Source organism: Pogona vitticeps, chromosome 3 (assembly GCF_051106095.1).
Source record: "Pogona vitticeps strain Pit_001003342236 chromosome 3, PviZW2.1, whole genome shotgun sequence".
Lineage (NCBI taxonomy): Eukaryota > Metazoa > Chordata > Lepidosauria > Squamata > Agamidae > Pogona > Pogona vitticeps.
The window spans coordinates 204,835,190-204,961,107 of record NC_135785.1 but is presented as its reverse complement, the minus strand read 5'-3'; the positions used below and the strand labels follow the sequence as shown (position 1 = coordinate 204,961,107).

General features: G+C 40.8%; 1 protein-coding gene and 1 long non-coding RNA gene across 2 annotated transcripts; one reads left to right on the top strand and one right to left on the bottom strand.

Annotated features, from left to right (window-relative positions):
• The first annotated feature begins 11,970 nt into the window (after positions 1 to 11,970).
• On the top strand, positions 11,971 to 82,333 carry HUNK (hormonally up-regulated Neu-associated kinase). Its single transcript, XM_020796282.3, has 10 exons — positions 11,971 to 12,362; positions 42,180 to 42,472; positions 50,651 to 50,706; positions 53,515 to 53,650; positions 56,297 to 56,424; positions 67,883 to 68,012; positions 71,223 to 71,391; positions 74,857 to 74,937; positions 78,468 to 78,645; positions 80,348 to 82,333. The coding sequence occupies exons 1-10, from the start codon at positions 12,108 to 12,110 to the stop codon at positions 81,016 to 81,018; spliced, it is 2,097 nt and encodes a 698-aa protein (XP_020651941.1). The 5' UTR covers positions 11,971 to 12,107; the 3' UTR covers positions 81,019 to 82,333.
• A 21,905-nt stretch (positions 82,334 to 104,238) lies between these two features.
• Positions 104,239 to 118,692, bottom strand: LOC140705665 (uncharacterized). Its single transcript, XR_013542876.1, has 5 exons — positions 118,474 to 118,692; positions 117,134 to 117,225; positions 113,786 to 113,901; positions 106,126 to 106,243; positions 104,239 to 104,378 (listed from the first exon to the last, which is right to left on the bottom strand). It is a non-coding gene; the product is annotated as an uncharacterized LOC140705665 (long non-coding RNA).
• Between the last annotated feature and the right edge of the window lie 7,226 nt (positions 118,693 to 125,918).

Sequence of the window (125,918 nt, the reverse complement as noted above, 5' to 3'; positions counted from 1 at the left end):
GGCCGGGATCCGATGGTTGTTGTAGGTTTTTCAGGCTGTCTGGCTGTGTTCTTGAGGTTTTTATTACTAACGTTTCACCAGTCTCTGTGGCTGGCATCTTCAGAGGACAGGAGTCAGAACTCTGTCTATGCTCTGGTGCAGTTTATGGGATAGTTGAGTATTTATAGCTGTGGGATCAGCTTTTTGTCCTTTTCAGGAGATTGGGTGATTATGGTGATCAGTGTGTTTTTTGTTGTGGGTGTATTGTTGTGATAAGGGGAAGAGATGATCTCTGAAGATAGTGGCCACATAGACTGGTGAAACATTAGAAAGAAAAACCTCAAGATCACAGCCAGATAGCCCAAAAAACCTACAACAATAATCAAAGGAAAGCCTTTTATCTGGTTGTTATATGAATAATGAACGAAACAATTGGAAAGCAATTATGGAAACAAATTGGATTTTTAAAATAGGTTATGTTGATTTTTTCCACCCAAAACCCTCCAAAAGGCCTCGTGCTGAGTTGCATTCATTATGAAAATCCAAAATTAGGCCTGTGTTGCAGCCCAAGTGGCTGGTGAGCCAGCTAACGGTAGTCTGCACAGCAGTGCTTCTGTTCCTTTAGGGCTGTTTTCATCTTTTGGAATCAAGCACTCAAGAAAAAGAAGAGAAAATAGCTACTATGTTTGTGAATATAATGGTACTTTAGAAGAACAAAGGTTAATTTAGAGTAGATATTATTTCACTTTAAGTTATCTCTCTAGCTATAAGCACTCAGTCCTGCTTTAGTCATCATAATATCTGAGGAATGAATGAAGTCCGGCTTTTTAATGAATGCAAGATGTTTATCGCTGGCTCGATAGAGAAAACAATTGACATTGAAATTTAGAGCAATAGAAAGTCCACATGATAGAGTCATAACTCTAGCCCACAATAATAAGTCCCAATATTTCGCTTTTTAAGGAACATGTTGCTAAATAGACTGGGGTTCTTTTTTTTTTTTAAGAGCAGTTGAGTAATTAGGGTAATTGTAATTGTAATCATGAAAAGTCTATCCTAAGCCAAGGTCCATCCTAAGCCAAGAAAGCAGTCTTTGGGGGACTCATCCAATTGAAGCATTTGTTGTACATTCAATCTGCCATGCTCACTGAATTAGGGAGGGCTCTGGAAAGTGCTATACTCATTTACCCCTCTCTTGCTACAGGACTGAACGACAGCTGTTGCTTCCACGGCCTGTTCTGCTCCTCTTCTTGGCCATGGCTCAGAGAGTTCCTATGCCTTCAACATTTATTTTATTTTTATTTATTTATTTATTGGACTCTGCTCCATGTTCAATTTCTGTCCAAACGAACAGGCCTAACAAAAAACAATAGCTAGAATCAATACTTCTGGAAATGTTGGGGGAATAATATGTTTTAGTGCAAACTATTGTGTTAGCCACTAGATGGAAACAATGCAATGGTGACTCTCACAATTGGTAGGAGAGCAGCTGCATTGTGTTTCTTTCTGAAGCCGCCACCATGTCCAACAAAACATTATTTTCCACTGCTCCTCCAAACCTTTGGTTGTCATTGGGTTTTTTTAAGTTTTACATATACTGAAGCTTTGAGTAAGTGCAGGATCTTTGTGTTTGTTTCCCAAGCAACAAGAACCACCAAAATCAACAAGCCTGCATAAGGCTTCATTTTCAGATGCAGTCAGAGACACAACTAGACTTGAAAGGCAGGTGCACAAATACTGTACTGAGACCTTTCCTGTCCCAGACATTGTGTGCAGGAGCTGTAAGAACATGTCTCACCAATATTACTATCTTGGTCATGGCATGAGCTGTCAGTGCATTCCCAAAAGAGGAAATACTGTATATCTCAAGGAAGTCTCACAATGCTTCATTCTCATTAATCTTTTCAAATATATTCAGAATTAGTGCATTTCACAAGTCATATTATACAGGCTTTGTTTCAAGCTCAACATGGTAATATAGTTGACAGTATTTTGTTTTCACTACTCCATGTGTGGTTGCTAGGCAACTAACCAGTAGCAGCTATTTGCATGGCTCTTTGTTTGCATTAACATGCAGGCATCCAAGCTGTCTGATAGGGATAACATAACTGGTGACAAATAAGTTCCTTCTGCATGTCAACCTTCATTCTCATTCTCTCTTTCTGTGAGTGAGCGAGAGACAGAGAAAATCTGCTTGCAGGCAAGCATCACATCACTGTTTTACTTATCTGTTGGGTGGTGTTTATTTATTTTGATGGTATGGAATCCATAAGCACATTTCTACATTCAGATTTAGAATATGAAGAATATTATAATGTGATAGTTTGGACATATTCTTCAAACATGTCACATCCTCAAGCCTTGTTTTGTAGTATTTAATTAAATCACAAGGAGGTTGTTCACACATATAGAATAAAGAGCAATTAGTTGTGCAGAGAGAAAGCAGAGTAATTGTGAACTGCAATTTAATGCAAAATGTTATGTATAAAAATAAATTTCCCATTGTTGCGCACAAAAAGCCTGGTAATAAAGAAATATGTTTCCACTTCAGAGAAATATTCCAGCCTGCCTGTCTAAAAACCAGACAACCAGAGAAGAGCTATGAGAATATGCAAGGAGTAAACATTATGTTGAATAAGTATCAATCAATGATGAATTAGCATCTTATTTTGGCAATGCTTTGTTTTACACACATTTGCAGTTTCATTGTTGCAAAAGCCACAGTGTGGTTGTTTTGATAAATCAAGCTAAAAAGTTCTAATGCAGGTAAACTGAGGTCTGCGGTTAAAATAGCTCTGTCGTGCACAAATGTATGCGGATCAACAAAATGGGAACTGATAAGGATGAGTTGTTCACCATGTCAAATGTCAGTGGCACTTCTGGGTAGCATTAAAAAAAGGATGCATTCACATGTGAGGCTGGTGGTGAGACCAAAACCCCTCTCACGGAGTGCCATCTCTCCCGCTCTCTGCCGACAAGGAGGTACAAACACCACCCCTCCCCCCTCCCAGGAAGAATAAGCCACTGGAGCAAAGCCCAGGGAGCGTGGAGGAGAAACTGAGGGGAATGTCCCTTGGAGAAGGCAGGAAGATCTTGGCGGGAAGAAAACGACAACCCCCGGTAGAAGTGAAGGCAGGGTTAAGAGATATAAGGAGGGGGTGAAGACAGTTTGCCAAGAGGTGGTTGGGAGTGGATATGGCTGGAGGACCCTTGGACTGGCAAGGTAGAGAAACTAAAGGTCCCAAAGGAGGAGGCTGATGCCCGAAGAAGGAGTGAATGTACACCTAAACCCTCTTATTGGGGGGAATGGGAGATGAAGGAGTGGAGGAAGAAGTTGAGAGAGGAAAAGGAAAAGGTTGAGAGACAGACTAGAATGGATGGTGATGCTGCAGCAGCAGAGAGGTCCTTTGGGAGACTGTGGCTGGAGGATGCCTCCCCTTGAGACCCGGTATGGACAGATGATCGGGATCAAGATACAATACCCTTTGGAAGGGGAGGATGGACGCTTAGTAAATGCGGACTGTACACTGGACTGGTTGGGTCCCTGGAATACCTAGGAAACTAATCCCTTCAAAGTTGAAGATTGGAAACCCCCTCCTAACTTGTTAGAGGGAGACAATGGTTGGAATACCTTTGTAGATATAGGCTGTTTGTTGAATCATCCAATAAATGTGACTCCAATTTCTAAACCTAAGAAGTCTGTCAATTTATTTGAAGAAAAGGGGGAGCCAGGACACGAACCCTCACACACAACCAGGAAGTTTCCCATTAAAAAGAATGTTCAGATATAATAATTAACTTACTGTGAAAAATGCCAGAGGAATATCTCCCCCCCCCACGAAACCCCCCTCCCAAAGAAGCTTGTGTTACCTTAAAGATGAACAAACCTTTATGTGGCATAAGCTTTTGAAGATTCAAGTCCTCTTCATCAAATCCATTAAGCATTATCCCTGTTGGCAAATAGGTAAAGGTAAAGGTTCCCCTTGACATTTAGTCCAGTCATGTCTGACTCTAGGGTGCAGTGCTCATCCCCGTTTCCAAGCCGTAGAGCCAGCGTTTGTCCGTACACAGTTTTCATGGTCACGTGGCCAGGGCGAATAGACATGGAACACCGTTACCTTCCCACCGTGGTGGTGCCTATTTATCTACTCACATTTACATGCTTTCGAACTGCTATGTTGGCAGGATCTGGGACAAGCGACGGGAGCTCACTCTGACGCATGGATTCGATCTTACGACTGTTGGTCTTTTGACCTTGCAGCATAGAGGCTTTTGCGCCACCATGTTCCTTTTCGTTGGCAAATACACATACACAAAATAATGCACAAACACACATCTATGCATTTAGGCAGATTGTGTTTCATACTTTATCTTCTGCTTGAAGAGCTGTCAAATCTAAATCCAAGAATTATACGAAAGCACAAAGGCCTTCAATCAACAGTTAGCCATTGACAGGAGACTGAGTAAGCAAAGTTTGCCTGGTCATATCACTACGGTGAAATGAATTGTGATTATGTTTATATGATGGTAATGGATTTTACATTTGCAACAATACATATAATGGGCATGTGCAAATGTTATGCAAATGTCAACATCTTTTTTGAGTAATGCATGATTGACCACTGTGCAGAGTACAGCTGGGCAAGAAAGTGGGGCTAAAATGTTGTGAAATGGAAAGACTAGTAGGAGTACGACAATTCTGTGCAAAGTTCCAATATATGAATATATGCGAGTGTCCAACACAATAAAATATGTATAGATGTGTTACGTCTCTTTCAATTTGTCAAGGAAAATTTAAGGATTGTTCTTTGTTCTCCAAAATATGTAGAAACATGTATTCTGAATATGTTATTCAGATGTGGTTACAGAGGATTCCACTACAGAAAAATATTCATGCTCTAACATTGATTTTAGAAAACAGCATGATAGTTTAACATATATGACCAATGCATATTGAACTGGACATACTGTATATTCAATATATTGTATAACAAAATGGCTGGGTGGATGGCTCAGTTGGTTGTGGAGCAAGAGATTGGGAATTTAATTCCCCACTGTGCCTCCTAGAAGAAAAACCAACCAGTGTGGCCTCCTCACAGAAGAAGGAAATGGTAAACCTATACACAGAAAACCCTGGAAAAATACACCGTAATTGAAGTGACTTGACAGTACAGTGGTGCCTCGCATAGCGAGCGCTTCACTATGCGATGAAACCGCACAACAAGGGGTCCCGGGCCATTGCTGGAGCGTTCGCTCAGTGATGGCCCCTATGGGCTTTTTTCGCTATGCGATGATCGCGCGGACGCGATCAGAGCATAGCGAACAGCTGATCGGCGGTTCCAAAATGGCTACTGCTAAAACAAAATGGCGACCGCTGTTTTGCCTCGCTAACAAGGCATCCAAAATGGCCGCCACAATGGAGGAAACTCACAGAACGGTGAGTTTTAAGCCCATAGGAACGTATTAAATCAGTTTTAATACGTTCCTATGGGCTTTTTTATTTCACTTAGCGATGGATTCGCTGGGCGAGGGTTAATCCGGAACGGATTAACCTCGCTAAGCGAGGCACCACTGTATATAATTCATCCTATATAGCAATATAAAGCTTGAGATGTGCTATTTCAACCAATGATTTTAAAAGAAATTGAGCATATATGAAAGTAGATGGAAACGAAAGAAGGGCGGCATAATTGCTGAAGGTGATTTCCTAGGGGCAAATTCCAGGAAACATTTTGTAAATAGAGCACATACTACAGTAATTATTTAAGTGTAAGTCATACTTTCGGTGCTACGGAAATTGTACCAGCTACGGCCCTACCTGGACGAGTGGAGTCTCATGACAGTTACACACGCACTGGCAACATCTCGTATAGATTATTGCAATGCACTCTACATGGGGCAGCCTTTGAAGACAGTTCTGGTGACTGCAACTCGCTCAGAATCGAGGTGCATGGCTGGTGAGTGATGGGGCCGCTAGAGAAAACATCAAGCTGATTCTGTTTAAGTTACATTGGTTACCAGTTGCTGCCCGGGCCCAATTCAAAGTGTTTGTTTTGACATATAAAGCCCTAAACAGCTTGGGCCCTGGATACCTGAAGGACCGCCTCCTTCCATATGAGCCTACCCGGCAGTTAAGATCTAGCCAGGGGGCCCTTTTGAAAGAGCCGTCCCTTAAGGAAGTAAGAGGGAGGGCTTGTAGACAAAGGGTCTTTTCGGTAGCTGCCCCCAGACTATGGAATGCTGTCATGACTGAGATTTGTCTGGCACCAACGCTGATGACATTTCGGCACCAGGTCAAAACCTTCCTCTTCCAGAAGGCTTTTAATTGAAATAACAACTGTGGGTCCTGATGGCAATTTTTAGATTGTATTTTAATTGTGTTTTAATTGTTTTATCTTTTATTGTATTTTAATTGTTTTCAGTTGTGAGCCACCCAGAGACCTTTGGATAGAGTGGGTGGCATATAAGTTGAATGAATGAATGAATGAATGAATGAATGAATGAATGAATGAATGAATGAATGAATGAATGAATGAATGAATGAATGAATACATACATACATACATACATACATACATACATACATACATACATACATACATACATACATACATACATACATACATACATACATAATGATTAAGCCTTTTTCTGCTTAGCTTGCTAATTGCAATTTTGATACATAAAAGATTTATCAAATGAGGAAGCATATAGTTAGCATACTCATTTATACTACCCCCTGGTTGGATACTGTGCATTAAATCTTCATTTAAACACTTCTTTAATAAACTTATTTTACTTGTAAGAGATTTTAAAGTATGCTAGCTCCCCATGTGCCTTTCAGGAGATTTCACATATTATAACAAAGCATGCTCTTCATGAATTAAGAACATTAGAGAAATCTGTTCAGCAGAAAATTTTTCGAGTGTTCATTAACGGTAAAAAGCACACAGAGACAACTATTAATGTTGGATCTCATTTTAAAGTCTTTATTTGTACCAGGGAAGACAGAATAAAAATGTTTTCTACTTTAGAGCATAATGTTTATATATTTTTTTTCAAAAATTGCTTTCATTTTAAAAAATTGTTAATATGCTTAATAACCACACACTTAATTCAATACTAAATATTTGAATATTGGACGGAATTTATATTGCTAGGTCCTCAGCAGTTATGGGGAATGTGTGGACCTCCAGATGTTGTTATATTGCAACCCCACCTAACATGACCCTACATAGTCAACAGCAAGGGATTCTGGGAGATGAATCTGACAACAGATTCTAATCACCCAGAGTAGACCTTTGGTCTAGATGGGCAGGACAGAAATCCAATAAACAAATAAATAAACATCTGGAGGGCCACACACACCCCATTCCTGTATTAGAATCGTATACAAATACCCCATCTCTGTTCTCTACCTATAAAACCATGTAAAGTGTCACTTTAAGCCAGCACGTGATTGTGTATTCTTTTAAACTAAGCAAAACTATACTGAATATATAAGCTGGCACCAGTAAAAAGTCACAACTAGAGACAGGGGTATTCGTATTCATATACAAATACAGTATCCCCACGCTGGACTTAACAAGGGTCCGGCCCTGCTGGATCCTCCACGCATGCATCCTGCTGCAGCAGCGGCCCTGCTCATCCTTCCAATTGTGCCCGAGCGCAGCTCTCTTCCCACTTGCCTGGCCACTCCAGGTAGGGGGAGGGACGATGAGTCTCCCTGTACAGCTGCCACGTGGCCAGCCAAATGGAAAGAGAGTGGCGCTCTGGGTACAATTGGAAGGATGAGTGGGACTGCCACCACAGCAGGACACGTGAGTGGACGATCTGGCCTCAGGGGCTGGATCTTCATTAAGTCCAGCTGCACAGGTATATTTATATACAAATACCCCCATCTCTAGTCACAACTAGAGTAGGCCCATTGAATCAGTGGGGATTTGGTGAGTCGACTGATCTGTAATTAAAACTTTCTCAGAACATAGCGTGTGATGCCAGCACCTTTCATTTTAATCAGCCTACCTTCTGATGGAGATAACAAGCAATAGATATTGAGGTACAATTCAGTTTTGAATATTTCGACAACTGGCTAACAGCCTAATATTATATACAGTATACATATGCATCTACATATACAACCACACTCTTCTAAAAGTATCAATGTTATTAATGAAGATCTTGAATGGTGACATATTTAGAACAGGCCTTACAGAACTGTATCGAATGCATCTTTTCCAGTTGATAAATCACTCGTTATCTGCTTTTGAATTGGTTCAATCTTATCCATATTTGTCAAGCATTCTTAGGAAGAAATACTATAATAACTGATATCTCTAATACCTGGATCTTAATGTGGAATCTGCAAACTCCATTTTACCTTGCTGTCACTTGGGTTTTAAATGCCATGAGCATTGTTGTGACCTATTCTTTTTACTTCTTGCCTTAACCTCAGATTTTATAACACATTTGCCTGATGAAGAGTTCTGGAGAACTTGAAAGTTCATCTTATTTGCAGCTCTTCAGTGAACTAAAAGAGGCTTTACCTAACCTAAATCTAAGAGGAGGTGCTTTTTTTTTTTTTGCAGAACAAGCCCAAGGTGTAAATTGCTAGATTTAACACTCATGGAATCTGCCACCTCCATTTTGCCTTACTGTTTGAAGGAGCACATTTGGCCCAATGTTTTGCCTATTTTCTTTAAACCCAAATTATACACCTCCTTTGCCTCAGGAAATATTCTGGAGAACTCCAGAGTTCTCATTATTTTAAAGTTTTAGTAGTTGTGAAGCCAAAGACCTGGGACAAGAGGTCCTCTTGGGAGTGCCGTCTCTCCCCAAGGCGTTTAGAGGGATGCAGACCACACCATCACCAACCCCACCTAAAGTAGTACACCAGGGTTTAGATACCCGGGAGTTGGAGGACAGCCTGAGGAGATCGAGAGTGATACATCAAGGCGTAGATACCAGGGGTTTGGAAGTGGACATGCGAGGGTTTGGATACCAGGGGTTTGGAAGTGGACATGCGAGGGTTAAGTGTGGCAACCCAAACAGAACCCATTTTGGTGGGAAAGGAGGGGAGTGGACGGTTGATGGTGGAGGCGAGAGCAGGGGATGTAAAAACAGACCGGGACAACATACGGGTGATGGTGTTTGGGAAACAATCTGGATGCAAGACCCATGGACAGGAAAATGGGAGCAAGTCCGGGTGCCTAAACAAAAAGCTGAAAGCAGGAGATGAAAGGGGTTGCCCCAATGCCCAGCTTACTGGGGAGAATCAGAGACCCATGAGTGGCGACGTCACCTTAGGAAGGAAAAAGGAGGCAATTGCGAGGGAAACAGAGGCACGCCGAGCATTGCATTTGGAGGAACTCCAGAAGATGGGGTGCTACCCGGACCGTGGGATACCCATGAAGGAGAGGGATCACCACTATGGGGATGGTTGGGGGATGAGGAAACCCTCCCATTACTGATACCTGAGGGAACTGAGGCAGAAGCCCAAGAGTCTGAACGGATTTTGGCGGGACCTTGGGAGTTTAAGTCTTTGAATTCATTTGAAACCGATACGTGGTTGCCCTTGCAAGACCCGTTAATCTTGCAAGAGAGGTTATCTACGAAACCTATTGATGATGTTTTACAGTTTCCTGAATTAATAAATAGACACGATTCAAAGATGCCCCATGACTTATTTCAAAATAATGAGGCCCGAACATCCGAACGCTCACAGTAATCCAGTAAAAGAATTACCCAACCTAGAACATTCATTGTTGCCTACACAAGCCTAGAACAAAGCTTTGCTTTAAAACAGTGTCCTTGTGCTGAATTGGTTACTTATTACTCAATAAGTGTATTGAGTAATAAGTGCAGGGAGCTTTATAGCGTTGTTCCAAGTTCTCAGGACTGACCTTAGGCGCTGTCTTAGGCATCCACTTTACTTGGCCATTTAAACCAGTCAAGTTTTTGTACCTGTTAAAAAATATGAAACATATCTTTGCCCCTCTTCCTGATAGTAAATATACGATGGTCAGAATCTTATTACATATATATGTCTGTATAACTCCACCCGTGTAAATTCCAGTGGCAAACTGGGGCAAGTTAAGGTGCTGTCATAGGTACAGTATCTGCTGTCACACACCAAGTCATGCAAGTTGGATGGAACACTAAATGCCTGTATCAGCTTCTTAATTTGCAGCACTAATAAGCACAGTAAATAAATATTCACTACCCTTTCAGGAAGCCAAAAATCTCTTGCCTGGGGGAGCTTCCTCACTTTGTCCAATGATAGGGCAACCTCTGCAAATTTTACTTTGGCATTAGTGACTGCAGAATAGTCAGTTTTTCTAGCAATTACAGCCCTAGTTCATGTGTGTCTTATGCTATGGTGCTACAGAGTCTTATGGGATCCAGGGCATGTGGGAGTGCTTGTAACAGCCTCTGAGTGGCAGCAGTAATCATCATACAACCGGGTAGAGATTTGCAGCCTATATTTGGTTGTCAAGGACCATTGATATTCTTTATGATTTTACCTAGCATGACATTGTTCTGACTAAATTTTCCAGGTGTTCTGACTCAATTCTCCTGCTGCTATTCATATTTCCTTTAGTTTTATTTATTCTAAGTTGTCTTACAAAACAGTGTAGGGTGGTGCTTCAAGGTAGAGTGAGAAAGATTTTCCTTCTATGATTTCCCAAGTTGCAGCTGGGAATTGGTAAAAAAAGATGTTGAGAACATAAAATGGAGGCTACAGCTGTAAATAAAAATAATGTTATAATAAAAGGAGCCCCTCCTTCAAGCTGCCAAGGTAACTGCATTTTTCAGCTCCAATTTCTTAACAACAGAGAGGTTGAGAACGTTTATGCTTTTATTGGTGGAGCTGTCACGATCTGTGCTCTGAAGCACATTTCACCAGCAAAGGAGCGAAAGCAAAGTGCTTGCAAGCACAAAAGGTGCAGTAAAAGCAGCATTAAAGGAATATATATCTCAGCGAATGAATGAAAAGGCACAAAGAAAAATAAAACAAGTGCTGTTCAGGAAAGGAGTCATGCAGAGCATTTGTCCCTGCTATATAGGTAAAAGCAAAACAAAATAATAAAAATAAAATAACAAATAAAAAAAGACAAAACAGTGGCGGCACCTTAAAGACTTGTTATATTTTAACATGAGCTTTCGTGGACAAGTCCACTTCCTAATTATAAAAAAAATGTTGCACCTGCCTGAATCTAAAGGGTCAGGCATAGACACTCTCTGGAAAGGGGATTTCTTGTCCATGAGTTTTGGTTTTAAGGTCTGAATGGACTCTATTACAGTATATGTGTAAATAAATTAAAAAGGAAGGTAAAACGGAGGGCTAATTTTTAAAAGATCTTGGATCCTGTCGAGTTTTCCCTTCTTTTTTTTTCCTCATTACATTTGCTCCCAACAGAGTGATCGGATTAAATTACTGCAAATTCAGCCTGAATGAAGCTTTTCTCCCTCCTGCCACCCCCCCCCCGCGCGCCGCCTCCGCCCACAGGATAGAGTGCAAAGGAGCCTCGAGCTACAGCACCAGGAGAGAAAGAGGCAGTTTCGGCACGGTACAAGGCGAGGGGGGCGGGAGTGATCGACAGATCCAATGAGGAGAAGGCAGCCAACTGGCTTCTACAGAGAGACTGGAGACAATTGAACAGCGGGGGAGCTGGCTCAGGCTCTCTCTTCAACGTGATGCACGCAGCAGCAGCAGCAGCAGCAGCAACAGCAGGATCGTTGCATCGCCTTTGCTGGCTGCAGAGCTACGTTGCGTGATCACCACCGCTGGCGTGGGGATCGTGGTCGATCTTGCCCGAGCCAGCCAGTCGGGGGGAACGGACTGTCCTTTTTTTTTGTCCTCTGCGTGTTCTAATTTCACGGAGAAGCAAAGTGCCACGGTAGGCAGGAGTCCGCCGCCGCTGTCGCCGCGTCCCCACGTGGACTCGCGGGTGCTGATCACATTGGCAGGCTGGTGCTGCAGACTTTGAGATCGGCAAGAGCGGCGGGATTGGCAAACGCTTCCTTGGCGCCCAGGCAGCGAGGGTGCCCGGTACGGGAAAGAGAAAGCGAGCGCCCAGTCCAGGCGTTTGAGCGGGACCCAGCCAACCGCCCCCCCCCGGAGCAGGATGCCGGCAGCGGCTGGTGACGGGCTCCTGAGCGAGCCCCTGGAGGCCAGCTTCGGCGACGGCGAGCCCACGACGCCCCCGCTCAGCCCGGAGGGGACTTTCCTGGCCGCCTGGGTCAACGCGGCCGCGTCCCGGGAGCGCCTCCGCGAGTTCCAGCACACCAAGCGCGTCGGCAACTACCTGATCGGCAGGAAGTTGGGCGAGGGCTCCTTCGCCAAAGTGAGGGAAGGGCTGCACGTTGTGACCGGAGAAAAGGTACCGATCCCAGGGCTGGCGGGCGTACGAGCGGGCGGGCGGGCATGCTCCGCTTCCCGATTCTGTGAGCCGCTTCTTGCGCAGGGGAAGTTTCCCGCCCTGGGCACTGAGCCGCGGCATTGTTATCCCAGGGTATCCTCCCTCATGCCCCATCCTTCTCCCCCCCCCTTTGGAGGAAGCCGGACTCCCTATTTCGCGCCTTCCTGCGGTCGCTGCCTCCCGGTGCCGCCCGCCCCTGCCTTTGCAGACAGAGAGGCGGCTTTCCGCTGTCTTTCTTTCCCAGACTGCCCTCCCCTCGTCGGAGCAGCTCCGCCGGCGCGTCGGTGCCAGGCGCTCCTCTCCAGGCAAACGCCGCTGCCTCAGCCCCCGTCAGCAGTTTAAGCCCCCAGGGGCCGCTGTTCACTGCTTTCCCGCTCGCCAGACGAGTCTCTCCCTCCCTTGCTCCTTCCCTCCTTTCTTTCTCTCCGTTTGAAGGTGCTCTCCAGAGGGGAAGCTGCTCGCGAGTAGCGCTGCTAACCTCAAAAGATTCGAGGCAGCGGCGCTCCCGTCTCTCGCTCTTCCTCCTTCCCGGATGGAAAGCACCTTTGTGGAAAGAACTTTAAAAAAGAAAAAGGCGAACGAGAAAGCAGAGGTGGGCCAAAAGGAGAGGGTTATGAGGAGACGACCTCGTCTGGAGACTACCAGCCCCCCCTCCCGCCCCATAAAATGCTCGAGAAGGGGCAGGGCGATAGCGGTGCAACAAAAGCCTGGTCTCCTCTGGAAGCACCCTTTGTTATGACAAAGGAGGAGAGCCCCCAGCAAGGCGGGGGGGAGCGCCCATCTCTCCCCCTTGCTGCTCTTCCAATGGCAGGGCAAAGATTTGACCAACTTGCTTTCTTTTTAACTGACAAGGAAAAACACAATAAAAGCATTGTTGCCCTCCATGACTGTCATGCCCACAAAAATCAGGGCACTGTACTTCCAGATGGAGAGCTCCTAGTGCTTGCAGTCAACACAGCTTTCCCTCCCTTTCCCTCCTCTGGGTGCTTCCAGAGAAGGCTTTTTATCTTGACAAAGCTACAGGCAGATCATGACCTGTGAGGGGAGCATACACCAACATTTTGGGGTGTCAGCCTATGTGGTCCCCAAGCTGCTCCTGTCTTGGCACCTTGGCCCATTCATGGAAATTTGTGAGAAGGTCTAGGTGATGATTGCTTTCCACTCAAAACCATCCAGGGTTTTCCTTTTCTTTCCCCTGTCTTTCTTCCTACCAGTGTAGGAGATAAGATAGAATAGCTGCACAATGTCTTCTGGCTTGCCAGTACTAGAAGACCTATATCTGCAACCGCTTTTAAGCAGATTTTGTATGGAAGGGGGGAGAGAAAGAGGACAGAAACAGTGGCAAAGCATGGGAGGTTACAAGTAGAAGATGGCAAAATTTGGAACCCCCACAAAATACTGTGAATGGGGTAGGTTCATTTCACAGTTTTGAAAACCTTGTCTGAAAGCTTTTAAAGCCAGCAAAGATATGAACCGGACCGATCTATGCCTAATTAGTAGTGAGTCTTAGTATATTCTTTTGGGTTGACTCATAAGAAACTATGTATAGGATTGCCCACTAAGGGCTTGTCCAGAGGGAACATTTGTTCTCTGTCTTGCAAACTAACAATATCACTATTTTCCCTATCATCTAGACCAGTGGTTCTTAACCTTTGTTACTCAGATGCTTTTGAACTGCAACTCCCAGAAACCCCAGTCAGCACAGTGGGTGGTGAAGGCTTCTGGGAGTTGCAGTCCAAAACTCCTGAGTAACCCAAGGTTAAGAACCAGTGATCTAGACAACACGAGGTTTAGAATGGTGTCAGTTGTAACAAAGTGTGACCACAAAAACCTGTTTCTCTGTGCTTTTTAAAACTGCTGGGGTTTTTTTTTTTGCTTGTTTGTTTCACTGTGTATTGGTGAAGGAGTTTGGGTGGCTAGAGCCTCTGGATGGAAGCTTTCAGTTTATTGCTATTCTAAGCAAGCAAACAAACAAAAAATAAATACATTCAGCAGAGATGATTATTTTGAAAGAGTTTTTTGAAGATTTTTTTCAAAAAAGGAGCTGATTGTAAAGAGATCTAATTTCTGTAGTGGATTAGCAGTGGATATTCATTGTGTTAGAAGCTTCGAATGCAGTGCTATTCCTCTTAAACAAACAACTATAAAAATACGACAGATTTTAGAATTTCTGTCAGATATTTAAAGAGTTGTATTTTAAGACTGTTGATTCCATAGAAGACAACATAGATGCTTCAACACCAATTCGATTTATTAAAACAGGGACAGGGGAAACACAGACAGCACAAGGAGTTCCATTTTAGATTGTTCTCTTCGCTTCCCATGAGTGTCCTTTACAATCTAAAAGTCCCCGGGTTAACTGAGTGTTCTGGGTCTTCTAGATTCCCAGCCTCAGGGTTCTTTTTCTCTGGGTATCTCGGGTACATGCTCAGCTCAGAGAGCATTGCCTCAGTCTAGTGGGGAGTTGGTAGTCTCAAATTCTCCTGGCTCAGAGGAAAGGGGAGATGTCCTGCCTATTGAGGCCCCAGCAGTGCTGTCTTCCTCCTCACACTTATCCTCAAACAGCTGTGCTCAGTTCTTGTAAACTCTGTGTGGCATCCTTTAGGGCAGTGTTCCCCAACCTTTTCCAGTCCGCAGACTGGCTGGGGAAAGCGGGGCACGCCCTGCACTCGCGTTCTTGCATGGGTGCACCCGCACAGGTGCCACACCGCCATTTGTGCATGCGCGTGAGCACCCGTGCACATGTGCAGATGGCAGCACGGCGCTCATGTGGGCATGACGGAGCATGTGTGCAGGCACAAACGGGCGGCCCGGGGGTGAGTCCGCGAGGGGGTGGGAGGTCTCAGCGGCCCAGTCTGGCCCACGCCATGGACCAGCACCGGGCCGTGGACCGGGGTTGGGGAACGCTGCTTTAGGGAGTCAGTCCATCTCATATTTGATCTTCCTCTTTTCCCACTGCCTTCAACATTTCTCAGCATTATTGTCATGCACCCAAAGTAGGATAGCCTCAGTTTCAAGATTGCCACCAGAGATAGTTCAGGCTTGATTTGATCTAGGACCCGCTTGTTCTTCTTTCTGGCAGTCCAGTATATTAACAAAGTTCTTCTCCAGCACCATTTTTCAAACAAATAATTTTTTTTCCTGTTAGTTGTCTTTATTGTCCAGCTTCCACATCCATATATTTGTGATTGAGAATACAAAAATGTGGATGATTTTGCTCTTGGTCTCTAGTGACATATCCTTACACTTTATGATCTTTCTAATTCCTTCATTGATGCTCTTCCAAAATTCTGATTTCTTGGCTGCAGTCTATGTTTGATATGATGATATAACCAAAGTATTTGAAATCTCTTAGTTTCATTTTCTTCATTGTTATCGTTAAAGCTATGGAGTTCTTGTGTAGTCATTATTTTGATCTTAATGTTCAGCTGCAGTGCTGCTTTGGCACTAAAAATCATTTCAAATTATTGTTGCCTTCTGCCAGTATAATGGTGTTATCTGCATATCTTAAAGTATTGATGTTTCTTCCACCAGTTTCCATTCCTCCTCCATATAAATCTAGTCTGGCTTTCCATATGATACGTTCTGAATGCATATTTAACAGATAAGGGAATAAAATGCACCCTTGTGTGACATCTTTGCCTAGAGGAACGATTCTGTCTCCAATATTCTGTTCTAACAGTAGTCCCCAATACAGGTTACGCACCAGGACAAACAATTGCTGAGGCACACCCAATACTTTCAAAACAACCTATAATTTCTCACGATCCACATAGTCAAAGGCTTTGCTGTAGTCTATAAAGTATAGACTGGTCTTCTGAAATTCTCTGGTGTGCTCTGCAGCAGCACTGGTGTGCTCTGGTGTGCTTCGGTAGACAGTGGATATTTGCAATATGATCTTGAGTGCCTCTTCCTTTTTGGAGTCCACCTTGAATATTAAGCATTTCTCACTCCATACAAGGCAAAAGCCTTTGTTGCAACATCTTGAGCACCACTTTGCTCAAAATGTTGCAAGAAAGTAAATAAGTTTTGTCCTATTTTATTCATTCATTAATTAATTTCTTTATTTAGCCAGCCACCTTTCTCTTAGTGAAGGGACTCAGACTCAAAGCAATTAGTAAATTATTAAAAGGCAAGTCAGCTAAAAGCACAACAAGTTACAGTATTACTTTAAAAAGCAAGCAGCAACTGAGGGGGCAGTCTCCCATGTCCTCACCATATACGGCTGTAAGGGTGATAAAACCAAGAGAAGGACCTCCCCTGAAGATCTTAAAAACTGATGAGACTCATGTTTGGAGATATAGTTGTTTAGATATCCTGGACCTAAGCTATATAGGTTGCTGGGTTTTTTCAGAAACCAACTTAAGACCTGGTCATTCAGACAGGCCTTCCCTCCAGGCACTACTTCTCTTTTCATCCCATCTTGAACTATTGCTGTCCTGTATATTGTTGAAAACTGTTAATATATATATATATTGAATTGTTTTTATCTTGTATGTTGTGAGCTGCCCAGAGTAGACTATGTCTAGATGGGTGGTATATAAATGCAATAAATAAAATAAATAAATATAGGGATTTATAGATAATAACCAGCACTTTGAGTTGGGCCTGGAAGCAGACCAGCAGCCAGTGAAAGTGTTCTAATGAGAGTTACATGCTCCCTGTAATTGGCCCCTGTCAACCAAATGGCTACAGTATTTTTGGCTAGCTGAAGTTTCTGGACATTTCTCACAAGCAGCTTCTGTGTAAAGTGTTCTGTAACACACAACACATGTTATAGTAATCCAAGCAGGATGTAACTAAGGCATGTGTCATCGCAGCCAAATTGGACATCTCCAGAAATTGGCACAGCTCAGCACACTAGCTTCAACCTTACAAATGAACTCTTGGCCAGTGCTGAAACCTGGACATAAGTTCAGGGTGAATTCAGGAGTACACCCAAGTCATGAGCCTGGGTTTTCAGTGGGAGTACAACCCCGTCCAGCACAAATTGGATCCATATGATCTTCCTTTAGATTGTTCAAGAGCACATCAATCTTGTTTGGATTAAGCTTCAATCTGCTCTCTTCCATTCCATTAGTGACACCAGATACTAGCTTAGAAGCAGAATAACTTTAGTCTTAACTATGGTAGACCTGCTGGGTGGATAGCTCAATGGGGATGAAGTACCTAGCTGCCAGCACAGGTACTGGGAGTTGCAACTCTTCACTGTGCTTCCTTCCCAGCAGAACAGAGCCTGCTTGTTCAGCCATGTGGAAAGTAGTAAGCCGCTTCTGAGTACTTTATGCCTGGAAAGCTCTGGGGTCACCATAAATCAGAATAAAAGTGACATCACATAATTAATTAATTAATTAATTAATTAATTACTCAGATCAATCATTCAATCAGAGTAGACCTGATTGTTGGCATCAGTTTGGACTTGCACTGACGAGCAAGTGGCATTGGTTTACTGTAGTTGGGAATAAAATAGAATTTAGCTGAAGGGAGTTTAATCCACAGTGAATGTTCAAAGGAGCATCAAGTGCAAGCAACAAGTTATTATAGAGATGGAATATTCGTATTCATATCTCTGGGGATACGAATGAATATTGACACCACAGCTGCCTGAGGAAACTGGACCCCCCCCCCCCCGAACTGGCTGGTCGACTTACTGCTCGTTACGAACGTGGCTGTTGTCATTTGTGTTACGCCAATCACAGAAGTAGCCCAACCGGTGCTTCTCTGCCTCTCCACACAGCTGACCACTCCAACAAGGAGGCAGGATGATGAGTCTCCCTACTCAGCTGCTAAGCAGTTGGCTGTGTGGGGAGGCAGGGAAGTGCTAGCTAGGCTTCTTCCGCGAGTGGCACAACACAAATGTTGATGGCTGTGCGGGCCACCCAGCAAGCAGTAAGTGGACTGGCTGGTTCTGGGAGGAGGGTCCAACTTCACAGGCCTCTCTATTGCTGATATTTATATTCATATCTCCAGGGATACAAACATCCCATCTCTTGTTATATCATATCTGCTACAATTTGCTACTATGTTTATAACATGTTTGGTCATAGCCTTTACTTGCTATTGGAAAAGCTGTTAAAAGCAGAGATTAAAAAGAAACAATGAAAAAGGCTAAGAATCATAGAATATAGTTGAGTTGGAGAGGGCCTATAAGGCCATTGAACCCAACCCGCTGCTCAATGCAGGAATCCAAATCAAAGCAGATCTGACAGATGGTTGTCCAATTTTCTTTTGAATGCCTCAAGTGTTGGAGTGCTCACCACTTCCCAAGGTAATTGGTTCCATTGTTGTACTGCTCTAACTGTTAAGGTTTTCCAGATATTCATGTTAAAAGTGAGGGGGATGATTATGGAGTTGTTTGAAGAACATCAGGCTTAGATGTTACCATAGTATATAAAATAACAATTAGGGCTGCAGTATTTTGCAAGAATTATTAATTAATCTAACACATTAATGACTGAAGTGATTCCACAAATTAATCAACCAGTAAATTATAGTACTTATTAAAAATTTCAAGTGGCAAGCAGAATCTTGTAAAAGGCATTCTTTTCTCTTGTTAGAAGAAAGAGGGATGCCTCTTCTAAAAGAATGCCTACTGCATTATACTGTATGATGGAATGAGATGGCTTAGCTAAGTGGTAAACTACATGATTTGCACACAGGATATCCCAAGTTCAGTCCCCAGCTTCTCCAGATAAGTCTGTAAAAACTGCCTGAAACCTCTGTGAGCTATAGCTGTTCAGTGCTAAAAATGTTGGGGTATGGAGCAGTTCCAGACCAATGGCCTGTCTTAATATGAGACAGTTTTCTGTGTTTGTAGGTATTATCTAGGAACAAAGAAACTATGCTTTTCTCTTAGCACAAAGGTATTAATTAATGTAGATTCAATAAATTAATTATGCAGTTAATTAACCAAAACTCATTTAATTAATCAACTAAGACTTTTTTCAATGGGATGACTATCCTATTAACTGATATACAATATCAAACCCAATTAGGAGTGTGTAATTTGAGCTTTAACCATGATCTTACGTATAGCCTAAGAACAAAATAATTTTCCCCTTCATTTTGTTTCCTCTGTACAGCTGTCCAAGTACTGACTTGGAGTGAATGGGATTGTAGCTCCTGGAAAGCCATGAAGACAGGATAAGAATGTTTGTGCATTGCTTTCTCCAGAAAGAAAGCATAGTTAGAATCTCTTGTCACTGGTAGTACTACTGTAAGGAGATGGAGAAGGAGGAGGAGGAGGAGAAGAACTGGTAGTCATAGTTTAGAGTTGTAAAATGCTCAAAGAAAACAAGTGAGGGCTAGCAACACATTAGGATAAGGAGTGAGAGGGTTTTGTGCAGATCTCTCAGAGACACTGAGGATTCCAGTCTCTTCTCCTGCCATTCCCTTAAGACCAACTTATTGATAACCAGAATTCATTGTTTCTCCTTCTCAATATGTGGCACACAGAAAAATGGCATGGACATTTTGTATTTTATTTTATTTTAGTCCCAGTATGCTATGTTAGCTGAACAATAAAGAAGCCGATGGCAAAATGGTGTAGTTTTGTTGGGAGAATTTTGCTCACAGCTGCTTTTTTTTGTCAAGTGGCTGAACCTTCGGAACATTGTTTACAACTCTTTAGGAAACAATGCCATAAAAAGTCTACCTTGAGGATCTATTTCTCTATTAATTCTATCACAAAATGGACTAAATGACTCCTCCAGCTGTATGAGGGCTAAGAGTTTCATCTTATCAGGCATGTCATTGCTTCCTTAGTCAAGATAAATATATGTAGGTTGGAGGCAATAAAACCCAACTTAGTTGAAAACAGAATGCAAAACGTTAATTTTAGAGTACACAGTAAAATAATGTTAAGTTTTAATACTGTACTGTAATAAAATTGTGAGCTTTAGATGAGCTGAATATGAGCTCTCCATCTTCACCCCCTTTTCTTTCTACACAAAAGAAAGAGGCAACAGTGTCACATAGGTTTCCATAGCAGTAGTTGGAAAGCTACGTTAAAAGATATGCAGAAACATTTTGAATATCAAATTTCCCCCCTTCTACCAGACGTGTGCCATCTGTGTTTCAGATAGTATACTAATGAAAGCTTGTTTGCAGCAGAGACAAGGCTCCAGCGTGTTTCTGTAGTTGCAACCAAATTTGCTGCCACCCTACTCTTCTAATCTGGAAGGTGTGGTGTCTCTGCATCACTCAAGGAGCGACAATAATTTTGCTTCTTCCAGCCAGCCAGCTCACAACTGGCAGAAAGACTCAGAGTAGTAAACTCTGCTTGAGCTAACCTGTGCCATGCCTATGTCTATGCAGCTGAACTAATTGAATTCCTGAACAGAGGCAGGAAATATATGGCTTTTCATATTTAGTTATTTAAACATTTTTACCCTGCCTTTCTCCTTAGAAAATAATAATAATAATAATAATAATAATAATAATAATAACAACAACAACAACAACAACAACAACAACAACAATAATAATAATAATAATAATAATAATAATAATAATAATAATAATAATAATAATAATAATAATTTATTGTCATTGTAAGTATATACACAGTATACCCATACAATGAAATTCACAGACACCCAGAGACCAGACACATGCGCACACATAAAATTTGCCAAACACTCCCCACCTACTAAAAAAATCCCCCAACACTCCCCACCCACTAAAAGTCCCCACTAAAAATACAAACATCTACACCGCAGGCCAAGAAACACTCCAACTAACTATTCACTACTGGTGGTCTTTAAGCTCATTATTAAGTGCAATTATAGCTCTGGGGTAAAAACTATTCAGAAAACGTGTGGTCCGAGTCTTAATTGTTCTATATCTTTTGCCAGATGACAACAGTTCAAAAAAGTTATAAGCAGGATGGGAAGAGTCTCTCAGGATGCTGTGTGACTTCCTCAGACAGCAGGATGTGAAGATGTCATCCAGGGTTGGTAGCTGGAGCCCGATGATATTCTGGGCAATTTTAATGGTTCTCTGTAGAGCTTTTTTGTCTGCTACAGAGCTACTCCCAAACCATGCCAGAATGTCATAGGTTAGGACACTCTCAATGGTGCTACGATAGTATGACAGAAGTAAATGCTGAGATAAATTTAACTTGACGAGCATTCTCAGGAAAAGGACTCAAGGCAGCTTATAGCATTTAAAGACTTTAGGTAAAGGTAAAGGTTCCCCTTGACAATTTTTGTCCAGTTGTATTCAACTCTAGGGGGCAGTGCTCATCCCCATTTCCAAGCTGTAGAGCCAGCGTTTGTCCAAAGACAATCTTCTGTGGTCACATGGCCAGTGCGACTTACACATGGAACGCTGTTACCTTCCCACCGAGGTGGTCCCTATTGATCGACTTGCATTTGCATGCTTTCGAACCGCTAGGTTGGCAGGAGCTGGGACAAGCGACGGGCGCTCACTCCGTTGCGTGGATTCGATCTTACGACTGCTTGGTCTTCTGACCCTGCAGCACAGGCTTCTGCGGTTTAGCCCACAGCGCCACCATGTCCCATCCTTTAAATAAATTTAAAAACTTTATTTAAGAACAAAACAATGAGTATACAAAGGTGGTGTACATCATTAAAAGGCAATATTTAAAGCTGAAAACATTAAGTATAGAAATATTAAAAAGGAGTAAACAAGAGATCCCTCTTAGAAATGGGAAACACAAGCAGCGCTAAAAACACACTTCAACACAGATGTTATGGAACTCAGATTCCGATTAGCCCTACACATCACAGCCAATGGTAGGAGACAACGGGGTGTGTGCAATCCAGTGATATTTGGAGGTCTGCATGCTCATCTCTGTTACAGAGTATAACACATATTTTTTTCAGACCTTGGGAAGATTACAGACACAGTAATTGTAGCAGCTGTGATTGAAAAGTAGGTTTCAGATAAGTTCCTGTTAGTAGAAAGGAATGGTTACTGTTGAGTTTGCAGTGATAATTTAAGCTCTATTGTTGCTCTTCTCTTAGTGCATGTCCATACTTCCAAGGTAGTGTGCAATCATTCCCTACACTATACATGGAAGTACCAACATTCTGATGTCAAATGGTGAAAAATTTTCAGGGTTTCCCTGGTAGAGAGTACTCAGAAGCAGTTTACTATTCCCTTCTTCTAGGGTTGCCCTGAGACTTTGCAGCTTGTCCAAGGCCACATGGGCTGGCTCTGTTTGCAGAAAGCACAATGGGGAATTGAACTCCCAACCAGAGGAATTTGCAGCCAGAGACCTAAACCACTGAGTTATCCAGGCAGTTGTCTTTAGATTAGGTCAATTTAAATCCATTAATTCTAGGTAGGTGTAATATTGGATTTGATCCTGTCACCAGATTACATTCCTATTGAGTTTGCTGTGTGGTGACTAACGTAACAAAGAATGCACATGGTTGTTGTGAGTTTTTTGGGCTCTTCTGAAGGTTGTTCTTCCTAACGTTTCGCCATTCTCTGTGGCCGGCATCTTCAGAGGACAGCACACTTAAGGGGCTACTACAGTTTCAGTTATAATAACCTGAATCCAATAGATACACCTAACTAGAATAGAATAGACTCTTGAGAGTCCCCTGGACTGCAAGGAGATCAAACCTATCCATTTTGAAGGAAATCAACCCTGAATGCTCACTAGAAGGACAGATCCTGAAGCTGAGGCTCCAATACTTTGGCCATCTCATGAGAAGAGAAGACTCCCTGGAAAAGACCCAGATGTTAGGAAAGTGTGAAGGCAAGAAGAGAAGGGGACAACAGAGAATGAGATGGCTGGACAGTGTCATCAAAGCTACCAACATGAATTTGACCCAACTCCAGGAGGCAGTGGAAGACAGGAGGGCCTGGCGTGCTCTGGTCCATGGGGTCATGAAGAGTCGGACACGACGTAACAACTAAACAACAAAAACTAGAATATACCGTAGAATCTGTAACACTTAAATATGTGTTTAGTCATCCTCCAGCAATGTGTTCAGTTCTTCTCTAGGTTGGAACTACTAATTGTCTTTAAGGCACTACTATAATAACTAAATATTTGCTGGTGCATGTGGACATACACTAGAAATGGGAAGCTGTTCCTCAATAAGTGAAACCTGTGGGGTGTAACTGAGGGAAAAAAGCGATGGCACAGTGTTGCACTACTAAAGTAGAAGAAGTGCTTCAGATTGTGGGATTGGCTCTTGAGCTTAAAGAGTGCTTTGCCAAAAGCTGTAGACCAGGTTAGGCCACATGGTTATTGGATTGCAGTTTTTCAGCATCCTTTACCACTGCCTATCTTGGTCAACCCTGCTGTAGACGAGACATTGGAGCACAACTTTCCTCTCAAAAACTTTCAAAATCATGATTACAGCCCACTGAAAAATGTGTTTACCCATTTTATTAATGCTACTGCCAGGTTCTAAAAGCTACATTCTTTGTTTTTTATGAAGTCAGCTGTTCTGAATTACAGTGCCTGGTAGTCAGTGTAAGGCAGCTGTTAAAAGATAAACCTACCAGGTTATGCCATGAAGATAGAGTGACTAATATAAGAAGTGGTCTTTTTATAGAAAGCTCTTTTTTTATATTTCTCAAGTGAACAGCTGTTGCAGTGTTTATTTAGAAGCATGGAAATGCAGGGGTGAGTTGTGTGGAAAAAACAAGCACTCCACAGAAAGGTGGAAATTCCTGTTAACTTTTGACAGGTTCGCACGGAACGAAGCCAGCAGTTTCTAAAAAGTGATGCATAACAAGTCCTATAGGATCTGTCAGAGACTGATCATTTTGCCTAGATGTCTTAAAATGACATGCTGCCATAACAAACATTTTTCTTTTGAACTCTTTGTCTTGCTTTACCTTTAGAAAGGCTCAAGATGGGTTGAAATGTCTATGCAAAGAGTAGTGCAGATCCAAATAATCTCTGCAGGTATTGAGCTACCAGCGATATACAGTATTTGGCTTTCAGAGAATTTTAATGAAGTTGTCTTAGAAATAGTTACAGGATAGATGGTATGACTGTTCCAGAGCAGTAGAAAAAAAGGTTGGATTAACAAACATTTCCCTTTTAAAATTTTGGCAAAAGAGAGAGAACATATATTGTAGCATTTTAAAAACAAAAGAATTTTATTTCAGTGTGAGATTTGTAAGAAATCTGTTAGCTTCTAAAGGGCTGTACAGTAGTACTATTTGGTAGACTTCCCTCCCCCCTTCTCCTTTCTTCTTCCTCCTCTTTTTTTTCTTTTGTCAACATGCTTTGACAGACTAACATGGCTACTTCTTTGAAAAAAAATGAGAGATTACATTTGCAGGAAAAATGAATGAGTTCTTCTGTGTTTTAAATTAGCATGGTAAAAATATTGGCCAAAGTGTCGTTTTCACCAAATCTACTATTTTTTACTTCTGTATGTGCTGTTCCTGGGGTATTTTAAGAATTATTCCCTGGGGCTATTATTTTGTGCTTGTCTTTTCAACAAAGTAATGTTAACAGTGTAGTTCTATGTATCTCTACTTAGAATACTGAGTACAGTGGGACTAATTCTTAGTTAAGTGGCTTTGCTTTATATTTTCTTATTTTAGCATTAAACAAACTGATAATCCTATCCTAAATCAGTCCTGCATTGGTTTTTACTGGGAAGGTTTTCAGGTCCTCATTCACGAATGGCAACTATACCTTTTAGGTGTACCAGGTCAGAGTAAGGCAACAGCTCCTGAAGCCCAAAGCTACTCAGTCTGCTTCTTGCCTGCTGTGGTTAGTAACACTGTAAAGTCCTCCTGCTAGGGAGGATGGTCAGCAAGGAGATAGCTGAAAACAGAGCAGCTGCATTTAAGCCTAGAGGTATTCTGTGGGCACAGATCTGCAATTCTTTTTCCTCCTTTCTCAGTCAGCAGGAGTCTGTTCACCTGACTGAGTTGTCTGCGGTAGACGCTAAGTGTTTGAATGGCATTTTCCTTTCAAGGCAAGTAAAAGAGATGAATATATGTTATCATAGTAAGAAATTGTGATGCCTCAATGTAGCTTCCTTATGTCACTGACTGTAAAACATTTTCTGTGAACAATCTCTCAGGCTCAACTATGGTCATCAATTCTTCATTCATTTGTTAAGACAGCTGAAGAGCTAGGATGTACGAGTACTAAAGTCTCGTAATAAAGTCTCTTGAGTACAATTGCATACTGACTAAATACCAAAAGACTTATACTAATGTTTTTGACTGGAATTTCTAGGGATGTTAGCAAATCTTTGAATCACCACTTTGAGTCTCAAGTCAGAGTCTTTGGTACTGAGTCCCGAGCCCCAGGCCTGAGTCCCTATTAAAAACAAGTATTTTTTCCAGAAAAAAAAAGGGATAGGTGGTCATCAGCAAGCTGCATCATCCTACAGAGCCCCCAAAAGAAATGAATGGTAAATAACATCTGAGTACTTTCTGTGTGGAAAACCTTGGAAAATGTCTACGTAAGTCAGAATAGACTTGACAGCACCTGATGATTATGCCCTGTACGTGGGCAGCTGTGGCATACTTTATGTGCCTTTTTGCCAATCTGCTCCTTCATGGCTTTCTTCCTGCACCCGAAGGGTGATTTGAGACTGTACTCTTTTATTTGCTTGGACTTTCAGCTACCTTTCCTCCTGAGTTTCTCCTTGAAATAGCTCAGAAAATCAAGAAGAAAGGGAGGCCATACAGAGCAAAATCATTCTCTCTTTTCAGGCATATCGGTCTCCCTTGGAATGTCCCAAGTAGGTGCCAAGAAAAGGAAATGGAGTAATTCTGTTTTGCTCACACTCTTGTCTCATGCATTTCCCCCAGCCACTTTTAGTTGAAGAGGACAAAAGTGTAAATATTTGTATGGCAGTGAGATAGATAAGCAAAATAACTCTTCTTTGGGTAGGTTTTTCACTTTTGTCAGTCTGGTAGAAATCCTATTGCTTAGTGTAGAAAATCATACTGACTCGAATCACTGGGGATTTGGTGAGCTAACTTCTCTGTAAGTGAGTTTATTTATTTATTTAGTTTGTTTTACTATCTGTAGGCCACCTATCTCATTGTGAAGGGATCCAAGGAGTTTCACAGATGAAACAAAAACCACAATACATTAGTAATTAAAAATGGACCTACTTTAGTTGTAACTTGCTATGTTAAAGTTAGTTGCAACTGGAGTTGGTCCATCTGAATCAATGGAATTTATGGAGAAATTGACTCACCATAATGTGATTTGGTGAATCAAGCAACAGGATTTCAGCTACTGTGTTTTGACACTAAAGAGAGATCACTCTAATACACTACTATTTTGTTGCTACTGCTTCTGTTTTTACATGCATGGATTTTACAAAATAATGGAAGATAATATACAGGTGAATGATCATATTTGCCCTCATGATACGTAGAAGGGATTTGGCTGCTGAATCTCAATCTTGATTTTTCTGTGGTTGAGTAATATAAATGATATGGCCATGGCTCAGAAATCATTCACTTCTGCTGAAACTGCCAGTTGGGAACCCAGCTTTATTCCTTTTCTGCCTTGCTTGTGGATGGAATGCAAAAGAGGAACAAGGAATGGTATCTCAGACAGGTGGAGGCTCGAGAATTTGTGATGTAGGATCTGCTTGGGAATCTGGTGGAAAGGAGGAAAAGAACAAAATGCTTTCTCTTGGCATTTGGAGGCAGCAATGGAACCCTGACACTAGCTGGATATAAGTGACTGAAACTTGCTGGATCTCTTCTTTTCTCGAAAGAGACATAAGATGGTGATTCAGATGGTGGCCATGGAATGATTAATCCTTAGCTGTTGAGATTAACCTCTGACTTCAATAGCTGTGCACACCCCAAACCTATACCTGTTGATAAGCTATATAATGCCACCGCTTGCAGCATAATATGGGCACCTGGTCTGCTTTCGTGTGTGCATAATTCTTAAACTGAGCTTGAAGCATCTGGTTTGCAACTGTGCAAGTATCAGCATAGGTGATACGACAAAATGAAATGAGAGACCGACTGCTGATGTGGCCCTGCTGTTATCCAAGGCATAATTCAGCACAGCTGATAATACCGAAATAGAAATAGTTTGCATTTCAAAAGAAAAGAACAGCACTATATTTCCATGGTTTACTTTTGCTGTAGCAAAACTGTAATGAACAAATGAGTCATTCACTCTTTTGGAATATCTAACTGTACATTTCAACACTGCATCAAAAATGGGAACATTTAAATGTATCATGTCTTACATCTCAATGAATGTTGTCAAGTTCTATAAAGAAAGGCTTTCGTGGTAATCTGAATTTTTGGGGAAAAACATTATCTTGGCCTCAGTGCTCTGCTTTTTCTTCTGCCATTTGAGAGACCTCGTCCATCTATCTCACAGTGGCATAAGACATTTTCAGCAGTAAAAAGGCATGGGCAACTAACTAGACAGGTTATAGCTGATTTGTGACCTAGGCATGTTTGAACTTTGTATGTTCCATCTTGCTTTTCAAACATGAAGAGACCAGGTTTAATTAAAAAATACAATTGTTTTATGCAGTTGTAACTCCTGTTCCTTCAAGAGTAATTATGCATAAAATTCTTCTTTAATCAATAAAAAGAAAGACAGAATTTTTAATTTGTTAGAGCAAACATCCATCAGTCTTCTTGTACATTTCTGTAATTACCCACTGAAGTATTGGTGTTTTTATAATCTCACATGCTGCCTGGGGGAGGTGTGGCTGGGATGGTCCTTTCTGAACTGAGGTGACTGTCAATCTGTCTGGCAATAGCCAATCATCCCCTCCTGCATCTAAATTCAAAAGAGAGTCCTGTCTCTCTGCTAAGAGCTGTTTCTCTAGAGCAGGGGTGTATAACCTTTCGCCTTCCCTGGGCCACATTAGAAGATGAAAATTTAGTTTGGGCCGCACATAAATTTGGTTTGGGCAGCATGGGGGGGCAGCCCTAGCCATCCTCTGCAGCCCCGCTCCAAGCGCGCTTACTGGCAGCTGCGATCTCAGGCAGCAGGGGTTGCCAGCTTCGACTCCGCTGGCTTTATGGGGCTGGGAGGGGGTCCACCTATTGACGGGGACGGCACAATGCAGTCACGCAGCTCCCCTCCCCTCCCGCTCCTTCCTTCCCTCTCTCCCTTCCTACCGTTGTGACGTGCCCCAGCCACATTCCGTCCGCAAGCGCCGGCAGTGTAACTTGAAACTTTGGAATTTCTTTAAAAATAAAAAATTGCACTGGGCCGCATTACGAGCCGACCTGGGCCGCATGCGGCCCACGGGCCGCAGGTTGGACAAGCCTGCTCTAGAGTCTGTTGAGGTTTGTTGCTGAAAGCTGTCATGTTAATTTGCTACCCTGTTTTCCCTGAAAATAAGACCTAACCTGAAAATAAGTCCTAGTATGATTTTTCAGGATGCTCATAATATAAGCCCTACCCCCAAAATAAGCCCTAGTTAAGTGAAACCCCACCCTCCACCATTGTGCAGCAACCAGAAGAAGATGACATGACTGTATTTGAATAAATGTAGACTATTGTACAGGAAAAAAATAAAACATCCCCTGAAAATAAGCCCTAATGTGTTTTTGGAGCAAAAATTAATGTAAGACCTTGCCTTATTTTTGGGGAAACACGGTATTTATATGTTCACAACTGTAAGTAATGAAATACTTTTAGTCTTTCCACTACCACTTAGAGTGACTTTCAGTCTTTCTACTACCACTGTCTCAGAGTGAGTTATTGAGACTGTAAGTGGCAGTTAACAAGGGGTGGGCTGTTTTGGAAAAATTGAAGCTATTCTTTTCTGTGAATCCCTGAACTTCTGCTGTGCAGGTAGAGGAATTTAACCAAAAATTCAAAACTGCAACATGAAATGTCTTTCCTGTGCTGCAATTTCTGGCAACTAGTAGTTTGAATTTTGAATTTAAGAACTTGGAAATTCATTTGAGAATGTAGAATGAAATTGCTACTTAATGAATATTCATTAATTTTATAAATAATATTTAATAATATATAATTGTTTTCATTTATCCAAAATTTTATATTGTATACAAATCTGCAAACTTCTCATGGCTTGTAATTGAATGAAATGATCATGGGAGATAAGCTTCCTGTTGAGTGGGAAGAAGTTGTTATACACCTCTCTGCTACGTTTTAAAAAATCATTGAAGGGATACAATGTTGGTATGACAAGCAGGCAGCCTCCAAAGCACTTTTCTTTTCAATGCAAAAGCCTCCCAAAGTGCAGAATTTTGTCTCTCTCTCTCTCTGTTTGACTCTCTAATGGTTACCTAAGTGATCCTGCCCTTCTGTGCTCCAGCAGAGACTGCCTATAGCTCAAACCTATACATATTCAACTCACCTTAGAGGTGAATGGCAATGGATTACCGCTGTACTGTTTAAAGAGGTAAAAAAAGAAATACATTTTAAAAGGTGCAGCAAGTCTCATGAACACGGTTGTGCAAATGGTCATTAACTAGAAATAATGTCACAGGTACTGTTCATTAAATATGCCTAACACCCACACATCCTTTTTTCCCCCCCCCGGCACAGTAATGACAGATGTAGTAGATAATCCTTAATGCGGAGAGACTAGGGGGTGAGGGAATGGAATTTTCCTAGCGACAATATAGTGTGACTTGAGTACTTGGGAAATGTAGTGCCTTGAGGACAGATATATAAGCAGTGCACACAAGAAAAGCCATTTGTAAAGGTCACTAAATGCAAAAGGCAAACAGGAGGGAATGTCTTCTCTGTTTTGTTTGTGAATTTTCCAGGGGCATCTGGTTGGTTACTTGGAGGCAAAGTATGGCACTATCGTGTCCTGATCTAAAATGTTTTTCTTCCTTACATTCACAACTCACCCATTTGGTCATGGGAACAAGACCTTTCTTAGATTGTGGGAATCCCCAAAATTGCTTCCATTTCAGTGAAAATACCCCTGAAATTAAAGTAAGGCTCTTGTTTAAATTTGGCTTGTAATGCAAGACATGTTATCTTGATGTAGTTAAAAAAAAGATTCTTTGAATCCTCCTCTTGGGAACAGAGTCATTGCAGCTGTGTGTACATAGTTCACAGCCTGGCAACTTAAACTAAAAGATTTTCCTTTTTAGAAAAATTAAGCAGGGAAAGTGTTCATTGATTTCAAGTCATGGATTTTGTCTGGAAAACCCTTTTCTCAAATTTGGAAATCTATAGTTATTTATTCCCAAGCTTTTTGAAGCTGACGTGAAATGATCTGTTTTTTTTTCTGTGTTCAGTATTTTTAATTGCAAGAACAAGCAGTAAAGAACGAATACGAGCTGAATGTGACACCATCTGATCCTTAAATTCTATCTTTCAGTGATTAAATCTCAAGCTTGCTGCTTTTAATTATAAACCTCCACTCACTCAATTACCAGTGATTGCAAGAAAACAGATGGGCAGAGGACTCCTGACTTAGGGTATTGGAGCAATTAGTGAACATGCGCCCAAACTGAATTTTAGCACTTCAGGGACCAGATTAGAATTCTTTATAGTTGCCCCAGTTTAAAGTGGGAAAAAATGAAAACAAAAGTGGAGCTGGAGAAGGGAAAAGCACAGCCTTCAAAGAAATTCCATGGCTTGAATGGAAGGGCAGAGGAGTGTTCACTGTCTAAAGCACTTATTATCAGCATTGGGTCACCAGATGTTGTTGTACTTCAATTTCCAGAATCTCTGACTGGAGCCTCAGGAACTGAAGTCCATCAACATTTCAACATTTGGGGGTGACTACTCTTCTCATTGTTTCCTTTCAGAGTTCGAACAGTATCAAGGGCATTCTGACTTTGGATGTAGCATCTTTAAAGAATGATGTGCTGGTATATCTGAAGAAATCTTTATAAAGTTTTTGAGCTGAAAATAAGCCCTACTTCCTGAATTTCTTTTCCTATTTCTTTTAGTTTGAACAACCAGATGTAATACGCTTTCATTTCTTATTATGTGACTTAAATGTTTTGAGCTTTCTGCATTTTATGCACTTTATAATTTCTTGGCCTTTGTCCAGTATTCATGCAAATATTCATGCAAACATTTCTTTGTTGGACACCATCCCAATTAAAAAAAAATCTAAGCATCCTATGATGTGTCTATACTTGAAATGCTTTCCTTCCTTCCTTCCTTCCTTCCTTCCTTCCTTCCTTCCTTCCTTCCTTCCTTCCTTCCTTCCTCCTTCCCTCCCTCCCTCCCTCCTTCCTTCCTTCCTTCCTTCCTTCCCTCCTTCCTTCCTTCCTTCCTTCCTTCCTTCCTTCCTTCCTTCCTTCCTTCCTTCCTTCCTTCCTTCCTTCCTTCCTTCCTTTCACCTGTGTTAAAATCCATGATTTTGTGCCACAAATACTGTACTTCATTAAAAAAAAAAACCATGATCCTTCCACAGAATAATATGGTGACAAACCAAAGTGTCTTCAGTTGCAGTCCTGAGAGGCTGGACAAATGCAGAAACATTCCAACTATTTCTTAGAGATAACATCACCCTTGTCTTGCCCAATATTAATATCTATTTCTTTAAAGCATACAAATTGTCACAATAGCATGTAAAAATGGATGTGAGAAACTGTGAAACATTACTCCATTAACATAATTGCAGTAGGATGTGAGATAGATGCCTGAGGCCACATACACAACTGCTTGCACCATAGCACTCAAAAATAATTGACATGCTGCCTGGAAGAAGGATTCAAATTTTCAAGTAAGTCCAGTGCATGGAAAAGGTAGTGTGTCTAGCAAGAGAAGCGTAATCATTAAGGAAAATATTTGGGCTGCAGGAAGTAAATGCATGCTTTTAACCAAATAAAAATTGGTTCTCTGTAAATATCCTAAAAGTCTCTTGTTAATAGCCTTGCATTTTATGATAAGAGTAGCATGTATGTCCACTTGTTCCAAAAAAAAGAGTTTAGTTCCCAAAAGCTGTAGAAACATGTATGTGCAATTAAATATTTACCTAGTTGCACAATATAGCAAAAAGATAATGCCATAGGTACAGCAACCATTGTACTCTATTGCAAATTCCTAGTTATCTGCACATCACTTCATTGATAGATTTTTCAATAATGTACATCAAAATACACTAACAGTGGTGCCTCGCTTAGCGATTGCCTTGTTTAACGATGTATTCGCTTAGTGATGAGGTTTCTGGAGCGATTTTGCACTCCGTTTAACAATGTTCCCTATGGGGGAAATTCGCATAGCGATGTTCGGGACCTTGCCTCGCTTAGCACTGACAGTTTTAGGTCCCCTGTTTCGCTTAGTGATGTTCAGTTTTCGCTATTTTTAAAGTGTCTTAAAAGGTTCAAAAATGGTTTTAAATGCTTGGAATCGTTAGTGCACTTTGTTAAATGTGTGCAAACTTAATTTGGCTTTGTTCTGACTCTTCGTTAATTTTTGGTGAATTTCCCCCCCCATTGAAATGCATTGAACCCGATTTTGACAGCTGTCAAAATCGGGTTCAATGCTTTCCAATGGGGGGGAAATTCACCAAAAATTAACGAAGACTCAGGAACTGTTTTAAATGCTTGGATTCGTTAGAGCAGTGGTTCTTAACCTTTTTGAAAGAAACGCCCCCTTGAGCCATTGAGGAAGTTATCATCGCCCCCCTCCCTGCGGTGATATATCTTATTTGTTTGTTTGTTTGTTTGTTTAAGACACTTAAATCCAATGACCACTGAAAACAAAATTAAATTCCAAGAAAATGAAATGCCCCCCAAAAAGTAACATTTAATGATTTAGTTGCAAGTGAATTTTAAGACGCAAAAAGAAATATAAAAAGGGCATAAAAACAAATGCAGGAACTAAAAATTTCAAGACAAAAAGTCTGAAACTAAATTAAAATTGGAGGAAAATATATATTCATGCACACTGTAAAAAGGCTGCAGCCATCTTCACAGGTTTGGCTTGCTCCAGTGCCCCCCTACCGCCCCCTTCTGCTCCAGCGCCCCCACGCCGCCCCTTTTCGTTCTACCGCCCCCCTGAAAAATGAAATCGCCCCCTGGGGGGCATTATCGCCCACGTTAAGAACCACCGCGTTAGAGCACCTTCTAAAACGTGTGGAAACTTAATTTGGCTTTGTTCTGATTCTTCGTTAATTGTTGGCGAATTCCCCCCCCCATTGGAAGGCATTGAACTGCACGTTTGACAGCTGTCAAAATCGGGTTCAATGCATTCCAGTGGGGGGAGAAAAAAATTCACCAAAATTTAACGAAAAATCAGAACAAAGCCAAATTAAGTTTGTACATGTTTTAGAAGGTACACTAACGATTCCAAGCATTTAAAACCGTTTTTGAACCTTTTAAGACACACTTAAAATTGCAAAAACGGACATCACAAAACCATTGAAATGCATTGAATAGGCTTCAATGCATTCCAATGGGGGATACATTGTTTCGCTTAGCGATGTTTCCTATGGGGATTTTCGCTTAAGGATGGCAATCCGTTCCCATTGGAACGGATTAACCGGTTTTCAATGCATCTCTATGGGAAAAAGTGTTTCGCTTAGCGATGTTTTCCCATAGCGATGTTTATTTTGGAACCAATTAACATCGTTAAGTGAAGCACCACTGTACATGAATACAGAGTAGTTCATGCCTGTGTGGGTTCTCTTAGCTTTACAATGAAGTTGATTGAGCAGTGCTGATCCAGCTCTTGCTCAAGAGAGTTCCCTGTAGGTATTTTGATTCAGGGAAGACTGGGGCTTTTTGAAAAGAATTTGTGGAATAGAGCCAGATAACGTTAGGGGAAAATCTTCAGTTATCAAAAGTGTTAGAATCTTAACTTAAAATGCTTTGGTAAGTCATGTGTGCAGACATACTTTTTTACAAGATCAAAACCTGATACAGGCTTAGGAGAGCATTTGAGGAATCTGACCTTACAAGCAACCCCTTGGCCTCTGACCCTAGTCTTCGGCATTCAGCTGTTCTGTAGGCCTGGGTACTTTGCTTTTATTGGACATGAAACTCAGGAGACAGAGATAGGAGATGAGAAAGTGAAAGAGGTAAACATTTCAGCTAGAAGAAAAACTTCTAAATGCTAGGGGAAAACCATTTTTTTTCAAAAGTACAACATTCATGTATTAATCAGAGGGGAAATTCTTAATGCAAAATACCTCCTTATTGAAAATCACTGGAGCACATGATCCTTCCACGGAATAATTATGTGATTAAGCAAATAAGTTTGCATTTCCAGTCTTGTGAGGAAGGACAACTGGAAAACACTCTTTGTCTAAACCTCCCCCCTTTCACTTTTGATAATTAAGTTACATGAGTAAAGCCAACTCTTAGACTAAGCAAGAGTCAGTTCAATTCTTGCTTTGAATCTAACAGAGAAGTTTAGAAATAGCCTGTTCCTTTTAGCTGTCTGAACTTCTCAGGATCCAAGGAACAACATACCCAAGATCTTTCAAGGGAAGGAGAGTCTTGCTAGTATAACCAGAGGCTGGTATTATCCAAGCTCTGTTTTGGCAGAGTCATAGGCAAGAGCATGAACCATGACCTCAGTGTTCCTTCGCACCCCAAAATAACATATCATTGCATTCTAAGTGTGAAGGTTTGCAGAGGGCTTGTACAGGCGCTCAGTTAAATGCACTTAAATATTGGAACTGTTCCTTTCCAGGTGTTTCCAATCAAGGTAAATGCACAAACGTCTAAAGTTACTTCCAGGTGCCAGAGGACTTGGTTTATATGCATGACCTTGTTTCCTTTGAGCTCTCTACAAGCCCAGATGCCATGATAGTTACATGAATAGGGCTTTGATCAGTCTTTTTGCATGAAGATGTGGCAAGTCTTTTTTGGTAGCTATAGGCAATCCCTTGGGGCTATGAAGCTCCGAAGAAAGAACATTCAAAGTGGGCAGTCAATAGATTCAGAGGACTTACCCATCAGTCCAGTAGTGATGTATGGAAGTGAGAGCTGGACCATAAAGAAGGCTGACTGCCGAAGAATTGATGCTTTTGAATTGTGGTTCTGGAGGAGACTCTTGAGAATCCCCTGGACTGTAAGGAGAACAAACCTATCCATTCTGAAGGAAATCAACCCTGAGTGCTCACTGGAAGGACAGATCCTGAAGCTGAGGCTCCAATACTTTGGCCATCTCATGAGAACAGAAGACTCCCTGGAAAAGACCCTGATGTTGGGAAAGAGTGAAGGCCAGAGGAGAAGGGGACGACAGAGGATGAGATGGCTGGACAGTGTCATCGAAGCTACCAACATGAATCTGACCAAAAACTGGGAGGCAGTGGAAGAGAGGAGAGCCTGCTGTGCTCTGGTCCATGGGGTCATGAAGAGTCGGACACCACTAAACAACAGCACCCATCAGTCCCCAAATGCTTTCATAGATAGTAAAGAGGAGAGTTTTGTTAGGGGCTGGGAGTTCAATTCCCCACCATGCCTCCAGGGAGAAGAGCCAGCCCCTGAAAAGGGTTGCCGTAAGTCAAAATTGACAACACATGATCATGATGATCAGAGGCATTTCTGAAAAGAAAGAGGAGATTGAATCGAACCACAGAGGTATGCATGTGATAGGGCATCAACATAGGGCATCCCCTGAAAGGAGGGTAGGAACATTGTTAGATTATTTATGAAGTCAAGTGAATTCCTTCACTTCTGTTGATTTACTGAAAAATAAATGTAAGGTACAAAGAATTTATTTGTTTACAAAAAGCTTTGGGTTTATCTTTTTTGCATTTACTCGAGCTGTCCGAAACACTTATTCATTCTCTGCTGCAAGGTGTGTTTCTTAGAGCTCCAAAAATGACTTCTATATTCTCAAAGGCATGTGTTATTGATTAATGATTGCATTTGAAAGCTGTGTCTTCTGGTTCTTTTGGATTTTTCCCCTTTTGTACTTTTGTAGGATACAGTGGTGCCTCGCTTAGCGATGTTAATTCGTTCCAAAAAAATCACTGCTAAGCGATTTCATCACTAAGTGAAACACGGTTCCCCATTGAAATGCACTGAAAACCGGATAATCCGTTCCAATAGGAATGAATTGCCGTCCTTAAGCGAAAATCGCCATAGGAAATATCGCTAAGCGAAATGCGGTTCCCCAATTGAAATGCATTGAAACCTATTCAATGCATCTCAATGGGGGAAAAATACAACAACGAATTAAAAAAGAGTCAGAACAAAGTCAAATTTGGTTAACAAAGGGTTTATTAAGTGCACTTTATGATTTCAAACATTTTAAACAGTAAACTTTAACTTTATAAATAACAAAAACATTTTAAAAACAGCAAACATGAGGCTGTTTAAATCATCATCAAGTGAAACAGGGGATCCAAAATGTAATCGCTATGCGAAGCATGGTCCCAACCATCGCTAAGCGAAAATCGCCCATAGGGACCATCGCTAAACGAAGCGCAAAAACGGTCCGAAAAAGTTGTCGCTAAGCAATTTTGTCACTAAACGGAGCGCACGTTAAGTGAGGCACCACTGTATATGCCTCTATGTTTACTTACCTGGTACTTGTACATTTACATGATTTTTCTTCCATCAGGAAGGATTCAGAGGGGGGGCCCTGCAGGCTGCATTATTCCCATGCCCATCATAAATGAAGAATTTAAGGTCTGCTGGGAAATGAGTCAGACACAGATTGGAAAATCTTTGGCACTGCTCATCTTAGCTCCTGGAGAAACCCATCTTTCTCCTCAAAGCCAGGGAGCACATATTGGCACATCAGAATGTTCCAGTGTTAGAGCTATATCAAAGTGTTTCCCCTTCCCACAATATACTGGAGTACTCTGCAGGACAGAGTTCCTCTTGCCCCATGTGGGCCATTGGCAGTAGTAAAATGACATTCTGTGGGCATTCATCTTTGGATTTCTCACATGTTACTGGGAAATATTATTGGGGCATTTGTGGGGGAAAAAGCCAGTTACATTTTTAGTCATTCAAATTGTAACGTATTTGAACAAGAAAATTCAGACTTTTCATGCAAAGTTGGAAGAACGTATTCTCATCCATATTGTTAAAAATAAAATTTAAAAGCCCCAGTATATACATAAAGCTTGTGGCCCTTTTGAAACTGTTCTGCTTTCAGTAATGTTTTACACCTTTGAAATTCAGCTTTACAGTGAAGTTTTTCTTTTTAAAGCCCTTTCTAAACTTAATTGTGGGAACCAGGGTTTTGTTTCCCACCAGCAGGCCGTTTTACAAATGCCATGACTTGAATTATTTATTGGAAGTAAAAGCAAAGTTAGGCATAAAGGACCCAAGGAGAAGTGGGTTCCGGCACCATGGGGTATTTACAAAGAACTAGATTGTCTTTTCCTTACCAACTTGAACCTTGCCAAGAAGAGTAAAACAAAATAATTAGTTCTGTGCATTTACAATATTTTAGCACACCATATGTTGTACTAACAAAAATGCTATCCTATATTTCAAAGGAAAGGTGCATTGTCATTGATGCATAGGTATGGTTGGACAGTAAGTTGTGACACATATACAGTATTCACGCATGCAATTAGTTACATGTTAATTATTTGTTTAATTATGAGCAGTTCTGCACTAGAAATAAGTTGGTTGTGGCACAAATGGATGGTCAGATCACTCTAATGCAGGAAGACTTGTCTTAAGTTTCCATTCACTGCCAAAACTGTTTCCTTTCCGTGCAGCAAAATTTGCTATTTGAACTTTTTCTATTGTACATGCTAAAGATTCTCCTCACTGTTCCTTTTCTGCTCACGATCTCCTACTACTTCCCCAGTCTATAGAATTTAAAATATGTATTTGTAAGGATGGTAAAATACCTAAAACCTAATTGGAGGTGGAGATGTTTGGTGGGCATAGCATGTAATGTGCCTCTCAGTGACATTCAGCACTGATAGGACGCCGACTCCCACCAAGGTCTACCCGGATCAAGTCAGGCGGTGAGGCTGAGGAGCTTGATGCCGAGGGAGGCCCGTAAGAAAAAAACACGAAATCGTGCCTTCTCGGTGGTAACTCCTCGCCTTTGGAACAACCTCTCTCCAGAGATTTGCGCGACCCCCACAATGGGTATCTTTAAAAATAAATTAAAAACATGGATGTTTATTCAGGCCTTCCCTCCAGTCAATACTTGATCTTTTTATTTTCTCCATTTCTTATTTTTCTCATTTTATAAATTGTTATGGAACTTATTTCTGTAATAATTTTTGTGATATTTTTATTTGCTGATTTATATTGTATTGGAAGCCGCCTAGAGTGGTCGCAAGACCAAATAGGCACGGCACAAATGAAATAAATAACTAAATAACTAAATAAATATAATAATAATAGTAGTAGTAGTAGTAGTAGTAGTAGTAGTAGTAGTAGTAGTAGTAGTAGTAGTAGTAGTACAGATTTAGACATATCTGTTTAAAAGTAAGGCCCATTGAGTTCTGTGTATAGGACTGTAGCCTGCATAGTTCTGTTTAGTGAAGTGGGGATGACTTATGTGGTATGCAGGGGATGTGATTCATAAAACACTTGAAACAATACAGTACTTTCTTCCTGCATCTTTCAGTCATGAAAAACACAAATGTACTCTTTCTGTTTCCTCTTACAAGTGATATTTCCTGTTCTGCCAACAGGAAACAGCATTTCAACATGCATGAATAAATATTCCTTCAGCAAACTAATCTTTGAGGATGGCTTGTTTAAATGCATTATGCTCATCTGAGTTATTGTTCTAACTTCATCAAGAGAAAGTACATCTGAGACCAATTTGTTGGTTAAGACAAGGTGCACTCGGATGGTTGTTAACCATGTGGGAGCTGCTTAAAATCTTCTCCATGTGCTAAGAGCTGCCACATGCATCAAGCTTTTAAGTAACCACTATGTAGTTTAGTAGACAGTTAATCTACCCTCAGTTCAGGTTAAAGTGTATAAAATAGGTGCTCATTTTCTCTGCTGCTTTTTTAAAAGTTACAACCAAAAAATCTTACTTCAGCACAGAGGTATGCAGTTTCCAGGCATTTATGAGAGTGTTAATGCACTTAGGAGCTGTGCAATTTCACCCTGCTGCCTTGAGAGCATTCCTTCACCTCTTTCTTATCAAGTGAAGCTAATTATATTGCTTGGTTCTGCAGGCCTTGACAGATAGCCAACACATCCCTGTGCCTTAGTTCCCCAGGCAACGTTTCAGTCCTGGTCCATGAAGGTCAATCACACATTCATCAGCACAGGGAACTGGAAGCACCAGGCATTCAGACCTGCCATTGAAATCTTCCACATCAGCAACTCCAGCTCGTCTACTTTTTTCTCTGCCTCTGTTATCCTTGAGGCTGATTCTAAGAGAGTCTTCATGGTTTGAACTAAAGTTCATTGTCAGCTAAGCAAGTTGTCTGGACAAGGACACTGAAATTGGGGTCATGTTGTAATTAGAACTTTTTAATTTAATGTACACAGGATGGAGGTTGCCATACTTTTCAAGAGGCCTCATACAATGACAAGGCTTCTTTTTGGCCCATATACTAAAATTTAAGATTGCTTAGACTTTCCTTCAGAATATTAGGTTTGGTCAAAAATATATCTAAAGAAATATTATTTTGAGGTGATTGGAACCACCAGGTGGTTTAAGAAAGAACAATGAGAAACCATGGTCATAACATAATTTATTTGGGAAAATATGTGTATTATTCCAAGAAAGCACATACTGATTCTTGGACTATTTCTTTCTGACATTGTCAGAAAAGATTTAGCACTTACTATAGCCAGAAAACAAAGTTCCTGTAGTAGAAATTGGAGATGGGCATGAACTCCAATTTGGAAGTTCAGCCCGGTGCCTGCACAGGTGTTCCGCATATTCTCCTCTCCCGTCTCCTCTGCGTGCTTGCTCATTGCCCGACTGAACCATGCTTTCCTCCCCCGCCGCCTGTTCACTGATAGCAGCATCCACTTCCCTTCTCCCCCTCCTTTGGTGGCTGCCCACTAAGACAAGGAGGTAGGGCCCTGGAAACCTGCTGCGTTGCCTTTGAGGTTACCTCAATGCAAAACTCAGTACTGTGAGAGAATACAAAGTTATCCTTTGTTTTTGTCATTGCAATGAGCAGACAGTTGTCTGTGCAGTAATGAGCAACTGGGCCAATAGATCTCATTTGCAAGTTAAACTCATTGTCATAAAACTCTGAAGAAAGTTGAAAGGAAAGAGAAAATACATTGATTGATTGATTGGTTGGTTGTCTGATTGATTGATTGGTTGGTTGATTTAAAGTCACTTTGAAGCTGAGTGAAAGCTGTTGATATTCTGGATTGCTGTTTGGAGACTAATGACTAGATGAGAGATAACAAACAAAATCCAGACAGAATAGAGGTACTTGTGACTAGAGATGTTCATGTTGGAAACTGTTCCATTTTGTTCTTGATAAGGAGATCTCTCTTTCATTTTGTTTACTAGGAAAGAGGGGCACCTCTTTTGGGTCATTTCATTTTGCTATTTCTTCACTCGTTTTTTTTCTGATGCTAGTCCAAAACAGCCCCAAAGTTGCAAAGTAAGGAGAGGGAGGGAAGAGTGTGAGGAGCAGAGGAGCAGAAGCAAAGCAAGAAGAGGAAGGGGAAAGAAGGATTGGTATGGCAAGGAGGCGCATGCCAATGCCATTAAGGAAGATTTCCCAGACAGTTTGGGTGAAAGAAAAAATTCAGAAAAAAAGGAAACACAAGCCCCCCCACAAAGCTTCCATTTCTCCCTTTTTTGTTTAAACTAATTCGTTATGTTTAAGAGGTTCTCTTTCAAGAACCAACAAAAGAATTAAGTTTCAAAGCTTTTTTCTGTTTTACCCCTTAAAGTTGATTTTTTAAAAACAACCTTGTCCCTGACTAGGCGACAGATGATCTCTGTAATGTGATTTGTCATGCTTTGGGTGGAGTAGCATTTTCCTTGAAGAATCAGATTCACAACATGGAGATGCATCTGTAGTATGCTGTACCTCTGGATGCTTAGGTGGCGGCTATAGCCAGGAGAGCCTTTTCCTAAGTTAGGCTGTGGTGTTAATTGGGCATCTTCATGAGGGAAAAGGTCTGATCCGGTCATGGTGACATGTGGCTTAATGACATTTCAACTGGATTCATACAGCATGCTTTACCTGGGTCTGCTTGGAAGAATCTCCAGAAATGGCAGCTAGCTCAGAATGTTGGTAGGAATTCACTTAATTCTACGTGTCCTACACCGTTTAAAAGCTGAAGACTTAGTTGTGATAATTCACAGTCCTTAAATGGCTTAGCTCCTGGATACTTTAAGGGCTATCTCTTCTTAAGATCTGCAGTGGAAGCTTGTCTCTATGTCCTACACATGGTGAACAGGCCACACAAAAACTGGGGAATTGCCCCAGGAGCATGCATGTCTCCTCACTGGAAGTTAATCCAGTGCTTATTTATATTTATATTATATTATTTTTACTACATTGTATTTTCAGTGTTATTTGGCAGTTTATTGTATTTAGCACACAGCAGGAGTTGTAAACTGCCCTGCATAGTTCATAACCACCCAAAGAGCAATATATAGTTTTTGTGTGTATAAATAAAATAAGGAGAACTTGCTTACATTAGGATTAATTATAACCTTTTTCCCATGTAGGGAACCATGTACCACACAGAGGAATAATTTACCAAAGAAGTGATACCATTCCGTTTCCATAAAAATTACAATATCTAGAAGCCTAGAATTGTGCTTCAATAGAGGATTAAGATTTTATCCTTTTTTTTTCTTATGATTTTATGGCTGGTGGTGGGAGAGGAATTAGAAATAAATAGAGTCCATGTTCTGCATATAGGCAGGCTGATGTCAGCAGTACATTTTTCCCTGTATCGATTTATTGTGAGGTAAAAATTCACTTACACCAGCTAAAAAGGTTAAAATGTAATAACAGTAGCGTCTTTCCTTCTTACCAGGTGGCAGTGAAAGTTATTGACAAGAAGAGAGCTAAAAAGGACACTTACGTGACCAAGAATCTAAGGCGAGAGGGCCAGATTCAGCAAATGATTCGCCACCCCAACATTGCTCAGCTGCTGGATATCTTGGAAACTGAGAACAGTTACTATCTTGTCATGGAGCTGTGCCCGGGAGGCAACCTGATGCACAAAATCTATGAGAAGAAGAGACTTGAAGAGCACGAAGCCCGCAAATATATTCGACAGCTAATTCTCGCCGTTGAACATCTACATCGTGCAGGAGTTGTTCACAGGTAAAATAAAGTAGCAGTTTATTTGAAAGCCTTCATGTATACAAAGTAGCAGTTTGTAGGTTAAATTTTCTGGTCCTTTCTCACTGTTTCATGTCTTCTGCAAAAGTGCTAAATGACTAGCCCAGTGCAAAGAATTTCCCCCCCTGTGGCTACATTATACATAAGTATATTAAAAGGTCTTAGACCTGAGTCTTTCACACTGAAAACTGCTTGCTTATTTAATTGATTAAATTATTTATTTATTTATATAAATTATTTACAGTATATGCTGCCTTTCTCCTTGGGGAGGGGGGACCCAAGGCAGCTCACAACAGGTAAAATTTAAAACACTATATAAATACCACATTTTAAAAACAATTAAATATACATTACAATTAAAACAATCAAGTGAAAAACAATTTTAAAATATTTATAGCCTATAAGCATTTTTGAGATAACTTGCTGGTTAAAGACTCGCCTGAAGAGGAACGTCTGTGCCAGGCAACGGAAGAACAAGAGGGAAGGGGGCCAACCTGCCTTCTCAGGGCAGTGTGTTCCAAGGCCTGGGAGCAGCCCCTGAGATGGCCTTCTCTCAGGCCCTCACGAAGGACAGGAGATGGAGGGACAATTTTTTCTGCTGGTTTTTCTCCTAGCAGATCCAGTTTAATTGCCTTCCCATTAAAATCTGTGGGAGAAAAAAATGTTACTCCCATCCTGATTGAGGCTTCCTAAGTTTGGAATTTGCTCCCAGAGTCCCAGGGAGGCAGTACAGCAACTAAAATGAAACAACTAGGGCTTTGCCCCAGAGCACTGAAATTTAAAGGGCACCAAAATCTAGAGGTGAATCTACTGGTGGTGTTGGGAAAATAAATAAATAAATAAAAACCAATTACAGTGGTGCCTCGCACAACGGGCGCCTCGTAGAGCGATGAATCCGCTCTACGAGGCCGGTTTTGCGATCACAAATGCGATCGCAAAACAGTGCCCGCATAGGGCGAAAATTGCACAGCGAAGGTCGGTAAGCGGTTCGCTTACCGACCTTCGCTTTGCGACCTGACGATCAGCTGGTCGGCGAGTCCAAAATGGCCGCTGGAACAGCCGAAATGGCCGCGCACAGCGTTTTCGCGCCCTCGGTAAACGAGGGGAGGGCGCAAAAACACTGTGCGCGGCCATTTTGGCTGTTCCGGCGGCCATTTTGGACCCGCCGACCAGCTGATCCACGGTCTCGCTGCGGCTGAAATGGCCGCGCGCAGCGTTTTTGTGCCCTCCCCTCGCTTACCGAGGGCGCGAAAATGGCTGCCGGACCTGGAAAAGCATCACTGAACGGTGAGTTTTTGACCATTTGGAACGCATTAAACGCTGTTTAATGCATTCCAATGGCTTTTTTTGATACGTACAGCGATGCTTTCACACAGCGAGGGTTAATCCGGAATGGATTAACCTCGCTGTGCGAGGCACCACTGTATCTCCTGGCATTCTTCACAATCAGTCCCCCCCTTCCCCCAAGCATGCATTTTCTCTTTCCTGGGAGATGGATACTAAATCTCCTCCACTTTTTCTGGTGGTGGGTTTTCACCCATGCCTCAGGGCGGAATAGGTTAAAGATGATGGTATATGCCCCAGGAGACAAAATTGCTAGTTACAGCTTTGGACCGAGGAATAGAAGAGACTAGATCTAGTGGGGCCAAAGCCACCCTCATCCCACCTTTAGAATGCCCCATTCTGGGGCTGCCACTGACTGCCATCAGTAATAGATTCCTACCCAAAGTCATTTCATTTCCACAGGTGTAAATGGGGTCCCTGGAATGCCCCCCCTCCACATCATCCTAACCCTTTCCTCCATGTCAGTGGCTCTCATTATTAAGATTGAGCTGTTAGTGGGCACTTTCTCCCACATATATGCTCCATTAATTAAGCTTAGCTGGGAGATGCTAAATCCATGCTTTAGAAAGACACAATTCATTCTTGCCTTAAGTACAGTTGGCAATGAAGTTATTTTTAAAGTAGCTCTAAAAATAACTGCACTCACACCTCATCTGTGATCTGTATGTGTTCACATTCTGTGTTCATTATAAACAAAGGAGGCTAGTTAGAGTTCTTATGTGGGCTAGAATTGCTGGGTACCGCAGCATTTATAGCATGTTCCTATGATCACTGAACTTTTTTCAACAGAGGTGGGGGCATAATGCTTAAAATGTTAGCTTCAGTGTGCTGTTCCAAGAACAATAACAAAATCAGAGTTGTCAGGACAAGTACAAGTATTTATCCCTGAGTGGTAATTAAGGTAAATCATTACAATGATGCAGTGGGGTGATGAGATGTCATTACCTAATCAACATGGATGTTGTTAATAAACACTAAATATAGTCATGAATGGGTAAATATCACAATATTATAAAGTGTTTTGATCTTGAATTTATTATAACGAGAAACTGCCTTGGCTCCTTTTTAAGAAGTGGGGTAAACATGATTTAAATAAATAAATAATAAATCATATATTTCAGTCTTATGAAAATACTGTACAAAGTCCTGTAAACGCAAACAGAAGGAATCTTTGAAGGCAGACATTTCCAGTACCTCTGGTACAAAGGATCTTGTTCCTTTGTCCTTTTTATGAGGCTCTAAGTAGTTGTTGGTTGATTGGCAATGCACTTTACAAAATGCTGATAAAACCTTAGCCAGGCTGGAGGAAGTTCTCTGTAAGTTGGTCAACAATTTTGTTGGGCTGGTTTTTTTTTTTTTAATTTTATTTATATCCTGCCTATCTAGTCAATTAGGACCACTCTAGGCGGCTGCCTTTTTCCTGGAACAAGAGCCTAAGGTGGCTTATAGCAGGACAGTTTCACTCATAGTATGGTTTATAGTCACATGAAGGTAATTTAAGGGGGAAAGCATAAGCCAGTGTTCAGGGAAGGGAGATTTAACTTTTCTCTGCTGAGTCATCCAGAATGTTGTAAAAGGACTCGTATTAGAGCATAATTTCAGGGAGTATTTGTTCTCTGTGATTTTTGTTGGTCACCACTAGTTTCTTCAAACAAATCTTTTAAGGTGAAAAAAGTACAATGAAGAACCAAATGACATACATACAAAACAAATCACAAAAGCTCAGTGTGCATGAAAATGCAGCAGCTACTCATTTTAGAAAGCTGCTGTTCATCTCACTTGGAAAAAAAGAGAGCTTCTTAACCACATGAGTTGCATTTTTTTTGTACACCACCAGTGCACACTATCTGATCTCTCACCATCCTTGGTAATAGTAGGGGGAGCGGTTACCTCTGCATTTCCGAGCCCAGTTGGGAACCTAATTCAAAATGTGAGCAAGTTCAAAGAGTTACTAGGGCAAGCTTCTCCTGCTCTTAGTTCAAGGCTGTCTCATTAAGCAAACTTACAGCTTCTCATCCCTAGTAACACATGAGACAAACCTATTCCTAAATAAAGCAGACCCTCTGTATCAGTTGTAATTACACAAGTGTTGAGTTACCATTCAGCTATTGATTTGACAGGTCTTTTGTAACTGAGATCAGCCACTAGATATAGGCTAATGATCTACAGACCACATCAAATTGTTTGTTGTAAGATTTGTTTCTTTTTATTAGAAAAGCACTATTATGTCTTGCAACCAAGAGCAAAAGGAAGAGGTTGCTTTTGCTTCCAAACATTTTCAGCGGAAACAATTCAAATGAAGTAGGAGTGAAAATTGGTGGAAGAAACATCAATAACTGGCAGAGAGCAGCAATGACTTTTAGTGAAAGGGAAAGAGCCAAAGCAGGACTGCAGTTGAACCTTAAGTAGAGTCATTACTTCAGAACAACTTTCATGTTGACCATGAAGAAATTTAAATAGTGAAAGATTTTAACTTTCCCCATTTGATGTAATGAAATGTGCAGGGACAAACTCTGAGCATCACCGTTTAAAGTGTATGGTCCATACACTCCACTATGTCTCCTAAGACCTGTTGCACAACAGACCTTGCAGAGACCAGCAGGGCTTCTAGGAAATGTGTGGTTATCACTACAAGACTACCTGGAATGCAGGTGGTTGGTTGTTGCATGAACAGCAAGCTCAAATCTGAATTAGATAGCAATCACTGTCTCTTTCTCTGACAGAAGAAAACAATCTTGAATGGCAATACATAGTGAAATGTTCTCTTTTTAGAAGGTATTTACACAGGCCTTCATGCCGTCAAAAACAGAATGACTATTAAGCCTCCTAAGGGAGTAAGGACAACAAAAGACAATGAAGTGAAAGGCTTGGTGCTTGCAGTAGCATCCCACAGGAAATTCTCAGCAACCCTTTTAAAGTAATTTTAACTAAATTCAATCCTGTTCAGTGCAATTACTGTCAGACTGTCAAAGAAAGCAATATAATAATGTACTAGCTTCCTGTGTATCTGTTTTTTCCACTGTTCCTTTCATTGTAGAACTAGATGCATATCACCTTCTTGAACTTTGGTATTAAGATCACTAGCAGTGTTTGGTGAGAAGGGAAAATAGACTTTGTGTTTCTATATTGTACAAGCTATGATTGTGCTTTGTTTTGAGAGCCAAAATGCTGTAGCTAAGCCATAACATCACCAAATGGTTTTGGACCACTGGTCTCTTACCCCCTCCCAAATAAAACGTTGTTGACCATTGTCTGCTTCTTACACCATCCTCTGTAACATGATTTCCCAGCAAACAGCCTTTCTCAGCTGGTCATGGCCAGAAATGAGAAATGTTAATATTTTACTAAAATCCCTCAAACACCATTGTTTTCTGGGAGCTGTAGTTGGAGGTGGGGAACCAAGTATTTTCTAATTCTGTTTGTGGCCCTTCCCCTCCCCCAGTTAGGGCCTCTCATAGTAGTATGGAGAGTAATAACCAGTAATAACCAGAATTTGATGACTCAATCCAAGTTTGACCTCCCATAGACAGAAGGGGTCCAGATGTTGAGAGACCTACTGAAGCACTACTTAGGTTCAGTAGGTCTCCCAAATTATTTTTTTGGCAATTTTAGGTTCTGTTCTAAGGAGAAAGAAGTGGGAAAGCATAATTCAACCTGAGCAGCTGCACTGCACATGCAGTTATCCAATCCAGTAGTGTATCTGGCTCATGCCTGTTTGGTTTCTTGTAAATATTAGTAGAGATATGAAGTAGTGCACTTTAGATTAACAAATAGTTTCATTTATTTTTAAAGATGCAGTAATAAAGAGAAGCAATGCAAAATAGTTGTAGGTAGGTAGGAAGTGAAGACTTTATTTTCAAACATATGGCAGTATTAAAACATAAAACACTCAGTCTTTATTCTTTATTGAAATTATCTGATTTACTATGAGTTCCAGTTTTGTAGCTTGATGTTCCTCTTGTTTCCTTGAATTGATATTCTGTAGAACAGTTACCCTGCGATCTGTGACTCTGACAGGAATACTTAAAAGGCTTACAATGGGCTTTTTCCTAATGCTTTTGCTTTTTATATCTGATTTATGTACATTTAAGTCTTTTGCCTAAAAAGTCAGCCTCTTTCTCCAACACATATTGCCTGAAGGCATTTAATACATGATATTACATAAGGTTTCATGGATCATAGCCCACTCCTTTATATGAAGAAGTCATTTACGGTCCATGAAAGCTTGTGCCATATTGAATTTAGCTTTTAACCTGCAGCAAGACTCTTGTGGTTTTTGCTCCTACAGACTAACATAGTTTACCCTTTTAAGAATGTTTACATATCACGTTATGTTAGCTGACATGCAGACATCTTTATACGTAAGTATCCTAGATGCATTGGGTTGTACCATTGGGAAGATAGTTAATTACAGTGTTGCTGTTGATTAATTAGTGTAGTCGGTGCTGAGGTCTATTGCAAGGTCTGGATCCTAGCTTGAAATCCACAAAGATACTTTGTCCTTTGGTGAGCAATTATTTAAGTTCAGAGACTTGTCCATATGCAAGCATGGGATTTCTCTCTGTTTGAGACACTCTCGCCTTCAACTATGTTGGCTAGTACTGGTGGGAGTTGCCATCCAGCAATATCTGGAGAGCTGCACTTTCCCACTCTTGATTTTATGTAGTCCCAGGCATGACTGGCATATGGGTTTCTGTAACATTTAGTTGGTCTCTTGTCAAGGGTGGCCTGGAGTCAGCTAGACCTGAAGATAACACTATTAAGAAAATACACATACAGAGTATGTTATGCTCAGGTTTGTAGTAGGATGAGCAATATTAAAATTATGAGAGAATATCTCTAAAGTGATTCTTCTTCATTAGGGAAGTGCTGAATAGTTCCAGGGTCCCTAGGAAAATGTCATCAGTGTAACTCTACACACTGCAGTAAACAGGTTGACATATTATGGTGCCAGACCTGTCCCAGTGGTGGTGCCATAGATGTGTAAATGTTTGCCCATTCCTTTTATTTCTGTTTTTAACTTTCTGTTAGATTCCACATGTTTTTCCCCCTCAGGAAGTCAGCAGTCTTTGCATGCATTACAATACAGATCCTGATCAAACAGGAACAGGGCCAGGCCACCCTAACAGGTAATTGCTGTGTATTGTCACTATGCTTGCAGAGATCTGAGCAGGGTTTCAGCCAGTTTTTTTGAAGCAGCCATTTTATGAAAAGAAGATTCATGGAAGTGGTTTTTTGTCAGGGTTGATGAAGGGAAGAAAAAAGGTTAACTCCACCTCTTTACCCATCAGTTGTGGTCCCAGTAATTACCATCCTCCCTGCTGACATTATTTGCATTTTTTAAAAAACTTGTATCTCAGCAACAAAAATATCTTTACCATCATATCTACTTTGACCCAAGGGTATTTCCTTGTCTCATTATATAATAATAGGCCAGAAAAATGCCAGAAAGGTGGAAAATAGCTTGAGGTTCAATGATAACATCCCTATTAACACATCCTCAGGTGGTCTATTAGAACTGGGAGGAGAAAATGGCTGTATAACATTTAAATATTGTAGGACTGTGGAAATAATAAAGAATAGGAAAACATTTGAAAACATGTGGTAACAGAATTATTTGTGGTATCTTAGGTTGCACTTCTTTCTTGATCTCCTGAGGCATTCACCGTACTCATTTTAAGGACAAGCTGTCTGACTCTGACTATGCAGTATTTATGATAGAAATCTGCAGAGCTGAGAACTGCTTCCTTTTGAAATGCAAAGTTGGCTTTTCTTCCATAGAATTGCTTTAGGAATTCACTTTCAACTGCACAGGGTCACAATATCTTAAACTTTGCTTTGAAGACAAAGAGCTGTTTTTGCTCTTCCACTTTTACCTCAGGGATTGGCAACAAGTGGACTTCCAGATGTTTTCAGACTACCATTGCCTTTAGCCCTGGCCAATACATCCATACTATGAGGGCTGATATAAGTTGCTCATTCCCACCCTTACATCATGACACCAAATAGATTTCAGCTGCATGATTCTTTCATTTCTTTTTCAAGTAGAGCCAGTGTTCTTTGGATTCATGATTTACTTCCCCTTGAAATATTCGTAACCCTTGGAATGGGTTTGTCTAAACAGAAACAGTCTGGAGTAGATTAGCTGTGATGGGCTTTTAAAAATGTGGATTAGTCTACCAGTATGATTTGGAACTACTGTGGAGGACAGTGGTTTTATACAGTTGTCCTGAAGCTCATCAGGAGTTGTGTAGGATGAATTACGATTCAGGTCATGTCATAGGCAACCAGGTGTGTGAACTTAAAAATAACAGGTAAATACTCTGCTTTCTGACCAACCAACTTGCCTGTTTGTTTGTTTGTTTGTTTGTTTGTTTCAGATAGTTATTTGTATTGCTTATTTGTTTGTTCTGTTAATTCCTCACATTTATGCCCTGCTATCTTCCAGTATAGCTACTCCTCCCTTCACATCTATTGCCACAACAACCCTGGGAGATAAGTTAGACTAAGAGATTGACTGGTTCTATCCAGTGAGCATCATTTTTATTGTGGATTTAAACAAAGATCTCCCTAAACCTAACCCGCCATACTACTGACCATTATTCCATACTGTCTATATCATTCTTGTTCCAATCATATTCTATACCTGAATACTGTCTATATCATTCTTGTTCCAATCATATTCTATACCTGAAAACAAAGATTGTACCAGTAATTAAGTGAAGTAGAAAACAGCGGTGCTTAAGGAAATGTGGAAAATCTCAAATGTTAACCTGTTCCCATCCTCATTAAGCATATTTTTTAAAAATATTTCAGAGATCTGAAGATAGAAAATCTCTTGCTGGATGAAGAGAACAATATCAAGCTTATTGGTATGAAACATGTATGACTAATACTTCTGTAATGATATAAAAAGTACCTTATTGTCAATGTGACAAAATATAATGCTGGTTTGTGGAAGAATGATGTAAAAATAGTGAAGATCTTGTAATCTTCTAAGCATATGGAAAATATTACAACGAAAACTGATAAGCATTAATCTGTCACTGGAAATAAGTTGGCTTCAGTTAGCCTTGCTTACTTATAAAATTGGAGTAATAAAAGTTGTTTTCACAAGCGATAGTTGTGCTGTCTTTAAAAGAACAACAAAGGTTAATGCAATATGTAATGTGGAGAAAAATATTAATTATAACCATACAGTAGATTCAATTTTTTCTGTACCTCAGAATTGATGTAGAGTTAAAAATATGTCTGTTCAGCCATAGATCACCCCTGTCACCATTAAAAAATGCACCAGTGGGGCTCTTTCTTTTAGAATCATGCATTTTTAAGAATGGAAGCAGTGCTAACATTTTAGCATGCATAACTCAAGCCAACGTGATATCTTCAGAGACAAAACAAATACAGTAAATCAGAAGAGACTTTTGTGAAATCTTATATATTTGTGAATTATTTAAGGGTAGAAATAGACATTGCCCTTTGGCTTTTTATCTTGCGTAGTTTGGGAGACTTCTATTTCTGGTCTTTTTCCTATGCTGCAGTGATCTGAGCTTCTTAGTCAGACAGCATAAAGCAAAAGCTTTTTTCACAGGATAGTCAGTATGCTCATTTGCAAAACCAGATTGAGGGTTTCATTAAGAAAGCTTTTTAAATCACTCGTTCAATGGCCCCTTGATTGTGTAGCTGCTTTCCAGCTGCATTCAGTGCACTATTCGTCCACATTTGGCAGACCCCATAAATTAGTCATCTTCTTTCACTGTCTGTTTATACCTCCCATTACTTTTAGCTGTGGGCACTGAAAGGAAAATATTTCCCTTATAAAAACATCTGCTTATGATGCTTACACATTTATCTAGCAGCAGTGAATCTAAAAGGCATAGTCAAAGCCAGGTGACTGTTACTTCAAAAGAAAGGCTTCATCATAACCTCAGAGGTTATGCAAACTGTTGTCTAAAATTAGGGCAGAAAATAATGAATAGGAGGACACATGAGTGAATGGAGTGGGGTTTGGCATGAGATGTCTTCTGAATGTTTAAGTGGTGCAAATTATTTGAGGGTTTCAGTCTTTAAAACTAGACTGGAACTTTAATTGCTCCTTTTTTATTTAACTCCAGAATCGTTTTACACTTGTTCTTATTCATTCATGCATTCATTCAATTTTTATACCACCCATCTAGCAAATTAATACTCTGGGCGGTGTATAAAAAGTAAAGCTGCAATAAACTGTTAGACAGCAAAGAAGAACCCTTCTTCCTCCTCCACACATTCAGTCAATTGAGGAGAAGCTCACCAAAGGCCTCTTTTGAAAAACTTTGTTTTTAATTGTTTTTGAAAGGTGCAGAGAGAGGGTGTTTGGCCTAATGCCTATGGCAGGACATTGCATAAGGAAAGTGCCACAGCAGAGAAGGCCCAGCTTCTAGTTATTTTCAGGCCTCTTAAGGTGTTAATATTCATGGTGCATGGTCTCTGAGGGCTGGTCAGACAGATAGTCAAACGTGGGTGAAAACATTCTGACACATTGTGAAGTCCCAAACCTTTGAAGGCATTATGTTAGAACCCATACTTTAAACCTGGCGTGGAAGTAGGCTGGTAACCAAAGCAGGCTAATTGGGTTAAAAAAGTGGGAATAAATGATGTAGAAAGTTGCTTTGATTATCTTTTAACTATAGATCAATGAAATTATCTTTCCATACCATGTGACAACCTTGAAGGGTTATGTTGCTCTGAGCCTCAGAGAGCACCTAATGCCATTTCCAACAAACTGCAGATAGCTTAATTTAAACTAAATATCCTAATATTTTCACTTTGAGTAGTTGTACTTTCTACAGGAATTGTTTGGATTCAAGGCTTGTAAGAAATGATTATGATATTATTAATAAGAAAGGTTGACTTACCTGCTCTGGTATTTTCAATTGCAAACAGAAATTTAAGAGATATGTACCTGCCTTCATAAGGGTTTCATATTTAGAATAGTTTCCACTCTGAGTGAGTACACTTAATCCTCTAGTATAGCATCACATACCTTAGGGTGTTTTTACATGTTGACTTGTTGCGGGGCTCAAAGCCACTGGCACTTGGAGAGTAGTTCATATCTGACTCCATTTAACAGTCATACCTAAACTATACAGTGAAGGACAAAACTCCTTTTCTGGTTTGGAGATATACCATATCAAACCTTGGTTGGGTGCTCTCAGGAGAAGCATGATGCTAGGTACTTGGAAGAAGTTTGGGGTCTTGCCCTTAGAATCTAGACTCTCATGTCACACTGTCACTGAAGTGACAGCACCCTGTTGGGTTTAGGCTAGGGAGAACAGATTATTTTAACACATTAACTTAGATAAGCTAGTACTTCACTCTTCTTTCTCAGATGTTGTTTAAATATCTTGTCTATTTTCCATTGCCCTCACATCTATTTTATCTATTTAAGAAAAACATTATACTAGTCTTTTAGACAGTCCCACAATCATTTACGATTAACACAAGATACAATAAGAGTAACAAGATCTACACATACCATATATTATAAGACTTGAGGAAAAGGCTAAACTAGAAACAGAACCTCTATTTAGAAAAACTGAATAATGCTGAGAAAAACTTAGAAAAACTAAATAAAGCATGAATTTTGGGAATTTGTTCCCCTACTGTCATGCTTAAAGGTCCATTTATTTTCTTTTTCACAGACTTTGGCTTAAGCAACTGTGCGAGCATTTTGGGATACTCTGATCCTTTCAGCACACAGTGTGGCAGCCCAGCCTACGCAGCACCTGAACTTCTTGCAAGGAAAAAATATGGTCCCAAAATAGATGTTTGGTCCATGTGAGTTACTATAATTGAAAAAGCCACGTGTATGTCTGTTTTTGCCCTTTCTTGTTTGACATGTATCCCACCTTAGAAAATTGATGAACTGTTTGGAGACTAGAATTGTTAGCACCTGCATCACTTCAGCATCTGCTAAGAACCTTCTGAATGTACATTCAGTACAGTATGTTCTCTGCAGTGAGGGTTGTCTAGTGTGTATCATTTACTTTGGTCATGGAGATTGCCAAGCTGCCATCTATGAAGGCAGGGACCTAAACTAACCTAGAATCACTGGTGTGTTGGAGCTAGGGCTGCCAGGAACAAAATGCATGAACAGTGATGTCACCTGCCACCTACTTCTAAATTTCCTGCCCCCAAGCTTCGCTGACATTTTCAGATAGCACTGGATAAATGCATGAGGCATTGCTCACAGTATCTTGAAAGGTGGCAACAATGCATTTTTGTGAGCTCTTCATATTAGAACATTAGCCTTTTGGTGTGTCTTGCTGCTTAAAAGGGCAATTAAGACCCATTAGCTTTAGAAAGGGCCAGCTCCTGGTAGAGATGTAGATTGATAGAACTAGTTCATTCGCATGGATTAAAGCTGCCTGTATTTTTGGATTTTCCTTGTGGGCATTGTTACAAGGACTGTCATAAGCAATGCATGTACCCCAAAGTTTATTGTTATATCACTAACCAGGACTCAGAGTTCAGAGCATTATGACAAAACATAATGCTCTGAATTCAAATAATGCTCTGAAATCAAATTAATTTTATTGATTTCAACATTGTTGCAGTAGATATTAGTTCTACTTTTAAGGGGGCTTGGGGGTGCTGAAGATACTAGGTTTGCCAGTCATATACTGTATGTTGGAGCCTCATTTGCAGTATCTGCGCTGTGAGAAAATCCAAAGCTAAAAACTGTCATCGTGTTCCTTAACTGGTTATGGTCACTCCTCCACCTCAATCTGAGGCTGCAGAACGAAGGAGCTCTTACTCTGACATGAATTTAGAAAAAGAGAAAGCCACTGTTCTCCAGTTCTGCCCTTTAATATTCCCAAGCAGTAACATCCTCCACCACTTAATTTAAGGAAATATATAATTTTATTCATAGTGTGATCATCTAATAGGAATGCTTTATTTTTGAATATGGTGTATTGGTATATGCCTATTTAGCTCTTGGGTTTTTCCATCTGCTGTTTTATAAAACACCCATTTAGCCCTTGAGGTTTCACATCCATATGGTACTTAGAAGCAGCATGATGCAAGCCAGCACTATGTGTGGTCCATGTGTACAAGTAACGCAAATAGCCTTTAACACTACAAAAGATTCCTTCAAAGTCTCTTGTGGTTCTTGCTCCTCAGTATTATACAGCATATGGGCCCATCTCGAGTCTCCAAGTTATGTGTATGACTTTTAGTATTAGTCAGCAAAATGAGATTAACTTTCAGAGAAATCATTTAAATCGTTTAAATTCAGGAAACAATTAGAAGAGTTCACATTAGGAAAAATTCTTGTAGGATCAAATACATCTTTTTAGGCTGTGTGACATCTGAAGACCTATTCAGATGACAGGCACATTTAAAAATGTACTAAATGCAAAACTACTATAGGTTGTCACTGAAAAAATATAATTCCTTCTTCCACTGGCTAACATGTGCCCTCTTCACCTATGCCTTACGCAGTATAGTTGTTACACCACTGTGGAGGCAAGTTCATAGTTGGCTTCATCAGTATTGCTTACTTCCCAGCAGGTTTGACAATGGTGGCACAGAGGGTATGGCTGTGTTGAATATGATCCCACTTTCATGATCCCACCCTTTTTTTTTGTTTGGGACCTGAACATGACAAGTGGCTGAATTTTGGGTCATTGTGTATGGCTCCTCGGGTGAGTAGTCAAGATGTCTGCCTTTCAGAAATCTACTTTGACTTCTCACTTCGTGTATTCCACATCAAAACATTACTCTGAGGAAGTAAAATGCCCTTGTCTGACAACCAGTGGTTAAGACAAAAGCTATATTGTGATTGTTATGGTCCCATATGCAATCCCAGAATGACCCCACCCCCCCCCACTCCCAGTTAAAAGAACCTCAAGTAGCAATAAAATGACTTTTCCTTATGATGCCGTAGAGAGGGAACACTGGTCAACAGGCCATGTGAAGCACCAATGGTAGTTTTGTCTGCTCCTCTGTGTTCCACAGATAATAAACATGTGCTTGCAAAAGAATCTAACCAGCTACCAACTTGCTCCAACTGCATTTTGATGCTCCAGGTCTAGAGGTTTTTTGTTTTTGTTTTTTGTATTTTCTTATCATTTATTTATATACGCTCAAGAGACAGCTAGCTAGGAAAGCGATATTTTTGTGAGCCAATGTTATTTTACTTTATTCTACATAGACCTTGCTTTCAGACTTGGCTGTTACTAGCTGATTGTTTTGCAGTGACTTTTAATGAACTGCTGTTGGAACCTCATTTTCATAAGCACAATGTACATTTTCAGGGTTGCATTTTTCAGTCCCTTTAATTATTTTAGCACTCTGTACATACAAAATTTCAGATCTTGATACATGGACTACCAAACCTATTGTGTTCTTCACCTGTCTTGCCTCTTTCTAAGGCATTTGTTTGCTTGTCCTAATTCTTCACATCCAAACTTTTTCCAGTGGAGTGAATATGTACGCAATGCTGACCGGAACCCTTCCCTTTACTGTGGAGCCATTCAGCTTGAGAGCTTTGTATCAGAAGATGGTAGATAAAGAAATGAATCCTTACCCTACTCAGCTTTCCACAGGTAAATAAAACACTCCTTACAATACTGCCCCATTTGTTTACAAGTTTCATAATTAATGTTTTGCATTAAACTTTTGATTTCTGGTTGACAGGTTTTGGGCAACTGTATAATGGATTAACTAAATGAATAAATTTGACCTGAGTGATGCCACACTTGATTGGAGTTTCTTCTTCTTTTCAAATTAGGAGACTTATGGAGTGTAATTTTGCTGTCTTTATCGACACAGCCAAGCTATTTAGGAATAAACTTGACTTTTTTAAAATTTTGTTTCCATGTGTGAACCATTAAAACAATGATTGTTTAACCATCCTAGTTTTTCAAGCATTTCTGTGCATGAGTTGTTTTCAGGGACTCAAAAAAGTAAACAGAAGATTTCACTTTTACTTCTGGGGGGTTTATTTTAGCATGTGGTGATGGGTTTTTTTTGGGGGGGGGGAGATGTCATTGACTTTTGAAGTCATAAATCAGAGGATTGACACCTTCTGAAGGAATTACCAATAGGGTAATAGTTGGTAATTTTGACAAGAATACAAGTCACAAATACAGTTGCTTAAATTATTTCTCAAACTAACATGAGTTATGTTTGTTTGAGATTATGGCAGTATAGTCTTTACATTCTTACACATGCATTTTCCAAAGTTTGAGAATTAAGGGTTTAGACCTAAAGAATCTAGCTGTTATGGCATGTTACATAACATTGTAGATCAAGACTTGATTTAAAGCAACACATTCATGGACTGCACATTAAGTGACTCTTTGAACAGTAATTTAAGATGATATTTCTTGTTATCTCTTTTGTCTTGCATCAATAGGCAGCAGCAATTCTGTCTCTTCACAAATTTCCACATTACCTCTTTAGATTTTATTCGCTTGTTTGATTCTCAGAGGATAGTAGCAGACCATCAAATTTAAATTGGCAGTTTCCATAAAAATATGTCTCCTGGTTCTCTCTCTCTTTCTGTTTTCCATGGTACCAGATGCTCTGGTCTATATTACCCAGACTGCTTTAGGAGACAGAGTGCTAGAGTAGGATCCGGAAGAGCTGGTCTTGAATTCCTGCTTTCCTTACATATCCCACTTACCTTGAAGACCCTATTGGAGTCACTATAAGTCATATTAACCTGATAGCACAACAGGTTGGCCTGGATTGTATGAGAAGCCTGGTGAATATGAGAGGAGGAATAAGTTTACCACTGGGGGAAAAAACCTTCCATGGTGAGCTGACGTAGCCCAAGGGATGGGAAGAACAGAGATCAAACTAAACATTGGATTATGATCTAGAGCAGTGACGGCAAACCTTTTTGGGCCTGAGTGCCCAAACTGGGGGGGGGGGAACACAACAGCGGGCCATGGCGGCAGAACTGGAAGTGATGGCGGAAGGGGGAATCCCAGGCATGGAGGTGCCTCGAGACCCCACTCCAGATCCACTGCCACCTGCTCTGGATCCTGGCCCACTGCCTGTTGAAGAGCCAGCACCATGGCTGCAGCTGCCTCCACAGGTTTGGCTGCGGGGGGGGGGGAGTAGCAATCCGGTGACTTATAGCTTGTGTGCCCACAAAAAGGGCTCTGCATGCCAGCTGTGGTACGTGTGCCATAGGTTTGCCATCACTGATCTAGAGTAACAATAGCCATTGTCTGTCTGTTTAAAATATTTCTATGCTGCCTTTCTCCCCAAGAGGACCCAAGGCAGCTTATGATGATAAATCAAAAAAGAACTAGGCAGAAATGAAATTCTATGCACCCTTTTTGTAGTTATTTACTTTTCTGGATGACAGTGTTGATGCATATGCACTAATGAGGGTTACTGGTCCTGCTGATGAGTGGAGCTGCAGAGACAGGATTCTTTCACTCCCCACAGTGGGTGGAACAATGCATCTCAGGAGAGTGTTTCTGACTGCAAAGCCAACACCATATTCCCTGGTCTCATTCGATGGTTTTCCCTGCCAGAAGAATGAGAAGTTTTTTTTCTTTGACAGATCCCGAGTCTGGCAGTCTTGTCTCTTGCAGGGCAACAATGTCCATCTGCAGTCTACTCAGTTCCATGTCAATGACAGCTGTCTTGCGCACATCGTCTATTTCTTGCAGGTCGTTAGGAAAGCCGTAGTCAGGAAAGCCAGGGGTCATTGTCCGTACATTCCAGGTGCCCAGCTTTAGGGCAGAAGTGAAAGACAAATTCTACGACGATCTGGCAGCTACTATCAAAAAAGTCCCTGAAAGAGAGTCACTGTTCATTCTTGGAGACTTTAATGCTAGAGTTGGTGCTGATCACAATTCTTGGCCCACTTGTCTAGGCCGTTTTGGCATTGGAAAGATGAACAAAAATGGCCAACGCTTACTGGAGTTTTGCTGTTATTATGGTCTCTGTGTCAGCAACACATTCTTTAATACGAAGCTGCAACACAGAGTTTCCTGGAGACATCCAAGATCCAAGCATTGGCATCAGCTCGATTTGATCCTCACTAGACGTTCCAGCCTTCCTAGTGTTACGATCACACGCAGCTACCAGAGTGCTGATTGCGATACTGATCACTCCCTGGTGTGTAGTAGAGTAAAACTGCGAACAAAGAAATTGTATCACACGAAAAAGGAAGGAAGACCACGTATTGACATCAACAAGACTCGCGATCAAAGAAAAGTAAAGGAATTTGCCCAAGCACTCGAGGAAACCCTTCCAGGTCCCATCGTTCAGTAAATGCACCTGAACAATGGGAACACTTCAAGAACACTGTCTACAACACCGCCTTGTCCACCTTCGGCAAGAAGACCAGAAAGATGGTTGACTGGTTCGAAGCCCATTCGGAGGAGTTAATGCCAGCCATTGAGGATAAGAGAAGAGCTCTAGCAGCATACAAAGCCTGTCCTAGCGAGTACAACCTGCAAGCTCTTCGAGCCGCTCGTAACCAAGTCCAACAGGCTGCCAGGAGATGCTCCAATGACTATTGGCTTCAGCTCTGCTCTCAGATACAGATAGCAGCGGACACAGGTAACATCAAAGGAATGTATGATGGTATCAAGCAGGCCTTAGGTCCATTACAGAAGAAATCTGCTCCCTTGAAGTCTGCTACAGGTGTGATCATCCAGGACCGAGCACAGCAGATGGAACGCTGGGTGCAGCACTACTCCGAGCTATATTCCAGAAAGAATGTAGTAACCGAAGAAGCACTAAATAACATTGAGTGCCTGCCTGTCTTGGAAGAGCTGGACAGCGAACCAACCCTAGCAGAAATAAATGCGGCCTTGGCTTCCCTCACCTCCGGCAAGGCACCTGGAAGGGACAACATCCCTGTTGAAGTGCTGAAATGCGGTAAGGAGATCATCATCACCGAACTGTATGAAATCTTTTGTCTCTGCTGGAGGGAAGGTGGAGTACCACAGGACATGAAGGATGCAAACATTGTCACATTGTACAAGAACAAAGGTGACAGGGGTGACTGCAATAACCACCGTGGTATCTCTCTTCTTAGCGTTGTAGGGAAGCTGCTTGCCCGTGTTGTGCTGAAGAGGCTCCAGGTGCTTGCAGACAGAGTCTATCCGGAATCACAGTGTGGATTTCGAGCTAATAGATCCACCACTGACATGGTATTCTCCCTCCGACAGTTGCAGGAGAAATGCAGGGAACAACAACAGCCACTCTTAGTGGCCTTCATAGACCTTACAAAAGCATTTGACTTGGTTAGCAGGGATGGCCTTTTCAAAATACTTCCCAAGATTGGATGTCCACCTCGTCTCCTTAACATCATCAGGTCCTTCCACGATGGAATGAAAGGCACTGTAGTTTTTGACGGCTCAACATCAGATCCCTTTGACATCCAAAGCGGAGTGAAACAGGGCTGTGTCCTCGCACCAACACTTTTTGGGATCTTTTTTGCTGTCATACTGAAGCATGCCTTTGGAACTGCAACCGAGGGCGTCTATCTCCGGACTAGATCAGACGGAAAGCTCTTTAATCTCTCTAGATTGAGAGCGAAGACCAAAGTCCAACTGAAATGCATGCGGGACTTCCTCTTCGCAGATGATGCAGCCATTGTTGCCCACTCTGCTGAAGACCTCCAACAACTCATGAATCGTTTCAGCAAGGCCTGCCAAGACTTTGGACTAACAATCAGCCTGAAGAAAACACAAGTCATGGGCCAGGGTGTGGACTCACCTCCCTCTATTACCATTCATGACTTTGTGTACCTTGGCTCAACCATCTCTGACACCCTCTCTCTAGATGTCGAGCTGGATAAACGCATTGGGAAAGCAGCCACCATGTTCTCTAGACTCACAAAGAGAGTATGGCTCAATAAGAAACTGACAACACATACCAAGATCCAAGTCTATAGAGCCTGTGTCCTGAGCACACTCCTGTACTGCAGCGAGTCCTGGACACTTTGTGCCTGGCAGGAGAGGAAGCTGAACACCTTCCATATGCGTTGCCTACGACGAATTTTTGGTATCACCTGGCAGGACAGAGTTCCAAATAGAGTAGTCCTAGAACGAGCTGGAATTTTCAGCATGCATACATTACTGAAACAGCGATGTCTACGCTGGCTTGGGCACGTTGTGAGAATGGCTGATGGTCGGATTCCAAAGGATCTCCTATATGGAGAATTAGTGCAGGGAAATCGCCCCAGAGGGAGACCACAGCTGCGATACAAGGATATCTGCAAGCGGGATCTGAAGGCCTTAGGAATAGACCTCAACAGATGGGAAACTCTGACATCTGATCGTTCAGCCTGGAGGCAGGCAGCACATCACGGCCTCTCCCAATTTGAAGAGACCCTTGTCCAGCAGGCCGAGGCAAAGAGGAAGTCACAAAGGAAGCAAAACCAGGGAGCTGGACAGGGGACAGATTGGATTTGTCTTCAGTGTGGAAGAGATTGTAACTCTCGAATTGGCCTCCTCAGCCACACTAGACGCTGTTCCAAGTCCTCCATACAGAGCACGCTACCATAGTCTTTCGAGACTGAAGGATGCCTACTACTTTTCTGGATGTGTCACCCAGGCTAAAGCCAGTTTCAAACCTGGAAGTTTCAAAGGTATTTGAAATACTTGTATTGTGCCAGGACCTCCAGGGCAGCAGACCAAATTCACTGATGTATTGACTATGTGTCAGAGGATCTCTGCTGGAAGAGGACAAAGGTCCATCTAACTCAACATCCTGTTTTCTGCATTGGTCAAACTAATGCCTCAAGGAAGCTCACTAGCGGGGTAGACAGGAGCCACCTGGCATTCTTTCCAATAAGACAATATCTTGAAACTGGAATTCTGAAGATATCGGACTCCTGGTACTCCTAGTACCAGACGAGTCCGGAGGGCTCATGTCAATGATGGCTCCAAAGAAAGATGCAACACTCCCTTTTTCCTTCTGTGCCCAAACAGGATTTCTGAAGCCTGGATATGTCAAAAGCTGCCTTATATTGAGGTGGATCAAGTTGGTTTGTCAAGTTGAATATTGTCAGTACTATCTCTCAGCAGCTCTCTGTGATTTTAGAGGAGAGGACCCTTTTCCTTCTCCACCTGGTCATGCCAAAAAGACTCAAGCATGTGCTGTATCCCTGATATATATATATATGGGTCTTCCTCACACAGTGTATTGTAATTTATCAGGCCAAGTCCCATCCTGAGAGCCAGTGTGGTGTACTATATAGAGTGGTGATTAGGACTCAATTTCTACTCAGCATGGAAACTCACTAGGGTGTGACATTATTAAACCACTCCTTCCATATCTCACACACCTTAAAAACATATTAAGATTGCCATAATTTAGAATTAATTGGACGGCACATACGTAACAACTGGTCCATCTAAACAGTCTCAGACTGTTCCCCTGCATCTCCAATTAAACATATGTTTGATCGCGAAATATTCACAAAGGATTAGATCGCATACTTTGAGATAGTGAGTTACCTTTAGAAATCTGCTTTACTGCCCAACAAGTTTTATTTGCAAAGGGTTACAGTTTTCAGAAGGTAAAGGATGCATTAATAATCACTCTAGGTCTGTCTACAGAGCAAGCCTCATTGAGTTCAGGAGTGCTTAATGCCAAGCAAGAGAGTACAGGATTGCCGCTTCAGACTTGTTTTTTAAAGAAGGCTTTTCATAAATCTTTTCAGGAAATAAAGGCATTCTGCTATTGATTTTCAGTAGGAAAGATTCCAAAATTGTGGAACTTGTCTGTAACCTCAGACTAATTCATGGTTTCTCTTTTTCTTGACTGCTGAGTTTCAGATGTATTCCATCTGCAACAGGAAGATGAAGTCAGTATTAGTGGAATGCCTCCAAAGGAGTTGTTCATGCAGAGGACTAGAATTTCAGTGTCCACTCATCTTAATTTTAGACTTCTCTCTTCTCTGAAATTGCTTGGAGTGCAAGAATTGTATTCATGACGCATATATCCCAGATTATTTACTGCAGTGTATTTGGTTGTACTCCCAGCAACAGCCTCTGAAAAATGTACCCCAGTATTGTGAGTGTATGGTCTTCTAAATCAGCTCACAAAGAATTAACTGAAGTATTGGTATTGATAAATAGCACCTAATAATGTGTAATTAATATTCTGGAAATGTTATGTATCAGCCAGCAAACCAGATAAAAATGGTAGAACCTATGGTCAATCAAAATTATGCTTCAGTTGCTGTCTCTACAGCGTTGACTTGTTTCAAACAGGGAGTAAGTATCATAGACATCAGTTAAGCTGGAACTTCATATTATGATTATACTACAACTCTGTGTGGGAATTTCCTGTATTCCTTTTCTAGCCCTATAGCACATTACAAAAAGTATAGAAGGCAGTAATAAAATATAGGAACGTTATTATTTCCTGGGTTAACATACCTTTCGCCCCAAAATATTCACCACTTCCTCTGATCCACAGTTCCTCTTGTCTAACGTAGATTTAGATTGTTTGGTTGATGACATGCCTTGTGGTGCCCAAATGCTCTTAGGAAAAGTTATCTCAAGTATTTGTCATTTGAGGGACACTCAGACTCTTCATCCATAATGCACTAAGACACTAACCCTAAATATACTGTAAACCCTACTGGTTAGCACATTTCCAGACTTGCAGGTAATGGGATCAGAGAAACTGTCCATACAAGGCCGATATAAAGAACATACACTGTGACCTGTAGAAGGCTTAAGGGTTGGTCAAAATTGAGCATTTGTTCAACTTTTGTTGTATCCATGATACTAGTCAATGTCCCACTGTGCCCACACAACACAAGGCTGAAACTGTTATCAGTGAGTCATAGTGAGACAAAATTCCTTACTTCCTAGGTTTTTTTAATACAACTGCTGCGTAGTGGTATAGTTTTGCTCTATATTCTGAAATGTTCTATAAAAATTCTATGTATTAAAAAAATACCTAGAAAACTGAAAAGGGTCACCTAACTTGGAATCAACTTGACAGCACATAGTTATTGTTACTCTTATTTGATCATGTGGAGTCTAGTACTCTGTTCTGCAATGCTGATATGTACTCCCTCTCTCTCTCTCTCTCTCTCTCTCTCTCTCTCTCTCTCTCTCTCTCTCTCTCTCTCTCTCTCTCTCTCTCTCTCTCTCTTTCTCTGTGTGTGTGTGTGTGTGTGTGAGAGAGAGAGAGAGATGAAATCCTATAGATGTCTCTCTGCTGGTCAATCTTTACACCTTAGCACCTTTCCATCTATTTTGTAGTTATCATATTTCAGTATCAGCTGTTGCTGTTTTAAGCTTTTTAAACATTAATTTTGTGCTGAGGCCCATAAGCATTACAGTTTAAAATACTGAAATATCAAAAGCTATACCAAGCATTAATTTTGTGTTGTAACACAGAACTGAAAATCTGAAAGAAAGGAACATATTGTCACATGGTGAAATAGGAAAAATGTGAAGGCTTGATAGTAGTGGATAGGGGAGGGGGGAAGAGAGTGGATTGGCGGGGTTAGGGCAGAGAAGTCAGTGTCGGGAAGCAAGAAGTCAGGTGACAATTCCAGATTTGAGTGAACAGGTGATACCGGAACAACCAAGTATAATGAGCAACAGTTATTCTTCTCAGGCTTGGACATAAGTACTGGGAAGATCTATTCAAATTTGCAACCAAAAAAAAAAATACCAGAATGACCTAGAAATGTCTGGAGTCAATACCACTGTGTTGACAGGCTCTAAAAGACAAAGATAAAAGTAGACAGAAGAAGGTTCTTTAGAACAATGAGAGCATGTGAGAAAAGGAGTAAATATCAGGAAAAATTAAAAGTTTAGAATGTGGAATAGCAATGAAAAAGCACCAGGGAGACGGAATTAAAGGATGGAATGAAATTAAATTAAGATGGAAGTGGTCAAAGTACACAAAGAACTGGGTTAGAAGAAATGGAACAGAGAGCAAGATGGCTAAAAGAAGGAGGAGTAAATGAAGAAGAAAAGGAAGATCAGTATTGGTGTTCATGAAGAGACTACAAATTATATCTTAGACATGTTACTAAAATTTGTAAAATATGGATGGTGGTATTCTTTTTTATGGAGCTCAAGATTTTGGTTTCATGATTAACACCAAAAGAAATTACGTAGCTGAATTGCTTTTGACATTATGAAATGGGTGGGGGTTATGAGGATTAAATTAGTAGTTCCCAAACTTGGGTCCCCAGATATTCTTGGAAGCTTTCTCCTGGAAGCCCTCACCACTGGCTTTGATGGCAAGGGTTTCTGAGAGTTGCAGTCCAAGGACATCTGGGGACCCAAAGTCAGTAACCACCAATTTAAATATACTGAGGGCATGACCCTGGGTACTTTAAAGGATTTATGCTTTATTTTCTGAAGCTGATTGGTTTTTGCTTCCTTCTTAAACCAAATAATCTCCCAAATCTGATTTTCATAAGACAATATGATGTTGTTCCTCGTTTCACAGATATTTAGAGAAGACACAGCTTCTAATCAGAGTAGGGAACCTTTTTGTCCCAGAATGTCAGTGAGGTACTCCCACACTCGGGCCACATGTTGGCTCCAATTTAGAGTGATTATAGTTGCTTGTACTAGGATAATGGTGACCAGGACATTTATCAGAAGTTGAGTATACATCTGTCCCATGGATTTGTGGTTTGCACTATTTCTGTCTTCTATGTACATTGTGCATATGGGCAGGATCAGTATCAAAGCAAAGTGCAAGAAAAGTGATTCATCCTTCCTACTCCTGTAAGCACTAGTGGTTTTTGAACTGAGCAAGAGGGGTGCATCACCCCAAAATGGTATAGAAAGGGGCCCTCCTTCCTCAGTTTGCAAGCCAGTAGTAGTACATTTTATATAATTCTACCAGAGTAAGAATCAAGGAATGTACCTGTGAAGCTACACATTGGTAAACTTTACATCCTTAAAGCAAATCAGCCTTACTGAAGGGCCTGTATTTCTGCAATTGTTATTATTTTACTTGCTGAGGCATTTGCCTTAGCGGAAATAGTGCACCTTTTGGTCTTTTGTACCTTTGCCATGAACACTAAAGCACATTTTCATTGTGCCTCAATAGGGTATGTTTTACTGTGCTGCCTTCAGATATGATACTGGCCAAATCAGGATTACTTAACATATTACAGTTTGTGTTCATGGGCCTGTGGCAGCAGATATGGTATTTTGCATTCCTCCATATCTCTAAAAACTGTGGTTGGTGTCTCTAGAGGTGTTTCATATTCAGGTTGTCAGACCAGGCATCCTTCAAATTCATTTTATCCTCTTACTGTTTAAGTAGCAACCAGGACTTGTCTTTCCACTACCAAAAGACCACAGTGGGGAAATAAGGATTTTGATGTGGAAAGGAGTGGGATGTATAAGCGAGGCCATTTCAAGAGAAAGGAGTTGCCCAGTAAATCATGATTAAGTGCTTTCTATACAGCACAGCATCTGTTCTAAACATCTTGTACGAATCATATTTCTGAGGAACTAGATTTGGGGGACGTGGTGGCGCTGCGGGCTAAACCGCAGAAGCCTGTGCTGCAAGGTCAGAAGACCAAGCAGTCATAAGATAGAATCCACGCGACGGAGTGAGCTCCCGTCACTTATCCCAGCTCCCGCCAACCTAGCGGTTCGAAAGCATGCAAAATGCAAGTAGATAAATAGGGACCACATTTCACCAGTCTCTGGCCGGCATCTTCAGAGGACAGCACAGAGTACTGCCCTCTGAAGATGATGGCCACAGAGACTGACAAAACGTTAGGAAGAACAACCTTCAGAACACGGCCAAAGAGCCCAAAAAACCCACAACCAATAGGATTTATCTCAGTAGATTTGGAGATCACAATCCTTCTGATGTTCAAATACTGTTTCCCCCCCTCCTTTAGACAGGGTTTAAAGTGACAGAAGAAAATACTAGACTTCATTTTAAGTGACAAATGCATATATAAAGAACATTTTAAAAAACACGAATAAAGTATCATAACTACTAGCTTAAAATTTACCAACTGGATGAGCAGTTTAAGTAAAAAATTAATGTCCTTGTCTCCGTCATTCAGGAGTTATCGCCACTGATGTCAAGAGGACTTACATTTAAGAACATATTGCTTAGAATTACAATTTTAAGATTCTTATCTTAAGTATATAGTTAAATACTTTTTTACTATTTAAAGAAGAAGAGCTAGTCTAAAAGAGTGAATTATTGAGCACTGACCTGGAAAGGGAGAGGTCAGGTGCATTCATTACACTATTTCTCATAGTCATTTCCCATGTGTTATTTACAACTATAGTGATCTACTTCACATGGTAGTTGTAGGGTGGAGTAATGGCTAAACACTGTGATGTGCAGCAAAACAAGGGTCCTATAAATTATAAATGGTAAATCAGATATTCTTCTGTATTCCTATCTCGACCTTAGATATTGAAGTTGTCTTTGCCAGTAGAACAGTCTTTTTAGTTGACTAAAGCTGCATTTGGTCTGCATCCACAGTGCTTTCTTTTGTAAAAAGCAACAAATGGATTTCATTCTGGACTTGGAGAGAGGCACCTGAAGTTGACATTATATGAAGAAATTTGGGGGGGGGATGGGACTTTTTTTTTTAAATGTACAAAGTATAACTGGAGGTGTAATGCAAAAAAGTAATGTAAAACAGAAGAGCCCCCACTGTTCCTTTTACTACCATGATCAGCTTTTTTTTCTCCTGGCTGTAGCTCAGCTTCTTTCTGGACTTTTACTGTTGGTTGCAGTCTCAGTGAAACAAATAATCTAAAACTATCAAGCTATTAAAGCTGTGGGTAATTGTTAAACTAATTAAGACCTAATTCAGTTAAGTCACCAAGCTAATTATGTTTGGGCCTTGTTGAGTTTAAAGTTATTGGCTCGGCTAAATTAATTTAAAAGAATTAGTTTATTCGTACCTCTGGCTGTAAGACTGTGTATAGTCTTGCCAGTGAAAATCTGCTGACAAATTTTCAGTAAAGTTAGTTGCCCATAATTTTGAAGCTACCAAATTGTTAAATTGCACAATAGATGACACTTTTTCTCCCTTCAATGTCTTTGCAGCAGCTGTAAGCTTCCTGCGATCTCTGCTAGAACCAGATCCTGCAAAAAGACCAAATATTCAGCAAGCTTTAACAAATCGTTGGCTTAGTGAGAATGGCAAACCAATGAATAACGTCACCTATCCCAACAGGTAAGAAACAAAACACAGATTATATTGAAAGGCAGTTCTGCTAACATGGAAAAACTCCACTAATATCATGGGGAATTGTGCAAATTATTAAAGATTGCCCAAGTCTGCCTATCTTTCTTTTGTTTCTCTGTGCAAGAGAATAAGCTGATGGTGCTTCATTCTGAGTGTGGAAACTTATCGTAAGTCCTAAGGACAAGGACGTTCTGCTCAACTATATTCTGAATGTGGTTACTTTTTATATGCTTGGGAACTGCTGGATCGTTCAGTGATTTAGGTCTCTGGCTGCAGAGCCCAAAGTCAGGAGCTCAATTCCCCTCTGTGCCTCCTTGACAGGGACTGGACTCAATGATCCATAGGGTCCCTTCCAGCCCCACAGTTCTAAGATTATTATTAGTGTTGTAAATTATCAGAAAATGCTTGTTTGTTTTTGAAGAGCCCTCCCTAATGTCATGCTATTGGTACATGCATGACAGAGCTTGCAAAAAAGAAGACATTTTGAATAAGACCTCTCAGAATCCCCTAGCCAACATGGCTAGTAGTTGGTGCATTTAGGGATTGGCTATGCTGGGTGGGGGATCCTGGGACTGTAATCCAAAAAAATCAGCTTTTCTGAGATTTAATGCATAGAGATGCTGCCATGTACATTCCTCTTTTCATACTGCTCCTGAGAACTGCAATTTGATCACTTCATGGATGAGTGTCGGATCTCTGGAGCAGCCACAGACAAGTCACATTGCTTTCCTGGTGCCTTCATCCCAGCCTCTTGGTGTGGAGGAGGATATTTCCCAACCTCAGAAAGGATTCTGTGAGGATAAAAACCTTTAATAATTGTGAGGTGCTAGTTACTATGGTAATGAAGGTTATGTAACACATGGATGGATATTAATACAACAGAGGAGGCTGGTACCTTTTAAGCTTCTAGTTCAGACTTTGTGATGAGTATAAACATGATTGTGATTACCAAGACATTCACAGGAGGCTAGCAAATGTGTGCAGATGTACATGGAACTGTAGAAGAAAAATAATTTCCCTCAATCTAGGCAGCAGTTGTGGAAGAGTAGTTCTCCTCAGGATCCTCTTCCCACCTACTGTAATTCCAAGAACTGGGCAAGCACCCAACTGTCACTCTGATAGTGGAGACAAGTTCCATCGGCAGAGCCAGGAGAAAGAAAATTCCCCTTTACTTGGCAGTCCCTTGCACACTCTCAGAATCTGTTTCAGATGGATAACCTCCAGAGCAGACATTATAAAGTGGCACAAAGGACGGCAGGAATGGAAACAGAAGGAGAAATTCCTGTTGCACACTTGGAAGTTTGCTAACACAATATTGGATCTCAGCCTTTACCAACTCTCATGATAGCTGGTGTATATATATATATATTTAAAGTCCATGTTAGATTTTAAACACACATTTAATGTCGTTTCTGGGTGGGCCCAAAGTCAAAACAAATCAAAAGTGGGTTTCTCAGGAAGAAGGCACCATTCAGCTCCATGGCGAACTGCTTCTGTAGGATTTAATATAATTTTCATGTTTGTTTATATTTTGACCTTCCTCAAAGGAGCTCAGGGTGTCCAACCATCTACTGGGAAACATACATTTAAGGTCACCAGTTACAAATACCTGAAGTTACTAATGATGAATAACTAAAACCCGGTGTTAAAATATGTAGTAGAATACAGTAAGAACAATACAAACAGATAAAATCAAATACCACATATATCTAAAATCTCTTGAAAATAAGTATGTTTTCAAGAGGCATCTAGATGGTGAAAGGTGAAGGACAACCAAATCCCTCATGAAAGGGAACTAGTACCTATGCTTATTTCTTCAGTTATTTTATTGATGTAGTTGCTATTCTTATGCACCACAGTGATGCATCGGTAAAAGTATAAGGGGAAAGTGCAAGGTTACAGCAACATTTTACATGAAAAGAGTTCCCAATGGCATTTTTAGAAGTTGCTGTCATTAGAGTAATTTTTCTAAAGACAAGTAATTACTGGCATTTTGCTACAGTGCAGAAAGAAACAATCTCCTCAATATTTTTAGTATCTAGAAGGTAGAAAAATTCACCAAGAAAGAGTTGCATTGTCCATTGGTATTTGTAGGAGTTATTCCTGTGTTAAATAAGAAGGAGGAAGTACTAATCCTGATTTTCAAATACAAGGCATAATTCAGCCAAAGCTGAGCATCTTTTAAGTCACTGCTTTGGGAGACTTGGCAGATGCTTAATTTCTACCCACTGAATTGCTTAATTCTTTCAGATTTAAAGCGATTGGATTTAGAAGTGATTCATTCAGTGTAGCTGGATTATGCTGACAGGCTTTGGATGTACTCAAACCCATTTCGTGCGTAAGAACATATATCTGTAAACTGTCCTCAGGAGAGTTTTAGTTAGGCAGTGAGTAACTATTTTAATAAAAACAGTTGACAATACGAAACAGAAATATAAGCCAGTTTTGATAGCATGGCCTTAGATGATGGTGCTGAATGTTTATTTTTAAAAAATCACTTAATTGCATGCAGTATTTATGATGCACTGGCCACAGTTTCAGAGGCCATGCTTACTGTGTTAGGGTTTTGTTCTACATATACAGAGACTATTATATACCTGCTGATTTATATTTTCTGGATGCAGCTCACCTTGTGCTTGGCTTACCTTTTACTAGTGAAGGTAGCCCCGTTTTGTTCAGTCACTCGCCCTCACATGTGAGATAGAAAGTAGGGACACCTCTATGTTTGTCCACATCACACCTCCACACAGGCTGACACCCTTATTATGCAGACACCTGCGTAATCAGATTTCTGTATTGTACAGGAAGGTTATTTTCATGGAATAGGTTGCTCCCTGCAGATATTTCCCAAGATGGATGTATTTCTAGGAGAGATAAACTTAGTGTGATAGTATGGAACCCTTCTTTTTAATCACGTGGTGGGTAGAATACTGAATAGCACATACCATGTTACATTATTTTAAAAAGGGTGTGCAGATTTTAAAAATAAAATAGTCAATAACTTCAACAACTTCTAGAATTCTTTTTTGGAAATAGTGTAGTTTTCACAAGGTCCTCAATTTGGTTAGATCTACATGTTTCTTTTTTACACTCATAGATTTATAGGATGTGCCTCTTTGCCACCTTGTTTAGTGAAAACTCTGATGACGTTTGTCCTGTCAAAGAGAAAACAACTCGTTTCCATATCTTTTTATGTAGGATTCACATAGAAGACATGAGCCAAAGTGTCCTGCTCTACATGACTGAAAAGCTTGGCTATAAGAACAGTGATGTGATCAATACTGTCCTCTCTAACAGGGCTTGCCACACTCTTGCCATCTATATCCTGCTTAATAAGAAGCTAGAACGCTATGTGGCAAGTCTGAGAGTAAGTATGGCTTAGATTTACCATTCCTGAAGTGGAACAAAATATCTGGCGTAGCCAGTTCAGAGTCAAATGAATTATACATTTAATCTGTTGTTTGAAGCAGGGTATCTTTACATGCTGAAAGCTCTCTGTTGATCCATGGCACATGTTAGTCATAATATGCTGTCATTCAGCTCTGTCTCCTACATACTGATAAGGTTTATTTTTCAATTGGTCACTGGAAAGTAAAAACACAGACTTAATTTGCCAGTCTGATTGGCTAGACCCCCATCTTGGAGGAAATTTTGTTATGGGAATAAAAAGCTATCTAATTTGTCTGTCAGCATGCTCAGAACCAAATTATTTATAAGAAGGTTTTACTGAATTTAATATATATTATTCCTAAGAAAATATGCATGGGATTTTAAACTTCACCTTTTAGACACAAAGCCTATGACACAAAAGGCTGAACTATATCCTAAAACAATCTTTATATCACAGTTTTATTGTAGCAAAAGAACAAAGATGTGATCTCTATGTTAGAACAAGCCAAGGAAACCTAGTGATTCTAGCTTCTTTGTTAATTTAAAATTGGCACTGAGAAATAAAACCAAATTGTACCATTTCTTGACCTGTTTTGGATTTCTTGGCCTGCAATGTAAGCCATTTAAACCAACAAGTTATCTTGCTTCTGATCTCATGCCATAAGTGTGCTCTCTCCCCCTTAAACACAGGTAATTGTCCCATTCTTGGCATTCACTTCCTACAAAGAGATCAGAAGAACTTCCATTTCTGTTCTGTGTTTTTAATTTTTTTTATTTTGCATAGTCAGTACTTTATGGAATCAGGTACAGTAATTACAAATGGAGCCTATAATGCAATGTGATGTATCATCATCATCTCTGGCTGATGTACTTCTGTTTAGGATTCCAGGCTACCATGCCATCCGTCAGGATACTGTAAAGCTGTGCAGCTAGACTAAACTAGGGCATTCTATCTCCCATGTTTTGTCCATTGCTTTCCTTTTCTAATTGCCATGCAATATTCCACAGCTCCTGATTCTACTCAGGGCTCACTGGATTTTTAGTTTTGCTTTTTATAAAGGTCTTTTCTTCAGGTATGTTGACACCTCTCTAGTGTCACAGTAGCCCCACTGGGATTTTAGTTCTATCAGTACTCACCACCTGAGTTCACTGTTAGAAGGAATATTACTTGTTACTTACTCACCCTAGGGAGTGCCAATTACTCTTGTGAGTTTTTATTTGGTAAACCATTTAACTGATTAGAAATTAATAAATTTGCATTTAAAGATTATGCACATATGTTTGGCAGCAAATATAATGTTAATATTCACTACATTTACTTGTGTGAGAGGTACCATATTTTTCGTTCTATAAGATGAACTTCCTCCAAAAAAAGGGGGGGGAGTCTGCGTGTCTTATGGAGCGAAGCTGGCGATTTCACCCCCACTGACCCCGTGGGGGGGAGCCTCCCAAGGGTCTGAGCCTGCCTTCTAGGACCCTTGTGAGGCTCCCCCCCACCCCCTCACGGGGCCAGCGGGGGCAAAATCACGACCTTCCAGGACCTTTTCTGAGGCTTGGAAAGGCTCAGAAAGGTCCTGGAAGCTGGTGATTTCACCCCCACTGGCCCTGTGGGGGGGGGGGGTGGGGAGCCTCACAAGGGTCTGAGTCTGCCTTCCAGGACCCTTGTGAGACTACCCTCCACCCCCCCATGGGGCCAGCTTCCAGGACCTTTCTGAGCCATTCCAAGTCTCAGAAAAGGTCCTGGAAGGTCGCGATTTAGCCCCCCGCTGGCCCCATGGGGGGGAGCCTCCCAAGCGTCCTGGAACACATCCTAGGACCCTTTGGAGACTCACCCTGCGGGGCCATAGGGAGCAAAATCACCACCTTCTGGGACTCCTTTGAGGCTTGGGAAGCTTCAGAAGAGTCCCTGAAGGGGCAATTTTGCTCCCTTTGGCCACTAGGGGGGCAGGGTGAGCCTCCAAAGGGTCCTAGGGTGTGTTCCATAAGACAGACCTCTCCATAAGGCTCACCAAATTTTTAGGAGAAGAAAACATTATTTTTTTCCTGTTTTCTTCTCCTAAAAAATTGGTGCGTCTTATGGAAAAGTGTGTCTTATGGAGCGAAAAATATTGTATGTAAGAGGAAATGTGTGCCTTTTCTAAAATGACATCTGCCACTCTCACTTCTGGCAGTACTGCTTTGTATAGAACATAACCTAGTAATCAACTGGGGGCATCTTTTTTGCCAAGCATAATACTGTAAGTGATTAAAAGCAATTTAATAAAATAACTGTTGTAGTCCTTTTGATAAGAGCTCTGTATGCTTATTTTTTGTATGTTTTCATTTGGCTTAAGATTTATTAGATAATTGCTTGTACTTACTCTTTTCTTGGAAGAAGTCCACAGAACTTGTTTGTTTAAATATTTCTTTTAATCCTCCATAGGCAGCATGCCACTTAGATGCCTATCGATTCATAAAACTAGTTAGGTATTAGAATGCAGGTTACCGTGCTTATCATAAAATGGCTACCCTCTTTCTAACCCACTGTGAGCCTTGGGTTCTTGATAAACATCTGGTGTGATATGAGCATGGAAAATCACTTTGCTTTTCATGAGATTTAATAACAATCAGAGCTCAAGGCAAATTACAGGCCTTTGGGTGTTTTACATGTGATCAGATTTAGGGAGGTCTTTCATTTTAAAAATCAAGGAAACTATAGTTGTACTTATTTTTGAAGTGCCGTATTTGGCATTTATTTTCCAAATTCTCTCTGATTAGTTTCTGTTTTACCCAGAAAGAAATTCTTTAATAAATAGTAACAAATACTTAGATTTTGGAAGCAATGTTTTGGAGGTGAGTAATGTACCCAGCAATTAGAAAGCTACTTTTTATGTCCAGTAATTAACACCTATGTTAATTAGGTGTAATAACTAACATATAATAATATATACGGAGATTTTAATGCATCTTATGTATCCTTAGAGACACATCAACAGGAATTTTTCAGATTTTATGCCTCTCTTATATCAGTGCCTAAGGGGCAAGAGTATTGTTTAGCTTTTTCTTGTATTTTTTAGTGTTTTTAAGGTGTAGTATCAGAACTGGCCAATGGATGGAACCAGAGAGCATTTTCTAGTATAGTTCTGGCCTGTTGATAAGGTCAACATAATTCATAATGTGCAAAATTATTTGCATAGTTGGAGAATGATAATGCAACTTGGCTACTCAGAAGTAACGAGTAGAAGAAGCGCCTTTTAAAATGTTTCAAGCTCTGGAAATATTATGTACTTATTCTGATATTAACTAGAAGAGAAACATTTTAAGGTGCTGTCCAGCTACTATTTATGTAATTATTAATTTATTTTAACAATTCCTGAAAAACGTATTCAGCTGGAAGTTGCATACAGTAAAGAAGCAACAGATTTGATTCTTTCCGTTAACTGATATATTTTTCCCCTCCCAGAAAACTGACATTCCTGATAATGTGTACATGAACCAGTTGTGTCGGACAGAAAAATACAAATCAAACAAAGATTCCTACGAGGTAAATCTCTGTTTACTCTTATATGCAGCTAGACAGAATTTGGGCATTTCCATTGACTGTTACAACAACTGACAGAAATCTGATTCTACAAAAAATTGAATAATAAATCTTGCCCAGAGAACTAATGAAGTATGTCTATGTCAGGGAAATTTATCAAATGAGTCAGTCTTACAGCATGTCAAGGCAGAGATTCTGTAATCTCTGGAAAGGGAAAAAAAACTTTCCCATTGGAGAATTTACCAGTAAAAATCAAAGAATTATGTTTTCTCTATCTCTCAGTAAACTATTGATTCTCTCATTTTAAAAGACCTGAGAAAGTACAAGTACAAACTGGTTAATACCTTTGCTTCTTTAAACAATCAGTTTATTACACTATTGCTAATGTTTATATTTGGGGGTATAATTTTCTGTTTACAGCATTTGTTGGGAACAGATGCTGTAGCACTGGAGAACAAAACATATATTGTATTATTTACATCTGACAACTTCCCTGCATTAGAATAACCTTAGACATATAACTGCAACAGACTAGCATGGCTACTCCCCTCTTCCCAAATTTTTTCTTCCTTAGCAGATTAAATTAAAAAGAGTTTGGGTATCAGTGGTTGAAAAATACTGGCAGCATATGACTTCTATTGGCAGCCAACAATTTTCTGTTTTTGTTCCCTGGAAAAATGTTACAGGGAATCATTATTTATTATTCCAAAGAGCAAAGAGTAGGCATATCTAACATTGGGGAGTTCACCCTTCACTCTTTCCCTGAAGTAACGGGATAAAGGATATTCAAAATTATGAACTGCTCCGAGACCTATGGTGGTACTAAATTGTTTAGCTGCTAGTATAAGGAGAGACAGATCTGCTTTAGAAATCAACCTGCAATTCCGTGTTGCTTAGAAACCAGGAAACCATCCTTCTGTCTGGCAACAGCCTTGAGATGCAGCCACCTGCCTCCCATTCTGTTCTTGAACAAGAGCAGTTCATACTCACCCCCTCCTGCTCCCATAACTCCACTAACACAAACCTTTAAATCCGACAGCCACTGCTGAAACGTAATGTGCAGAACTTGCAGAAATGATGGATTTCAAACATTTCTGACAAAGCTAATAAGAGGTGTTGTTGGGTTGTTGTCTTCTTTTCAAATTCATCTAGGCCATTAGATATGGTGCTTTCCTTCCCATGCACTTTCTATATTATAGAAAAGGTGGGCACACCAATGCAAAGCACTTCATTAATAAAAAGACTGGTTCTGCAAAGTGTGGTTCTAAATATTCTGATACCATGTTGTCTCCAGTTCTACTGCAGCGGCAAGCTGGCAGGGGCTTCTACCAGGGTTTAGGGCCCCCTAGATTTGTCTACTAGATATTGACAAGCAAAAAAAGAGAGACATATTTCCATGTTCTTCAGCCATTATAGACCAAGCTTGACCATCTTGCAGAAAGCTTTGCAGACATCCTCTTGCAAAGAGCTATGTAAAAGCTCTATGAAGATGCATCATGTTGTTACCATGGAGATGCAGGCAGACGAGTCTCCTCAGGTCTCACGGCACTTTGCTGGATTTTTTTCAGCACTGTTTTAATAATCTGAAAAAAAATGCAGAGGAAGGTTCTGTCCAGTAGATATTGTAGAATTACATTGTGAGCTGCCTACCACCTGCCAGACAGAAGTAAGAGTGACCAGTGTCACTGTCTTGTTATGAAGATGGGTTGGACAAGACTATAAAGTATGCTGTATACTGAAACTGATCCATAAAATATTATGAAGAATCCAGGGCCGGTTTCAGGATTTGCCTTCTGTGAGCAGAAGGGTGTGCTAAGTGGAAACAGTTTTAACCCACTCTTCTTTCTCTATTAGAGTTTAGCTGGAGATCCCAGCCTTTCGTGTACCTGTGTACTTACACCTTCTATGTGACATTTTGAGTAGCTGCAGTGGCAGATTGAGGTCTAGTAGTGTGGAAGTCTGCTTTAGTCAACCTTGTTATATGTGCCTAAATCTGAATACAACCCACTGTTAATAATCCTCTCATTTACTGCTCTTATAGCCTCTAGGCTGGCAAACTCTATTTACTTCTAAGCCTTGCTGAGCATTGCAATTAGCACCCTTCCTTGTGTAGTCAGAGCTAAGCATGGCAGGTTCATATAATAAGCCGATAATATGATTGCTATTAAGTGCTAGCTTTCCAGCCTATTCATTGATACTCCTTTTTTTCCTAGCAAAACATGTTCATTCTAGAAGTTTGCTTGCTAAATCACAGGATAGAGCAGATGGTGCAGCTCTAGTATCCAGCAACTTAAATACCAAGGCTTGTTTTGTTTGATTCTAAGCCTTGCTAGGGCATCCTTGGAATTTTGGCGCAGGGCATGAGACTTCCATCCAGTATTGCTACTTACTTGCGTCTCTGGAAACCACCATCAGGACTGCCATTAAGCAAATGACATTTTAGTAGATATAAGATGGTGGCTAGCTGTTATCATTTACCATTGGGCAGTAATTCACCTCTTACCACCCTCCCCCAAAGCATGCCTGGAGAAGCCAGGAACTGAACGTGAAATGTTCAGTATGTAAAATATGTAGAAGTTATTGGGAATGTTACTGTTTGGACCACATCTCATAGAATTCCATAGCCAACTCTGTTTTCCACTGAACTATAGACCCTCCTTTGCTTGTGCTTGATTGAGAGCAGATGAACAAATGATCCTGTTGAGTTAAGAGGGCTAAAGGGGAATGGTACAAAATAGGCAACGGCCCGAAAAGCAGGAACATAGAAAAACAATGGGATGTGAAGGCAAATGGGAGAGTTACTGTCCTGATGCAGAAAGGAAGTAGGATGATGCCACAATTAGAATGTAGGGTTAGAGCTATGCACTTTCATTCCTGCTACAATTCCTATTTTGGGCTTGGCTAGACAGCCAAATTGGAGTGGGCAGGATAGGGCTACATAAGGTTGCTTAAGGCTACACAGATGTTTGTAGTGCAAACTTTACATCCACATACATGGATCAGGTGGTCTTGGGACAGGAAACTGCATCAAGCCTCAAGCAACTCTGTTTAGCACAATCAAGATCTTCTTTCCTTTTAAAGGGAAAGATTTCCCAATATCTTAAAAGTGGCTGGCTGGCTGTCCCTTTAGAAAAAGCTCTTAATGATCATTTTCCAAAAAGATGTTATCTTACTTCTTAATAAAAAACCTGATCACCCTTGAATAGGTGCCTCTTTCTGTTGTAACATCTGTGTTGCTGAAAGGGTGAGCAAGGTCTCCAGTTGAATATCTGCCTGATGTTTTCAGGCTTAGTCTTTAAAAGAATAACATATATAAGGGTGTTGAAATCTAATATACATAACTCCTTCCAGAGAATAATTATATTTTATGGGCTTATCACTGTTGCGATTCCGGTAGACTACCAGAACTGGTATACCATATTGGGTGTTTTGTTCATTTTGAACCATTAACCTCATTGCTTCCCCAAGTCCTATTTTAAAACTTCTTGAAATAATTCCCAATAAGTCAAATTTATTTGTTCTAAATTTTGAAGGACAAAAAGGTCAAGGAACAAGAAACAAAAGAAGAGCCTCTTCACCCGCTTCTGAAGAAATTGGAGAAAAATACCGCTTCTTACAAAGAGCCTTCTTCATGCCTGATGACACAGATGCAAAATACAAAAGCTCTGCGGACTGATCGCAGACCCAGCCAGGGTAGTCCGTCTGAGAAAGGTATGCGGAAGCATCTTCTTTAGCTATGATTCTTTCGGACACTACAGACCAGAGAAGATTTCATGTCAAGCCATATTGCAGATATATGATGTATTCCTCTCTGTATGTGTGATATATATATATGTATTGGTTATATTTGTAAGTCAGTTGATGAAATTAAGATATCTGAAGAAATTTGTTTTAATCCATAAATCTAATGCAATAGGAAAACAAAGTTTTAAAGCAATTGAAAAAATAATAAATATGTGAAAACTCTCAATCAATAATACACAAAAAACAAAAGAATTATCAGGACCCCCCAAAAAACCTGGAAAAATGATTATATTTTCAGCAGGCATTTAAAGCTGAAAAGAGGCTCATACTGAGTTCAGGGGGTGGGCACATGCCACCACTGAGAAGCTGTGCCTTCGTGGTGTTACATGGTAGCCTTTCATTGATTGCTAATAGGCCTCTGTTGATTCTCTCAGGGGTTGATCAGACACCTGTTTGTTGGGAATTACTTCCAGGTAATGATGCATAAGATAGCAATTAAACCAGTGTAACAGAGCTTCAGTGTACTAGGAAAAGCCCCAAGCTGTGCAGAAAGCTAGAGCAATTTTATACTTACATCCATTTCACTGTTGTGCCTTTCTAGGTTTGTGATCTGACAAGGATGTTGAACATTTTCTCAGCACCAAAATCACACTGGAGTTTCCAGTATGTTAAACTGCCTTATAGTAAACAGATATCGAGATAATCTTCCAGAAAGACAAATTATGTTTTCTGGTAATTGCGTGATCTGAAATGCTTCTGTTTTCTGACTTCCAGCATAATCAGATCTTCCGTGGCTTTTCAAAGAGATTTCCTTCCTCTGTTCCTGTATTCAAACTAGTTAGCATGTAATTATCTTTCCTTTTTGACCCGCATTGTGGTTTTGGTTATGACAACCTGGAAAAGAATGTGGCAAGAGCTTGCCTTTGTGTTGCATTTGGAGCATGTGGGAATTGAATCCAAAGAACCAAGGATCAATTAATGTGAGGAAAATTCTGTCATTTAGGAATGTGTACGCGGAGAGGGGCACACGCATGTGTGTTCAGGAGATAAAATTAGGTAGAGGAAGTCAGAAAGGAAGACAGTTTAAATGGGAATAAAGCATGAAAACACAAGCAAAATAGAAAGGAAGAAAATGAGAGATAAGGACAATGGGGTCGATAGCCTTGACAGAGGAATAGTGGTAAGAATGAATGTGTTGGCTGTCAGATCCAGCAAGCAGATGTTAAAGCACGCCAGTACAAACTGGAGAAAGATAAAACAGGATAAAATCTGACAGGATAGGTTGGATTAATATACAACCCTCCAGCTGTTTTGAACTACAGCTGCCAGCATCCCTTGCAATCCTGACTAGCCATCCTTGTGGCTATGCTGACTAGGACCGATGGGAGTTACAGTCCGATAACAGTGATTCATTCATTCCTACCTTTGCTATAAGGGAATCAACAGGTATGCACATTTTGAACTACCACTCCTTTTTTCCCATGTTCAATAATTCTGGGGTTATTTGGATGTTTTAGGAAGTCGGTACAGTACTCGTCCTTAGTCCTTATTCAGGCAAGCTCTCATTTGGTTAATTAGCTATATTCTGATTTAGTACTTGTCTACAAAGAGCCAAACAAATAAATAAACTGACACAGTCTCCCCACCCCCTTTTACATTATTTTTTTAGATGCTCCTGGTGGTTTGAGCCCTTTCCATGAATCAGCATCAGCCAAGACAGGTTGTGTCACCTCCTATTCATTGGAATACCTTGAAATCCAGCAACCTGTTCCAAGGACCCCGAGGCTCACAAGACGGCAAGATTCACCTCAACAACTGGAGCCTTCAAGTCCTGGCAGCCAGAACTTGGATTCTCCTTTAATTCTGAACATTGTACATTCTTTTGAAACGGGGGACAGGGAGGACCAAATAGACCAGGTATCTCCCACACATCAGTATCGAATGCTAAGCTCACCAGTAAATTTTGGTCGGAGAAGCTCCAGCGAAAGGACATTGTCTCCACTCTTCCAACCTGGAGGCACTTCTCCCAGTCCTACTAAAAGCCCGGTTCACCCCACTCAGCTCTCCTTTACATACGATGAAAAGAGCAGTTCTTTTAGAGAGGAAGCTGTGTCTCCAACTCAATTAAACAACACATCTAATCCTCTGGGGAGTCCTAACTGTGTGAAGAGCCGAGGTCGCTTTCCCATGATGGGCATTGGACAGATGATGCGGAAGAGGAATCAGTCAGTAGGATCACCAACAGAGAAGACTTTGGAAGCAAGAATGCCTCAGCTGCAGCAAATGAGCCCAACACAGATTTCATTCAATATAATGGAGCCTATAAACGGCCAGTGCTGAAGGAACCATGATGAAAGCTTATGTTTACCATCTAGTGCTGGTTACTGGAACTTTCCTGCACAGTTAGTGAAAACTGGCAGTCATAATGTTTTTTGCTGTATAGTTTATTATTACATCTGATGAGAAAATCACAGGGCACACATTTTTGTGGTGTTTGGATAGTGCAATTCACAAAAGAACAAGTATTTCCAAATGTTGTAAAGACTTGTTTGGTTTTAAAGGTCACCTCAATCTTCCCAAGTTGGTATTTTTGGAGACTGTGTCTTCAAATCATACAAAAGTATATGTCAACAAAAGACATTTCCACCTAATAGCTTGATTGCTGAACATTGAAAGCAGAATATTAGAACAGCCATTTTGTTTCTGAAGCCATGGTTGACAGACTGGCTAGACAAAAATTATCATCTCTGTTACTCTGGCATACACCGTGATCGTGTCACTCTAAGAGAGGAGACATAAAGGACAAAGAAGGCTTCTTGTTTCTTAATTCATGTCCAGGACAAAGAAGAACTTGATCTGAAAGTAGTTGGAATAAAAGCACAAAAGCTATACACTCTGAGAAGACACTGATAAGCAAAGAAGTTAATGCTCCTGTAAAAAGACATCACCATCTCAAAAAGTGTTTGGACATATGGAAATGTGAGTTCACACACGTCATCTTGAGACTAGCCATGGGTGCTTAAAACCACAGGCCATATTTCTAGATCTGCTTTTTTAAAAAAAGAGAAGGTGGTCATCTCTTTGTATAGTTGTACCATTTCTGGTGAAAATGTCCTTAGAAAAATTGTACAATCCCAATTTTAGCAAAACAGCACTGGACATACTTGAAAGTATTGCTGAGAAACACTGCGCTGCATTAAAAAGAAACATCCAAGGAGACATCTGCCAGCATCAGAGCCATTTACAAATGGCAGTTCAGTATCAGAAAATGCAGTAGTGCTGTGAACTGTGAAGACAAGCTTTCGTAGAAGGGAAATACATTTTATGCTCTACCGTTCTTTATATTTGACAGTAAAGAAGATCGCTGTGTAAGAAAATAGGCTGGTGGAGGAGGGAGGAATATGATTTGCTATCATATTGCAGGGTTTTAACCAAAGAGTATTCTATGGTTTATCTGTGCCCTGCTAGCATACAAGGTATGTGTACAGGATTGTTGATCATTGTTTGCATTAGCCTAGCACAAAGGCAATTGATCAGTATTGACATACATGCTTCTCCAATTCTTTAGCATACATCACAGATAAACGTTGATTCTTTCTTAAAAGACAGATTGGGATAAGTTATTTTTTTATTATTAAAACATTTTTGTTTCCAAGTCATTTGATACCTTCAGATAAGGGGGAAAATGTTACTTAGTTTTTCACCCAATGAGACACCACTGCTTCACAAAGAGTCTTGGATATCCTCTAAAAGTTTGTTCAAGATGAAAATGGGAGGGGGGGGTGTCAGGAGGACCAGCAGTGCATTGGTTGCAGCTGTCTTGACATTAGAGATGGGGCTTCGTATTCGTACACTAATACAAAGCCCGCTGGTACAGGTGGCCAACCTGATGAACAGCCATCCCCAGAAACCGCTGGACCACTTACCGTGCAGCATGTGATGCGCATGGCCAGCATCATTGTCTGTGTCCCAATTGTGGCTGGCACAGCATTGCCTCTCTGCTCGCCCAGCCATTCTGCGACTGAGCAGGGAGACCTGTTCTCCTGCCCCCTTGCCAGAGTGGTCAGGTTAGCGGGTGAGGGCTGTGGTACCTGGGCTATTGCTGCGATTGAGGCACAGGAGAAGATGCTGGGCATGCACGCTGTGCAGGGAGTGGTCCAACAGGTTCTGGGGGTGGGTGTTCATCAGGACAGCCACCTGTGCCACCAGAGCTCATATCTGCATATGAATATGAAGCCCCTGTCACTACTTGAAATCTTTTGGATATTAGTAGTATATAACACACTGAACATGGAAACACTATGGTCCATTATCTGTAATGTTATGTTGCAGTGGTTTCCAACCTTCAGTAACCTAGGGATTCTTGGACTGCAGCTCCCAAAAGCTTTCACCACTAGCTGCACTGGCTGCGGTTTCTGGGAGCTGCAGTCCAAGAGTACTTGTGTTATCCAAGGTTGGAAACCACTGCTATATCGGCAAAATATACATGTTTCATATTTCAAAAAATGGTTCATGTTTCAAAAATAGTTGGACCATCATTTGACACCAGTATTAAGGTGTACTTTCCAGTTTAATGTCCATGCAATTCAATTTCTACAGGTATTGTGGCATCACCCAACTCAACAGAACCTAACTCTAAAATGTTTTGTTAAACAGAAATAGGATATCTGTCTGAACTGTACTGTTTAATGGCAGATGGATAGTAAATAGTAATATGGAAAAATCCCTACAGATAGAAAACTAGATGGTAAGAAGAAAAGTAGCAGTCTAGTCCAGCCCAGAATTTCTGATTTTCTACATGTAAGAAGCCTCCCCCCTCCCAATAAGAGCAAATCTGTTTCCATTCTATAAGCATACAAGTTTGATTTTGTGCAGTTCAGTTCATCTGCTGTTTGTGGAGCTTGGAAAAAGGAAGTGGTGGCTGGAGATTCTGGAAGTTGAGTCCCCAAAAAAGTTACTTTCCAAGCTTCTGGCTCTTTGTGACATCTATGCCTAGCAGCAATAAGGAGAGAACAGGTTATATTTATACATTGTACAGCGTGCTTGGGACAAGTGGGCATCTGCAGTAGCAAGGATCTGAAAAAATGGAAATGTTTCAGATGCCTCAGTAGAGCAAAAGACAACACTCTGTGTCAGGAGTGGGCAGCCTGTGGGCCACAGGCCACATGTGCATTCCCAAGGAGCCACCACAAAGCTCCCCACTTAAGTTTTATTTTTTAAAGTGTTTTCCCACCCACCTCATTTATATTCCTGTGGTTTTCAAATTTGGAGCCATAACAAAAGCAGAAGTGTCTACCTGGGTATTGTTCACTCCCCCCCCCCCCCCCGTGGCTGAAACCATCCATTTTCACATCTTTTGCACTGCACGTAAAGGTCTGGAAGCAAAATGTCAGCTTCCAAGCCCATTTAAGCTGCACAAGCTGCTGGTGTGAGTTTTAGACTCACCCACTCTGCACAGGCAAGTTCAGCAGGTTTTGAAAACAAACAGGATGGAAGAAACAACATAATTCTTAGCCACTGTCAATTTGTTTGAATTTGAGGTTTTTAGAGCTCTGCTGAAGTTGGCTTTGAACCAAATAAGACATTTTTAGGTTCTTACTCCTTATTTTACAAGGCTTTGAATGGGCCAGACTTCTTCCACTCTGAGTCACTTATATCCCTACTTTCGGGCTAGTGTTATTTAAACATTCGCTTCTGCTGGTTGTCCCCTCTTATCAAACCAAACTACTTTTTTATTTGACCATGTCTAAAGCAGTCATTCAAATACAAACAAAATAGGACATCATGTTGGAGAGGAATAATGCCGTGTGCTGTATGTGCTTTAGCAAATAAACACCGAAACATTTCTCTCCTTCAGTATTTTATGGGGCATCATCAAAATAACCCAAACGTTCTGTTAGAATAGGAGGATCCGTACACCACTGAAGTCATAAAATGTATTTGATTGCATTTACCTGCAAAACATAAGACCAATCAGATGGTCGTAATTGGCATAACCATTCTGTGCATGCTTCAGACTTCTGTACCTGAATGTCTTGCAAACACTGACTTGAACTATCAACTCAGGTTTCTTTGGGACCCAATGAAACATTGGGGGAAGCAAGAAAGAGCTGTATTTTTTGTGATCACATGGTAAATATATGTAATATCAAATGAAATGATTTTGTTGCACAATCTTTTTTATCCTAATGATCTGATTATTGTACACACACACACACACACACACACACACACACATACCCTTACAGGCCAGTTTCACCCTTCCCAGGCACACCCCCCGCACCAATGTACCAAGAATGAATGAAGTTGCTCTTGCTTTTGCTGCTTGACTAGTCTTTATGTAAACTAATCAGTACTTTTGCATGGATCTCCATTTGTGGCTACCAGGGTTGGCGTCATATTCTTTAAAAGACAGTGCCTCAGGGTCAAGTCAGAAACTACAGAAAACTTTTATATTTAGTCTTTTATGCATTAAAAGCCATCAGTTCATGATCTCACAAGTTTTCCGGTCTCCCATACATCACAAGTTGGCCTGCTTTGTTTTGTGATTGGTCATCAAAACACCAGGTTAGCTTGCATTAAAAGGTAAAGGTTCCCCTTGACAATTTTTGTCCAGTCGTGTCCAACTCTAGGGGGCGGCGCTCATCCCGCTCTTCAAGCCATAGAGCCAGCGTTTGTCCAAAGACAATCTTTCCGTGGTCACATGGCCAGTGTGATTTAGACACGGAACGCTGTTTACCTTCCCACCGAGGTGGTCCCTATTGATCTACTTGCATTTGCATGCTTTCGAACCACTAGGTTGGCGTGAGCTGGGACAGGCAACGGGTGCTCATTCTGTCACGTGGATTCGAACTTACGACTGCTGGTCTTCTGACCCTGCAGCACAGGCTTCTGCGGTTTAGGCCACAGCGTCACCAAATGCTAATATACAGTGCTGGGAGGGGGCTGTATTTCTGAGACATTTGTATTTTCTTATGGTATGCTTACCATAGTGTCTTTTTTTCACCTCATCTGTCATCAGCCTACAACAGAATCTGAAACAGTTAACTATAGTCCAAACTTTTGCCCAACTTGATACGGAGTGGTAACTCAAACCCTTTCTGCTCTGTATACAACATTGTTGGCCCAGCTTGTAGCAACACTGTCACACAACCCCATGACCAATAAGAACTGGGACAAGACACCTGGCTCATGGCAAACTATCCATGTGAAACCATTCCCCTGCGGTCGAGTTTAACTGAATCTGTTAAAAATCCCATTCAGCATTTGGGATTGCTGGACCGCACAAGGATTCCATTTATACAGGTTCTTGCCACTTGCAGCGGGCAGGTCACTGTTGGGATTCAAAAGGCTCTTTGTGTAATAGGAAACATGTATTAACTGTGCCTTGAGGCAAGCAGAAAAGGTGAGGTACTGTAAACTCTGCTTCTGCAAATCATCTTTTGACACAAAGCAGGACAATTCTAAACACTGGGTGGGCGGAAAACAAGCTGCTGTCCAGCCTTCGAGATCAAGGCCAGATTCAGAATCTTCTTTTGAAGGATGAAAGAGCTTCAGTAATGGAAGGTGCCTCTGCTTGATTTTTAAGGTTTGCCCTCCAATAATTCACAGCTCATCTCATTGAATAGGACCTCTTGACACTGATGTTCTGGGAGCTATAGTCTGAAAATGTATATCTACATACTTCTAGTTACATCAGAAGCCTCTTTCTTGAAGTGACCATTAAGTAATGGCCAATACCCTGTAGCGTAGCTATGCTGGCATGATGGGAATGATGTCACTAGCAGGAACAGACAGGTACTAATTTAAAAAGTCACTGTTTTGATTTTGAGTTGGATGGAACTTAATCTCCTTGCATGCGAGTCATGCTCAATCCAAATCTGAAGCAGGGACTCTATATCTTGTGATTTTGTTCTAACACTAACATTATGCCTTTTCCCTTTTTCTTTCTCTCACCCTTTGCTTCAGTGATGACAACAACACCATATGATTATTTTTCCTTTCAAAGTCAGACCCTCTTTCCTTTGAAAATTCTTAGCTGGGGAGCAGAAGATGCAACCTTCACCTCACCCATATTAGTTGTTTGCCTTCTCATTCAGAGTATGACAGAAATTTAACAATAGGCGCTAGATATTAGAGAGGAGTATACAGACAGTAACCATTTTGATCTCAAGGAGATTGCTCATTGGGTAAGAGCTTTGGCTCAATGCATGTACAGCAGAAATTGGCTGGAATGACTCCTTTGCAATAATCTGGGCAAAAAGTATTTACTGCAGGCTAGTTGTAAATAATACGCATGAGATCATTTGTAATGCAAGCCCCTGTTGCAGTGCCTTTTTAAAAAATTTCAGTCGGGGGTGTACACACTGCCACTGTGGGCATGGTCTGGGGCTAAGCACTAGGTCATATGATGGGAATATCATGCCCTGCTCCCACACCCTTTTTTCATTTTTTCCCCAAAAGGTTTTTATGTGCATTTTCAGATATGCAATATAATTAAAGATTTAAAAAAGGAATCACACATTCACATTGGCAAATGGAGACAGGAGGAAGGGGAATCAAAGCTATGCCAGTCAAGGGAGAGCAAGCGGCTGGAGAAGTGGTGGGCAAAGGTGAATCTGCAGCCCTAGAAATTCTGTGGGGTGCCTTTTGAACATCAAGAGGCTCCTACTGTTTTACTTTAAGTAACCATCCTTATTAACTTGAAAATACCTCTGAAAACACATGAGAGAGGAGGTGGGACTGACAGGGGAGAAAAGGGTGGATAGACAATTGGCAGGAGAAAAATGGGTGGCCCAGTACCACCTGAAACTGGTGTATCTGTAAAAGCTGGTGTGGGTGCCATTTTAAACCACAGTAGGGCTTGATGTCATGTATGCAACAGGAGTTGCTACAGATTTGATGTGTGTTTTTTCCCACCAGTGTAGTACTGGTCACTGTATGTTGTTGCTCTCATCATTGTTCTTATTTAAGAACTGAGTAAAAGAGCTAGGTATGTATTCTTGGGTTGTTTTTTAAATAAATCCTGGAGGATGATAGTTCATGCTATATTAAAGGAGAAGGAGGAAAACACGAAAAATAGAAAACTGTCTTTATGACCTATGATGAGGAAATTGGGGAGGTTAGTATCAAAAGAGGAATATTTCAAGGGGATTCTTTGTCACCGCTACTGTTTAACATCTCACTAATCCACAGTCAGTAATTTTAAATAAAACTGGATTGGGTTATCATATTTCAGAACAATCAGGAAGAATCAATCATTTATACATGCATGACCAAAACTAGATGCAAAAATTTCCACTGAAACATAATGACTGCTAAACACAGTGTAAATATTTAGTGAAGATACTCAAATTAAATTTAGAATTTATAAATGTGCAGCTCTGTCTATACACCATGAGGAGATAAAAAAAACTAGATGGAATAGAGTTTAAAATTGTAATATACAATCACTTTCAAGTGGTGATAATCATAAATATCTTGGAATACTAGAAGCAGATCACATCCTGCACACAAAAATTAAAGATCAGACAGAAAGGAAATACTGTACATCAAAAGACTGAGGAAAATCTTAAAATCAAAATTGAATGGTAGAAATGCAATCAAAGCCACAAACACATGGGCAGTTCCAGGAATTAGATATCCAGCTGGAATAATAGGTTGGACCCAAAATGAATTAGAAGAATTGGGGAAAAAAACATGGAAAGTAATGAACATGTATCACACACTACATCCAAAAAGTGATATGGATAGATATTTACCACAAAAAAATTGGAGGCCATGGATTACTACAAATATAGCAGCTAGTAGAGGAGGAAAAAAGAAGCCTAAATGATTATATCAGTACAAGTAGAGAAAAATTATGGCAATCAAAATGGAGAATATTTTGAAATGAAGACAAAGACTCAATGTAAGAAACAACGATTTAAAAATAAATTAAACAGTTGTAAAAATAAACCACTACATGGACAATAGAGTATCTGAGAAATATTGATGAGAGGCATGACAATAATTCAACATGGGCATGGCTAAAACGGGATCATTAAGAAAGAAACGGATGGCTTAATTTTTGCTCCACAAGAACAAGCACTCCAAACCAGAGTGATGAAAGCTAAGATTCAAGGAATTAGTGCTAACAGCAAATGCTGACTCTGCCAAGAAAAAGATTAAACTGTGTCATACCTAATTTGTGAATTGTCCAAAAATTGCAAAGACAGATTACAAAATTAGACATGATAGAGTGCAAAATTAATGTACTGGTCATTATGCAAAAAATAATTTGCCAGTCTCCAAAAACTTATGGGAACATCAGGTAGAGAAGGTGTCAGAAAATGAGGAAGTCAAGATATTGTGGGATTTCTGGATCCAAACAGATAAGACATCTTGAACAAAACACACCAGACATAGTAGTAATAGAACGAAGAAATGCCTGGATCATTGACATTGAAATTCCACAAGACGCCAGAGTTGAAGATAAAAAATTGGAAGAACTAATAAAATATAGAGATCTGGCAATTAAAACATCTCACTTGTGGATGAAACACACTTCAGTGGTCCCTGTAATCATTGCGGCTTTGGGAACAATATTGAGAAATTTCACAGTGTTATAAGCCATTGCTTAGAAATAACACCATCAGAGTTACAAAAAACAGCAATATTAGGAACAGCTGATATTTAACAGATACTTAGATTTTTGTTTAAATTTTGTATTGGTTATATAATACCAGTCAGTTTTTATAATTTTGATTTACTGTGCCTGCTATTGTTTAATCATCATCATGATCATCATCATCACTGTTTCTTCTGCATGGCAAGGCAAGGGTACTGTTGGTGGTTCTTTCATTTCACCGAACACAACGTGTAGACTGCTCAACAGAGTTGGCTGAACTGAGCTGAGTGTCATCATTTTTCAGTGAGAGAAGCAAGATTCCACAACAGTACAGTGGATCCTCTACTTACGGAATTAATCCATATTGGAACGGTGGCTGCAGGTTGAAAAGTCTGTAGGTCGAGTCTCCATTGACCTACAATGCATTGAAAACTGATTAATCCTGTAACCGGCCATTTTGTTCCATTTTTGTTCCATTTTGTTTTTTTTTTCTGGTCTGTAAGTTGATTCTCTGGCTGCAAGTCGAACCTAAATTTTGCGGCCAGAGAAGTCTGTAACTCAAAAACTCTGTAAGTCGAGCCGTCTGTAAGTTGAGGGTCCACTGTAATAGTGGTGTATTTTATTAATCAGGACGCGTCAGCCAAGACACTTCAGACACCTACTTTCATCTTTCTGTAGATACACTTTGATTATCCTTAGCCATGTTTAAGCATCACGGTGTCCTGAATTATAACAAGGAAAAACAGGGAGGAGAATACTGAAGCTTTATTGTTCAGTGCCATTTCATCCCTTGTTGATTCCTATGACAGATTTCCAAAAAACAACAACAAACCAGTTAAATATTAAGGCTGATATCCTGCTCCCCAACTCGAGATCCACTGAATTAGTCCCTGAATAGTAAATGAACACTTACATAAATTCCCCTTGAGCTTACTCAGGTCACAGCCAGCAAGAGGATGCTAGCCTAAACATTACAGTTAAATCTTACAATTAAATCATCAAGGCTTAATACATAGAGAATAAAATCTAAATCAACTGAAAGAGAGCAACACTAACCCACACTCCTAGCCTTAGTTTAAAGCATCCCCCAAGGCCCCATTGCACTCTGGCTTAAGCACATGTCAAAGGGATGAGGGCATTTTCTCAATGGGTAAGATGTTAATTGGCATTTCTCTGTCAAGGAGAACTAGAAGCAAAGTGATGCTGCAAAAAAAGAAAGAAAGAAAGAAAAGAAAACCATTAATTGTAAAAGATTTAGCTGGTCAGCCTAATATGAGACAAATAGACTGTGCCAGACAAGACCAGTTCCCATCTTCAGCAGAACAACATCTGATAGCCTTGACATCTGAATTGATACTCATGCTGTTGTGATTAAATAAACCTGAATTTAAAATTTTAATTAATCATAATTAAACATTCTGCCAGGAGATAGAGCCCTTTAAAGGTATTGCAATAATTTTGATTTTTCTCTGGTACAGGAACTGTGAAATGTTGAATGTTTAGATTAAGGGTTTTTTGTCTTTTTTTAAAGTTAGAGCTCATTGGATGCAGCAGAAGTAAGCTAGGTTTCCACCATTTGCACACTGACTTGGGAGTAAACTGCATTATATATCCCTGGAGACCTGCTTTTACACAAAGAATGAACTGCATGTGATGTGAACAAACTGTGGGCATTTGGGATGGTCAGACTAACTTTAAACTTCTCCCAAACAAGTCTTAAATTGGATGGTAGGTCTATATGACCCTCATAAGAAATTCTCTCACTTCCTTTATTCCGTTGCAAAACAATGCATTGTTTTGTACCCCCAACTTTTTAAGCAGTTGCCATTAAAATAGTTCCTTCTCTATTTATTTAATCTGCCACACTTATTATGCAGAAGAGAGACATGAGCATTAGAAAACAGCAATGGAAGAGAGGAAAATTGCTGGAAGCATTAATCTGAGCCGGAAGCAGCTCAGAAGGCTTTCTTTATTGAAGCTTCCCAAAGTGAAAGAAAATATTTAGAGCAAGCTACTGTATTGGAGGCCGTCCCTCAGCGGTTTACATAGCAACGTGCTGGCACAGCAGGGACGGACTGTGAAGTCTTTTAAGTTATATTTATAGAGAAGAGAGGTTGCTGCAGTCGGATGGAATGGAGACGTGATATTGGAACGTGGTGTACACATTCTGTCATGTGCTGAGTAACGTGAATTTTCAGACTTTTCAATGTCCTTCACTGTGTACTAGGTCTTGAGCAGCTTTACCATTCTTTGCAAATATTAAAGAATCTGTTCCACTTAGAAATACGACCATGGTGATGATGAATGTTACTGAATGAAGAATAACTGCACACCTTTTCTGGATAGACAGAGGTGTGCCATCAATTACTGATAAAAGAGGAATATCCAGAAATTTAAAAATAAGATTAATTTTGGAAACTGCATTTTAGCTCAGGTACTCTATGATTTATAATGAGAGAGGGAGGGAGAGGGAGGGAGGGAGAGAATTTTCCCATCTTTGGAAATATTACATAATTCTGGCTTATGCTTTGCATGGTGTTCCCTTGTGGGTGTTGAGGATGAGATGAACAGGAGGAAAGTGTCTATTGCACCAGAAGCCAGCACTTTGTAGCATTCAGATTTTGTTTTCAGGAGACAAAAAGTGACAAATACTATTGCTTCTGGGCAAAAAGAAAGTATAGAATTACTTTTGTAATTGTAGCTGAACACTATGGTGAAGGCTGGAAACTACAGCTGTCATGAATTGAAAGTAGCATTCTGAGATTTGTCTCCAGCCAACTGCCTGCCTAATCTCTGAAAGGAGGAGCAACTAGGAAAGGCCTTTTATCCTTCTTGAAAGGGAAGGTTATCTCCAAGTACAGGCTGATACCAGATATACCCTAATACTGTAGACTCTTAGCAGAAGGACTGGAATTAAAAGGGCCCTAGGCAGACCTCAGCCATGTTTATATATTATGTGAGAAGGTGATCACGATACTTCCCCCCCATCACCTTCCTCATGTGAAAGTGACATGTCTGAAGAGAGCGTTCCACCTTGTGTGGAGGGCCTCAGTAATGATTGTGTCACTAATTGACTGGAAGAGGGTGAATAAACTGAAACTTAATCCAGGCAAGAAAGAAGTGCAGTTGGTCAGTCGAAAGGCAGACCATGGAATAGGGATGCAGGCTGTGCTGGATGGGGTTACACTCCCTCTGAAAACACAGGTGCTCCTGGATTCATCTGTGAGCATGGATGCTCACATTTCAACGGTGGGCCAGGAGTGCCTTTGCACAATTAAAACCAATGCGTGAGCTGCGCCTGCTCCTGGAAAGCCCTGATCTGGCCACAATGACACAAGCCTTAGTTACATCCTGGCTGAATTACTGTAACCCACTCCGCATCACGCTGTCTTTGGAAAGTGTTCAGAAACTTCAGCAGGTCCAGAAACCAGAATGTTAACTGGGGCTGGCTAGAGGGATCATGGCCTGGTAGAGGAGGTGGGGCTCTGCTCCTCCCAGTAAAAATATACAAGGGCAGTGCCCCAAGGACTGAGAGGGTGAAGTTAACTCCTTGGCATCTACAGTTATGTGTTTTAAGTAAGTGGCTGTGTTGACCCTTTAAAAGTTCAGTTTCTCAATAAAACAGCCTGTTTCTGCAGCTCATGGAAGGAAGTGGGTGTGGAAGCTGCTCACAAGGGCTGTCTCTGTCACTGCTTCTGGACTTTGGAACTCCTTCCCACAGGAGGCTAGGTTGACCCCGTTTTTGCTGTCCCTCTGCAAGCAGGTAAAAAGACCTTTCTCCTCTGGCAAGCTTTCCCTTAAAGACTGGCTGTCTAACGCCGTGGCTACATTGCAAGCTGAATTGGAAGGATCTGGCTTTGCTGCAATTTGATTCACAGCTTGTGTTATGTTTCAAATCACAAAAAGTGGACACAAGATCTGCAGATTGATTCATGAGTTCCCTGTTCACATTCTTTGCGATGCAACCAGCACTCCCGCCCACCACCACCTCTTATTTCCTTCCTTCCTCTGGCCCCATTTCTTATTTCCTTTCATGGTTAGCTGCGAAGTTCCTTGGTTACAGAAGTGTTCCAAACATCCTCAATTTTGTCCCGCTTTTGTGCGTGCGTGCGTGTGTGTGTGTGTGTAGGTGCAGAAGACATCTAGCATTAAAGGACTATATTAATACAGTGCCTCATTGCTGATACAACAGAGAACAACACAGTATAATTTCTATTTAACGTATCTCTGTTTAATTCATGTTTCTCTGCAAGTCTGACAATTTTTGGCAATCTCTTACTGCAAAACATTGGAGAACAATGGGAGAAAGGAATGACAGTGGAGGCACACTCTCACTGTCCTAAAAAGCATGAAAATACTACCTGAAGATCCCATCTTTCTAGGAATGTCTATATGGAAAAAAACCACGATTGAATCCAGCCCTCTGGAGGCAGAGAGAGAAATGGTTTTGCTTTCAATAGACTGAACCAATTTGATTTGGTCTTATACATCAGGCAGCCAGGGAAAAAGCTGCAATTCACTGGATTGATAAGCAGAACGAATCCCATGATAGTTGACCTTGAAGTGAGGTTTCAAAATCAGGATGATTACTATTTTATTATTATAATCTGTTTTAATAATGTAATTATTTGACATCTGTAGTATAATGTATGTTTAGTTCTTTTTCAATATTTGAATAATGTATTGTTTTTATCTATCTCTTTCAATGATACAAGTCACCTTGAGTGCTTTTATGGAGAAAGGCAGGGTAAAAATATTTTAAATGAAAAAATAAATTTTCACAGGTGTTTCTTTAATATAAGAATGAGTATTTGAAAGTTCAGCAGCTCTGGCTGGTGCTCTAAGCATCTGAGTCTTGTCACATTTTAAAAACAGGCCCTGAGTAAACCTCTTGGAGCTAAGGAGCTACCTAGAAAGCATTTTAACTGAACCCTTGAATCTCATCTTGTTCATTATTGTTCATGGGCTGGGCATATCTAGCCTTGAGAAAGGAAAACTGAGGGGATATATGATAACACTTTTCAAATACTTGAAAGATAGTCATACAGAGGAGAGGAAGGATCTGTTCTCAATCATTGCAGAGTGCAGGACCCATAATAATGGTTCAAGTTACAGGAAGCCAGATTTAGGCTGAACATCAGGAAAAACTTCTTAACTACTAAAGCAGTACAACTATGGAACCAATTGCCTCTAGAAGTAGTGAGCATTCCAGTGCTAGAGGAATTCAAAATAAAACTGAGCAGTCATCCGTCACATCTGCTTTGATTTGAATTCCTGCACTGAGAAAGTGCTTGGGCTTGATGGCCTTAAAGGGCCCTACCAATTCCATTATTCTATGATACTATTGTCACTCAGTGGATTGGAGAATATTATGGAGCCAGGAAATTGAATCCTCAGTGCACCTCCTCAAAGAGGGGCCAGCCAAAATCACCCAATGTGTATGTGGCTTCTGGGGTTTTGTGCCTTGTCACTTGGGCAGGCTACGAGGTATTTGAACGCCTCTAGAAGGAGAGGCTTGTAAGCCATTCCTGAGCACCTAATACCTAAAAAACTGTAAGTAGAAATCAGTACAGTGGTGCCTCGCATAGCAATCACTCCGTATAGCGACAAAATCGCTTTACGATGGACTTTTTGCCATCGCAAAAGCGATCGCTTTGCGATGGTCCCTATGGGGGAAATTCGCTTTGCGATGATCGCAGGGAAGCGATCATCACAAAGCCCCCATTTTCGGCCAGCTGATTGGCGGTTTCAAAATGGCCACCAGGTAAACAAAATGGCCACCCGCTGTTTTCAGGCACGAATAACTCGCTTTAGAGGCACCGAAAATGGCGGCGCTATGGTGGATCTTCGCTTAAAGGTGAGTTTTTAGCCCATAGGAACGCATTAATTGTGTTTTAATGCGTTTCTATGGGCTTTTTATTTTTGCTTAGCGATGTTATCGCTTAGCAGCGATTTTTTCTGCACAGATTAACATCGCTAAGCAAGGCACCACTGTATTTCATAGTGCATTATGAATATTCACATCCAAGGATGAGGGCGTAAAACTGGACAGAAACTGCTTACAGCATGACCAGTGCTGGCAGAGCACCTCACTCTGGATGCCAGAATGTCTGTAGAGAAATTAGAGTCATTATCTGGGCATGCTTGACAAATAGTCTTGGTACAGATTCTGTGAAAACATTCGATATTCACATTTTATTCTTGTTCTGCCTGATCCAAACTGCTATATTAATATAAAATATCAGTATTCAAGTTCATTGTTGTTGTAAGAAAACAATCCACAATCTAGCAACAGAGCCTTTCCATCTCCTACATTCCTCTCCAGTTTCCTGTTATCTTCAGAGAGGCAACAATTCACTTTCCTCCTTCATTCTGTCAGACATCATCAGAGACTGTTACAAATGGAAATGGAAATTGTATGATGTTCAACTAGTGACAAAATTAGTGAAGCTAATTACATATAGCAAATGAAGAAAGAATTACCTACGAGATAGTCTGGAGATCTCGACATTTATTTATTTATTTATTTATTTATTTATTTATTTATTCATTCATTCATTCATTCATTCATTCATTCATTCATTCATTCATTCATTCATTCATTCATTTTATTAGACTTATATACCACCCATCTACAACATGTCTACTCTGGGTGGTTCACACAAAATACAAAAGCCAAAGATATAAATATAATAAATGAAAACATAAATGCATTAAAAATAAGTCTCAATTTTACTACAAGAGTCCAAGATGCGGAAAAAGGAAAAAGAAGAGGTAAAGCTAAGTAATTGCTGTTGGGAAGGTCTGCTTGTAGAGCCAGGTCTTTCGTTTGCTCTTGAAGGCCTTCAGTGAGGGGGCCAGGCAGATTTCTGTTGGTAAGTTGTTCCAGAGACAAGGGGCCACTGCCGAGAAGGCCCGGTTTTTTAGTTTTTTTCCCTTCAAGCCCCTCTCGGAGTTAGGCCCCTCAACTGCGTAGCCTGGCTAGAACTGGTGGAATGGGCACAACTAGGTGGAAGAAGGCGCTCTGCCAAGTATCGAGGTCCTGAACTGTTTAGGGCTTTGTATGTAATAGTCAGCACCTTTAAATCAATGTGGAAGCGAATAGGTAACCAGTGTAAGGCAGCCAGGATGGGGGAGATATGATGGAATCTTTTTACCCCTGTTAATAGCCTGTCCACCGTATTCTGGACCATTTGAAGCTTCCACATCAGTCTCAAAGGAAGCCCCATGTAGTCTATTCCACTCATATGGTCACACATGGAGGGAGAGAGAGAGGGAGGTACACATAGAGCTGGGCATGAATTAAAAAATAAATCACCAAATTTGTTCAAAAATTGCTGATTAATTGATTTGTACTCATATGAATCAATGCCCTGACAAATACAAATCAATGGATTTTTAGTGATTTTTGATTCATCAATTTGTTGGGCTATAAATTCGCCCCCCAGGCACCTAGAGACACCAAAATTTCAAGGAAGCTTCCTCTGACTCTCCTCTACAATTTCTCCAACTTAGGTGAATTGGGTTTCGGATGTCTGAGTTATACACAGACAAAGAAGTGTCTCTAGGTGCCTGGAAGGAACTTTCCTGGGGAGGGGGCTCTTTGTGGGTGTATAACATGAACGTCCAAAACCCAAACTTCACAAAACCTACACAGCTTGTGTTCTCTTTAATCAAAATAGCTTGGCTGAAGAAAAATGCTGGAAGTAATTTGTACAAACACTGCAACAGAACACAGCAGACATGGTCTGATTAGATTTTTGTAAAACCCTCATTATTAAAGAGCTGGGGAGCATTTCATTTCTCTTTGAAAGCATAAAGAGATCCCTGGTGACCAAAGACGAGTGGAAATTCTCCTTTAAAATAAGAGATTAAGTCAAATTAATTTCTGCTTTCCCTATATATCACCCCTATCATTTGTTACTGAGTTCTCTTTAAACAATCACAGTTTAGCAGAGAGAGGGACAGACAGACACATAGACAGAAGCTAATGGGGGATCCTGGCGAAGGTTCAATAGCTACCAGGACTTTTTGTTTGACTGATTGACTGGTTTGATTTAAGTAGTATTTGTTTATCACCTTTCGTCCCATCAGGACTCGCTACGTGATTAACACTAGATTAAAATGATTAAAAACAGATTAAAAACTTTAACTTAAAAAAACAGAATCTAAGAGCGATCGAAAACATTTGAAAGCCAATTTTGGAAACTGCTCCTAGAGACCAAAGGGACCTTCAGAACAATACAGCAGAGAGGGAGCCAACCTAACTTCCCTTGGGAAGGAGTTCCACAATCAGGGGGCTGTTACAGACGAAGTCCCATCTTAGGTAGGTAGCTACCAACCTACCCTCTTAGGGTGATGGGAGACACCACAGGGCCTCTATTGAAGATCACAGGGTTTGGACAGATACATTTGAGAGAAGGCAATCTTTCATATATCCTGACCCCAAGCCACACCTTGAATTGAACTTGGAAGCAAACAAGAAGCCATCGCTGTTGGTTCAAGGTTGGAGTGGATAGTCTCTAAAGTCGACATCAGACAACAATCTCACCACCTCATTTTGCACTAGCTGTTCCTTTTTCAAAGGTAGACTTGTACATAGCATGTTAGGGTCATCTCACTGGGGGGGGGGCAGGGATTAAGGCATCGATCACTATGGCCACCTTTCCTAGGAAGTGATGTGGCTGACACATTAGCCAAAGCTGGACAAAAGCTCTCTTGGCTACAGCAGCTATCTGGCTTTCCAGGAGCCAGCTATGATCCTGGGCAGTCGTTATTATTTACCTACCTGTCATTTTGTGGTAAGATCTGCTTAATTGAGGCTTTAATTTATTTATATATCAAAGAGGTGGTAAAGGTACTGAAATGAGCTGAATGAAAACATGTGGAGAGAGCAACCCTGGCAAAACCAGATCTGAAGACATGATCTTATCTCTGCTCTTATCTCTGATATGCAGAAGTGAGCAGAATTCTCCTCAAAACACAAGATGACCTTTGAGTGATTTAAAAGCGCTTTGAAACTCTTAATTCCAATGCTGGGGTTCCTGACTTAGCAGAGCCGTTTTATTTGTTGCGGAATTAAAATACAGCCTTACAGTTACTTGCAGAGCCCAAAATGGTATAAACTTTCATTTTGAAAGACTCCCACCTATGGTTGTAACGAACAAAATATCAAACAAGAAATAAAACTGCGAAGTAGACTAAGTTTTTAAAGGAGTACTGTTTTTACTGAAACTTTCCTGCATCCTAAAATATCATTTCAAATATCATTTCTGTCCTGCACTGAAGCTTCTCTAACCTATTAATGGCATTATGGAATTGGTGGAGATAATAAACCCTACTACAGGCTGATCACAATAGGCCACCCCTCCTTCTTGATTTAGGAATGTCTTCCTGTCACTGTCTTACGCTCAGCTTTCATATGCAGCACAGTCATAGAATTATACTGTAAAGTCATAGAATAATTGAGTTGGAAGGGGTCAATGAGACCATCAAGCCCAACCCCCTGCTCAGTGGGACACTAGTGGAATCTAAATGTGGTATACTTCAGACAGAGGTATAGGAAACTGGGTTTTGTTTTGTTTTCAATGCTCGTTCTTTTTAGGTAGAAAATCAACACAGCAGAGAATGGGCTAGATTTTAATCTCTCTTTAGTGTGCTAGGTTTTCACCTAATAAAACTAGGTACAATAAATATACATGTACATGGTTGTTGGAAATCACTGGGTGCAATTCAGGTTACATTCAAGAAGACACATCTTAGTAAGAGGAAAAATAGAGAGAGGACCTTCTCGGGTGTCCTAGACTGTTCTTTACCTGATCTGACCTGTGCTGACCTTTCTTTGTCCTTAAATAGCTATTCTTAGGGTTGCAGAGAGCTTCCTTCCCTCTCATACCTCTGTCTTGTCCCTCCAAGGAGGAGACGACTTTCTTCTCTAGAGAGTAAAGTGGCAGGCATGGGTCCTGATAGCTCCAGCCTAGGAAGTAACTACACTGACAGACAATATATGAATTGCTCCAGAATTCAGATGGTCCAATTCATATTATTTTCCATTGAGTACATGGCATACAAGTAATGAAAATCAGCTCAAACTCTTCCCCATCCATACTTTCTTCCTCTGCCTTGGGACTTTTGCTTTTTTTTTTTTTTTACAGCAAATGGATTTGCATCACTTCACATGGTGCAATTGTTTGAGCCAATGTGGAAAAGCAATGTGTGTATGTTCAGGAGTGCCGGTGGTTGGCAGGGTGGGAAGAGAGGAAGCAAAAGGGAACACACAGGGATGTCAGTTCCCCTCAACCACGTACCCCTTGTCTTCAAACAATTTATTTTTTCCTTTCTTTTTTAAAACCCTTAATGCAAGGACTGGAACAAAGTTGCACCAGACCAAAAGTAGTAGAACAAAATAGGAAAGGAGGGAGGACAAAGAAGGAAATTGCTAGTCAGCAGTTATTTGTATCAGTGGATCGCTACAACAGAAACTGCCTTAACATGCTGCAAACAATTGCTGATTGGCAATTTCCTCCTCTCTGTTTGTTCAGCAAAAGCACATTCACCTGGGGAAGTGCACTTCCCAGGCATGACTTTATAGCAGATCAATGCCTATTTTTCCTGCTGTGCAGTCAAACTCTTAACAAGAACTAGAATTTCAATCTCTTCCTATCACAAGTGTATTTCTCTAATAAACACAAGTTTTCTTATTTTCTGGATGTGATTTCTTTACAAAGAGGGACATATGTTGAGGTAATCATTCAAAGGACTGAATCCATGGTTTAAAGTTCTTTCTGTACTGCTGCACGCCTGCTCTCCTACAGTTTTTATATAGAGCAACATTACAAAATGCTACCCAGATTTGTAGTGTGAAATAGTGGAAGTCTAATATATTACTTTGTTATGAAAACTACATATCAGACTTCACAGCAGGGATAAACAATCTGGCACCTCCAGAGGTTTTGGATGGCATCCCGTGTAGTCCTCAACCATGGGTCATAATGGCTGTTACGATGGGATTTGTACTCTAACAAATCTATAAGGCCCAGATTATGTATGCCTGCATTACTTCTGTGCTGGATTTCAGATTTCAGTTGGACATTTTGCTGTTTTGGAGAATAAGGTCTGCTTATAGTACTAGTGTCCATTCGCAGCCCGCGCGCACACACACACACACACACACACACACACACACACACACACACACAGAGAGAGAGACAGAGAGAGAGAGAGAGAGGAAGGGCCAACCTGCAATATTCTTGAGGTATTTTTGTCTCAACAAACTAAATTTCACTTCTCTTTCCCTACTCCCCTAAGGCTCAGAGGCTGGTTATGTTTCTTGTCAGAGAATAACAGAAATCCCTGGGGCCAATGCTTGAAGCCTTTAGGTTTCCTTCCTTAGCAATTGATGCTACATATGTTTTTATTTTTTGTGGGGGGTTTTTTGCTTCCTGGAGGCAGATATTGTATATGTACAGTATAGCTAAGGAGGAATATATCTAAGGAGGGAGACAATAGTAGTGAAAGTCACTTGCATAAGATCTCTTCATTCTTTTGTAACTCCAGAGGTTCCAACAGTTCTGCTCCCCATTTTCTCTAATACAAAATTTGGAACACTTCACACAGAAAACATCAAGCCAATGTGTGTGTTACTAAAAAGGCAAAATCTGTCTTGGGCACCATTAAGAAAAGAAATGAAAACAAAACTGCCAATACCTCATTGTCCTTTTACATGATGTGACCTGAAAAAGGTTGTTGCAGAGCTGAAAATGTTGCAGAAAGAGAAAGCAAAACTAGCAACTCTCCTTTGAAGAAAAGTGAGAATCCTTGAAGTTCCTTAGTTTAGGAGTATCAACCATCAATCTAAATGGAGACTGAAGCCAAGAAACCAGAAGATGACCAAGACTCAGAAGGGAATCTATGAAGGAACTATAAAGGATATGACTGGAGAGCACGGTTGAGAGTATGCATACTGTTGTATTTCTGATTATTATAAATCAGTGTGAAATCTGGACAGTGAAGTAAGCTGAACAAAAAAGAAAAACACTGATTCATTTGAGACATGGTGTTGGAGTAGAGTTTTGCAGTTACTATGGCCTACTAGAAAGGGGGAAAAAGTGGGTGCTGAATCAGATTAAGCCTGAGTTCTCTAAAAGGAAAAATAACTCACCTGCTTTGGACATATCATGAGAATATTCACTGGAAAAGACAATAATCCTGGGAAACATTGGAAGACCAAACGTGGTTTGACCCAATAAAGGAAGCCACAGCTTTGAGTTTGCAGGATCGAAGCAAGGCTGTTAATGATAGGTCCTTTTAGAGATCGCTAATTCATAGGATTGTTTAAAATCATAGTTTAAAATCAGCTTGACTGCACATAACAACTGCTTAGGAAAAAAGGCTAGTAATGGGAGACTCAGCAGCAGTCTATAAATACTGTACATGCATACTGGATAGAAGACACAGACGAATTTGTCTTTCTTCCTGGTAACAGTGGAAACTAGGATCATCTGTTGCAGCGGTCCCCAACCTTTTTGGGACCGTGGACCAGCTGAGACTCTAAGGAAGGTGGGGCATCCCCCGCACTAAGGGGTGGGGGAGCCAGCGTCAGCATGAGCATTCTCCCACTGCTTCGCACATGCACAGGAGTGCCTACATGCCTGCGCGCACACCCACCCCTTCATGCAGGTGCACAGGCGCTTGCGTCAAGGGGTGGGGGAGCACTCACGCTGGTGCTGGCACGTGCATGCATGTGCAAAGCATCTGTGGGGAGGGGAGTGCGTGCGGGGGGAGGTCTGTCTCCACGGCCTAGACTGGCACCAGGCCGCAGATCAGAGGTTGACGATCTATTGAACCTGAATGATGGGAGATTTCAGGATAGGTGGAGTGAAGACTTTCCTCACATAGCACAAGTGGAGTGATGGATACCAATTTGGAAAGCTTTGAGGGACTGGACAGAATTTTAGAGCATGACGCAAGGGCCAGAGGCATTATGAGTATACATGTATAGTTCCTCCATTACTAGAGACAGTGTGACCCTGAATATGAATTGCCAGGGAGCAGGAGTGGAAAGAGGACTCCCATGGGCAACTAGTTGGCTGCCCTATGAACGGACTGTTGGGCTTGGTGGCCCTTCTGCTCCTTTTATGTTCTTCAAAGGGGGCTAATGTCATGAGCTGGCAATGGCGAGCACCTGCAAAACTGACAACCTAGTAGGAGGCCCACTGCCAACTCCTAGAGTCTGCTGGACCAACTGATCTGTTTCATTTTTGTTGCTGCTTGTTCACCTATCTTCTGTAAGCATGTCAGCAGTGAAGGAGATGCGGAAAAGGCACGTGGGAACATCTGCAAACCTTATCCCTTTCATCTGGGAGGTGGCCTGGACTCGGCCCAGTAGAAGAAGTAGATAGCAGTGATCAAGGGAAAGTGAAGGTACCCAGGGAGAGAGGGACCCACTGGAAATACCTTGCCTGTGACTTTGCAATAATTTATTTCAACACGCACATACACATGCAAACACACAAGATATATATATATATGCTTGTTCCAAGTTATCCTGTGGTAACTGCTCCCTAAAGTCTTTCTTTTCATGTGTTTTTTCAGCTAGCAAGTCTGTAGCAGATACATATATACACATTTTATTCTTGGTTTGCAGATGCTCAGTCATATCAGCTTTCTTTCAAAATTCTTTTACTTCAGTTTATGAAGTCATCAAGCTCTTCATGCATAACTTCCCAGTTTGTTTCTGAATTAATAGTGCTTCCAAACTTGGCATCATCTGAAAAATTTCATCTGCTCTCTCCTACTTTTTCTCCCAGTCAATCCTATAAATTTTTTTTAGAAAGATCCCTTTAGGCCAGTGATGGCGAACCTATGGCACACACGCCACAGCTGGCACACAGAGCCCTCTCTGTGGGCACACGAGCCATAAGTTGCCATAGAGAAATACCCGTCCTCCAATCCTGGATTTCGGCACTCCCGTCTGCTGGTGCAGTGGTCCAGCAGATGGGTCGCAATGGCAACCATTACCGGTCTAGCCCAATGGGGGTCTGGAGGACCAGTAAGTAGTTATTTGTTAATATCGCCCATGGGGGGGGGGAAACAAGCATTCCTTGCAGTGCAGGAGCAGTTGGTTTTTTCTAAACAAAAACCTCAGCATTTGGGTTTTAATTGCAGTACTGGCACTTTGAAATAAATAAGTTGATTTTGTGTTGCAGTTTGGGAACTTGGGCTCATAAAGGTTCACCATCACTGCACTAGGCGCTCAGAAGAAGCCACTGCCCTCAAGCAGCAGATTTTGCAGTACCAGTATATTTTTGCCATCTATCCATGGCATGGATCCACATGAATTTTAATGTCCACTCATCTCCAAATCATTGGCCATCTCCATTTCCTCGGTTGTGGCACTGGCGTGAGAGGTTGGACTGGAAGCTTCTTTGAAGTGGCACATTTTCTCCCCACTTGTACTCTGTAAGGAGCTGTCCATGGAGTGCTCATAGTGCTGATGATGAAGTTGAGGCTTGCCAGGTGTCAGAGAATGAGCTGCTGTGCCAGGAAATGGCTGGGCTCCCCTGAATCTCCAGGCCAGGCAAACAAATGTGAGGAGCAGTGGTGGAAGCAAAAGAGCGAGTCATGTTTATTGTTACGGGGTGGCCATAGTGTTTGGGTACCCAACTCCAACCCTCTCCGAATGGCACCAGGGGTCACTGGCTCCCTGTGTCTGTCCAACACGGTGCATAATATACTTGCTTAGGAGCTCAGACAGGGAACACACAATACCTAGCTCACTCCCTCACACATGCATGGAGAAATATTATGTTCCTAATTCCTGTGACATCACAAGGCCCCACACCATGACTTGACAAAGACCCACCCCAGGCATTGGGCCCCAGATATAATGAGGGGATAGGGAAAATAATCACGTGACAGCCCCTGACAAACATGACAACACTTCAAAACCATTCCAGAAAAAATATTTTATTGGTTTTGGAAAAGAGGCTAAATGAGTATCCTCAGTGGAGATAACGGCCTGGTTCAGCTCCAGCAGGACGCCTGCCTCTTGGTACCTGGCATCCGCCTGGGGAAGAGGACTCTTTGGGCCCTGCAAGGGAAAGAGAGAAAAAAAAACAATTAAGAGGGCAAGCTCATCCACTGCTTTCAACTGACTTCACACACTCACACACACACACACACACACACACACACACACACACACACACACACACACACACACACCAGCCACCCCCCCAACACACACACATCTTAACTCCACCAGCCATTCACAGACACGCCCAGGCTTCCATCCATCAATATCCATCAAGCTTCCGTCAGCTGGTTTCAGGAGGCTAACATCTCCCGGCTTCATCCGCCAACCTCTGCTGGCCTCCGCCTTGCGGCCTCAGATTTTGCAGGCAGATTTCACCAGCTTCTGTCTGCCAACATCCACCGACTTCTCCCCGGTCCATTGCTGACATCAGTCAGCTTCAAGCCACGGATCTCCACCAGCCTCGAGCTGTTAACTCGCCAGCCCACTTAGCTGCAGAAGGGCTGGGTCCCCTGCAGCCACTGCTGCTCTCTCTGCTGGACTGCCCTGGTCTCCTGCCCTGCCCAGCAAGCCCCTTTTATCTGCCAGCAGAGAGGTGGGGCTCTGTGAGGTCACAAAGAACCAGATGAGTGGGGTTGGGTTCCCAAGGCAGCAGCAGCAGCACCCTGGGATTGGCTGAGTCCTGAAGATGATGTCAACAGTCCCTCTGATCATGTGATTCACCCACAAAAGCTTGCATTTTGCATGATTTTTAATTTTTTAAAAAAATTAGTGGCCTACAAATGTACTGTATCCCCTGTCACCAATCCTTCTGATTGTTAAATCTCCTGGCCTTCTGACAGGATTCTAGGCTGGTGCTCCAAAAAGTTATCTTCCAGCATGCAAATCTTAGCATAGGTCATGCTTTTCCCCATCAAAGCAAGAATACAGGAAGCTTCTCTGCGTGTCTCTTAAGTCGGCAGCAAATTCAGTGCCTTAGGCCCCAATGAAAACGAAAGAACACAACTATGGCTCTCTCTTAAACTGAGAGAAATTAAGGCTTGCATTCATAGACATCTGAACCACTAGGCTAACGTGTACCTTCCTTGGTTACTTCTCTCCAGACGCAACATTTGTTTTCCTATAGCAAGTCATGCAATCTTTTTAATTTAACAAAGTATTCCTTTCGTCCAGTGCCTGTCTCATCTCATATACCTGATTAAGAGCATGCCACTTCCACTTTGAGCTGTTTCTGCCCACATATTTCAAGTGAAGTGTTGGTGGTGGTTTACGCCTCAGGGTGCACGGGGGGGGGGTTACCATGGGGTACACAGAGCTGCTACCTCTGTTGAAGGGAAAGGGAAGCTCTTGTGCACCAGAGTGCCATGATCAGTAGTATAGCCAGACAACTTCTCTTGGCGTGGGTCAAGAAATCCTGCTGAATCAGACTCTATTTAGAGCAAATCAACTTGGACACACATTCCAGGGAAACTAGTGTACACAATATTGGGTGGAGCCTAAGGTATTAGTTTGGAGCCTGATATCCCAAGATCTTCCACTGTATATGTACAGAGGCTACCCAATTCCCCTTATTATACAGTGGGTTGTTGTTGTTTCTTTAAGGGAATCTTCCAAACTGTGAGGGACGGGGTGGCGCTGCGGGTTAAACTGCTGAAGCCTCTGTCCTGTAAGGTCAGAAGATCTGCAGTCGTTAGATCGAATCCACGTGACGGAGTGAGCCCCCGCCACATGTCCTAGCTCCTGCCAACCTAGCGAGTCGAAAGTATGCAAAATACAAAGATGCGAATAGGTAAATAGGTACCACCTCGGTGGGAAGGTAAGCGGCGTTCCATGTCTAGTCACGCTGGCCACTTGACCACCGAGGATTGTCTGCGGACAAAACACTAGCTCTGTGGGTTGGAAACGGAGATGAGCACCGCCGCCTAGAGTCGGACACAACAGGACAAATTGTCAATGGGAACCTTTACCTTTACTCCAAACTGTGTCCTTTAAAAGCATTAGATTCTGCATTGTTGGTTTCATTTTTTAATTACCATCCAGATGATACCAGGCTTGATCTGATGTGAACTCTGTCTTTTCCCCGGCCTTTCTGTACTTTTTAAAAATCTTTGCTGAAAGGTTGGTTTATTTTGCTGTTGGATTTGTTCTAAGGGTGCAGTTTAGTGCTATGGTATTTGAATGGGAAGTTAATTTCCTCCCCAGAGGCTCCCATTTAGAAACCTTTAATTAGCTATGCAGTTAGTTTTTAAATTAGCTTTAAAAACACTCTAGAGGGAGGATTTCCAGCAGGGAAATAGACTTACAAAGATTTTTTCCTCTAGGATCTCAGACAGACGTGATGTTCAAATATATGTTTTTTACAGTGCAATACAGATGTAAACTTCTGTAAGCCATGCTCTACGTGGGGTTCTACTGTGACCCACCAAGACCAAGTAACCATTTGGACAAGATCTCACGTGCTATCTACAGCCATACAGTTCCATTCCTCGCCTACACACTGGATTGTTACCCATTTCCTTTTGTCACCCACTATTTGAATCCATTCCAGGCTTGACTTCTCATTGCTCGGGGGGAAGACTATATTCGCAAAGAAATGCTTGCCGGTCAGTACAGCTTTCATGCTGCTGCTGCTGCACCATAAGACAAGGAAGGACACACTTGCAGGGCACCAAGATCCCTGCCAAACCAGATGCCAGCCCTTAACAGATCTATTCCTCCAAAAGCAGGTTCCCATAGTGCCCATGTGATCAGTACTGTTTTGTGTCATTAATTCCGTGTCTTGTTCTGCCACCCAAAACATATACTGTAACTGACATCTCCAGAAGATGTTCCCTGCTCAGTGCAAACAAAGACAGTTGTAAATGAAACCTTAGTAGAAGTTGCAGATTTAAAAATAAAGCTTAGAGAGCTATTTTTTAAAAACATAGTTTTTTCTTTTTCTTCTTACGGAGCTGGGGGAAAAACATAATCACTGCAATCTTGAAAGGGAGAACCAGTCATCATACTACTTGTTACATTTGTTTATACTTTTTGTGGCTATAGAAGAAATACAACAAATTATACATAAAGGGGCATGAAATGTGAAAAATTCTAATTAAAATGTTTCTAAAAAGACGTTTTAAAGTAACTAAGTGTCTAGGAAACAACATGTTACGCCAAAAATGTATTGTATTGTTCCACCTTGTTATCTTACCTTTGAAACACAGAAGGAAGTTGTTACTAGTAACTATGTTTAATATTAACTCATTAGTTCTGAATTCTATTTACAGGAAGTTATATACAGTGGTGCCCCGCATAGCGAGGTTAATCTGTTCCAGATTAACCCTTGCTATGGGGAAACATCGCTATACGGAACGGAAAAACCCACTGGAACGCATTAAACTTTGTTTAATGTGTTCCAATGAGGCCCAAAACTCACCGTTATGCGATGTTTCCCCATATGGCCGCCATTTTTGCGCCCTCGGTAAGTGAAGGCAGGGCGCGAAAACGCTGCACGTGGCCATTTTGAGCGTCTGGTGGCCATTTTGGAACCGCCAAACAGCTGATTTAAAATTGCTATGCGAAAATCGGTAAGCGAAACGCTTACCGATCATCGCAAAGCGATTTTCGTCCATAGAAAGCATCGGTATGTGATCGCATTAGCGATCCCAAAAAAAGGATCGCTATGAGAATTTGTCGTTAAACGGTGCGCTCGTTGTGCGAGGCACCACTATATAAATATAGATAAATGTTGATGTTGCTCTTTGGGCCAGTACAAGAGGTTCACTGGTCTTTTTGTCATGTTTCCATTTACAGTGATGCCTCACAAGACGAATGCCTCACGGGAGCGTCTTGCGAGTTTTTAGGTGACTGGCAAGACGAAAATTTCTCAAGGCGACGACTCGTGGAACGAATTGTTTTCATCTTGCAAGGCATCACTGTACCAGAATGTCAGTTTCCCTATGCCAGAATGCCCAATCAACATAGATAAAACATCCAGTGCTAATTCTCCATGACTCCAGCTACAGTATTGTTCTTAGAAATTTTGAAGGATCTTCTTCTGGATCAGGATGCTCATAGATGAATATAGCCAAGCCTCTTGGTCTTAAACCATCTGAATGTCTGCATACCTCAGAGCAGAATCCAGGCAAGACAAATACACACCTGGTGTTCCGTGACTGAGACAGGAAGACTGACAATACCAATATACAGATACAAAACAGAACAGAAAACAGCTGAACTGGAGAAACAACTTGGCGGTGAATCAAAAGCCTGCAATGGCTTTTACATGTAATTACCTTCACAAAATGTTTAGGAGCTGGAGAGTTTCCAGAGCACACTGCTTTAAAGGCCAACAAACTTTCTGACAGCAAATACAAACTAGGTAAGGGAATATAATGATCACCTTGGCTGTGATCCCATACAACATGTATATGCATATGTTTAATATTAAGTAGATAGGATAAGTCCCTTTGAAATAATTCAATATGCAAGAAATCAATTAAAAATATTGTTTAGATGTACATGCCAATGATTTTGTGTGTGTGTAATTTCCTTTCATTCTCTTCTGATCATTAGATAAGGATGCAGAATTAGAAACTATAAAGCCTTTTTAGGCTCTTCATTAAAAACTTGGAAGTTGCTGTTCTGTTCTCCAAAAGAGGGCAGATTTCAGTTACCAGGCCACAAAGAGAACAAGTCTAAAGCATTTGATGTCTGCAACATTTACTGCAACATCATTCTAATGTGGTGCTCCAAGAGCCAAGTGTGTGGATCTTGTTCCATACATGAGGCACCAACCCTCCACATACCATCATAATAAGAGTTTCTCCAAGGCAAAGGAAGTAAACTAGCATGCCACATTTGTGACCCTAAAGAAAAAATGAAGAATCTAAGCTACTCATCCACCTGAGATATTTGCACAACTCTCCTAACCAAAAGAACAGCCTCAACCCATTTAAAAACATTGCAGATTTCTACGAGTGATGTGGCTTATCCTTTAGTTTTTCCAAGACCACCCACAAGAAACAATTCTGCAGTGACCTTCTTGCAATGTCTACAATTCAAGAAATACGTTCACAGTTAAACCAGCCTCTGCAGCACCACACAACTCCCAGTGCACTGAGATACTGCAGACATAATCCCAAAATGACAGGAATAATTCTTTACTGACCCCTCCAAATGATCAGAACATTGCATTGAATGTTTATGAAAAGTCTTTCAACCACCCCAACCATACTGAGATAATCAGAAAATAATATTGTTTATCACACAATTTCAGCTTTACAGAATGTGACACTGTCTACAACTCCAGAAATAATGCTGAAATCATAATGAAAGAGATGACGAAGCAGCTGGACTTCACTCAGAAGGCTGAAATAGAACTCTCCATTACCACATTCTACTGAACTTTATTCTCAGATCCCACTGAAGTATATTGTAAGAAACTAAACAACCCATTGAAATATTTCCCTGTTGATATCTGGGACCTGATCTGCATGGATACACCTGAGCAGCCTCAACCAGCCGTCTTCAATCATCTGCCAAATAGGCACTGTATTGTCTCAGGAACGGAGACTATCACACTTGGGATTTTTGAGTACACAGACTAAGTACTCAGAGCAGATGCCATTACCACTCTGAGTTTCAGAAGGAACACAATGGATTCCTGAGGACACCTCAATCCATAGGCCGTTTGTCAGGAGACAGAATCTTGGCCAATCTTGAGCTCCTGTACCCCATGAAGTCCTGTCATCCCTACACTGACAGACTACAAGCAGTCAGAAATGTCATCCCAGGTGAAGCTTTCAGGATTTCAGTCAGTGACTAGGAAACTAAGGATTTAAAAAAAGGCATTGATCAGACTGTCATATCTATCCATCACAGTGGAAAAAAGAAAAGGAATAGGCTGTTACCCAAGAACATCTTCTACAGGACAAACACAGAACAGATTTAAAAACAGAACACCACTTGTGAGAGACAATTCATAGCAAAAAGCACTCAAATGTATCATCATCAGTCTACAGCCCATCATGAACAATGACAGTTCCCTTGTCTCCTAGTAATATAAGCCCCAATGGGAGGGGGTAATATTCTGTCTCATCTTCCAATGTGATATATGCCATCTTTTGCCAGCAATACTTGATAGCATTTTAGAGAAAACAGATGTGCCAACCTATTCAAAAGAATAAAAGAGCATAGAACTAATATTTGCAAGAGGAATACTTAGAAACCAGTGGAAGAAAAATTTGGTCTTCCTGGACATTCTGTCTCTGTCTTGAGGGTGGCTATCCTTGAAGGAAAGAACAACAAAGATAGGTTCCTAAAGGGAACAGCTGAAGAAGAACTGCTGAACTGTATCTCCCTTGGCTTGAAGAAAGACAGGGACTTTTTTGGTGCTATTATGGGTATTAATCAGCTCATTCATATAGGTTTGTCTGTATTATAGCTTAGTGTGTATAACAGAAATTATTTTTCCAGTAGGTCTATGATACAAAAAAGGTCACTTGTGGCTTCAGCTAAAGCAGGCAGACTCTTGAAAGCAGAAGCAACAGCTTTAAAACTTCACAGAATAATTGATTTATGTCTCAGCTTACTATTGTCGAGATGTTTGTGCTAAAAGACTGTGAAAATGTATGACTAGTATCAATAATACAGTTGCTTATCCCTATAGCCAGTGTGCATAAAACCATGTGTCCTGAGTATTGTTTGTCATGCATTTGGAGACATGGGCTACATACACAAAGACTCATGCCAAATGAAAGTGGCACATGACTCTTTTCCAGCTTTGCTGCAAGACTAATACAGGTACCTCCTTTAAAATTTTGTTACGTTTCTAGTTATTGTTTTACAACCTGCCCTGTCAGAGGGTATGGTGCAAATGCTGAGAGTTGCATTCAACCCAGCCAGAGCTTGAAAAAGTTAAAGCTTTGATTGCGTCTCCCAGAACCAAACAGCTAGATTACATGTATTTTTGTTGCAGAAGTAGCACTATGTACTGGGAAGTGCTATTTGGGCAGTTAATGGACCTTCATCTTAAGATGATGGCTGTCCTTTTAATTCATAGCTTATTCACTTAATTTCCTAGGGCAAGGATTTGTCTAGCTAACAGATAAAAATTGAATGAGGGTACTAACAGCACATCACGTTGTCGGTCCCATCAACTGCAGCTAGTTTTTTTAAAGGAGAGACTGGGAACTGATCCAAGACATTTTACTATACAGTATGAGGTAAAGGACAAGATGCATATGGTCAAGCATGGTAATGTTTAGTGTGACAAAAAGGTGATTTCCTTGCAACAGAGGCACTATCTGGGTAAATGATGTAACTTCTGAAAGCAGTAATGTTGTGTAGATAGGCATCCTGTGGCTGTTTTCCATGGCAGTCAGTGCTGGTACATTGGCAAGAGGACACAGACAGCAGTCTTTGTGACCATTCCGCTCAGAGGCTTGAAGGGGACTTACACACAATTCCCCTCTGCCCTGTATGGCCTTTTCTTTCACTTTCCACCATGTTTGTGTGGCTACAGTGAGAGGGTAACTGTGCAGTATTTCAGATATAACAGATTATCTTTTTAAAAATCTGCCAAATCACTGCTATACGGAGCAGTGGAGAAAATAATTCTCCACCAAGCTTTGCTTCAACATGCATGCGTGAACACACACACACACACACACACACACACACACACACACACACACACACACACACACACACACACACACACAGAGAGAGAGAGAGAGAGAGAGAGAGAGAGAGTTCAAAGACAAAAGCTTTGAAATGAATTTAAAAATAAACAGTCAATCTTGAACTGACGAGACAGAATAATGCTTTACAAATGTTTGTTTTTGGCCTGACCTACTTGTTTGCTCAATTTCAGTCAGATGAGATTTGAAGCAGCCAGAGGAGCCAAGCCTGTGGTGAGCCTGGCCCTTCTCAAATCAAAGTTTTCAGCACTTCTGAACCCCCCTCAGGGTCTACAGGCCTACTTGCTGCTAGATCAAAGGGGGAGAGAGAAAGAGAGGCCAGCAGCTCTGGCTGGAGAGCTCCAATGCCCTTGAAATGTTGGAAGAGATAGCTCCGTTAGTCTCTGCAAGCAAAGCAGGCAAAATCAAAAGAAACAAAACACAAGAAGATAAAAACATGGGGCACCTTAAATACTAACCATTATATTTTAATGTGAGATTTCATGGACATGTCCACTTAGTCAGACATATGGAAACAGAATGAAATGTTGAATGAAATGTCACTTTTATACTAAATATTCACTGGCTCTTGGATATATGGTACGTTTATATGCAGTAATTTGGCTTATGTTGTTTTAGGGCTGTGTTGTAAAAATTCCTCAGGAGACAGAAAACAGACATCAAGCCTGGGCAAAGTTGAGTGGAGAGAGAGAAGACAGATGAGGGATTTGTGGAGGTGGGTGGCCTGAAGACTGGGGGATTTGCTGAAACAGAGAGAGAGAGAGAGAGAGAGAGAGAGAGAGAATATTAAATGTAAAGGTGAAAGAAGATGGCAGAGGAATCGCGTGTGTTAATGTAGGGAACATTGACAGTTTTTACCTTTGGACCTTGTGATGAGAGATGGGCTTGGTAGTTGTGAAGAAAACAACACTGGCAGTAGATAACTGCAGAAGTATTAAATCTGTAATGAGTTAAGAAATATAGGTTTATATTCATGATGGGTGTCCATTATGTGTTTAATTTTATCTTAGCTGTTTCCCTCTGTTTCCCTCTTACTTGATTTGTAATTATTCTGTTCTAAAATGGTGACTTTCAAATCTTCCACTGAGTGTCCTGGTAGACTGAAATTGTTGGAGGCAGTTTTCACAAGACACAGAAACTTCTGCTGTTATCTATTGCATCTACCAAACTCAACTCCCAAATTTTACAACTCGCTTGGGAGGGTAGACAACCTGAATTTTCTCTTCCTTCCTCTCAAAAACTTAGAAAAGTTACTTTTCAGGACTATAGCTCCCAGATTCCACCAGCCAGTCTGGCCAATGGTCAATGGGATTTGTCATCTATCAGCACTGCTGCTTTATTACCTGATGCTTCCCCCACCCCCAAGGCCAAGACTGTGTAACAACAGTGATTTCAACTAGCCATTTTGTCATGATTGACAGGAAATCAGGGAACATCCTTGCTCAGCATTTGCATGCTCAAAGTTTTTCTTTTTAAAAAATGCTTTGACCATTCACTCTTGACATTTCTGTCCGGGGGAAAGAGCCTGTGTTCATCCAGACCCTGCTAATAAAAGACAGTATTCTGATTTCTGTTTCTATCTTTTCACACTGTGAGTCTGCAGCATAGATGATTGGTCCCTTGGAAGGAGTGAAAGAATTTGGAACAATACCCCATAGGCCAGTTGTGTGCAGACTATCTGTCTACTTGCAACTCGGAAAGAATCTAAGGCCATAATGAAGAACATATTACATATGGAATCCATAGAAGGGAACTATAAATTTTGGGAAGATACTAAACCTTTGAGGTGGTCTGTTTTGGGGTTGGATGTGTCCACGATCCACAGCACAGCTAAAGCCCAAGCTCGTTGTCCATCTGTCGTCAGTGCTCCTCAGAGTATTCGTACAATTGTTATGCTATAAAACAAACCCTTGTTAGTCTGATGCTATGCAAATAATCCAACTGACAAGTAATCAGAAGGAGCTAATGATATGAGATATTTTCCTGATTGCTAGGAATAGTTCTCCATTTTTTGGCATGTAATCCAGGCATCACAGTTAATAACATTCTTAAGGGGGGAAAAGTCTCACATGGACTCTACAATGTTGGGGCTGCAGTTAATCCAAAAATAATGTGGCTAGACTGCTGGCAGAAAGCAGGGACAGAGAATATATTTCATGAATCTAAAAACAATCATAGTGACTCCTATTATATTTATGAATACAGTTCTAATTGAAGGAATTAGCTTTTAAAGACTTAAATATCCTTGGTCCTGATTTCCTTAATAACAACTTTTAAGTGCCACTTTTGGTTTGTCTTAGAAAGTCTTTCTCCAGGTATCACTGCTGTCAGTTCTGAGAAAAGTTGGTGGCAACCAGAGAAAAGGTCTCCTTGGTATTGGCACCATTGCTTATAAATTGTGTTCTTAAAGGTGTCCATATGCTGCAAGGTCTGACTTTCCTCCAGCATCAGGTAAACCCCTTTTTCTTTTCCTAAACCATTTTAACCTTATGACTGCTTTTTCTTCATATGTTTTGCTGCCTAATGGTAAGGGTCACTGTAACTCAGAATTGACTTCACAACACATCATGATGATGATGAAGCTCAACTATAATCCTGTTTTTGCACTTCTTTCTTTAACCTTCCTCAGTGGTCATTACAAATCATTGCTATTTTCTACTAGTAATGTTACCTATATATCTTGAATTATTCATGTTCCATCCACCAAATTTCATTCTTCATCTGAAGGACCATGACTTGCTTCATTTTGGATTGTTGCATCATAGGATTTTTAGGATATAATATATTCAGAAGTGGTTTACCATTCAATTACCCAGAGACCTCTGGGTAGAGTGGGCAGCATATAAATGCAATAAATAAATAAATAAATAAATAAATTTTTCTGTGCCATACCAAGAGGAGCCTCAGCAGCACTGCTGTTGTCTGCCCAGTACTTTCCTTCAGGAGCTTCTCCATCTTTTTTACTATTAGAACTATCAATTTTCTTCTGCTAATACCATCATTAATTCCAGAAGATAAGTGCATCTTGGTCTGGCATCTCAACTTGACCACTCAGGCTTGGGTAACACGGCTAGAAGCCTGGATTCACAACAGAATACTGCTTCTTGGCACTATTGCATCCAGCTTGCTTGACATATTCAACTCTCCTCACCACATTACGGTGTGCATTCAAGAGAGGGCTGAAAACCATCTTGCAAGAAATCCGTCTGACAACCTACTCCTGTAGTTCAGAGTAGTGATCACTTAACAATTCACTTTGATTTAAAAAAAAATTACAAAAAGCCGTATACCTTGGACCAGAGCCGACTTTACCATTAGACAGAGTGGTTGCTTCAGCAGCAGATTCTGGCTGTGCGATACTGGAGAACAGATCTGAATGTGCCACATGACCTACCCATCACTCCTAAAATAACCCATAGCCCTCAGCTTAAATAGCGGAGCACACGGCCCCATTTCAGGTCTTATAGTAAATTAAGAACCAAACTGTACATTACAGATCATGCATTATTAGAGAATTCTTTAACTGCTGGTTTTATGTGATTGTCACAGCAGGGCCTTTCTCTCCCCCCCCCATCTCCCATAATTTGCAAATCTGCTTGCTTTTCAGATTAGTCTTCAGGCCCAAAGCATGTTTTTCTCTTGTGACTCTGATTTCTAAGACAGAAAAAACTGCCTCAGTTACAGCCCTTGGAAAGTGATGTGATTTCAGCTCTAATGACAGGTTATCTGTAAAGTATTTTAGCCCTAAGCCCCTTCTGCCAGTGTGGTTGGCTTCTCTCTGTAGAACTGGACGGAGACCCAATTTGTCTTTTGCCTCATGCAGCAATTTCATCCCAGGAATTATACGGACTACAGCTAAACTCAGAATGAATAGGAAAGATGGAAAGGGGAGAGAATGGCGTTGTTTTCCCTGCTAAACAAAACTCTTACTCTTTGGCCTTGGCAAGTCCTGCTTCTACTGCACCATTATTATGCCAATCATCCAATCAGTCTCAGAGCAGGTAGTCAATGCATTCCAGCTTTGCTAAGAAGGCTACCGCCAGACCAGACCCAGCTCTCTGCGAGTCTTCTGTCTAGTGAGTTTTAATGATGCTTTTGCCTGCGAGGAGACTCTCTCCTGATGGGAGGCCACGAAGTAAATGCATTACATCATTCCTCTATTTCCCATTTCCTCTTGCAGTTTCAGCTGGCATTTTGCTCTCTTGCCTTCAAATGCTGATCTGAGGATGCCATTTGCAGAAGGGATTTGCTCTTTGCTTAGTCAGCATTAAGCCAGTGTGAATTTCAATTTGAGATTTAGGTGTGACATGCCTGGGTAAAGTCTGCTGCAGCCATGAAATGGAGTATTTTGATGTCACCCCTTAAATCTGTAGAAAGGATTTGACACTTTGTTCTGCAGCTCTGAAGAGGAAATTTCCACCACTTAGAAATCTTGCTGGAGGGAAAAGACACCTAGTGTTCCTACATAGCTTAACACAGAATTTACATAAAAGCTGCTTGGGAGCAGCAATTTGCACTGAAATAGAGGAGACTCAAAGAATCCTCTTGGATCAGCAAAACATGGATGAATAAAAGTCTGTCTATCACCTCTACAGCTGAGATTATGATAACATTGCTTGGAAAAAAATATTTCTTAAACTACAACTCCCGGAGTCCACCAGCCAGCACGGCCAAAAAAACAGAACTTTCCTAAGCTCTGGGAGGTGTATCTCATTAAAGACATTTTGTTATCTTTAACGAGAAACAAGAAGACCCTTTCCTAATCGATATACAAACACCTCATTGAACACCTCCTGACAGTGGAAAACTTTCTTCAATATTGATGGGAGAAGAACATCTTCCTCCACACCTGAAGGCAGAAGATTGGCATAGAGGACACAGAGCAAGGTATTCCGTGCCCATCTGTCTCCTCTGGTGCCGTCTCCAACCTCTGCCACTGTAGGCAACTATCTCACTCTGTCTAATGGTAGGTCCGGCCCTGATGGAAAGTGAATGCTGTCTCAGAGGAGTTAATGCTCCCATTATCTCTTTCCAAAGCAGAATGGAATTGGCAGCACCAACTAACAACAGCCATGGCTTTGACTTCAGTTGCTAAGAATGAAGAAAGAGGAGGCAATATTTAATTACCAAAAATTGTAGCCCCCACTAAAATCATTCTGGTGGATGTGGTTTTCAGTAATTAAAGATGTCCTCCTTCTGTCCCACGGCTGCCATAGCTTCTGGAAGGTTAAAGGAACTGGATTAGAACATTTCAGAACTGGATTAGGACATTTCAGCTTCTGAAAAATTGCCCCTGCAGATGATGTCATCAGCTTTATGTGGGTATAAGTTACACAACAAGATCTCGGGCATTGTCGTGGTAATTGCAAAAAAGAAATTAGTTACAAGTACTCCTAAATTCTGGGAGTACATAGCCCCCCCAGTAAAGAGCTGTAGAATTCTGGATGGCAAGTTTCCACATGACAAAATGTTGAACTAGCTCAGCTGCAACTGGGCCTATTAATCTCTTTCACCCTTTTTCCTGTTGTTTACATAATGAGGATATGTCTTGGGGACTTTGGGGGAAAGTGCATTCAGTGTTAGTGTGCCTTTGGCAAGAAAAACAGGAATCTGGAACAGGGCCAGAGAAAGAGGCTTAAAAGGTACAGGTTTGTGAAGTACACTGAATACTATATAGGAGACAAGGTCACATAAACAGAAACATATATGTGCAGCAGCCATCCCGCTTACAGGGCCAAGAAAATGGACGAAGTGATTTTAATGTACCTTAAGAGATTTCTGCACATATAAATCAAATAGTTTTATGTACTTACAGCTGAGGGAATGAAAATGAACACCCTTAAAAAAATACACACAAATTTAATCAAGCTGAGCACAAACTAACCTTTTCATTTCCAGCTTTCTCAAGGGACTGATATAATTGCCTTACTGTTGTGATTAGGTCCTTGGGGATAAGATGCAGGAAGTGTCTTTGAAATTTCAGTTTGATAAGCATGCTTTTAATTGGAGATGCATAAATTATGTCACAATTTCAGTGCTGTGTGTTCTTCTATGTGTTATCTTTAAAGCTATGGATCATGTGGAGTATGCTACAGATATGAAAACAGGTAGTTAGAAATTTTATAATGCTATAATTATTTTATAATGCTGTTATATACATATCTTTCATACCTGTGAAATAAACCAAATCAGAATGCCCTAAATGGTTTGTTACAGTGTATAGGGACATGGATAATTTTTAAAAACTCATTTCTCTGTGTAAAAACACTTAACAGTACTGTATATTTCTGTTCATTTTTACTTAGGAGATGTGAGAGGATCCCCACTGGAGCCTTGGTGGACCATCGGCCTCCACTTTGAGCATCTCAGCAGTGTTCTTGGACACTGTGGTTGCTGAGTTGGAGACATACGCAGGGCAGGAACAACCAGCCTGGGAGTGAGACAAGGCCACAACAAATGAGAGTCACCTGCAAGAGAGGAGTGGAGTGTGGAGGAGGTGTGGTGCTCCAACGAGGATTGCCATGATGACTCCTGGATAGGCTCAGAATTCTGTCTGGCGCAGAATTCCCAGAGAACAGGCCACCCAGCCCAAGGAAGCTTCCACTACTTACTGCTTTCTATCTCAGTGCTGACACAGCCAGCAACAACCTGGGCCAATCTGGTGCCACTCTCACCCAGAGGCAACGCTGGAGGAGGAAAAGACAAAAAGAGTAGCAGAGGGGCCTCCAGCAGCAGCAGCCTTCAGCACTCCCAGAATCTGCAAACCTCAGGCCTGCAATTTCACAGGGGTAGGTGCTGCTATCTTCACTCCTAGAGGGGACAGTGGTAGTGGAATGAGCTCCTGAACCTGTTGTTTCCTCTTTCTCAGTTTCAATAAACCCTGTTGCTGTTTCGGACCAAGTAGAGTCAATGGATATGGGAATGGAGAATGGTGGCAGACCTCACTAAAAATTGCAAGTGAGTAAAGACTTGCAATTTTTAGGGCCATTGATTCACTCTCTGATAGGGTTATCAAGGAGTTTGTCTTCGTGTACAATACCACATTCCAGCTTTCTGTCTCTCATAAGATAGCCATAAGATCTCTCCTAAGAAATGTCAAGTGGAAATATGGTATGTTATAGAGAAACTGGCTCATCCCCAGCCCCAAATACTTGCAAATAGTTCATTTTGATTACTTCATCTTGAAGTATGGGATATAAGTTGTTGCCATAATAGCTGCTGGCATTCCAGGTTCCACAGAGTATGCCAGTGCTCAAATGCTGCAGTGTTTGGCTGTGGGAATGCCACTGTCACTTCCCATACTTGAAGCTAGCATCATAAATCTGAAAACAAAATACTTACCCAGGTCACTTGATATACAGTATGATAGTGTCCAGAGTAGAATACTGAATGCAAGTATTCAAATACAAAGAATTCAGACATTGTATCACCATCTCCTAGTAAAACTGTCCTTCTGAATGCACCAGTGAAGACTAGTGTGTGGACAGTGAGTCCACTCCAGGTTTGAGTTTAAATTTTGCAAAAGTATTCAAGGTACTGAATCGTTTCCCCAAAATAGAATCAGCACCTTGGAAAGATCTGAAGTTCTGAGATAATGATGATAACTCCTTTAAATTTGAGACTAAAATGTGAAGCCGATTCAATGACTCCCTGACACTGGAACCACAAAACGTCTGGAACATCTAGTTTTCCCACCCTTCTGTGGGTCAGACATTTTCTTACCTTGGGTGAATGTTTACAGTGTGCAAGACTGGAATCTAAACATAGAGATCAAAGTTTTTCCATTCATGTTTTGCAAAACATACAGAGACCTGTGCTTGTCTGGACAAACATAACAAATGTTTTTTTGCATTTAGTGGTCTTTCACCCATTAGTATTATCACCAAGGAATACATACTACTCGAAATGGGGGGGGGGTGTATTATCTTTTTCTTCATTTAACAGACTTCCACAAGTTTCATACACATTGTTTGGACCCCTATCAGAATCAGTTACCAATCTAAATACACTTCAGTCTAATGTCTTATGTAAAGTTTAATAGTACTTTAGCACAAAATGCTTTTGAAGCAATTCAGAATTTAACATCTAAATCTTAGTTATATTAATTCAGATGTCTGTAAATTACCAGACTATAAAAGGAAAATGTTGTATTTAATGACAAAGTAGGCTTATATAAGCCTAACTCAGCAATCTTAGTGTGAGAGGAAGCACAAGTGTTGTGAAATGTTACCCAGGTACCGAAAGTGGGCTAAGTGAGGAGGGCAATTAGCATACAACTGCTTCCATCTTCGAACTTTTCAACAAGTCATTCTTTCAGCTGCAATTAAACTTTTCAGCTTTGAGAACGATCATTTCAAATATTCCTTAGGCTTACTTTGACATGTGTGAAAATATTCCATGGATGTGTATATGCCTGATATTTCTAGGCTCAAACAAGTGTTTTGATCCAGGAAATCTTTTAAACTGTACATGAATTTCTTTCATAATCTGGACCGCATTTATACTGCAGGTCACAGTAATGATGTTAAGGTATGTACATAGTTCCTTGTCTTATAACATTACCTCCTACAGGTATACAAATCTTTTCGAGTTATGAACTTGAGAAATCAGAATTACAAAATAAGCCATGCTTCTGAACAGTTACTAGAAATCGAAATATAAAGCAGCTCCCCGCCAAAAAAAGACCAGTTTACCAAATGTGAACTGAAGCAAGTTTCTGTTGGAACAAACACTCTTTTCCTTTTAAGTCAGTTCTGCTTCTAATGATATTTTGAATGTGCAATCTAGCCTGACTCTCAGTCTTGGAAGAGAAGACAGTCTCTTAAATAAACTGGCCTCTTTTGGGGCACATACTGTAATCACCTAAATTCAAAGGTGGTTTGTAGAACAAGCAGCGATAGGTGCGCTTCATCCTGCAAGATGCTCTCCCCCTTATTCAGATTGTGGGCCTCCTACATTACCCTCCTAAATTAGTATAATAAAAATTACATGTTATCAACTTGACTCTGACTTATGGCAACCCTTTCCAGGGATTTTTAGATTCAGATAAGTGGTTTATACAGAAGTGGTTCTATATTAATTGCCTTCTTCCAAGAGTGCCTTGGGACTGTGCAGCTTTCCTAAGGCTACACTGGCTGGTTCTTCTCTGGGAACACACTGTGAGGAATTAAACTCCCAACCTCTGGCCCCACAGCCAGATGGCTAACTCACTGAACTATCCAGCCACCATACTACCTCAAATAGTGCTGGGTGGGGCAATATAACTTAGTTAATGGAATACATTAATCCTCTATTGACATCCCAGTCTTTGTGTCAGTTCCCCAAGAGAGAGAGAGAGAGAGAGAGAGAGAGAGAGAGAAATTCTGTTTCTTCCTCAAAAGCAACAAGTCTAGTATAAGAAACAACAAAAAAGCCATCTGGTCTAATTTAGCAAGCCTATTTGAAAAAATATTAAATTCTTGTAAGATCCGCAACTAAAGGCAACCACAGAAAAATGACAGAGACTCAAAAAGATGTAACTAAAATCAGTTGTTGGCTAAGAAGAAGCAAGGCAAATGTTCTAAAAATAACCTAGCTTTTTTCTTTTTTGCCTTTGATTTTAAATATGAGTCGAAGGTTTATTTTTGTATCAGTGAGGAAAAAACTTTTCTGTTAGAAGTTTTTCTGACAACAGCTGGGAAAGACCAGATGTCTGCCTATAAATTAGGGGATATCTGGTAGGCTATGCATATTTGTCAGATGAAAAAATACAGGTGCCTCCCTTATGAAAATGGATGGGGAGGTGAACAGCTGCATCACAAGCCACCACAAGAAAGTAAATACAAACCATACTCTCAGTCTATTGCGTCTATTATTCTAAGAACTCTTAGGTTTTAAATGCTGTTCTCCAGTGTGGAAAGACTGCAGACCCCAAATATCAAAGCAGTCACAGAAAGATTTACCCAGGTCAGAGCAGTTCTCTCTCAGTATTCCTTTCTGGTCTCCAAAATAAACCAGCACCTTAAGACATCAAAAAAGAATTGGTGTTATGTTTCTATCTTATCTAAAACTGTTTTCATACAATCCTGCATTAAAAACATGACCTTTTAAAAATCTATTTATTACATTTTCAATACCATCATTCTACTGTATTTTAAAAAGTACTCTAGAAAGCTAATGAATATAAGTAAAAAACAATTAAATATGAAAACAAATTATACAATAGAACCATTAATGTCATCACAATGATCAAAATACTAAAGCCATCAGGATAGTCAATAAACGTTTCTCTTAAAACAGACTTTTTTTTGAAGTTTAATCTTGAATACTCCTAAAAATATCCCTTTGTGACTTTGCTGTATCATGTCCACACCCCTGGCAACACTTTTCTCAGAAACTGTAATCATGGAGACAGCTGAATTTTCAGCATGTGAAAGCTGAAGGGGAAAAATGTTCACTTTTGGAGAAAGACAAGCAAGATTTAGTTTCTTGAGTGTTATGAGTGCTCTATTTTACTCTGAATTCTCCAGCTTCCTAAGAAAGGTTGGTGACATTTTGTGTGTGTTCCGTATCTGAGTGTTCTTCAGAAAACATCTCAAAATGGACATGATCCAATGAAAGTGATGGTAGGTAGGTATACTTTATTACGGTCAAAGACCAGTAAAACCAGAACAGTATAAAATAGATACATACAATTATTGTTTAGGAAAGTCAAGCAGGGTAATAAAATTCCATTAAAACATGATAAAACAAACCCTTATTTCCAATTAATAACATAATATATCCTTGATATAGATAAAACCACAGATAGTGTTGTATTAAAAATATTATATTGTCGATCTAAAATCACCTACCCAAACATCTGTTTACGAATAACCATTGCTGCAGCACAGAATTTGGCCACTTGTCTAGTAATATAAGGGGTACTGTCAGAGAGTAGCCACTGCACATAATCCTCCTCTAGTTAATTATGGTTTAACAGAGGGCGTTTTTCTAGGCCGAGGTTCTAGACAAGGCTGTCCACTTTCACCAATATTGTTTTGTATGGTTATAGAACTGTTAGGTAAAGGTAAAGGTAAAGGTTCCCCTTGATAATTTTTGTCCAGTCGTGTTCGACTCTAGGGGGCGGTGCTCATCCCATTTCCAAGCCATAGAGCCAGCATTTGTCTGAAGACAATCTTCCATGGCCACATGGCCAGTGCGATTTAGACATGGAACGTTGTTACCTTCCCACTGTTCAAAGGAATTGATTTCCAATTTTATGACAAGTGTTAGAATATTAATAGCTAGATTCTGGAAAGATAAAACTGATATAAAATTAGAAGATTGGTATAATGAAGTATGGGACATTGTTTTAAATGATAAATTGACTACTGAACTTAAGATGAAAAGAGGGGAAATAAGTTCAAATATTTTTATGCTATTTGGGGTAGATTTGTTGAATTTGTATTAGTGAAAGTTTTCTAGGCTAACCTTTGCTCTCACTGATCACATGGTCTGAGGGGGCGAGGGTTAGATTTAAATGAGCACGAGCAGAAGCTCCAAGCCCTTTTCCTGAAGGGGAAGCTGAGGCAAGAGGTAAGCTCTGTTTTGGGAGCACATTTTATTTGGAGAGATATTTGTTTCTAGGCTGACATTTGCTCTCAGTGACTGCATGGTCTGAGGTGGCGGGGGTTAGATTTAAATGAGCACGAGCAGAAGTGGCATGCAAAATTATCTGATTCTATTTTTGATTCTAATCTGGTAAATAGAAAAGCCAAATAGCATTGCATACACCGGGGGGGCAGGAAAGTCTTAAGGATCAGACCATATTCCTGCACTCTTAGGGAGCAGGCTGGGTAGGTGGGGCTCATCAGCCTTGGAAGGCAGCCCATCTAGGAAAAGGAAAACTCCGATTTCAAACCTCCACTGCCTTGTGACTTTATCCACTGATGGAAAAGGCTTCAGGAGTTAACTTTAAGGCAAAATCCGGAGCCGGAGTCCCAGAGGCAGTTTGTGTTCTTCTGGCAACTCCTGCAACGTCGCTGGAACCACTTGTATTAACTCTTGCCTTTCCATTGGACTATTTCAGTGACATGGAGAGGGGGGATTTGCTGATTGGGTAACAGCCTATCCTCCATATTATTTTACCCAGGCTTTGTGCTCTGGAGAGGACATTCCAGCTTTGTATACAGCATCGAAACAACACGGGAAGTAGCAGTTACTGGTTATAAGTCTTTGCTCGATTGGTGTAGAGCATAACAACAGGGGCTACTTCCGACGGTGAGAGAGGTCATTGCATCTCATTAGGTAGCTACTGTCCGCCTTAAGCTGGGCAGTCTCCAGCCACTAACAGGGGACAGATTGCACTTGTCTGCAATGTGGAAGGGACTGTCACTCTCAAATCGGCCTTCTCAGTCACACTAGACGCTGTTCCAAGTCCTCCATACACAGCATGTTACCGTAGTCTCTTGAGACTGAAGGATGCCTAACTGAATTAGTGAAAGGAAAAGGGAAAGTCTCTAAACAACAATTGATACAATTTTGGAAAGAGGTTTGTATTAAAAGTATTGCTCCAAAGGGTCCTGTGGGTATGGGGGAGCACTGTGGTTTAAAGTGTATTAGAAAGTATTTTGTATTTTTTATTCATTTTTGTTTTGGAAATGAAAGAAAGAAAGAAAGAAAGAAAGAAAGAAAGAAAGAAAGAAAGAAAGAAAGAAAGAAAGAAAGAAAGAAAGAAAGAAAGAAAGAAAGATGTTTCCTTTCAGTTTTCCTTTTTTCCCCCCACTTCTTATTTTTCAGGCTCCCTAGAGTTTCAGGATCGCAACAGCTACAAAGGAAATACAGTTTAATAGCAGATGGTCAGAACAATACTGTAATAATACTTAATCTAAACTCACTACCAATGTGATATACATAATGTGGCACTTTAATACCCCTCGTCAAGTCTTTGAAAATGAGACACTGAAGCTGGCAGTTTGAAAATGGAAGCAGCTGGGAGAAAGCAAACTGGTTTCTTCTATATATTTAAACCTTTGATATTTGGTAACTGAAAGGAACACAGTTCATTAACAATAAATAAAACACCAACAAATTCTAATATCTTTTGTTATGATCCAGTTAATCCAGCACGCAACATAGTTATTGGGCAGGCCACCTGCCATTTTTTGTGTGTGCTGCCCATATCTCATGACCCCTGAGGGTAACGTTTAACATACTTTGTTTTACGAATGCTGATGATGTCTCTGCCAATGTCTTTCAAAATGTTTTTAGTTTTAATTCAAGATATTTAGAAACGGCAACATATAAAACTGGACATTAGCCAGCGGCACAGATAAAGTTAACAGCACATTTTCCCTTCAAGGAAGTATTTTCTTCACGCTACAGATGTGAGCAATTAGATTTGCAAATGTAGCCTGTGTTTACCTCCCAATTACCAACTACAAATCAAAAGCATGCTGTTTTGTAATGTTCAAGGTTCAGGAAGAATTGTGGTAGGATAAATAAATATGCTTCACTTGTGAATGAAGCTTCACTTCTGATTATCTATTTTGACCCTAACACATCTATGTCCAGGTATCAGTAAACTATGGGAGAAAGGAACCATGGTTTAATAAGCTCCTAAAATGTCTCAGGAGGTAAGAATGGAGGGAAAAAAGCAGTAACTGATTTCATACAGATGATGTAGCAGAAAATCCCTTTCAGATAAGTCTGCACAAAGCAACTATTGGTAAGGGAAATGAGGGAACAACATCCAGTGGTCTCCAGTGCTATTTCTTTCATGGGATGGTGGCAGAATGGCTCATGTTCTGGGATGGAGAAATATATGATCCCAAAATTTCATGGACAGATGCCTCCTCACCCCCACAATCCATCCTCAGACAGTGGGAAAGAGAAGAGCCAATAAGTTTTCCTGCCTGTGCTCTCAGCGCTGTATATAAGAAAAGTGTGCCAT

Coding starts and splice junctions, on each gene's coding strand:
- HUNK (XM_020796282.3), top strand. CDS start 12,108: ATGCCGGCAGCGGCTGGTGACGGGCTCCTGAGCGAGCCCCTGGAGGCC. Junction 50,707..53,514: donor GAACAATATCAAGCTTATTG/GTATGAAACATG, acceptor TCTTTTTCACAG/ACTTTGGCTTAAGCAACTGT. Junction 68,013..71,222: donor AACGTCACCTATCCCAACAG/GTAAGAAACAAA, acceptor CTTTTTATGTAG/GATTCACATAGAAGACATGA.